A 127,671-nucleotide genomic window follows, 5' to 3' on the forward strand; every position below is an offset into this window, starting at 1 on the left:
TGACCACATGAAATATTGAAGCTTTCCTGAATTGCTTATTTACCTTACCGTCAAGGATGATATACTTTAATTTTCATCAGCAAGCAGAAGTCTTTTACCTTTCCATTACCTATCATTAAAGGTATAAAAAGGTGACACTATAAATGGTGCTGCTGCTTCATTTTATACGCGATATCCTTGGGCGATATAGCCAATAATTTTTGAAATGTAAGTATACCTACTATTTAAAATCGCTGATCTCCCTAATATTTTCAACAGTTTAGTTAGATAATGTGGTCCAAGTTTTACGTATTTTGTGGATTGATTTTTCAACGTTTTTGCAGACCGGATGATTAATACGGCATATTTTATCAGTTTTAACCATACATTTCCATCAGGCAATCTTCATTACAATGACGGACCACTTAGAGCCCCGCTAAAATATGACGTGTTTGCCCGTGTGTGAAATGCGCCGCGTTCTGACGAGCGATTAGTCACTGGCCGATATAATTTAGACTTAGTGTGGCGGCTTGTTAGGCCCGCTTGTTGTGCGCGCGCAATCCCGAACAGATTATCGGTTGCGGAGTATGGAAGGAACGTTTTATTTTTATCTTAATTCTGACACTTTTTGATATCAAAGTACGCCAGCATATATTGGTAAAATACATTTCTTAAACATAAAATATCAAGCCTACAAAATCACTTACACAGAACCTAATAGATAGCACTCCAAAAATCTCAATTAAAGTATGTTTCAGACTCGATCTATTTGGTACATGTAAGACTAAGACTGAGTTGCACCCCATCTTATTTTAACTTTAACAATCTGTCAAACTCCATACAAAATACACCGGTTATTGTTATAGTTACTGTTATAGTTAGTGGTGTAACTCAGTCTTAGGCTGAGTTTTTGACGTTTGTTAAAGAAATATGGTTGGTGCAACCCACCCTAATATTATGGTGCTGTGAATTCAACTAATTGTTAAAATTGATATACAATTTTATGAAATAAACGTCAAATATGTGGGAGATTAATTTATTTTATTAAAAAAATATATCTTAATTTAAATTTAAACAAGGAGTTTACAAGCGACTTGTTATTCCAACGACAAAAAGCATTACGTGTTCTCCCCACCTTGCCTTGCCGCTTGTTTGTGTCGTATTATAAAAGCGCCTGCAGCGCGCAGAGGCGTTCAGTTGTTGGCCGACTGCGGGCCCGGACGGAGCTCGTCAGGTAAACTAATTGTATTATGTAATGCAATACCTATTTACTGTTGTTATAATTATAATATTATAATGGCTTGATACATAGAATATTTGGTTGAATAACAAAATGTTATTAAATATAAATATATAAATATCATTTTATATGATTTATAACTATAATAAATAATATAATTAAATACTTATATGTATTTAAATTTTAAATACAACGTTATTTTCAAACACTCTTGCTTTTTATTTTATTTTTTCCCATAAATAAATAGTTTATGTATCTTGTTATACTCTTATAATATTTTAGTTAAGTAATTTTTCACAACTTACTAGGTCCAAACGGAAAGCCGTTTCCATTGTAATAAACCGATAAACCAGACACTAACATATCGCTGATCATTTATTTACATTAGCACCATTTCTTTATCAGTTTATCACTGATTGTCTCGAGTTCCTATTGAGGTATTACACACAGGTTGTGTTGATAAATAGCCGATGACTAAATGTAAATACGATTGAGCTTTTGTTGGGGCACCTCGCGCACGCTCGCAGCGCCTGCGCATGACTCTCTTTGTCAGAATAAAATATCTTAACACTATCATTCAGACGATATTGAAGAGATTTTGACAGGCTTAAGAAACGTTATTGACGAGCTAAATTGCTCACAGCTATGAAACCTTAATCATCGTGGAATGTTGTATCAAGAGTATTAGGTAGAATCCACGCTATATAGTTACTGCTACGTCTAAAATACAGCACGTAAATATGGGCTGCTTTCTTTCATGTGATGTTTTATGATAAAAAATATATAAAAAGAAAAATCGGAGAATATCACGTCCTCATATCCATAACCTTACCGCAATCAACGTTGACAAGATTACAAAACGCAAGAATTTTGATAGAACGACCCCTTTGAGCGGGCACGTCATAAATATGAATTAGTGGGTCGCGTCCATTCAGAGACAGAACCACCGCTGTGTTCTTTTGTACGCGGTTTCTATTAACTCCCACAGAAGTTCATAGCGTTTTTTTCATCGTCGGTGATATCTTTTGTTGCGCTGTTAGGTCCTTGTGGGTTATTATGAACTCCTCGGCCGTTTCTTTAGGCGTTGATCGTATTATGTGAGAGTATTTTGACATATTGCCCCTCATTGTTTACGCTGTTTGAGGGTCGTAAATTATATCAGAAGCATGCGTGCTTGACGAGGATTCAATTGTGTGATTTAGGATTAACTTGATGTTATGATTTATATCACAGATCCTTTTGTATGTGGAAAGAATGTGAAACATTTTTGAAATGATTCAACTATGATTAGATTCAGTCCAATTTTGCTAAAGCACTCATCATTAACTCTAACTAAAAAAAAGAAAATGTAGAGCAAGAATTGTAGGTCAATTATTGCGCTTTGAAACGGCCGGATCGCGTTTATTGAACAATGAATCTGTCCTTTGAAGGCTTATTAGAATTCAGTGACTTGCCCGAGATACTGGTGACACAATGTGTGGACAGGTGACAAAGAGTGCGGCGGGCCTTTGCGCGTGGAGTGAGACTAACTAGTGTGATAACCGATTGTGAGTGCCGGCGGCACAATGAAGTCACACAGTAGCGGGCTTCCGTGTCGCTGCGAGATCTACAACGTTATAGAGTGGCACAACACGCTTTTTGACCTGTTTTTGGCTGAAAAACAAAACTGAATCAATCGAATAAGCTATTTTGTATGTACATTCTTAAGCTGTATGTACCTAGTTGAAAACATGGATATTATTATGTTTTGTGTTGATTTTTCCACGAGCAACAAGAATTGAATCTAGAAATATTAAAAATATTAAATTAAATAATACACATGTATCTATTCTTAAAGAGTTCTATAAGCATCATGAACATAGCATGTGACAACGAAGATTGCATTTGGAAAAAACGTAGGTACATTTGTTAGTTACTTATGAGTAAATTATTTAGCCTGTGGTTGAAAGTGGTACGTTGAAACGGGTTGAAAACGTTTATATTCTCTTGAGCTATGACGTTAACAATATGAATTATTATTACAAAAATGTAAAGTGATTCAATTTATTATATTTTCTTGTTCAATGCCTGGTTTCTAATCACTCAATATGCAGCTTAATCAAACTATCCTTTTTTATTAACTTTAATAAATATAAATATTTCAGAGTAGTTATGTTGTTCAAACTAAATCTATGGTCTGTTTCATTGTTATTTGGAGTATAATAAGTTGTGGCGAGGTGCACATAAGCCACGGTAAACAATTAGCATAATTTTAAAACTCCATTTTCCTTTGATGCTCCTACTTGCCGCTTTGAGCCGCTTAAAACCTGCCATTGGTTGCTTTGAAATGCGGTGTTATGGTATTGTTTAACAAAAATTAGCACCAAATTCAATTGTTAAGTTTCAGTCACTTTCATGAAACCATTAACCTATTTGTTAAAAAGTAAAACTTGCGGATGTAGAATCTTTACGATAAAAATATAGTTTTTATTTACATTAAAAATCACTTTCTGTTCGATGAAAACTATTAAGTTGCACCCATGGGTGAAAATTACACATGTGTAATTTTTATACTTTCAATGATAACAATATTTAACAGTTAATAGTTACGCTTACCATCTGGTTAACGTTCATGTGATCATGAACATAATGGAATGATATAATACAAATAGGAGTAGAATGAACATAATGATAACATACAAACATTATGTATGTTTGTGAAACATCATTTTATTGCTTGCACTTAATGGATATGTCGCACACGTGCGTCGCCTTCCGCATACAAATTGCTCATCATGATAGCGATTACTACTCGTGTTAATATACTTGCTTGTACTTACCTACTGTTAGCTATGTACATTTGCGATGCTTACCTACCCATTGCGTATCCATAACATATATATTTATTTCTATTTCGATCAAATTAATTAATATGATTTATTTGCTGAAATATCAATAACGCAATATTTAAATAAAATAGTTAAATCTATGTAATTACATTTACATCCCAAAATTATGTGCATAATTTATGAAAATTACTTAAAATACGTACACAATTTAATGACTTCGATTTGGTAATCAATAACAACGGCAGGTAGATACGGATATGCAAGAAAGATAGTCGTATAGGTTGTTAACACTTCCAAAGTCTTGATTACAATCTTGTTATTACTTACACGACTTCCTCATACAAATTGCTCATCATGCGATTACTAGGTAGCAGGCGGGCCATGTACACTAATGTACAGTCCGTTATGTGCTCGACCCTAATGCTCAATGCTTACCCATTGGCGAGCATTGAGCGCGGCCCCTGCCTGCGCAATTAAAGCTTTATTGCCGGGCCCATTGGCTGCTTTACAATGCCTTGTTTAGAAAGGAAGTAGCACAAGATGGCACGGCAGTTATTTAAGTAATACATAAGTATTACATAAATGACGTGACCTCGTATTTAAAAAGTGCAGTGAGCATTTAAAAGAAAGACATTGGAACGGGAGCGTCTTTTCATCAATATTCGCTGCCTGCACTGCTGTCTTTCCTAAACACTATAATCCGGGCCTTTTCAAGGCGAAGAGGGATTACACACTTACAGGGCAGATATGTACCATCCTAGACTGCATCTCACTTAACACCAGGTTAACGGTCAAATACCTGCCTTGTCTTGTATAAAAAAAATTTCGAATCATATCAAGGTATGCATATGCGATCATCAGGCCTCCTTAACCCGTCTAGTCAAAGTAGTATAGAGCCAAATCATTCACTTGCCTCTGGTAAATTAAGTAGGTCGTTATCTTGCAAAGACTGCAGAGACTTAAATGATCTGATGATGATGATGATGATATCTAATTGTTAAAATTCAATGTACGTAATTCATGCATAAGATAGCTACGGTTGTTACGAGTAATATCAGTCAGCTGTTGGACACAATTGACTACTTTTTATTTGATGACTTAGGTAGTTTATATAATTGCCCGCCATTAAACCTATCGCGTACTCCCATCTCAAACGGTATTTACTTACACTAATTAAAAACAAATTACCCAAACCGTCAAATTTTAATTTCTCCGGCGGAATGAAACGTATTTTCTCATCGTATATTAAAACAATGGCTACTGGCAGTTGCACCATGCTTATCGGGCACATCGGTAAATGCCTTTCTTTGGAACGTCGAAGTTATATACAATTTTAATTTTCACGTCCGTCCATTGTAAACAGAGCTCTCACTAAACTTTCAAACCTCGTACAAACTAGGCGGATGTAGAGTGGTAGAGCCGGCCCCAAATAACTTATGCTGGACGTACAAGTAAAGCAGTATTAGATATGGGTAATGATTGTCACGGCGTGGCCACACAAAGATGGATATAATGGGGTTTTAATTATACCAGTGTAAACACTCCGCCCCTTCATAAAATTATGGTATCTTTTTGGAACTGTTGAGTAATCAAACCATTTTAAGACAATGTGCCGTGAGATTGTACTTTGTAATTAAATCATAATGCAAATAATATTGAATTGTGGAATATTGACCATACGATCCTTATTAGATGTAGCGAAGAGATCACGAACTCAATTATGTCACTTTGTCTACAAGCATAGAGCCTCGAGACATTCGTTGTAAATTTTTATTTCATAATTTCACATTACACCTTACTAATTTGGAGCCGTAGCAAAGCGATCGTTAAATTGTCTGACACAGTTCTATTTTTTCACTGATGCGAAAAATCAAGGAATCGATCCGATTGAAGATTACAATGTAAAGCGAAGTATAGACAGGTGGTAAAGACAGTTAAGATTATTTTTAGTCAAACCGGATCCTTCAAAATTAGTGGGTGCCTCGGTGTTTTAAAATTCTAACTATTCGGCATCAGCATCGCAAGGTGCTCGTTTGAATATGATTAGCAGCTTGTCAAAAATGACTTAGGGCCTTAATGTATTCAAATATAATCAGGGAAGGGTTAAACTTATAAATTTTAAAATAATTAATGGGAACGTGCATTGTCTTAGGAGTGCAGTTGGTGGAAAGTATTAATTAGCACGACTATTTTAATGCTTAAATATTCAAGTAAGGTGAGGAAAAACATTCTAATTAAAAATTACAATTTTAAAGAAAAAATTGTAACTACTTTGACATACACAATTTCATTAAATAATTAACTATTCTCTAACAACCTTTAAAAAATCTTGGATCGTTCGAGTCAACCAGTGGATAAAAAGGTTATTAAATTACCCAGGTGGAGGATCATCAAGGTACTTTAGTACTGAACATTTAATTAATACTTCACGGAAACTAAACATTCGTTAAGTGTGTAATCGATGAAAGGAGCCGATCGATGTAGATTGAGATAGGATAAGTGACCCTCCGCTAAATAGCTACAAATGTCCGCCGATACCGAGGGGCGCTAAATCGACCAGACAACGAATTAACATATCTGTTTTGTTTTGCATAATTACACGTTTTATCGGGATGTAATGTGGCCATAAGTACTTTGATGGAATATAAATATTGTCAAAGGGAATAAATATCAGTCAACGAAAAAAAATATCTGCATCCTTGTAAGTAGTTGTGACTGATTAAAGCCGCCAGTAAAATTTGCCACTTACGCTCTACTTAGCCATTTGGTAAATCCGTCACTGGTAAGCGATATTAGACGACATACGAGTAGGTACTACTTCAGAGATTTGAAGATTATAACGATGATTTATATGAATTACGTGATATCGTTATGGGGAATCGATCAATGCGACTGTATTTGTGTGCGGATTCAAAAATTGGCTAGGGTTGGATTGGGCGAGCCGTAAAACTACCGAAAAACTGAGCAGTTGTTCGCCCATTTTAAAATTGCATGGCTGTTATTATACCACTATTAATTATGTGCTATCTAATACCTATATTATTTCTAGCTGACGTCAGTGCACTAGTTACGCTCACTTGACGAGCGGTACCAACGATAGTGCACCGCAACAACGAAGTGCACTCCGACAATTGACTGCTATCGCGATGGCGGGCACGGCACGAACCTGCCGGCAATTACAGACTCATTTGTGTCTATGATGGATAAAGCGTATGTCGTAAAAATAGCAAAGGTTCAAGTAGCATGAAATTAATTAGCTTTTTCATTAGCCATTGAGCCATGCGAAGGTCTTCCTTTTTGCATCGAGGCGGCATGCGAGCTGATGATCTAAAGAAGCTCATTTGCCATTAGATTATAACAATAAGAGAGTTATCTATACATCTATTCGTTGCAAGCGTGGAGGACACTATCACACTACTGAAGGAAGGTTGTTTCAAAACTTACACGCAAGTAGGTATTTATTTTGACATCATTTGCCTCACTTTGTGCACTGCCAAAAAGTTTTCTTAAAGAATTGAAATGAAGGTTTCAATTACCAATAAACTCTAATAATAAATCACTAGATTTCAACTATGTTTTCATCATCATCATCATCATTTCAGCCATAGGACGTCCACTGCTGAACATAGGCCTCCCCCAATGCTTTCCATGTTGATCGATTGGTAGCGGCCTGCGTCTAGCGCTTCCCTGCTACCTTTACGATGTCGTCGAAAATTTTGGAATGGACGCCGCGTATCGGAAAACGCAGCGTGTGACGTCCACCTACAAGGTAGAACTATGTTTTAGTTATGTAAAAACCTAATATATTTACTTAGAAAGCACTTGATATGATTTTATGACTGTTCCCAAAAATAAATCTCATAATATTTTATAGGCGTCAGGTTAAAGTTAAAGTCAAGTGAGCGTTACTTGACGAGTATGAAAGTAGAAAATGATATACTTAGAACCCAACGCGACACAACAACGAAGTGCACTCCCGACAATGACTGCGCTCTATCGTGATGCGGCCGACACGAACGCTGGCTTGTTACGAGTAATTACTGTGTCACCTCTATGAGTTTCATGGCTTGCTCTAATTACTCGTATTTCAATCTAGGTTAAAACCATGATTTAATCATCAAAAATATCAATAAATAAATCTATATATATAAAAGAAAGTCGTGTTAGTTACTCCACTTATAACTCAAGAACGGCTGAACCGATTTAGCTGAAAATTGTCAGGGAGGTAGTTTAGAGCCAGGAGAAGGACATAGGATACTTTTTATGCCGTTGGAAATTAAAAAAAAGTCTGCTTATTTATTGCCATTAAAGCGGAACAAAGTTCGCCGGGTCAGCTAGTTTTAAATAGATTGACAATAACACCTTGACAGACGAATAGTCTGTCCATACACTAATAAACTTGATAAACTTCTACAATACAAAATAAATTATCCAGAAGTCAAATGCATATTCTTGTTCCGATGCTCACGAGTATAGGAGTATTGTTTTAAGTTTATTTTTACGCAGCACAAGACTTAAAGGATTCGCGTAGTTCTCACGCTTGTTTGCCTATAAGCCGGTTGCAGGCTATTGAGGAGGCATACATTCCCACGTTACATTTCGTGTGCTGATGTAAATTTTGTATATTTAATTAGTCAGATTTACAGACATTTTCTTATCCATTAACGTAACTATTACGAGTTCTAGGCTAAGATATAGGCACAATATCTATTACACATTATTATTTGTTCACCATATAGTCGCGCAAGATTGCAATCGCGTGTAGGCACGCGATCACCTGAAGCCAACCTAAGTAATTAATAAATTTTTCCAAAGTTATTTCAGTATCTACTAAACTAATAAAAATAAAATAGCCGATTTACTCAAATAGTTCTGAGGTTGAGGTTTCTGGGTCAGAGTGTGCAAAAGATATGTAGGTAGACTTAATGCCTAAATTCATACTAATACGTGACTGTACTCGTACTTAACATTAGCTCTACAATTAAAAGAAGTGAGTCGACCAAAACGGAAACATTAACGGTTTCTTTGTTAACAAGATTAATAGTGAATGCTCCGTCATATGCAAATGTCATATCCCCTCGCGTATCTAGCGCATCACGGGCCCCATCGTTCGTCTTGTTTAAATTCGCCCGATATGCAAATGGCGAGCGACATTCGAATACAAAAAGCTCGAGTGCGGTGGCAGCGAGTAAATCAATCGATCAACGCCGGATATATTCGTTGGAATACGTCTTCATTGTGTTCATTAGCGACTGCGGGCGACCACACCTGCCCGAGTGTCCGGCATTCCGCAAAAAGCGATGCTTAGTCGGCTCGATCTGCGGAGGAAGTGACGTCCCGATTTGAGGGGGATGGTTTTGTATGACATTTATTCGGAACGAATTAATAATTTGGGATAGCTTGTTGAGTGAGGGCAATAAAATGATAATTATTTTTGACTGATTAATCGCACTATTGTCATCATTCAATCCGAGTAGTATCATAGTAACATATTTCGTTATAGAGGAAATCAAGCTCTAGGTAAAGCTCCTGACACATAGTCGGCGCGAGTGCGACATATCTTATTCCCTTACAATTTGAACATGCCTGTGTTGCCCAGTGCAATACTACAGAATAAATACGATGCCACGATTATTACATTGTAAGAAAAAGTGATTCCAGGCTCATGTTGACTAAACGAGTGTGTCAGAACCTTAATCTTAGCTCTCGTTTCTGTTGCGACACCCAAATTATGAAGTCGTATGGAGAAAATTAAAGAGGACAGGATAATTTATGTCTATTAGCACCGAACCGCCATGAAAAAATTCTCCACGCCTTTCTGCCGGTGTTTCGGCACAATACTGTTAGAGCGGCACCGTTAAGCTATTACCACCTTAAACACTCTAATTAAGCCGGGATCAACCGCCAAAACCACAAAGGTTTCTTCTTGCACCGCTTTTCGACCATTGTGTCGTAAATTCGCGGTTACGAAATGGTGTTTTCGATCATCCGAAAATTATAGGAGATTTTGTTTACCACCAAAATGCGGAACAATCGCGTGACGTATCTTCATAAAAAGTGGAAGCCTTTTCTTTTAAACAATTATAAATCAGGAATTAACATTGCACTCTATAAACATTGAATTCCATTTCATTCATTCAATAATCACGGGTTATTAAGTAACCTTGGATTGCCGAAGGACAATGGGGACTTTCACTGAGCCTCATGGTCAACTCAGATCCCACGCTGGATACAAACACAGACGTTAAATTGCCAAGTGTAGTAAAATGTTGAAAATTAACTATCTCAGTGAATTATAATCGTCGAGCCCGCAACAGAAGACGTTATTTTCCAACAATGCAATGCCTTCGTTTAAGTTCTTTACGGCCACATAAGAGCGTAAAACCACAAACCACACGGACTTCCTTACATTTGTTCTGATTTTCAAATTATACTGTGCTTTTTGTGTGTGGTGTACCTGATGGCAGCTTCGGTGACAGAATACGCTTTTAGTAGTACTTTTAGAGGAAAAGATAAATCATTTTCATATGGTTACTTAGACATTTTATGACTTGTAAATATTCTAATTACCTACCAATAATAAGTAATGGAAAAAATCATGCTTTATTTGGCTTAGGTTAGGATTTTCATAACGTGTGGAAGAGTGCATCTTCTATAATAAGCTCGTAAAAATTCGACATCAAAAGCTAAATTGCCTACAGGCACTGATTCTAAACTAAACAAATTGTTGGTAGCCCTACAAAAAATACACAAATAATTTCATTTAATTAGAGGGAAGGTTTCTTTGCCTTCACTGATACGTTTTAGATGAAAACATTCAAATTGCATTTCGTAAATTATTTATTCATACTTTCAAAACAGCAGCGTCATAAAGTGTAGCCGGCAACGACAGAGCCATTGTTTAGAAAATAAACCTTATTAAGGCGCTATCTCGGTGCACGTACGTGCTCGTATTTATGAGAACAAGTGCTCGCCTTTAATCCGAGCCCTGGTAAGCCATAAACGTAGTCAACCGTCCATTTTCCCACTATCGCGGCTACAGGCGGCGAACACGCAGACCGCTTGAAACAACTCACAAACGAACGACATATGTACCTCCAACATTTAATAAAAAACCAAACGTGATTCAAACAACACAAAGTTCAATTTAAAAGCATGGATTTCTGTGGTTAAGGATACTTATTGCGACAGCAGATCTATTAGCATAACGACCCGCGCGCCCCTTAACGCAGCATGCTTGGTCACGCTGCCCCCCGACGTTGGTTGCAATTTCCACAGCGGTGCTTTTCATGAAAAGTGGTGTCCGAAGAAAAATATCACTACAGAGCTTAGAAAGTATGTTATTTATTCTGTCGTCCGTCTAGGTACAAATCTGCTTCTAATGAATATTGTACAGTCCCTTTTCAGAATTTGTAAGGTGAGGTGTAAGGTTGCTCTCTAAGATTGGAGTTAATAGAGCAACGCCTAATGGCATTGATAGGATACATTACAGATCTAAACGTACATAATTTTACTCTTAAGAAAATAGTAAGACCCTGAATAAAGCTTTATACCTATTCCCGAGTCCTTGCGTGACTCTGCCCCCTAAAGCATACGTCAACTTCGTGTCGCGTCGGTAAAACTCGCTTTTCACGTAAATCCAATTTGTGCGGGCCGAAAGGGCGACTCGTGGCTGGCCGTAATTATTCACGTGTTATGACATCTCATTAGCATATAATCGGTGAGGCAGTCCCCGATGCGTGAGGCAACGGCGAGCAACCGTAGGCCATTCACACGAACACCAGGCCGTATCTTGATTGAGCCGGCCTATGAAAAAGCGGCCACTAATTAAAAAATAAACCACAGAGAACGATGGTTCGTGAATATTCACGAAAGCGCCCGGAAGAGGTTTGCCTATGCGTACATGCGCTAGTTACGAAACGCCAGGCTGTAATTAACGTTTAATGGAAGATTTACTCGTATCTGGCCAAGGAAATCTCTGTCCTGCATTTTGCACTTACATGGATACAGTTAACTTTTATGACTTTTGAACTGAAGACTTGAGAATTTTGTCATGTAGATTGTAGGTAGTCAGTAAGAAACTTGATGAGGTTTGCATTGGTTTTGGTTGATGCCTCTGGAAATCAGGATCACATTTTCAGCAAAGAAACTTGGTTTTAACATGAAACTCGGTAGGATTTTCCTACCTTTATATTCTAGTAGGCACATCTGTAACTTTTTGGGTCGACGCAATATGGACCCTGATACTAGCACAGACCTAGCTAATCTATTCTGACAAAGTAAGGACTGTTAGGGTACACCACCATTCTACTGAAACACTATACTTATTTCATGGATAAAGTGGCGACAGAATGACGGGTTTCATCTGGCCCGTAGCTGTTAGTGTTAACTGTCTTATGTTAGCATTGTCTAAAACAATCAACTGATATAACCAACCTTACTGACCTAGCCTACCTACTGACCTGACCTCTTACAATATTGTTCTTCTGACAAAGTAGAGACTGTTGATGGGTAAAGTGGCGACAGAATGACGGATTTCATTTGACCCGTAGTTGTTAACTGTGTTATGTTAACATTGTCTAAAACAATCAACTGATATCTTTCCCATGATTGCGATACCTCGAGGCTCAGAATTTGTAGCGAGTGGAAAGCGGCGTGAGAGCGCGTGCGAGATGCGCCCGCGCCGTATCTATGCACATCGCCATTGTGGCCGGCCACGCCGCGGAGCGAGCAAAATCGCCCCCTTTATTTTGCGAAACTGTGGAGCGTTAGCAGCCAAATTGAATGAACAAAGACCTTCCAGGCTACTTATCTCCCAGGCTGCTGTGTATTGACTTGATTGCCAAATAATTACCTATGACCACGGCCGTGCCACCAATCGAAATGTTAGGGAAAATGTTTATGAAGGTAGCATGCATATCCATGATTCCGCAGCTAGTATATCCCTGTGAAAATCGTTCGTTTCGTAGGGAAACTCCGAGCCCGCTCCATTGCCCTTTGGGTGACCTTGAGCCTTCTTATGAGGCCCATAGTAAGCGACCACGTTTTAGATCCATATATCATCACTGGCAATACACACGTGATGGTATACGTTGAAAATCATGAAAGAAAAAATGACAAATTATAATTACTACAAAATGCTGAATTGAACTTGGTGGTGTTCGTCTTTCTATTGTTAATAGATATTATTCATGAATTTTATAAATATTTTATCATTTCAGGCAAAGAAAATATGGACAAAGAAAATTATCACTTTAATGCTTCGTAGAGCATTTCTACTCAACGAATAGGTACGTCTTGCTTTGCCTACATTTTAGGATAGAATATACCTAACTGCATAGGTACTAACTATGCAATTGTAGATGTGCAACGTTGACTACGTTGCTGGCTGTACTAGCACATTTGCGATTCGTTGGTATCTCCGCATCTATTTTTCAGGTTAGACACACGTCGAGACCAACGTACCTACGTCAGTGGAAACCGTATGTGAAATGACGATTAGGAACAGTTGTAAGTAGCCTTTGTTTGATCGCCAGATAACAAAGCTATTGTATCGGACTGTGTACTTTTAGACTATAGACTTATTTGCCGACCGTGCGCGACTAAGTACCTTTACTATACTACAGGAAAATTCTTGTTAATAATTGATAAATGTGCTAAACAGAAGCGTTGCCCCATTTCAATTCAAATTATCTTGGTCTCTACCTACATACTATGTGTTGGAGTATCCAAATTGTACTTATATATTTGTTGTAAAAACGGCTTTGAATTGACAAATAACATTAACTAGGATATGCTTGGACATTTACACGTCGCTATAATATACTTTGTCCCAATCTAAGCAATGCTTGTACGAATACCTAGGTAATACGGGAACTTAGCACTGTATATTATAATTATCCTGCTTTCGCCTCCGAGATTTATTTTACCATGTAGTACCCCTGTACGACAACCCAATCCGCACACAATATTCAGCGTAGTAGTATTAAAAAACAAAAGAGCGGGCAACCCCACCCCTACCACGCTGTGGGCTCGGTGTCCGAGCGGTCTCATTCCTTTGTGCGCACGCGCAACGACCGCACGCAGTATAAGAAAAATGCTTAAGTGACGTCACCAGGACGTTTTTACCGACAAAAAACGTAATTATTTTAAGTTGTGCAGTGTAGTGACGAGAATTAGACCCAACAAAAGGTTGGTTGTAACAACTATTTTGTGCAAGTGCTCGTACATTTTTATTATAAGCGTTGTGACACGACGCGTAACTTTGACCCATTTTTAGCTCCAAGTTAACGCGCGATGTTAACCAGTAGCCATTTTTTTGCTCCGAGGTAATGCGAGATGTTACCCAGTAGCCATTCTTTTGCTCCGAGGTAATGCGAGATGTTACCCAGTAGCCATTTTTTGAATGATCAAACGAACTTACCAAGTGAAGTTCGATCTAAATTATCCTGTTTTCGCCGAAGAGATTTAAGGTCCCTCCCAACCCGAAGATTTCTATATCTTCTTCCCTGGAGGTAAACGTCAATGTCATCTCTTCTCTAAATATAATGAGACCGCTCGGACACCGAGCCCACAGCGTGGTAGGGGTGGGGTTGCCCGCTCTTTTGTTTTTTAATACTACTACGCTGAATATTGTGTGCGGATTGGGTTGTCGTACAGGGGTACTACATGGTAAAATAAATCTCTTCGGCGAAAACAGGATAATTTAGATCGAACTTCACTTGGTAAGTTCGTTTGATCATTCAAGCATAACAGACAAGAAGAAAGTAGGTACTAATAACATAAGCACATCTTTTAGCGATGGATAGTTTTCATCAATATGTTTATGTTTATTTTATGTATTTTCTACAACTAGTAGCATAGGTATTGATTTATTCTTTTGTGTTAGGTACTGTAAACAGTTTTCTTTGTGAAAAGTTAAAAGGAACAACGCTTCTAATAGGGCACTGATCAATAGGTGTGTTTAATCAAAGCCTTGGAGGATCTAGGCACAATGCTCGATGGCCTCAGTAGAGCCTCTCAACAAGTGGGCCTCAGAATGAACATGGACAAGACAAAAATCATGTCTAATGTCCGTGTTGCACCCACTCCTCTGAAGGTTGGAGACTCTACACTCGAAGTTGTTGACAATTATTTATACCTGGGACAAACAGTCCAGTTAGGTAGGTCCAACTTCGAGAAAGAGGTCAATCGTTGAATCCAACTCGGATGGGCAGCGTTCGGGAAGCTTCGCCATATACTCACGTCCGAAATACCGCAGTGTCTCAAGTCGAAAGTATTTGACCAATGCGTGTTGCCAGTGATGGTATACGGATCTGAGACGTGGTCGCTTACTATGGGCCTCATAAGAAGGCTCAAGGTCACCCAAAGGGCGATGGAGCGGGCTATGCTCGGAGTTTCCCTGCGTGATCGAATCAGAAATGAGGAGATCCGTAGGAGAACCAAAGTAACCGACATAGCTCGCAGAATTGCTAAAATCAAGTGGCAGTGGGCGGGGCACATAGCTCGTAGAGACGATGGCCGTTGGGGCAGGAAAGTTCTCGAGTGGCGACCACGGGCTGGAAAACGTAGCGTGGGCAGGCCTCCTACTAGGTGGACCGACGATCTGGTAAAGGTCGCGGGAAGAGCCTGGATGCGGGCAGCGCAGGACCGTTCATTGTGGAAAACCTTGGGGGAGGCCTTTGTCCAGCAGTGGACGTCATTTGGCTGAAACGAAGACGAATCAAAGCCAATCATTGCAGTGCATTATCTGATCAAATCTATATTAGTGCTGGCATCATTTACAAATAATAAGATTTTTTGACAGTGTGTACAATGATGATAATATCAAGAGAACAATGCGTTTCCCCACAAAGACACCGAAAAATTTCATGAACGTTTCATTATATTGAGTTTAATTTAACCTATTACCGTTGGCTATTGTTAGCTTTTGGTTCTCACCACCATTTAATTACCTAACCGTTTGGTAATTAGCGTATTCATAAATGAATTGAGACGATAATAAGGGGCTACTAACTCTCCTTCTGAATAATAGACGCTACCTAATGAAGTAACGTATCAAAATGAAATTTCCACTAAACAAGTACTTTATTGTACGCCACAATAATGTACCACAATGTAAACGGACATTCTCACGGAGTCGAGCTGGTCTATTATATCGGATAGTAAGGCAACATGTAATTTAGAATGTTAAAATAATAATTGATTTCCTTAATTATAAACGTTTTGTAATAGCGCCAATATCGTGGTCGGTGAACGGGCCGCCCCGCGGGGGGTTCATGAAGGACATTTAAAATAACCATAGGCGTATGATATTGATGTTGTAAAATGAAAGAAAGTACTTTTAAAGTACGTTTTAGGTTGTTCTTCTGTGGCAATAATCTGAATCTGGAAAAGTTTAGTGAAAAATTAAATTCTTAGTACAATCCAAACAGATGAAGGATCTGCCTCTCTTTGCCTATGGATTAACTTATGTGCTTATAACTTTTAAAATATAAATCAGAACCTCATATTTTCATTAAACATTTGATCTAAATACTTATTTATTTTGTTTAACTAAACATTCTCTCGCGACGGCGCTAAAGCACGCTAATAGGGTCGGTTTACATAAACTCTTATTTACATAGCGGCCGCGCGGCAGTTGGCGTTTTTTCCGTTAATATATGTAAATGGGAAACAATTAGGCGAGTTAATATACGGGGCAGGCAGTCTAGGCAGGAGCGCCTCGCGCCCCTTCCGCTGCGCCCGCGCCATATGTCAGGGGCGGGCGGCACGATTCTCCAAGTTTTTGAGTGGGTTTTTGCAGACGAGTATTTGAAACTGAATTTTTGCTTGGAGTTAATGCGATGTTGTTGGGTTTAAGAAGGCTCGTAGGCGATAAAAGCTTGGGTAAAGAAGATCTGGTTTATTTGGAATGAATATGATCATCACATGAACGCTGATAGAACGCTTGCCAAACTATTTACAAAGATATGATGGCTACAACTCTTTATCAAAGATCAGTCTTCATTTGACTGTAGAGTCTTCATAAAAGCTGCATGAAAAGCTTAAGGGAATCCCAAAATGGACGGCTACTCTGTATTTTGGACTTGAAACCACCAAATAAAAGATGTAGGTAGGTATATCGTGGCTTAAAGAGGATAATGCTAAAAGTTTAAAGTTCGAATTTTCCCGTACCTTTAACTTATTAAAAAGAGAGCTTTTTGTATTAAAAAGCTTTAGCAACATTTTTTTTCAGACTTTCGATGTGATATGATGTGATGTGATATAGAGAAATTATTTAAACTATATTGTGTATAGGCACTGTTTACTCGTATTTCAACTAAAATTTCTTTATTATACCTACTGAGTAAGGCTCCTCAAAGATATTCAAAAGTGACACCCCTTGAAACATTCGTTACCGTTACTCTAACTAAGCTTATCGATTTCAGTCTTCACTGTAGACTGCCAAGTTACCAGCAAACGAATGGCCTGGCTGCGATAGTCCGGGGCAGGCAGTCTAGCCAGGACTGCCTCGCGTCCTTCCTGACTGACTCGACATATGTCAGGGGCAGGCGGAACAAGGCTTGACTTTTTATAGAATAAAAGTAGGCGTACTGGATTACAAATCCAGATGTTTTTGCAGGTTCAAGACCTGGCAGGGATAAATCTTTGTGTGATAAGCTTGAGCTTCGTATCTCGAGCGTTTGTTAAGATTAGTTTTTAAAATATGTGGTAAATGAAGTCGTATACCTACAATTTTTGTAAATAAAAAATGTTCCTCAACAAAGACGATCAAAGCGACCTTTCATCGGTTAATTGCACAAAATATGTTTTTTTCTTTTAAACTCTTCTCATTTCCTTATACTTAAGTACTTAATGAGACTTAGATCACAAAAGTTTTATCATGTTACATCACACCTAGGTCCCATCAAGTTATGTACGACAAAAAAAAAGTATTTGTAAAGCTAAAGTATATTTTTGTAGATATCGAAATGTAATAATTGTAAGACGGAGCTAATGCAGAAAGGCTTTTATAAAGGGTGTTCTATCTCAAAATGAACTAATATTCCGATCCCAATAGAGTTAAGATATCAGAGAAAATATGGGTAGGTACTGCTTATCATGTCGTAGTTAAGGTTACTTTGCATGTCGTTGTTATTCGTCTAGTGCCTACATAAAACTTTGCCATTTCATTTTAATCCAAGCCATAGTTTTGCATGATGCACGCAGGCTGTGGCCTTGTCACAAATTAAAAGGTTTTTGGGGACAATTTATTTTTATTGCTTCTTGGCATGTTGTAGGTAACACATTTAGGTAAGTAAGTTGAGTATAGGTAGAAATTAAGTGATCAAAGAGACTGCAGAAAAGAAACTTCGTGCTCTTGTTAGTTTATAGGGATCTAATTAAATCTTGGTAGTTTAGTTTAGTTTTAAAATTTCTTTATTGACATGAGTACATGATAACAAGTGAATAACAAAGATAATGAACATTGCTACAACTTTAACATTCGCTAAAAGCTAATCTTACCAGGCTACAAGCGCCTCCAAAGATTTTACACACCAATGTTCATACTGTTAAAACGTATTGTAAGTGCTAAATTAATCAAAATAAACTAGATGCAACATTTTTGTGATAAACATTGCTTATTGCTATCTATTTTTGTTAAGTTAAAATAAATATTAAATCTTGGTAGTGTTATATTAAATACCTACGATTATTGGAGCAAAGTAAGCTGGGGCATTATTGCGAAGAATAACCTCTTTGTTATTAAAACTAAAATGTATTAATTAATTGGAGTACCTACCAATGAAATATTTTTTAAGGCGTAGGTATATTTTTTGGGACAGGAGGCAAACGAGTAAACGGATCAGCTGATGGTTAGTGATTGATATTTATGACGTTATTGATTGATATTATGAAAAAATAAATTACTAAATGAATTTTTTTCTTTTTATCGATACGAAATTAAATAATTACGTACCTACTTGCAGAAAAAAAAAATCGAGCTTCAAATTATTTTTTCTTTTTAAATAAGATTTAATTTAATTTCAGTATAACCATTAGGTACTTATTTAATCAGTATCTTAACCGCAATAACTAACAATAGAACCCAGAACCAATCTAATCTGCGCATTTCATCTGCTGAACCTTCAGCGCGGCAGGGGGTGTGGCCTGAGAAGCGCCGCCCCCCGTGCAAGCGCGCCCATTGGCGCCGCGTCGCCGCGTGCGCGTGCAAACGATGGCCCGATCAATTAATCGTCTAATAATCGAATGAACTAATCGATTCGATAGCATTGAGGTGGATTGGTATGAGATGGTACTGAAGTTTGTGAGTAGATCAGGTATTTCTTGAATGCATCAATTTATAGACTTTTTTTATATAGACTCACTAATCCTTTTCTTAATTAAAAGAAATAGATAATGATAATTTTATGTAATTGCGAACTACTAATGGACAACACGCATAAGTTGTAATATTAAGTTAAATTATGACTTAATTTAAAGTTTAGATCACACACATTACACAAGTTTTTATTTCACCTCAATCCATCCAGTATTACCGAAGATAGAGCCTCGAGAAGTTTACGGACATTTTAAAATTTTCAAAAATTTCCAATATTCGCGCGTGACGTCACAACATGATTTTGCAGCCCCCGCACGTTAACCCATTTTTGTCTTTTTCCAACTAAAATAAAATGTTACCTAACTGACAACTGTTGTTAGTTGTCATCGTTCAATCACATTTCAAACTAGGCGCTATAAAAGTAACCATTATTATGCCACCTATTGCCAATTTTGTGCACTATGAAGCTATTTTTACATTTGCACTTAAATATTTTTCTGGAAAAATAACCAACTTTGTGTCTCTGTGCTCAATAACGAGTAAATAGTCCAGTTATTTGTTAATTTTACTTGGAAAGTTTTCCGGAATTTTTGAAAATTGGTGAATAAATAGATTTCGCTATGTTCTTTCCGAATTTTGTGACCTCGTTTATAGCCGCGCGCGCGCCCGCCTTATTGAAAAAAATCCGCCTTAAAAAGGTTTTTGACAACTACTTTTTTAATTTTATAATTTTTGGGACATAGACAAGTTAAGAAGCTTTGATAAATGTGATAAATTTCATGTAATGTAAGTTAAAAAGATTTTGAGTTGTGAAACAGTCAAATTAATGTACCTGCTAAATTGCGAGTTCTTTTTTCTTTGATCATGGCAAGACACGCTGCCAGGTGTCCTAAATATGCTGCAGTATAAAAAAATTCGCGTTGCTGAAGTATACATTTTTTTTGTCTTGTTTGTTTCTACATTACATAATTGTATCCTACTATTATTATAAATGCGAAAGTTTGGATGTCTGGAAGTTTAAAATAAAGTAAAGTAATGTTTATTGCTCACCAACATAACAGATAATATTACGATAACAAACAATCAGGAAAAACAAAAAGTAAGAATGTTGGTGGGTTGATACCTGAACTAGGAAGATTCCTGTGTCTCAGGTTTGTTACTCTTTCACGCAAAAAGTACTCAACGGATTTTGTTGAAACTGTACAATATTATTGTTTGNAGAAGCTTTTTCTTTTTGTTTTACTGTAAAACTACAATTATAAATGAAGTAAACAAACCCTGACACAATCAAAATTAAACACACTTTTTGGACTTACCTCATTTGATTTGAATGACCAAAATGATTTCAAAACCTTTTTTCCACCCAAATCGTGGTATCACAACAATTTATTAGTTGAAAATATTTGTTATGTTTTCATTTCGATATTTTTTACAAATATACGACCTAAATGTCAATGTGACAGAACCCACAAAGTTGTGGACGCTAGTTGGCGCTGTAATCGTGCACAGAGCCAATATACCTACACTCTTAGATTAATAAAACCTAAAGTTTTATTAATCTAAGCCTACACTTCAACTGAGTGTTAGGGTTGGCTTGGCACTCTTAATCTTTATAAAATTAATAAGGTTCTGACTTACTTATTTATTAAAACGTTTATTTAGGTTTTTTAATTATCAAATACCTAATGGAATAAATTAATTGAAGAAGATATTCTATTCTCATAAATAAAATACCGGATACTTACTTTCACACAGCTATTGCCTCATTTTAAATACAGTTCATCACTTAGTACAAAAGCGCGCGGAGCAAATTACTTTATCAAATAGAACACATAAATTGTTTTAAAAAGCGTAATTACGTAATTTAAAAAGAACTATTACAAAATCAGATGTAAGCAGTTTATTTAAAAAGTAATATTTAATCATTTTTACAATTCAGAATTATTACGAAGTTTAAAACATTGTACTATACGATAAACATGTCAGTCAATTTGACAACCTTTGTCGGAAACACAGATATGGATTAGAGTAGATACAGCAAGTTGATCGTCAAAGCGTGCCATTCCGATATGTCCAAATGGACATACATGGTCGAGTGATGTTCATGTAATCCGATTACAAAAATCGGTTACGATGATTCTACGAGGACAGTAGTACGAACACGGTAGAAAGAAGAAATTATTTACGGATTGAGAATTGTAATTAACAGCACAAGTAACAAATAATTAATTAGAATAAAGTAGCAGTAGAAGAAGTATAAAGTAGCATTGTTTTTAATACATATCCTGCGATGTACTCTTAAGAGTTAAAACCATGGTCCCTGTATGTGGTGCACTCATACCGATCCCAAGGAACTGTACTTACTCATAACATTATGACACACACTGATCCGTGTATTCATACACCAGAGAAGTTTTTGTATTGAAACGCTGGTAGGGTGAAAAAAATCATTATATTGACGATTTGTAAGAATTAATTTATTTAAAGAGGAAAATAAAGATGTTTTTGGTTTTGTATCGAGCCCCCGGGAAACCCCTAGTGCCAGACTTTTTCAAATAGACAGAGTAGAGGCATCTGCCTAAGGAAGTTCTATAATTTAGCCATTACCTTTTTTATAAATGACGGCGGAAGAACAATTTTATTCAAACCTTTTGATTTGTTTTGATTATTTTATAGGGCTCATCTAAAGCACAATACTTATTCTTTGCATTTATAATATAATTATGAAGAAAAATCTTTTGTGTTTCATTTTACTTCGAACGTTTTTTACCACACTGAATTTTGTCGTTTAGAAATAACTTCAAAACTAGGTACCTGACTTAGGTTTATGAAACAAAACGTATTGGCAAAACTACGCATTTTTACATTTATTAAAAATAAAAAGCTTGAGTTATAGTCTTTATTTTATGAAACTAGGTCAGGTACTTACTAGGATATTTAAAAGTATGGAATTATGTATGAATTACTAGTAGTACTACTTAACATAATGGAATAACGATCATTACTTTCATAAACATTAGGCACAACAAAAATATTATACGCAAATTAATAAGAAAATTAATAATGTAGAATAACGTTTACCGCTACAAAATTATTTTAATCTACAGTCAGACTAGCTATAAATTTAACAAAATATCAGTATTATCGGAATTAATAAATTTTCGACTCGAGTCACACGATATCTTTCGATGACTATGCGAATGCAGTACGATGATACGATTACTTTTACGTTGCGGCAATCACTAAAATTCGCTAAAATGACACTAATGACGTTTAAAAAGTGGCACGCTCGGCTTCATACAATTTTTGACACATGCTGCATCTATCCATATCTGTGGTCGGAAACATTATTCAATGAAAATATTGTCCGAACCCTTAGTATTTCTCTTCGACAAATATTTTAACACATTGTGAACCACTTTTCTTTCACGACTATAAAAAGATTTTAGCAATTTAATTCACAAAATCAATTGCGCTCATTTAAAATAAAGTTTGTTTACACTTTGACAACAATAGACTGACATGTGCTGACATGCAAGGTGACATGTCAATGAAGTTTTCAGTTACTGTTGCCATTAAAAGAAATTAGTACCATTAATTTTCCGCAACATGGCGAGGGTTTTTATGTTCCAGCCCCCCTAGACAAAACGCACTTTTTGATCGAATCGAAAATCGAATCCGTCAAAACTCCATACAAAAAAGGGGCTTTTCGACCACTTTTCGACTGGTTTGCGATTATAATTTGCACTTTGTCTAGACCCACTGGTCAGGCTATAAAAACACAACGCGCGCGACACTCGCGACGGATGGATTGCGAGGTTCGCTTAGAGCTCGTGTAAAGCGTGTGTCTGGTGCGTGCGTGAGTCTGATTTCGAGCGTTTGTATGAAGCTTCCGTACTGTTTGATTTATCTACTGTGTCTGTGGTCTTTGGTCTTGTCTTGTTGTTATTGTCATTCATTTTGTTGGAGTTGGATCCTTAACTGTGGAGNCCATTGGGGTAGAAAATTACTTGAGTGACGTCCACGGGCTGGAAGACGTAGCGTGGGTAGGCCTCCCACTAGCACTCCTACTAGGTGGACCGACGATCTGGTAAAGGTCGCGGGAAGAACCTGAATGCGGGCAGCGCAGGACTGTTCATTATGAAAAACCTATGGAAAACCCAAAGGCCTCTCGCCTTTGTCCAGCAGTGAACGTCATTTGGAACGACGAAATAGGAAAGAATGTAACTATCAAAAATCTTCTCTAAGGCAGCATTTTTCCAATTTCGCAACGAGCGCAGCAATCACACTTAACTAACAGACTAACAGAGAGCATAGCGAAATCTATTTTAATCACCAATTTTCAAAACTTACGGAACACTTTCCAGGTAACCACGTTAATTTGTACCAAACGACTGGACTATAATTAAATTGATATAAAAATTTGGGTACATCTTCTCAAAAACAAAAGAACTGGTGCTAAAAGGGTTAAGTGACGTTTTGACATTTGTAGAGGGCCTTGTAGAAGGGGAGGCTATGGTGCTGAATGTGGATTAACTCGAGTTTCATAGTAACTTATTAGACTGCTAAGCTTGATGATAAAAAGAAAAATATTTTATTCAATTTACATAGTCTGGTCATAAGTTCTGTCATATGATAATAACTTTTGAATTTTGAATGAAGGTTTCAAAAATATTTTTTACTGAATTAGAATTAAAAAGAAAAAATGTGCGATAGTTCAAATTTTATTTTATGTGTAGTGGACGCATAAAGAAGTCCGAACTGTAGTTGTCACGTTGCATTGCTACGCGCCAAAGCAGATTTTCGTTGTGCTGAAAATATTTAGTTTATCTTTTCATTAAATGATAGGTATAGGTGTACCAGAATCTCATGGCAAACAAAAATATTGGAAAAGTGTGTCTTTCATATGGCAAATGTCTATGGCTTTATTGTCACCTGTCAACGTAAATCAAGTGAACTGTCAGTCGCTGCAGAAATTTTGTAATCTCTTTATGCCTATTTGTTATTTTTGTGAAAAAGTCGAAAAAGCTCAAGCAAGTCATATTGTTTTCAATGTGTATTGTAAAATAAGGCATAATTCAAAGTCAATCTTTGATTTTAAAGCGCGTCGTTGAGTTGACAGTAAGTTGGAGTGAAATTGGATACATTTAGTTTATTACCTAACTGCGTCAGAAGGTTTTTTTAAATATTATTCTTATAATAGCTGCTTTATCCGGGGTTTTAGGTGTACCTCACAAATTGGTGTAGAGGAATGGTGAAAATGTTATGACCATGTAAAAAGATTTCATCAAGTAAGATGTAAGATAGAATAATTGAAATGGTGGAAGAGCAATTTATAATAAATAACTCTTTATCTTGATCATCTATTGAAGAAAAGTGGAATCCTTGGAATCGTTTTCTAGTTCTGAATGAAGTGATTAGTTATAAGTATGATACATAATAAAATTAGTTACATAAAGTAATATACGATTTACTTATTTTTCAAGACATAACTCACGATCGTTTCATTCAGGTGCGAAAGGGTTATATTACTGACGGGATTGCTACCATGTACCTTAGTTTTGAGTTTCCAATATTTCGGCACTGTTGCAAGCGCCATGGTCACGAAGTAACTGAAGAAATTAAAACCAGACATCGTTCAGATGAGCGTTCAAAAGACCTGAGATTTAAAAAAATCCCACGTTTTGTTTAAACAGTAAGCGAAAAAAAAGTGACTTGAAAATGGCAAATGATAAGTCTTTATCAATGAAGAAGCAGAAGTTCAATTTCATGTGACCTCCATCTAGGCTAGTTTCCATCGTCACTCAAAGTTTGGCTGCGGTCTCAAATTTGGGCTTAATTGAGGTATTTTTTGGGTGAGAGGCATAAGAACTAATGCCGTTTTATATCAAAAACTAGCTTTCCGCCCGCGGCTTCGCCCGCGTGGAATTTTGTCTGTCACAGAAAAACTTTATCGCGCGCGTCCCTGTTTCAAAAACCGGGATAAAAACTATCCTATGTTCTTTCCCGGGACTCAAACTATCTCTATGCCAAATTTCATCAAAATCGGTTGCGAGGTTTAAGCGGGAAAGCGTAACAGACAGACAGACAGACAGACAGACAGACAGACAGACAGAGTTACTTTCGCATTTATAATATTAGTTGGGATTCATACTTAGAGGTAATCAACCAGGTACAAAGTATTTCCTTGTATGTTAGTCTGCCACTCTTTAGTAAGTCCCGAAATCCCCGCTTCGGCTCCCCTACTAACCATTCTAACCATTGTACACAGATAATATCTTTCATGCAGCTTTTCATGTTACTACGTCACATTTTCTAAATCCGCGCGGAAAATCGCTCCTAGCGGAAGAGCGCACTTTGAGCTTGAATATTTCAGTCATTTTTAAAGATATCAAAAAAGTAAAAATACAGTATTCATTCTAATTTTTTGTAGTTTTTTTGGCATCTTCAACAAAAATTGTGCGCCATGTCCATTACGATTAAATGTTGTAAAAATTCAGATTGCACACAGCGCTGACTTTCTCTGTAGAAACCCAAATTAATTTTTAATTCATTTTACGTCAAGAAAGACACGAGTGAAATACAGACGTTAGTCTGACTCTAGCATTGATTTAAAAACAATGTTTACAGAAAAAACCGGATGCTAAATTATTAGGATTTTCTTTTTTAAGTTGTTATAAAAAACAGACGCTAAATTGGGTTTCTATTTGTTATTATTATACAGGAAAAACCTAAACATAATTTGGTAAACGGAAAACAAATTGAGACATGTAGAGGTTAACATCTTAACATCAAGTTAAGTGACGAATAAAATATAAAATTTACAGCATTTTACATATGGATTAGATGTTAAATTAAATCAAAAGTAAGAAAAAACAATTTAAGAAGTTAATATTATTGATTTGTTATTTTATTACTGTGTAAAATGTCACATTGAACATTTTGTAATAAATTATTATGTTAGGGAATTACCAAATTGAAATTGTTTTTAACTATCCTCCAATTTATTAACCAGTCAACAGTTTAACCCACAGCTTTGAAAAACCCAGAATCAAAAATGTTATTTTATTGATATTTTAAATTAGAACTGAAATGTTTTCTTGATTATTTATGTTTCATCATTGTGGATGGAGACTTTTTTTTATAGAATTACAAATAATTAAATGTTTCTTAAGAAAACGTAACAATATCCACATAATGAAAATAATATTATGTATATTTTTAAAATTAAAACTAGCAAAAAAGTCTCCAAACAGAATTAAGGTCCCGTGAATCAATCGGGTCGAAATAGCCTCAATCTAAATAACAATGGATTGCGTCTTTGTTTATCAGGTAGCTGTCAGATCGTGTGTCGCCGCCTGGGTGGTCTTTGCACAAATATTTTGAGCACATTATCATGGAAATGGGCCCTGGCTGTGAAGCCGGCAGCCATTGTCGCTGTGACCACGACGAATGACGAGTGGCAGTTCATAACCCACCTGAAAAACAAAACAAAAGGTCCAATTTGAACTTTATGTCAAAGCAACAAGATTCCCAGAAAGATCAGGTTAGGTTGGCCGATGGTGGTGGTGAGCGATGTGTCGCATGGTGATTGCATAGCCACCAGTGGGCGAGTCTTGGCCCATTGTAGTGATGGGTGACACCTCACTCTATTGTCGTATTGTCTGCATAGGGGCTTGTGAAGTGGGTGTTAATGATTGGTGAATATATAATAATATGTTATTGTTACCTACATCTTAAAAATCAATAAAATATGGTTAACTAATTCTTTCTTTAAATACTACCTTCCAAGTATTACTCATACTCGTAATGTTTTCATTGCTTACTAGAGCTTTTTTTCAGTTTACCTTTTAACCTCGTAATTGCCATTGTAACTAAAGGGCACCGGTTTAGAGCAGGTTCTGAATACAGGTTTTGTCCCAATAAAATGTTTAGTACCTAATCATAATGCGCCTCCAAATCGAGCCAAGTGACCACATAGTGGTAAAACCCATCGAGTCAAACAGACTAAAAACAAAAACAATATCTAAGCGTAGAAAAGATTACATTGGAATTCAGGCATTACGTGCCTACATTCCTTTGCAATACCAAATATTTATTTGTACTGCAGCCTGTCAGGACAGAGGGAGCCAGGGGGCATCGTTCACGAGTATGACGCGTAGATTAGCTATTATTTCGCTCACTGGCATTGCCGGGGTGTAATTATTGTAATAAACGCGGTCCGGCTCCGGCTAATACAAATAGTTGCATGCGAGCATGACAAACTGGTGTCTATATACAGGGTGAGCCAAAAGGGCTGGACGGAGAGTAGAGCGTATTGAACTCTTTCACTACAAATGATCCTTATAATAATATTAGGTAGGTATGTATTTAATTTGTAACTTCTTCAATAAAAGGCTTTCAGGCTAATTTTGACTGTAACTTTAACGGTAACCGGTGTATTTTCTATGGAGTTTGACAGATTTTTGACGTTTGTTACAGTCAAAGTAAGATGGTGCAACCCTGCCTAAGTTTGCAAAATTATTAGAAGTTAATATAATTATATAAAATGCATAGAGTTGATCAATCATTGCTAAATCTTCAAAGTTAAAGTTAAAAATAACATAATGCAGACTCTATTTTGGGCCGGAGAGAGTGTATATCGTATTGAATTTCGAATAACCGTTTAATTAATACGAACAAAAATATTTTTTTATATAAATGGGTACGTTGTTTGTTGCTATTATTAAACTGATTAAGATAGAGGAATCTCATAATCTCGCTTAGTACAATGTAACGAGCATATCTCGTAGAGTTCACAAAATCCAACCGTAAAGGTAAAAGTTTCATTACTAATTGTGAGTAAAAAGAAATGTAACGCCTCATTATGGATAAACGCTTAAAGATGTCTTCTCCAAACCAGCAAGGCCGAACATTATACCCAATTAATTTCTTATTCAGCAAGTATATAGCGCAGCGATAGGAACATGGCCGAGTCGGCGCGATAAAAGCGCCGGGCGTCGACACCGCACATAAATAAATATATTCATTAGGTGACACCCACGCCGTATCTCGACACTAAATCCTGCGTGTCTCAGCCCCTGTCTTCGGAGGCTGTACGACACAACGCCTTGCCGGACAAAAATGATTAAAAAAACTTGCCAAGTACGAGTCGATTTTAAGCATCTAGGGTTTCTTTACCTATTAAATTGGTTTGTACGAGAACCTTCAGTATTCGGAAAATTTATGGAAATCCATACTAAACTATATTAAAATCGTAAATCTTACTTATCATCATCAGTATCATTAATTAGACACTAAGGCTGAGTTGCACCACCCAACTTTAACGGGAACTATGACGATAACCAGTGCTTTTTGTATGGAGTTTGACACATTTCTGACGTTTGTCAAAGTTAAAATAAGATGGTGCAACTCAGCCTAAGCGTTTTTGTTTGGTGACGTTTATCCTACCGATTTTAAAAATTTAAAATTACTGAAGTTTACCTTACAAATTACGAAATTACGATGGCTACCTACTTTTCCTTATCAGTAAATCAGTGATCAGTGATCATAACATATTAATCAAACGAACTCTACATTGAGTAAGCATTAAGTTACCATCCTGTATTTATTCCGTTTATGATTGAATAATAAGAAAACTATTATCGTATCACCGTTTTTCCTTTTGTCGCACTGAACCCCGGGAAGTAACAGAGTGGGCAAAGCCGACAAAGATTAGCCTACAGTTTTATATCCGAGTGTGATAGCTATATCGATTTAAAATGTATCGATTGTTTGTTTGGCCTTTGATAACATTCTTATTAATATTTCTACTTCCTTGACTAAACACAAGGAATTTAGACAAGATTATCACATATTTAGCTAATCAACTAATCATGTAATGTATTTTAATAGTCTTGTGCATTTTTTTTTTCTTCGGCACTTTTTGAGTTTTTGGTTAAAGTACCTACTAATGTGCTCACAGTTGATTGAACTTCGGAAGTTTTGAGCGCAGAGGGCGTTTGATTGCAGTCTGCTAATGGATACAGTCTGCTATCAAACGTGAAATGCGAGAGATCAAACAATACATTTGCATGCTATGTTTTGTTGATCCCCTTGAGTTGATTGATTATTGAGCTAATGAAGGCTATGAATGTGACTATTGGTTGGGATTTGGTTATGATTTCTTGTGGTTTATAAGGGTCAATCCGTAAATTGTTTCATGTCATCTCGTGCTCATGCAGGAGTCTGCTAAATATTGGGCAGTCTCGCATGAGATGGTCAATATCCTGTACGCTGGAGTCATCGCAGGGGCAGTAAGGATCGTCTATGATCTTGAAGCGGTGTAGGTGGAAAAACCATGGCCAGTAAAAATCTAACGAATAATACCAGTACAAATATTTTACTATTAAATTAATAAGAGTAGCGATTCAGTAATTTGGGCTAATTTTCAATGACAAACATTTCCACGAAAAAGGGAAACATGATATGGTAAGGTAGGTACTATTTTATTTAATATGCTGAAAATATTCAAGAAATCCTTTATTTGAATTTTTATGTGTTTGTTAGCTTGTATTATGCAAGTTATTATTTTAGAAAGCAAGATATTTAAATTGATAAAGGTTTACCAAAGTTTTTTCAAGATTCAATTTAATAATTGAATTAAATTTAAAATCAATATTAGAAGTTAGAAGGTTAAAACCACACACGAAATACGACTGACTGGGGAGATATAGGTAGGTATCCTAAAAATGTATTAAAACCGTGATTCTGTTTATTATTTGACCTCGGCTGAAAAATTCGGTAGTCTTAATTATAAAATCAAAACTATTTATGTATATTGATACCTCATATTGTTATGTTATGATAGAAAGTAAAATAATATTTTATGTTTGTCTTTTTACTTTCGTATATAAAATCAATTTATTAATTTTCACCATACTATAGGCATAAATTGTACCTATTTTTTTATTATGAACGTAATAATTTTATACAATGAATATGAATTTCGAAGAGAAATAAATTTTTAATTTATATCAAATATTTCATTTGAAAATTAAAACGAATCATAAATGTTATGGCAATTTAATGTGTTACATAGTGTTTTTTTTTTCAGTTTAGAGCACTCTACAATATTTAAAAACTATCACAACTACCTAAATAACTTTTGTGTTATAATTAGGAAGCTAGCGGCAAAAAAATAATAGTCTACAATTATTTAATCACATTATTATATCTCAGTGAAATAAAAAAAAAGACTAAGTAACATTCTGTTGCCTGTAAGTTACAAAGAACACTTAAAAAATAAATAAGACTATCAAATTGCATGTCTGGCACAATAAAAAATCTTATTGTAAAAACGGGAAACCACAACATCAATCCAGATTACACGAGGAGTATAAAGAAAGTGAATTTTACCATCAAAAGAGTTTAAAGATAGTTGTTATACGACAGTTGCGTGCCGGCTGGCCTCCTAGTAATGCCTCCGCCGTAATTACAAAGCTTTGCAGTGATATTGACTCTACCTACTGTGGTGCCGATCAAAAGATTCGTACGCCGCAATTTACCGACCTCAGTCCCGATGGCAATTAATGCTAATTCAGATTTAATGTCTTCAGCAAAGGAATTGCGGTAATAGATGCCGGATAATTTTATAATTAAACATATGGCGATGTTTCACATGCATTCTCCTTTCAATATGGCATTACATAAATCTTTAATATTGCCTATACAAATGGACAGCAATCAATTTTTTTACTAAATTTTATTCGTTTAAAAATACCTTTTCTTTAACACGGTCTATGTCACGTTACGTCCATCAAGGGCCATCGGCTAATTCCCACAGTGAACCATTAATTTCAAATGAGCAACGCTCAAATAAAGTCTTCGAAGCGAGCAATAAAGTTTGTAATAATGATTCTAGTCTTCGAGTTAATTAGAATGGAACGCACCCGATCCTACTAACTATTAAAGCGGATGCTAAGCATGGTCAACTAGAACCATGTTTAATTAGAACGGTAGTCCACACCATGGCGTTGTCTCTGAGCATACACACAAACGCGCGCTGGCCAGAAAGAGAGGGGTATACATTAACACCTCCACTCTGAAGAAATGGTAAAAGATCACCTGTGCTCACTACCGTAATTCTACCGACCGGTAGAGCACCTGTCCCTTTCGTGCAGTTCAAGCTTAGGCCGAAGCGAACGAGTGCGAGTAGGAGTAGCTTCATCCGCTCTTGCGGCGGAAAAGTCGTAACTGCAACAACCGTGCCATTGCAATATAGCCTTTAAGTGTTGAACCACTGAGTTTTCCTTTTCGATCCGCGGTAGAGTTTTAAATCTAAGAATGGGACGGAAGGCTGCAATCGAATCGAGCGTTGCCGTAATTTTGACGCGTTCGGAAATCGAATTAAGAACGTTAGAGTGAGAGGTGCACGGAGGCTCTATTCAGAGGTAGTTTTTTGTTATTGTTTGGTGGCGGAGATTTTTTCCGAGGCGTGCGAATGGGAGTAGGCGCGCGAGTGGGCGCGCCGGTACACCAAGCGCGCTCTTCAGTGTTCTGGCTGAGCTTCGAGCGAGCGCGTGCGACGCTGCCGTCCGTCGGCTCTGATATCTGATAAGAGCGATAGTTGGACCCGTGGACTGTTGTGAACTTTTGGTGCCGCATGCTCTGGTTGCAAGCAGCTCGTGGTGTGACGGTGGCGCGACCATGTTGATATCGGCGGGCAGCGGCCCCACGCCCGACTTCTCCCCCGCGTCGTGCTGCGCATCCTGGAAGATGGAGCCGGCGCCGCCAGGGCCAGCTTCCATCACGCAACCGCTCAACATATCGCCCAATGGTGAGTTCGATTTGATATTTATCAAAACCCATCGCCAGCGTTAATTTTTAGCTAGAATAAAAATTCCAGAAGTTGCAACTGTTCCACTTTTTTGAAAAAAATATCTAAGTGTAAAAACAACAATTGGATATTTTTTTTTATAAAAACATTTAAAAAAAATATAGTAAGATTGAATTTTTAACAGACAGTATATTTTAAACAAAAAACAAAAACATTTAATTTTGCTAGTTTTAGCTATGATAAATTCCATAAAATTGGAACAATATAAATACATTTTGTTACTTGAAGGAATAAACGTTGCTTGTGTAAACACTATATTGTTGCTTATAGGAATAATATATTTCTCTGCTTAATTTTTTAATTGAAGTAGGTAATAAATAATAAACTGGCAGCAGTTAAACAATCTTATTGGAGACCTTGTGAAATTTTGTAAATGAGACTCATACAACATTTATTTAAAACCATATTATGGGCTTTTAGGCAGTTCCGATACGAATAAAAGATCTCTTTTAATAACAATGTGTCGAACAGTACGTACCTACATCTAAACCACACATTAATAATGTTTAAGCATTGTTTTATAAATAAACAATAATCGTAGAACAAATATTTCGTCTGACTAGACTCTCCACACTCTACTCCACATGTCACAAGAATTTTCCAGTACAATTTTCTTTTTTTGTATCCATGTTTATAAAACGTCCTATCGGATAAAACACAAGTAAATGTTAAAAATAAACATTTATTTAGTTTTTAATAACAATAGTAAATAAAAAAGAAACCAAAACATAATTTTATAACGCATGTAGATATGTAACCAAATACAGTTATAATGTATTTTGGAAATTAACAATAGAAGTACACGACATAACACACCTTAAAACAAAGTAATCATGCCTTGCCGAACAGAATTGCAGTTTATTAATCATATAAAGAGGGATAGTATAATTGCATGTTATTAGAGGATGATCAGGAATTCAGCCCTCAACTACCGATTCAATCCTTTAATTAATACAATAGGCAAAAGGATTATGAGGAATTTGCGTTACTTTACAACTGCTATTATAGCTGGTGAATGGAATGATTAAAGAGTAGTTAGTCCATGTTTCTTTTTATTTTACTGATGACGGCATTTTATAAATAGTGTGGCATGAAATATTGACGCTACGCAAAAAAATAATTAAAAATGTAACCAAATCATGATTATCCTAGAGCTATTTTATTTTTCTTAATTTAATTTATTTAATTTTCTCTTTAGAACCCACTTAAAAAGTCTCTACATACAAACTATGAACAAACTCTACCTGAGTGGCTAATGGAAAGCTTTCAGAGTTATAAATTAAAGGAAATGAACATCATTGAAAAAAAAACTCTATTTAAAAAATAACTTTTTTTACACTCTTTATAACAAACAAAAAATTTGTGGTTGTGTTATTACATTAATAAAATGTTCCTATCACAAAACTTTGAAGCAGAAATTAAGATTTTTAGATATTCAAGAATGTATTGTTATAAATTATAACTTAATTATTATATTGTTGGATCAACCTCTCTGCTATAAAGTTCGATAGTTTTAGTTACATAAGTTTAGCCTAATTAATCGCCTTGACTCAATGCACTTAACGTAGTTGGTACTAAAATCGGCTTTTAATGCCATAACGCTTTTAACCTATTTTTAGTCTAAAAATTCTTTATTCTTTGCATTTAGGCTTTTAAAAAGCGCTTTTGCGCGCGCGTAAATGCATTAGGTTGATATTAATGATGTACCTATTTATGCAAAACATAATTTAATGACAGACTTATCAGTATCATCATCAGGAGATCCAATGATATTGATCACTGCAATTAATTGATGAACTATTCCCACTTTCGAACATCATTATGTTCACATCGGACATCAAAGGCGGTTATTAGCATTAGCCAATATAAGAAAGTGACTAACTATCAGCTATTTAGTCGCCTAAGAAACCTCACATTGTCAAACCAATCGTCAACTTCTGATATTTTTTTCGCTGGACTATATGCGGCAGTGCGAGGGGGGTAACTAGCGATCCACACTGTAGAGTATGCCTAGGCGCAGACCACTGATTTTTAGCTGGCCGATAGTTGAGTGGGGCTGTTAATCAGTATGGAGATGTATGAAAGTGCGCACACTACACCGATTTGTTATCGGCCGATTTTTCACAAATCGGTGGTCTGCGCCTAGGGTTAGTCTCCCCACAGACTGACTTTTTGTCGGCCGATGGTTTAGTCGGGCAGTTGATCAGTATGAACAAGTATGAAAGTGCCGATTCCTCATCCAAATTATCGGGCGATAAAAGTCTGTAGTCTGCGGGCATCCTTAAATGGATGGCAAGTGTTCAGACCCCGAAGCGAATATAGCTCACATCCGCGGAGCAAATCTTATTTATTTATTTATTGCAATAAAATACACTGTACACTAAGAAACTTAACTAGTTACGACTTGTTAGTTGAGAGGAATCCTCTTCAGCAGGGTGAACGAACAGTCATTGTGACTGTAGTCATGATTTAGTGAGAAAACAGTAATAGAAAATTGACATTAATAGGTTTCTCTTCAGTGATAATTAAGGTACAGTCTCGGTTCAAATACATAGTCTGGAAGAAAAGTAATCCTTTTGAGTCTAGCAAAACACGGCTAAAAGATCGCAAAGCATTAGAGTTATAATGCGACCGCGTTATAAACCATGTTGGTACTGAATACATTTGGTTGGAGCCTTATACCTCTACTTACCTTATACAATTAGGCCATATTAAGGGATGGCTGTCCCGTTAAAATGTCACACGACAGACTAATTTTACAATGCTATAATTTTTAAATTCTTCTGTGTCATAAATTTAAATAACTTTAATTAAAGTAAAACATTTCACAATAAAATAGAATATGTTAGATGCCCGTTTAAATGATAATTAGGTAAGTAAGTCTACCAAAATTTTCATTACAGTATGGTCACCCTAGTGCACGTATATTAAGTGTGTATGTATACTTACCGCGTGTATAATATTCCATGCATTATTAGTTCACTTCAGTTAATAATCTAGTTTATTGTAACATAAAAATCTATGTTATATTTCTCTATTTTAATATTTGAGTGTAATAATTTGGCATTTTCTTGATGTGAATATTGTGTGAATTTATTGCAAGATTTTCTATAAACAGCGTTATACAGGACTGGATTTTTTTTAATGCCAACTGAAGGTAAATTACTCTTAACACTGTAAATAAAAATGTTTAAACATTCCTTTATTTTTGAAAAGAAATAAAACTGCACTATAAAATTTCCGAAAGTTCGCTTGTTACACCCGGGAACCGAACCGAATAAAATCTGTTAAAATTACACCCTGTACTTTTATTGCATCGATCGTTAGGGTCTTTTAATTTGGTGCAACAGAATATGGCTTACAAACAAGTCATCACTATTAATACGAAAGATAATTTACGACCAAACATTTGTGATCCTGAAAATTTTTCGTTATCTTGAAAATAAAAGATTTTGTCTTCTATGCGTGCAACTAAGGCCAACCATTCTTACCTGACGACTATAAAATATGAATGTAGCTAATGTTTTAATGCATCATGTTGTGCATTTTTGTCTTGTCATTGAATTGAAGGAAGTATTAAAAGTGTACTCGTAGAGAATGATGTAATTACGAATGACAGCAATTCAAACAACATTGATATTGGAGCTAAAGTTGAATGAACATAAACATTTCAATTGTAAAGTAAAAATCTAAATTACCGAATAATATTTGAGTTGTGACACGGTTTAACAGTGAGACAGTTGACAAAAAGCGATTAATTTATAATTGCATAAGTTTATGTACCTTTTATTAATTATTCAAGAACTTTTTTAAAAATAATCAGTTTATTGCAGAGTTCAAACCTGTAGTATACATGTTATATGTATAGCAGAAAAGGCTTACCTAAGGCACAATATGTGTAATAAACTGAATGAAAAACTGTAAATTCAACCTGTTTTAGATGTATATTTAGGTTTGCAATCATTGCAATTTTTATTAATTCTATTAAAATGTTTGTTATAATTAATTTAAATTTAAAACCAAAAGAGAAGGCTTTTAACCACTACGCTCTTCGTTTGAATTTAAAGGCAGTTTCTAAATTAGCAAAATGGATGATTGGTTTTTTGATAATATTAATTATCCTGAAGGCAGATGATGACTGATACATTTTATGTAGCCTAGGCATCTGGTCTCTACATCATTATCTAAGAAGCGGTTAAAATAACATTAGTTTATTCATTTTAATTGAGCCTTTCTAAGATTCACTGACGAATATCATAGCTACGTACATACTTACTACGTAGAGCTTATGCAGTTGTAATAAAAGCGAATTTGCAACAAAAATGGGTAGTCAGATTGCTGTCGTCCGTACGTTGTTTCGGCGACTGTCATTTGTCATTGCCAGCTGTCCCGCGATGAGTGAGCGAAAAGTGCACCGCACATACCCCACATTGAACTATCGATCGGTCTAATTAATCGATCGATCAGTCGCTAGATTGCCCGGTAGCGTTTCCGGCGGTTGCTCAATTCGCCGATCGAAATTTGAAAAGTTTTGATCGGCGATAGCAAACAATTGGTCAATATGTTGGCTGCGGTTTCCTCCGGTTCTTGCAGGAAGACGCGTTATTAAATGCTAGCTTTTCCCCGCAGCTTCACCCGCGTGAAATAGTTTGTCACAGATCGTCATATAGGTTATATGTTATTCTGGATTATAAACAATAATAGGTACTGTTAAGTTTAATCAAAATCAATTCAGTAGTTTTAGGGTGAAAGAGTAACAAATATGTTCACATCCACACATCCAGACATCCATAAAAACTTTCGTATTTATAATATTAGTAGGACAATACTACTTCAGGCGTTATTGTGCTTTCAGTTGTTTCAGTCATATTATTATTTATTTATGAATTTCCAAGATCTCGAACTACTAGAGTTAATTTAACAAATAACAAGAACGTAAAATATGACTCTGATTGCATTGCACAGTAATTTGCACAGTAATCTTTTGAAATTGTAGATATGAAAGTAACTTTTTGTTGCGCTTTCACGAGGCTTTAATCGTAGAACCAATTCAAATTAATTTTGGTAAAGACATAAATTGAATTTTAGACAAGAGCAAGCTAACTTTTGTCACAAAAACTCTATGCAGGCAGAAGCAAACATTGCATATAAACAAACCATTATTCATGTTGGGTACTCGCTGACTATTGTCAGCAATATGGGCAATAGCCCAAAATCTGACTTACCTAGATCTTTTTATTTGTAGTTAATTTGTATGGTAGAGTGCTTATCTATTCGTTAATAACTTTAAAAATGCATCTAAGTCTGCATTTAGCAGAGACGATTTTAAAATTAGGCCCAAATAGATAAATTGCGGTTACATTAGGTACAAACAATACAAATGGTACTTTTGCTCAAGTCAAAAAAGTTATTGATTGATGTTCGTGGTTCACTGAATGACTTGTGACAACTGACCTACCTGTAATAAACTTAATAAGCCTCTATAACATGTTTCAATTGATCCAACAACAATAAAGCATGGAAATATATTTTTCTTAGAACAATAATGTTAATTAAAACATATTAAATTCTCAGTTACAGTGATGACTGAACTGAGACATGAATCCAATCCTCCAATTTGAGAGTGCCCAAGTCACGTAGCAGGAAAATTGCCTCTGTATAATGGCTTTGGAGCACATACTTGAAGGATGGTCATTGTATCACGAGAAAGGTCAAAAAGACACCTCAATGTAACTATTAATTGCCTTTGTTTTATACAAATACATCGCACCGTAATCAGACTCCTAGATTATGTATGTATGTATGAACCTAACATAAATCTAGTTTTATGTTTATGTATGTATCTTAACGACTTAATAAGACGTGATGAATCTCCTAATTATTATAGCACGCAAGTATTTAATGAAAAACACTTAATCATAATAAAATAATAATTTGTTTGTGCTGATAATAACGGCGCCATGTTTAGGTTGACTCACCATTCCTTTATAAATTCTCATTGAGTATAAATTCATATTACTGTTTCACGTCAACTTTTATACCGAACAGTTTGATCAGGTGCATTAATAAATCTAATTAACATTTAAATGGTGATCACGCATAATAATCAGGTGGCTTTGTATACTGAGACGATGCCCCTTAATTAGTAGACAACAGCGATAATGTATTAATGAGCCATAAAGTCGGCTAAAACATCCATAGGTATTAAGTACAGAGAACGGCACATGAATCTAACACTTGAGTATCTTATTGTGGTTGTAACAGGTGCTGTTTTGCGGCAAAAATGTGCCTGAAGTGCCGTGACTGTACAGTGAGACACACTTGTTCACACTCAGTGGGTGCGAGTGACGCAGGCGCAGAATACAGATGCGCACGAGGGATCCACAGGGCATACCTTTGAGCCATTATTCAAAGTTTTTGTGAATACTCTAATAGGGCAACAATTACGGTCATGAATATTTATTGAAGGTATTGCCAGTATTGCGCCTGGAATGCTGTAAAGTGCGGTTCTATTTCGGGAAGTTTTTTTGCAAATTGAATGCTTGTTAAGCTTCGTATAGTTTCAATAAAATAAAATTGAGTTATTAAGCAGACAAAAAACAGACGGAGAATGTATTGAGTTAATAAATTTCATTATTGATAATGAAGCAATTATAGTTAACACTCAAAGAGCAGTTATTCTATACGTTCTTTTAAATTATTTTTCATTGAACACACATATCTCCTAGTGCTTATTTTATGCAGATCTGTTTGCCAATCAGCAAAGGCCTCCTCCAACCTTTTCCATTTACTATACTATTAGGCTTTAATAAATCTATGGTAATGAGCAATTTTTGGGTATCTGATATTTAGAGAACTTCAGTTTTAAAATTGGCATATTAAACTATAAGTACAGGATAGTAATTTTAATTGCAAGTTTCAGTTCTACTTATCTGAACGAACTATTGTTATTAGGTATGGGATTAACGTTGACAAAGGTTAATAACATTAATTAGTGAAATTAACTAACATTAATTAAGTTAAAAACCTTATAATACCAAACAGCTCTCCTGCCTCAACGATTTTTAACAATTAATAAATTTCTGCATTATTTTCACGATTCATGTTTTTCCCATGATACTTAATTTGGACTAATGGATGATTTTTTAATGTTAGTATGCGGGTGTCGAAATCTACTTAAATAAAATTGTGGTTCAAAAAATATTTAGTCTAAAAAGCAGATTATTTATGTTTACGCCATCTGATAGTACCCGTAGAATCCATAACTACTTAGTTACGTGTAGAATTAGCCTAGTACGAGCGTAACGACTTTTTAGAATGGACAAAAAATGACAAAGAGCTCTCTTTATGTGAACAAAAAGTTCTTTTTACAGAAAATTGAAATGAAATTGATGATCGAAGCGATGCTAATGCACAAATTAGTGTCTTTGAACTGTACAATTGGTACAGCTAAAATCATATTAACGAATGTTATAAATATACTAGCTTTTGCCCGCGGCTTCACCCGCATGAAATTCTATAAGTTTTTCTGATGTTGAAACAAAATAATGTAAAGTTTCATCAAAATCCGTACAATATTATTCATGATAATTCATGCTTTGATGTATTTCCTCCGCCATTTTCCGCAGTTTGGCACCTCACGTCACATCATTTTACCGAAGTCAGCCCTATATAGCTTCGGCGCAAGCTATATATATGTTACGGCTAAAGATAGGTGTGAACATAAACTTAAGATTAGCCGGCTAAACTTAAGTTTATCTTCGACGAGGTGTTAATGTTAGTTTCTTCTATCTTTAGCCGGCTAAACTTAAGTGTAACCGCAGGCCCCTGGCTAAAAATGTAGAAGGAAATGGAAAAGGAAACAATGTAATAATGTTTACTATTTTGACACGAAAACTTTATTAACACGTTCCGACGCTGTACTCCAGTCCACTATGACACTAACAATCTTCATAATGTTTCATACACCTATACCCGTACTGTTGTTCACAATATTTTGCAACAACAAGTGTGCTCTCTATGAAACTCTATGTAAAATCGACGGTTGTTGCCGTAGTGATTTTTAGATTGATTTTCGTAAAAACGGCGAGACCCGAACTGCCATAATATGAATGAATTCCACCTTTACTGTATATGCCGTTACCGCGGCGGAACGTGTTAAAAAATAATCACTTTCATTACATATACTTTTATGTACCTATGTACATTGTACGTATTCAAAATTACAATTATTACAATAACAAAATATTAATTACTTAAAACAATATCTACCTAATCATTAAAATAAAATAATAAGGAACCATTTGGTCATTACAATTGAATCTTCTGTAGGTATTTAAAATTACAAAATAAACTGCGCGCGCGTTCTCTCCCCACCGCCCCCTCAAGCCCTCCGCCGGCCTGGCGCGCCCATCGAATACATTTTTAGCCGTTTCGTTTTGGCTAATGTGCACATTAGCCGGCTAAAGATGGAATATCACGACGCAAACTAACATGTTATCGAACTTTAGCTGCTTCTCGAAGATAAACTTAAGTTTAGCCGGCTAATCTTAAGTTTATGTTCACAACTATCTTTAGCCGTAACATATACAAACGTCAGTACGTTTGTCAACAAAATGGTGCTTGACTCTTGAGACAGGCTAAATTACACCATATTGTTAATGACATTGAGCATAATTTTTTTTAAATACCTTCGCGAAGTAAAACTTCTACGTAGTACTTATTATTATTCTGTGTTAGTACGATTAGTTGGATGAATTATTTCTTTATAAGATACTTATTAAATTAATATTATTACACCCCACTGCCGTCCAATGCTGGACAAACCCCCCAAGGATTACTTTAATGACATATAATTAAATGCGAATTAACCATTATCCAAGAAACGGGCAGATCTATGATATTTGGCATGTGCGATTGCAAAATTACTTATTGAGTGATGTTGCAGAATGACATTCAAAATCCTCTGAGCATGCGCCATCTGCAGCCAGCCAAGTGTTATTTAGCGATTTTAAAATTCTACTCTCGATATTGACGCCATGATTGACACCACTTACAAACTATAAAGTATCACATATTTCTAAAATAGTTCTATATTTCATTCATTTTCTAAAATTACCTAGTATCAATAGTAACTCACCATTTCACGTATGATTAAGGCTGATAACAGATCTATTATCTACTTAACCAAAAATTTAAGATAGCTTCACTTTTAATAGTAATGTAGTTAATGTTACTAATTAGTGGCATGGTATACCTAGCACCTTCAGATTAGATTGTCATGATTATTAGTTAATTACTGCTACCGTTTACACAGTTGTATTCTTACGTATTCACAAAGAGTGCGCAATACATTAGTAAACGACATAATGCAGTGTATTCGTTACTGTACAAAAACGATGGAGCGCGGTAGGCAAGTTTATTTGATTTATTTATTTAAAGCTCACTTCCGCTGTGGGGCCAAACTGACTATTAAATCTTCGCGAATCGTACATTGAATATGCAAAAGGACACAATGTTCTTCGGCTTAATCACGGAGACGTCACTCGAGGATGTCGCGCTGTCGGCTGAAGGCTTGCGACTTGCTTTTTGCGTAGTAAAAAGTAAAAACAGTTGCCTTCAACTTGCTTATTCATCGCTTTACAGTATATGTTACGTTAACCAAATGAATTTAAAAAAGATTGCATAATTTTGATGACTTTTGTATAAAATCTTGGATCAAATATGGATCTAAAATCCCTAGGTAGGTACTCAAAGAGTCTCCCATTGCGTTTCCATTAGGGACAAGAAAATTTTACGATCATCTAATTTGATATGCACGCGCGCAATTCCACGGGATGAAGCTAGTTAGTGAAAATAAATAAAATGGAGTTTGCCATCAAGTATCGATTGAGAAGGTCTATATTATTGGTATTGGTCTTTAAAGGTCTGTCGTTTCGTTACCAGCACAATCGTCAGGCTATAGTTACATTTTCATTACAAAGTTGCATTCTATTACAACAATAAGAACCTACTTAAGACGTCACAGCCTTTAAGTCGCTATCGTTACTGTCGTCTTCAAACACACGTATGCAGATCGCCATCGCCGGCGTGATCACGGATCATCATAGGGAAATGACAGGTCGCGTGAACTGTCATGGGTCGCGCGACCTGTCATTGGCCTTTGGTGTGGTTGAAGCTTTACTAGTATTTTATTTTACAAAAATCTCATTTGAGGAGAGATGGAGACACTCTACTTTTTATTAAGACCGAATTTCCATACATCAAAACTCCTTGGCCACGCGCCTGGCCACTAAAAACTTTTTCTTTTGTTTCGGCAAATTGCTATTGTCTTTTGTTATTCACTCGAGATTTTCGCGCCCTCCAATTGTCACATTTTAATGCAGTATTGTTTTATTACTTTTTAATTGTTTTACCGTGTTTTTACTAATTAGATACTATGATTATCAATATCACGTCTTACTGGTATGTACGTATTTACCTGAATTAAAATAGGTTTGTATATATGTATTATTTTTAAAAACCTCGCTAATCATCTGAAGTAAAGAAAAGAAAATCTTTATTTGTATAAATATGGTTAAAAATGTTACCACAAGTATTTGTTTCTAGTCTTTGTTTGTTTCTCGTTATTATTTAATTTTGTTAGTGAAGATATCATTCCAATCGTCAAAGTACATTGTATTCAAATAGTAATGAATAACTCACATTTATCGTGAAGGTTTTGACTCGAAGGGATGTACTGAATCACCTGTTACAACAGTTCTGTCTGTCAGAGTCACAACATCATAATATAATGTCCTTTTGGGACGCTTTCCCCTATCAAGTGGAGTGGAGCGAGGATATACGAAGTCTTATATTTGATAACTTAATAATTTGTGTCAGATACAAAGCAATAACTAGTACTATGAAATGAGTATTATAACTGTATTTTGTAGAAATGCACGATCAGAGCAGAAGATAAGGCAATAGATAACTATTGCCTTATCTTGTCAAATATATAAATATTTGACAGATTAGTGTTATCACTATTGGATCAGTAATTAAAATAATGATTATACAAATAAGGCCAACGACCTCATCGATATTTAAATTAGTTGGCTGATCATTTTATTTAAATATGTACACCTCGAAATTGTAAGGAGAGCCGTTAATTTTTATTACTCTCTCAACTTTTAAACTAAATAAAGCTTTAAAAAGAAAAGAATACTTATCGTTGAAAAGAAGCTTGACGTGTTTTACATTTCGGAAGTAGAGCTTGAAACAATTTCATACACAATTTAACTCAAACCACCGAAGTCTTAATTTTAATACAGAAGCGAGTAAGAACGGTCTTTAACCCGCCTGATATCCATAATACGCGAGTATTTTAAAAGGTTTCAAAAGAATTGCCGTTGAATATAATTTCTTGCAATCATAAAGGGGTATAGAGTGCACTTTCGATCTTGTATTGAAATTTACACGAAAGGTGTAATTTTCCGCCGTGTGATGACATTAATGGCGCGATGGCGCGGCGACTCCGGTAGAAGAACAATATTTTTTGCATAAAACTGTTTCACATTCGGGCGATCTCAATGTTCTTGCGCTTCCCTTCGCATCACTTTGCATGTTTAAGCGCCCGCGCAGGTGTATCCGTGAACCACTTACGTTTGTTTGTATATTTTACCTCACAAATAATTATATTCTACTATATCACTTGAAACACGAAATTAATTAATTATGTATACTAATTAACAAACCCATTCCAATAACGATTATCATCTCAGACACAGACACTCACACGTAATTTAGCTATTTAATCGACAACAGTGACAACGGTTTTCAACGTTTCTAATGTTGTTGAAAAGTAGCCTCATCAAATTTATAAGAGGCGTGATAAGAAATATCATTAAAACCAAGCCTAATAAGCCGAGCAAACTATCCGGTTCATGTTATTAAACGTTAACAAATAACTTAAATAAAACCATAAAAGCTTTGAAACTATCGTTCAATAAATAAAAGGGACGAGCGCGCGGCGGAGTCAACGCCAGTCAATACAGTCTAATCAGTGATTTATTGCCACTAATCTTCAGCTCAGCACAAATAAGCTATCTTGTCGTTTTAATGTTGTATCAGCTCAGGCGTGAAACTCCCGCGCAACACTAAGTGGTCCTTCCAGTTTCCACTCGAAATATTTTAATAAGGCCTCACTGCTCACGCACCCAAATAAAAACACACACACGCACCCACTACACGAACGATCTGCTTTAAACCTCCATTCGTTCGACTCCAATTTATTTATAATAGTGGCGACACTAAGAATCTACATTTTTGCTCTAAACGGTGTTAATTTATTGACGGTGGGCAGATAATATCACTTTTTTTCTCCCATTATTAAAGCGATTACACGAGAAATTATACGTCGAAGTCCAGTCCTGAGCGGTCGATCGGATGCAACTCTACATTCTAATGTGCACCTTAAATGGCTTTGGGTAGAGTTAGTTCTACCTCAACCGCCTTGATTAAGCTCGATAATACTTTCGTTGACGAAATCGCCTTATTGACTCGCTAATAAAAAGTGTAAAGTTATGGACAAGTTATGCCACTTGCATTAATTTCGATGCTTAACCTGATAAACAAATTATGGTATATTAAGTTAATAGCTTAATTTATAATTGAATCGGTTACGATGTGTTCATAAGAAAGCATTGTTACGATCGGCATTTAGCATAACTTGCGCTTGTTAGTAACAAATTTCATCGACACTTTTTAACTGCCTCGAAACTTAATACTTTTTATTTTAGCTATTAATCGACCATGTTTTTACGACTATAATTTTATTTGCAGAACACCTTTCCAACCAAACCTATAAACCGTATCTGATATAAAATGTAAATTATACTTTTGATAAAAGTTTATTTGAAGGTTTGAACGAATCGTGTCATCATGCGAAATGATTGCAGGTAACGACCAATAGAAAGCTCTATTTGTGTTGACTGAGGTAACAATATCAGGTAGTAATCACGTCTAGCTTGTAATAAAGTCAGGTTCTTTTGCCTTGTTGTGGCAAGGTAATGACAAAGGGGGATAATGAGTGAGCACCCATTGAGCAGCCCTGTTCCACGGAACGAGAGAACGTTTCGCCAGAGGCGCACTCATTATGAAAACAATATAAAAAGTTTTAATGCTATTTCAACGACAACGCCGAGCTGGCCGCGACAAATGACGGCCGTAATTCGTCGGCTCATTGATGACTTAATTTAAGCTCTCCGATTTTATGAGATCATGACCCCGATGAATAAAATCACCCAAACTTTTTACGAGTCGCATTAAATATAAACAAATCTTGTCTCGGTCTGTTTGACGTAGGCGTTTTTGATGTCCAATAGCACACGCTTATTAAAACAGCGTCAAAATTTTATTTAAGCATTATTTATGTGCTTCGCTTCCGTCGTAAAACCATATTCTAATAACCATTCAAAAGTTAACAGTTATGGATTAATTGGGCCAAAATTATGTGTGTTTATGAATTGAGTGCGAGATTTTACATCTTTAATTGCTGCATCATCTACAGCTGGTGTTTTGGGACTCTATTTATTGTGCCATTTCCTTTATTTACATTTTTTTTTGTTGATAGAGGTTAACAATATTTTGTTTGATTTCAGTGCCCGTATCTCCTTCATCGTCCGGGGGCGGCGCCACCGGCGGGTCAGGCACCCCGCTGTATCCCGGCGCCACCTCGCACCCACTTTCGTCCCTGCTGTCCCAGCAGAGGCTCCTGGAGCTGTCCCGCTTCGGCCTCAGGCATTACGACATCGCGCATCACGTCCTCAGCCAGCAAGGTGCTGTTACCAAATTGCTTGGTAAGCAAGCTCTCTTTAACAGATGACGTAAACAGAATCACCACAATATCGAGAATCGCAAACCACTTACACCACGCGCTGCTGGATATTGACAGCTTCACCGACGTTTATCGCCACCAATAAAAAAGATACCGAGTAATCATATTGGAGTCAACAAAAGGGCGATTTCCCTCATCACAACGAACGATTAGTTTCGGCTTATTTATGAAAGCTTTGTAGTTGTGTAACGTTTAAAGAGTTGACAAGGGTAAAGGTAAACGACACTCTACCCTTTCGTGTTAAAACTGAAAATTAACGGGAATGTACAAATTAGACACGAGGGTCAGCCTCGAGGTAAGATAATTGATAGAATTAACGTGTACCTAGTAGGTATCGTTTTCTCTATAATTAGTCTATGTATTATTTATAGAGAGTTTACTTGGGAGGCACTTTTCAGTGTTGTATTGATTTATACAACCGCTCTGTAGAGAATTAGCCTGGGGGCCCGTTATAGCCCAGAACTAAGTTATTTGCGATAATTACTTTGCCGCCTGCCTAGAATGATCAATACGTCAGTCGTATACGTAACGCGCGTAGTTGACCTAAAATGATGTTATCTGTGAATCGGTAGCTTTTTCAAGAAGCAGCACTGAGTTAATTAGTTATCTCATTATTTTTACACAGCAACATATTTGAGATGGCTGTGACTAGTGAATGATAAGTATTTTTTGAGACGGCCTACTTTATTAGAACTCTGACAAGAGCGGATAAAGAATTTATGTGGAATAAATTCATGAATATTCTTCGCTCGTTTGAATACTGATACGCAAGCAATCTGATTATCACGGGTATAAATAATTCCGGAGCGTACATTGACAACTCGGCAATTTGTCGAAAGCGACGCGGCTGGGGTCCGTGTTTAACTCTGCTCTAATAACACGGTTAGGGCAAAACTCTCAATTGCTATTAATCAATGATAAGGCATCGGTGGAGTTTGCCGCGACGAAAGCTGCTATTGACGAAAGCTTAGATCCTAATCGATTCATAAAAGTTGCAGCGTGTTAATTATAAGCCACCGCACTGCGGCGCCCGCGCATCGCCTCGCGGCCGACTATCACGCCATCGGTGATTCTTCACGGCCGCAACCCTTTATTTGACCAGCTCCTTTACAATTATCATAGCAGCGTTTTAACGCGGCCGATTATAAATTCGGAGTTTCAATGCAATAAAACAATCGAATAAAGATTTTAATCGATACGCTTTACTTGAATGATCACAGTAAATTCGAAAAGATTATATGGCTTTGAACAAGTTTCGAAGTATTAATAACGTTAAATTAAAGTGTTAACTCGCATAGAAGATTAGTGGTATACTATGACAGCATAAATACATACTTTTTATAACGCTCTTTTTGATAGCTCCTGAGTTGATAGTCACGTGTCTAAATGAGCACAAAATAGTGGTAAAAACATTACATTACTGTCAAGAAAATAAAAGTAAAATTATAGTACTGACCAGTGAGTATTTTGTTTTTGTTTTTGTCAGCTAGTTCTTGTCTATCAGCATATTCAGTACTATTTTGTCGTCTTTTCCTTTTTTTTAGAATATACACTTAATTTTCTTGAACACCCTTTTTAAATAAAGGTAGGTTTGTCTGTACTTTTATGTTGCTACTTTGCAATTGTAGCATCAGTTGCCGCAATAAGCCTAGGTGTACAATTTCCCGGTATTTTAAACGTTCGTTCATTAAAGTTAGCATTGCATCGCAGCAGTGTCAATTAGTGCGTCATAATTCCACAGTTGGGTTGTAGCGAAGCGTGATCGCTGCGACAGGGCCGTAGACACTTGGACACTTGGCTAATTCGAGCCATTCGATCTGCGGGTGTCATTAGGACACATGCTTACTTTGTGTTTGCGCAGGACGCGAGAACGGACAATTTTAAAATCACTCAACCATTCACTCAGTATCCTATATAATTTCACGCCGTTTGAACATAAGTTTTTATTGAAAGGCTAACGTCTTTAATATTCGGTGCCGTCAATCTTTTGCCTGCTTATAGCAATTAGCCGCTACGAAACTGCAGGTTCTAATACAATTAATGCTAATAAAGGTTAAGTTTGTGTGAAGGTATACATTTAATTAAATATAATGGAAACTGACTTAATATGTATGCTTTAGTCATAACTTGTTATTGTAATTAAAACAGTGAAAATTTTTCAGGTATTGATTGTCATACAGTAATAATTATAACACTTTTATCTTTTTGTTGAAAGACGAAATGGAACCCTAGGGATAAAGTTCCTTTTATTAATTGTAAAAGTAAAGAAGTACTACGCTGCTAGAGCTGTAACGGTGTAAAATTCTAGAGTTTTCACCGAAAGCGATTGAATATGGCGCAGCAGAGTGGTGTCAATCAATTTTCGCCTGTGGTGATTTCGTAACGTCACGTGTTCCGTTCCCACGGAAGCCTCGCTACGATCCGCCCTGGGCCGTCATGTTCCACCACTTACGTATTTAACATAGGTACACAGCCTTAGCTCAAAACTTATTATCTAGCCTAAACAATTTCCAAGCTGACGGCATGGAAATGGGCACGCATAAATAACGTTCCATGGTCAAGTTTGAGTATTAAATTGTCGGTTGCATACGAAGCATTGATGGATAAATTACTTTGTGACTTCTCTGCGTTCTAGAGCCCTATAATGGTGAGGAGCGGAAACGTTAACAGTTAAGGAAAGAGGATGACAAAAACATACGCATAGAAAATACGGTCGCGTGTATGGTCTAGTGATGCACAGATCCCGGGTAAACGCAGAAGCCTGATTACGGTCTGCTGGAGATTATCTTGAGATGGTTGATACTTATCGCGGAATTATCTGACGATCAACTGAAAAGTCATGTTGGTTAGTCAATTAACTTTTGAAGCAGTGGCCATTCCCTCGCTATTATAGTATCCATAGCACATACTTAACTATTGCAAAAAAGTGTGATGAATATATTAAATGAGTTAGAAGAGAAACTAATTGTACAATTAATTACTACGTTCACAACTTTTTTAATTGAGCAACGCATCAGTACTCGTGTGTATAATGATGACTTAAAATGCCTAAGACTGTCGCCGTAATTAAATGAGCGATTCTGCCTAATTGCTTTGGATACATGCAAATTATGCTAATGGCGACACTGTTATTCACTGCATTTTAATTGTTCGACACTAGTTCATATAGGTCATAATAATGATTTATAATATTGCACACTCAAAGTGGTGTTGTGTAAGACATTGGAATGATTCATGGGGTCTTGTATTTTATGACCTGTCATTATTTCAATTTGCTTGTTATGAGAATCTACTAAATCCGAACAATGTCTACAAAGCGAACGAAATCATCAGGCGAGTAATTTCGTATTAAACCGCTCATTTTATTTGGGTATTACTTAAAATTTGGTCGGTAGTTAATGATACCTACCCGGGAAGATTGTCCGCGGATCGCCGCTGCCGGTAATGAACCCATATTTAAGCTTTGGAGCTATAATCAAAATTGAATTACCCAGGTTGACAATCTTACTACATGAACGGGGCTTTTTCTTTTTGTGCTCCAATTCTCGTAGGTCAATTTGAATTTTTTATTGTCCACGTAGAGGCCGGTGTGTTATTTTTAGATTATAACGCCGTATAGCTCGATCGTAATTGATAGCAGCCGTTAATGATATGGCCGGTGATACTATTAAGCCTTTAACGTCGGTGTGACATACCAGTTCCGCGATAATTTCGCTGTTATAGCAAATACACCGTTGTAACTAGTAATTTTCTGGAACGGAGTAGGGCTAGATTAGAGCGATCGCAGATTTACGTATAAATTAATTCCTTATGTAAAGTACATTTGATTACGTTTGACGTAAGTTGAATTCAGATTGAATTCCAGAGTTAAAGGAATAAATGTAGTTGGTTTTTATAATTTTGAATCTAGCAGCTAGTTATCTAGTTAGTAATGTTTGTTAAGTTTTGATTTACAAGATACCGTTAGATTGATTGCATCTCCAAAGCATAGTAGGCTTTATTAAAACAAAAAATACGATGCACATAGTTAAGTTCTGTGTTTTTTAAATATTGTTCACAATGAAAGGAAGTGACTCTTGTAAATTTGCTGCTTGATAAATTTTACAAATTGCTTCTGAAGGAGCGAGCGCGAACTAATTTTTTCGATAAAAATCTATCAATCACTGAATCATTGCTCGTTAGCACACGCATTGCATTAACTCCTATAAATCAGAGTCGAAGGCACTTCGGTGAAGATTTTGATCTATTAGGTGCATGACTGGCAGTTGTCGGCGGCGGTTAGCGCCAGCTAATATAAAGAACTTTTAATACAAATTTAATTAACTGAATCCAAACCATTTTGTGCCGTTTACAAAGATCTGGCCCTTCTTTGAAGCACCGTGTAATGACTTTAAACGTCCATAAACGACTCTTGTCTGGAAATTTATTAACCGCGCTCTGAGTGCGTATTGTGCGCTTTATTAACTCTCACTTCCTCGTTTTGGTGATGATTAATGGACTTCAGGGCCTTATTCAAGTTAAGTAGGTGTACATTATGGAACAAATTAAATATTGTAATCAGAATTACATGCATATACAATGGAATATTACATGCGATTAACGCAAATAAAAATTATACAGTAAATTTTAAGCACTTATGCGGGATGGTAGATTGCTTTAACTTGGACGCCCGTGCGCGTTTCGCGTGCATATTGTGAAAACATTGTAATAACTAATAACGCATGATTTTTTGTTTACCAGCGTTACAACAGCCGCAGCGTTAGCGCAATCATTTTCTAAGGGAGCAAGAGCGCGCCGGGAGCGCGCGCGTGCGTTTCGCGCAAATAATAGACATTTAACAACAATTTCAGTGGTACCTCACACGATCCGCCTCTGCCTAGGCAACGGCGAGTAATTGGCTGCGGTCATGCGATTACGTTCCTAGCCGATTTAATTATCGCAAAATGATCAGTATGCTGGCCTCCCGCAATTTACCTATCAATCAAGGCGAGAGCGGCTCGCTTGGGCTCGCCACCGCACTAATACAGATTTTCAATCGTTCAACAAAACTTAACGACAGTGAAAGGCACTAAACTTTTGGTGAAAAGTACCAATATGGGATTAGTATTAGTTTGACTACTCGGTAAAATATTATTGATTTAATAAAAACGTTTAATGGTCTTTCTACTACAATGGTACCTAACTAACCTATATACACTACAATAGTACCTAACTAACCTATATAGCTAAAATTGTTGAGGCAAAAGTAGCCCAGTAATTTATTTTTCCCATAACTACCTTCGGGGCTTTATTTTGCTATTCCAGAAAATAGTGAGCCTTGATTCATTAACATACTAATAAACTTATGAATATAATCACGCTGTAAATCTATGCTGAAATAATTACCCTAATATGTGTTCGCTTCTTACCGTTTCGTAACACGCGATCCCGCTAATGATACTGCCAAGAGCTCAGTAGATAACTTATAAAATCATAGCTTGGTGAAATAAAGTTCTTATTCGACTTAAGTGGAAATAATATTATAATGAGCTTCACCTATTATGGCTTCGAGTACCAGGCGACGTGTAAACTTGAAGCATTACTTTTTGCACGTCTGCGCCATTTTTGGCGTTGAGCTTTAGTTTTATCAAGACATAAAGACCCGTATGAATTTATCGTGAATGGCGTTGATAAAAATGTGAATATAATGTGATGAATTATTCAGCGTGTTATCGGTATGGAGGACGGTTGTCCGCGCGCCGCAAAAACGCTGCGCGAGCGCCGCGCCGGAATGCCGCGTCAGCAGATACGTTTTTACGTAATTGTCCTGGGGCATGCACTCATCACTTACCTACTGATTTAGGCATCGCGGCATCCATTATTTTTTACCAATATTTCTCGAGTTCATAAACCAATCGATGTCCTTTGAATCTTGAGTGAGTGCAACAATTGAATGCCTGAAATTCATTTCAAAGGCATCTGCGCTCGTAATTATAATTGTGAAATTCTTTGTTTAGAAAAGCTTTCTTATTGCGTAGGTATAAGTAATATTATGAAAATGAATAATAACGATTAACTTTCATAAGATAAGTGAGACATTTAACAAATAAATTATTCCAAGTCCATATTTCATTTTAAGCCTGTAAACTTTCGTAGCGTAATGTACATAGTATTTTTTAAAGTTCATTGCATTATTGCTACAGTCATGTCAAAAAAAGAAAACAACAGCGATTCCCATGAGCTGATAGAATTTTCAGTTGTCTCATCTAAAATTCACCTCTCGCATGGTCGTATGGATGATTCTGTAATTAATACTAATTTGAAGCTTTCATTGTTATTCTTATTGTAGTGCACGATTATCGTTTTTTGTGCGCACGCACAAACGCACATGCACCTTGCTAACAGCACAAATGGATATATTCGCTCGTAACAAATATATTGGCCTTTAAATCATTGTATTTAGAGCCATAAAATAATAAGTGGTGATGTGCTGATTTTGAAGAATCGATTTAAGGCAAGTGGTACGTTTACTCACGTTTAGCACTCAATGAAATTGCATCCATCGGCTTCGTGGTGCTATTGTTGGCATTTTTATTCGAGCCTCCAATTTGATTTCGAATTCTAAGAAATTCAACAGGTGCCTGTTTTTATTTTACAAATAGAATTTATTTTATTTAATACAAGTAGGGTAATTCCAGGATACATGCCCCAGTGGGATAGGTGCCGCGATTTTAAGTTCACTATGTTACAAGCAACTTAGCCTAAAGTTATAGTACGTATAATAGAAAGGAACCTCCCCGTACCACTTTGAGCCTCGCAAACTATCAAAGAGTGGGTTCGTTTAGCCAGTGAGAGCAAAAATCTTCCGCGGCCAGACCTTATCGAGCGTCGAAATAATATTGGTAAGTATCTTATAATGGATATTTTTTTTGTCAGTTGTAAAATGAAGCAGAGTTTTATAAAATTTGATAGACTATCTTATAAATTATACGGGATAGCTATGTTTAATTCGATTTTTAGTGTTATTATATTTTTTATTAAAAAAGGCACCTATCCTGTGCTAAAAGGATAGTTGCCTAATTTTTTTTGGGTATAGATGCCCTTAGGGCCATGTCCCATGCACCTAGGGGCATCTATCCTAACCTGCTGTTTTTGTCACAGGTAGCAAGTAAGAAGAAAAAAAATGTAGTACGGCTAACCTTAGGAAAGTAATAATTCTGATCGAATAACCTTTTTACCCAACTGCGCTAGAAGGAGGGTTATGTTTTTCGGGTTGGATGTATGTATTATTTTATTACAAAATATTAAATTTCATTTTTAATTAACAGTCTTAAGTAATAATACTTGGCTTGTTTGATTTCAAAATGCATTTTTGATCCTTAGAATTCAAAAACTGAATTAACGAGTCATCTATCCCTGCATCAGGCATCTATCCTTAGAAGAAATCATACAGTGAGTCTTCTATCCCCCACATTAGGCGTCTATCCCATTTTTAAGAGGTCAATTAAAATGGTATTTACTCAGAATCGGTATAGGGTAATTCCAGGATACATGCCCCAGTGGGATAGGTGCCGTGATTTTAAGTACACTATGTTACAAGCAACTCAGCCTAAAGTTATAGTACGTATAATAGAAAGGGACCTCCCCGTACCACTTTTCGCATCGCAAACCATCGAAGAGTGCGTTCGTTTAGCCAGTGAGAGCAAAAATCTTCCGCGGCCAGACCTTAGCGAGCGTCGAAGTAATATTGGTAAGTATCTTTAAATGGATAATTTTTTTGTCAGCTGTAAAATGAAGCAGATTTTTATATAATTTGATAGACTATCTTATAAATTATACGGGATAGCTATGTTTCATTCGATTTTTAGTGTTATTATATTTTTTATTAAAAAAGGCACCTATCCTATGCTAAAAGGATAGTTGCCTAATTTTTTTTGGGTATAGATGCCCTTAGGGCCATGTCCCATGCACCTAGGGGCATCTATCCTAACCTGCTCTTTTTGTCACAAGTAGCAAGTAAGAAGAAAAAAAGAATGTAGTACGGCTAACCTTAGGAAAGTAATAAATAAGGTGCCCTTCTGATTGAATTACCTTTTTACCCGACTGCGCTAGAAGGAGTAGTATTATTTTTAATAAAAATATTAAATTTCATTTTTAATTCATTTGATAACAAACAATCTTAAATAATAATACTTGGCTTGTTTGATTTCAAAATGTATTTGATCCTTAGAATTCAAAAACTATATTAACGAGTCATCTATCCTTTGAAGCAATCATACAGTGAGTCTTCTATCCCCCACATTAGGCGTCTATCCCACTTTTTAGAGGTCAATTAAAATGGTATTTACTCAGAATCGGTATAACTTAAACTATAATAATTATAGTAATATCATAGACGAAAGACCAAAGCTTACAGATACTAAGGTCAAATTGTTGATAAAAACTTACTGACTGAGTTACAGAGCTGTTTCAAAAAGTGGGGCATCTATCCTGGACTTACCCTAACTTAAACTAAAATAATTATGGTAATATCATAGACGAAAGACCAAAGTTTACAGATACTAAGATCAAATTGTTGATAAAAACTTACTGACTGAGTTACAGAGCTGTTTCAAAAAGTGGGGCATCTATCCTGGACTTACCCTAACTGCAATTCACAAAGTCGTAAAACACTGAAGCATGAAGGTACTATAATTATGTCGTTGTCATTTTTATGTGCAATTCATTAAAAAGGGATTAATATTTTATGATACTAATTGCGTTCTCGGTTTTTTTTATTAACAGACCATAATATTAATACCCAGGGATGTTTATGAATATTGATTATATTACTGCAGTTGTATTGGTTGCAACTTTTACACTTATATGTATAAGCAGCCGTCAATAAAAATTACAGAAATACTTTGTCGTTTGTCTTAATTTTTTCTGTGTTCTTCTTTAATCTCATTTACAAAGACTATTTGTTGGTGTTATAGACTTTTTGTTGCACAATTTTTAAGCATTATAAAATCAGCGTTTTTAACGAATTTTCTTTGCTCCAAGAAGTAAAACCAAAACTGAAGAATTAGTAATTAATTTTGCTTAGTTTAGGGGAGTGGTTAGCGCTACTGTATGGTCCTGCCACTCGAGAGCGGTGATAAATGACATAACATATCGCTCGTTATGCAGAATATGGTGGACCTTATACAAATATTATGTGAGATAACTCTTGAGCTTTTCTGACAAAAGTGCCTTTTGTTACAGGCACTTTACGGCCTCCAGGCCTCATCGGCGGAAGCAAACCTAAGGTGGCCACTCCTGCTGTGGTGTCGAAGATAGAGCAGTACAAGCGGGAGAACCCCACCATCTTCGCGTGGGAGATTCGAGAAAGACTGATTTCTGAAGGTAAGATTTTAAAAAGTATATTTAAAACCAGATTCAAATTAAAGAAAATGGGCGGCTCAAAGTCTTTATTAGGATTATCAATTAAATGTTACTTTAGTGTTACCCCCTTACTAATAAAACTAACACGCTCATTGAACAGTGTTTTAAAGTGACGTTTAGTATGGAAATGTCATTTCAGAGCAGTGTTCAACAACTGTGTAACTTTTTAGGGGGTAATTTTATAAATATTTTCCTTTTGATATTTATTTCATAAATTATATCTATTAGGAATAGGTACAAAAAATAAAAATATCGAGTTGTTCTTAAAGCTAGTGAAAAAGACATCAACGAATTAGGTACCTACCGACCCGTTGGGTCTTTAAATTTGATTAAAGGCGTTTAATTTAAATAAAATATCATTATTATTACTGTAACCAACAGTATGATTGACGAATATTTAAACAATATTATAAAGTAAATCTTCAATTAATAAAATATAATTTATTTGGCTTAGAATTTGCATAATAAGACTGGATTGCACCACCTTACGATAGCTATAATAACGAATGTCAAAAATTTGTCAAACTCCATATAAAAAAACACCGGTTATCGTTACAGTTACGGTTATATTTAGGTGGTGCAACTCAGTCTTAGTTTAATCATTTTAACTAAATTAACAAAGAGGTTAAAAACTAAACTCAGATTATTTTATCATTTTATCAATAATGAAATTATTTCAAAGCAAGTATTGGTCTTATAAAAAGCAATAAATACAACTTTATTATAATGCATTTTGTCAAAGTTGGCGAACTTTAATGTAGGGCTTGTTCTACACAATCAACTCTACATTTTACAGTTATCGATCGCGATTAATTCGTACTAGTATATGGATGTAGATTACAATAAATATAAGAACCAGAGTGAAAATTACTGTTAGATATTATCTGCCGGGCTATTTATAATATCAAAGGCTCTTAAAATGTCGGTGGGCGCGCCGCGTAATACCGGTGCGCGGCTCACGTTACGACGCAGTGCGTGTGCGCCGCTCGACGCTAGCTCGCTCGGTCTGTCAAATGTATAACGAAGATACAGGGTGTAATCGAAAACGCATGACTTAAACATGTCAGTCTAAATATTGTTCCAAAATTAGTGCATAAAATATCTAATTCAGTTCTGTAATGTCATGATCAAATTCTGAGCTACTTTATATTTTTTATATTAACCATCAATAATTAAATGAGCTAATAAAACATATTGTTTTTATTCCAGTTACAACTACAAAATACTATTTCATATACGGTCACAAAATAGACTTTCTCGATAAATCGAGATCATAGGTCTTGTTAAACCTCAATTCTTGCTTACACTCTGTATACTCGATTCTCCGGTTCGGATATTATTCATGGATTTTCACCCTCAGACAATATTAGCTTACGTAGATTTGAAGTCTACTTATCTTTTGTTCACTATTAGGAAACTCTAAAAATACCTACTACTAGGTGTAACTTTCTCCTATTTATGAAAACGGGCGTTACGGTGATAGGTGTAACTAATAAATATAAATAGCCAAAACTTATTTTGTTCATGTTGCAATACCTATGATGAAATTATTTCTAAAATTAAGTAGTTCATAAATATGTTAATTTTATCCAATAGTTTGAAAAAGTGTCTAAAAAGTATATTAAATAATTTGAGAATACAGCCTGTACAGTGTAGAGTGAAACTAATATTTCAAATATTACCAACATACATACCATACGTGTAGCTTATCTCTCTAATAATTTGCGCTGTTGAATGTGTGTAAATATCGACCGAGCCTTACCGCTAAACTATGTCCGTTAATCTTGTAAGTTGCTATTATTTTCAGTTGTTGTTGATTTATAAGTAGTGAAACTATCGGGTTTTCCTGAAAACTCACATTGGCATTCCAAAGGAAATTGTAATCACCATTTTAGATATTTCCCGAGAAAATATTTTTCTATTTTAGGATTAGAATCACCCCATAAGAGGATTAAAGGTAACTCAATTATTTATATCTCATCAACCTTGACCAATATCGCGTTCTCGAAATAGAATCACTTCCTCATACTGTTCCTTGGTTCGTTCTAAATTGGACTTGACTAGCGTTGTCTTTTCAAATACATTTTTTAACGTTAATGCCTTATCCAGTACTTATCCCAGTTTAACCTATTACTGGCAAGATAAAATATATTTAAGCCCAAAAATATGAGCCAATTACCTAACACCGCGGCTGACCAAAACTAAAGCTGGCTTCACTAAGTAAATATATCCAATTATCGGATTTGACTTATTGAGTAATGAACTTTAGGTACGTGTCAAACATTTCGGGGGGGTCAATAGGTAAAGCCATGGAAATGCAACCCCGAATATGGTCTAATAGTTTCGTAAATGTCCGTCGGCTTACCGACAGCGGATACCCCGTAACATGAGAAGATGTATTGGATTTAGGAGCACGAAAAAAGAGTCGCCTTATGTAAACGTAAGTACGGTGGCTTGTGATCACGCCTATCCCACAGAGAGAAAGTGCCGCTAAGACTATGAGCGTACATGATTGCTTATGATGTTATAAGATACATCCAATCAATGTCGTGGTCGTGGGAGATTTCAAAGATTTTTTATTTTATTTATGCTCTGTCTAAAAGTGGCAAGTAGATACCACAAGAAATCCTGTTTGCTTAGACCATTTTTAACATGAGTGTTATTTAGACATTAAAAATATTGCGGTTTTTAAGTTTTGTTTATATTCTTCTGTTTGGTTATGGTTATGGGTTTAAGTATCTGAGGTCACAACCCCGTTGTCAGGCTTAATGAGCCACCATTTTGAGCGACTTTTATTTAAATTACTTGCAGATCAAGCAACAATTATAATCGTGCTCTGTTTTCATGTTTGAAGTAATTAATAAAGTAATTTTATTTAAATACCGTGAAAGCAAAATAAACGCTAGCGTGTCTATCTTATTTAAAAGTGTGTTTTAGCAATGGGTTTGAAAAAATAAACAAATTAATACACTTAAATGACCAACAAACGGCAAACTTTGAAATTCTGTGAAACACAAATTATGTCGTGTGGCGAGTTTAACCGACGAAATGTGTTAAGCAGAAGCAATTTGTCTAATAATACGCTAATGAAATGCTTAGACCTTTTGCTAAATGTCGCTTTACGTTTTTCCACTACGACATACATAAATAGTTGAGAGCACGATGGGCGTCGTAGCTCTGAGGCCAACGAGCCAATTGCGGTAATTGCACCAAAGACACCTCTCGTGCCCATGCGTGACGTTAAACGCTGTTAATAAGTTATAAAAAGTCTTAAACGTTCATTAATCCAACAATCCATTTGGGATTCTCAGGCATAAAACATAAGAATAAAAATCGTGTAACTACAGCATGTGTTATCACGTTCTGTCCCTAAGATCAATTCGCCTTCTTATTTTCTCTAGTGCAGAGCGGTAGGGTGCGTGCGATCGCCTGTGAAACTGGTTTCGCTTAAGACCACTTCTGGTTTACGATATCACCGGGACCGGATTAGGAGACGATAACATTCTTGATGGTAAACACTGTGCTAAACTGAGTTGTTAAATTGGTTCACAGTCATTAAATCCACAGGGGGCGTCGTAACTTCAGAGCGCATGATCGGACAAACATCTATATTAAACACATTTTATTTATGTAGGGGAATCGCTTATTGGACGTATTTGGAGGATGCACTTAAAGTGCTAAACGAGTGTTTGTTTTAAATTCCAAAGGTGAGTTAATAACAATCCTACCTAATTACAAAACCTTCTGGCGACAAACCGTATTCTCAATTGAGTGCGTAATAAAGAGACCAGTTTCTGTGAACCAATCTATCCAAAGGGGGCCAAAGTTTCTACTCAGTAACACTGCATGTTCGCATCAAAATTGCTAACTAGGCAGAATAACTCTCGTAGTAAAGAATTAATGTAGTTTTTTTACATCCCGTTAATCAAAATTGATTAAGTCGCATTTTCAACGATTAAAATGTTCATTCAGATAATTACTACATGTACGAGTACTACTTAAAAATTTCAGTTTGTATATATAAATAAATTACTTTAAAATCTTAATTCACTTTTAAGCCGGGGTTTTGAAAGACTGAGTAGAGTGTTGATTGATTTTATTCGTATACTATCTGTTAAAATATAATTGCATCGAATATACCTAAGTTGCTCGAATACATTCTTTAGCGGAGGTCGGACAATTGCTCAGTGAATGCCTTTATTTTTTTATGTTTTTTGTTCTTATCTGCGCGGTCGACTGACATTATCGTCATTTGTTGAAATGTGTTTAAAATAATTGCTTGAGCGCAGTGCTCGCCCATGCCTGCGTTGTATGCGAAAATTGCACGCGATCCCATGCCAGTTGTTTTGCGTAAATGCTCACATATTTGTCGTAAATGCTGCAATATTTAAATTTCTGCGTATTTCGAACGTTTAAAATGTACAGTTAACCCCTGCGGTTTCGTGCTTCTCAAGGCAAAGCTTGAAAGTAGTGTTGTTCCGATTGTTGATTACTGGAAAAAAGAAATTAGTGTTCATTAAGATAATGAATTGAGCGGTTCAATTAGGGACCTCGAATCTGTAATTGCTCAATTAATTAAAATAACAATCTGCACATGCATAATTAAGGGATTACATTAATTTTCAAGGAAATTTCTTAAGGATTTAAACAATTTTCCTGTACGTTCTGATATTTGATAGGTACACTAATAAGGGAGAGTCCGCTAATTTGGACCAGTTTTTTTCAATCCCATTTTACACCTACTTTTCTTTTGTTTTTGCTAATGTCCATGGTATACAATAAAAGATACATTATTCAATTTACTATTTCATAAGTATTAATTAACATGATTGTTGTATATTTAGTACAAATCAACAAAGTACGAGTTCAGAGCTTCGGTCCAATTTAGCCAACCGGTTCGATAATTTGTACCACAGGGTTACTAAATTGGATTTCAATAAATTTCAAGTCTATAAAAAAACTATAGCAAAATATTATACGATACATTCTTAACAAATTAGGAAACGAAAAGGAACAGTAGTTAATAACATAGAAAATCGATATTGTTTTACACGTTATTACGATTTTGAGTACAAGTTTTGTAATTCCAATTATCGTAACGCACACTTGTACCTAATCTACTTTGCCAGTCTTTTGCTTTCATTTATTGTTAGTCAAACATAACTATGCAGTTATAACTTCAAAATATGATTTACTAAAAAAAAATTCAAAATTCTTTGGTAAAGTTCCATACAACTTGATGTGGTACAATTTAGCCGACTAGGTGATAGTGCTTTTAAAAAATCGGTATAAAATATAGCTTATAAATACCGAAAAATGTTTCAAATAATTGTAATCCACACTAATTTACGCTTCTAAATAATATATTAGAAACATCCTGTGATTAAATTTAACAAAATTACAAACTAAACATGTATTGTCAAAAGTTACTTGAAAACAATGAAAAAATACTTTTCAAAATAAAACACACGTGTTTGTTGTCACGGCAAAAACCACATGGCCGATATTAATTGATTTTAGTTGTGTATCGCTGAGTGTTGCAATTACAGACATTCAATAAATACTTTACGAAATATAAGGGTGGTACAATTTACCCGGCGGTACAATATACCGAACTCTCCCCTATAACTTAAAATTTGTGAACTTAATAGAGTTCCAAGCAGTCCTGATTTTGACATTTGGACGTTATTCCCAAAGCCTTCGTAAGTAATTTTTATGTTGTAAGAAAAGAACAGCAACAGAAATCTATAATTACATACATTTAGTATTTGTAACGGATTTATTTAAAACTAGCTTTCCGCCCGCGGCTTCGCCCGCGTGGAATTTTGTCTGTCACAGAAAAACTTTATCGCGCGCGTCCCTGTTTCAAAAACCGGGATAAAAACTATCCTATGTTCTTTCCCGGGACTCAAACTATCTCTATGCCAAATTTCATCAAAATCGGTTGCGAGGTTTAAGCGGGAAAGCGTAACAGACAGACAGACAGACAGACAGACAGAGTTACTTTCGCATTTATAATATTAGTTGGGATTGAAAATCATGATTCTTGTTACAACCACTTTTCGTTTACATTGTAATAGTGAAATATAAATAAAGTCACTGCTTATTATTTACAACAATAAAGGTGAGGGCACATCACTGTGAATCTTGGCTGGGCGCTCGGATGGCTGGCAGCCGGGATGTAGTTATGATTGATTCCATTAGATCGGGCGATGGTTTCGGTGAATCAAAGCGTGTTGACCGGGCCGGACCACCTGCTGATGAGGGAGCCTCGACCACAAGCCTTATGATGACTAGAAGTGCCATCTTTGGGCAACAAAATAAGAAGTAAACTAAACAGGATCTCACCTATAAGAATGTCAATCTGCTACATAGATTTTTTTATAGGACAAGGTAAACATTAGTTAAATATCAAAACTAATTGAAGTCGTGATATTAATTAATGTGTAATAATTATGAATCAAGAAGATTATAATTTACACATTAAATTAGTATTCAGTGTTATTTCACATTCATTATAAATATTAAAATATAGGATGGTGTGGTATTACAGACAGGCTAAATAAAAGTGATAATGAAAAAGTAACAAAAACTTGTGACTCTTCCATTCGTAACGGTTTAAACCTCTGTGGCGTTGGCAAGAGTCATAAGTAATAGAATTTTAATCAAATTTATAACGAAATGATCACGCGCACAATGCCGAGCCTTTGACACAACACGTGCCCGCTCAGTGCGCGCTTATTGAAACTGATCAAATTGATTAAATTTCATAAAGAACTCTAATAGCAGCACACTTTCGATATACACTTTTTTATTTTTACTTAGCAACCGTGACAACATCATAAAGCATTGCATTATTAATATTATAACTTGTCATTGAATACCATTCAACGGTCGAAAAATTTATGAAAGTGGCAACATAAAAAATTATAAATAGATCATCGATCGACTGTTTATAAAATATGAATCAGCGGACTTTGAAAACTACCGACTACCCAATTTATCCCAACCCAATATTTACAAACGCGGAATACAATAAAAATCTGTCAAAAATCCGGCATCCACTTCAGCGTGTCAGCGCATAGGCTTCGGGGGCGCGGTTATCAAAACAGAGCGGCTCATCGGGAGAGGCTAAATTTTAATAAGGTGCCCACTACCGCCTTTGTTAGTCATGACGTGGCAGTTTCGGACAATGCCTTGCGCAACTTATCGACTAAATCGATATCGGTTTCCGAGGCGTTACGGGCGGCTCTAGCTACTGACCACATTTTGATTAATTGCATTCTTTCGGCCTCAAATCGTAAAGGCCTGGGATATTGACTGGCGCCGATTAATTAGCGAAACCGATGACGTGTGAGTTTACAAACGGGGTGTGAAATATTTTGAGATAGTGTGGAAACACCTTTAGAGGTGATTAGTTTTTGAGCAGTCATTTAGTGACGGGCAAAAAGTTTTCATAACTATAACAAATTTTGATGATTATGGATAATTATTACAGTGTTTTTACATAAGTTATGTAAAATAATTTCAAAATGAACACAATTTCAAAAGGTGTCGACTGATCTTTCCCACAATGTCTAAAGTAACACACTCGCACGACTACACCTAAGCTAATAAGAAGTTTTTATCTAACGTTTCTTGACATTTACTAACAAGGTCCCATCTTGTTTGCCGACATTATATTGTCAAAATAAATCAAATCGATCTCCACACAGCTTCCAATAAACCGATACATTTATTAATTTGTTACAGCATTAAATTGGTTCCCAGCAGCGCATCGCCCAACACTGTTGCTCCTCAGAGGTTCATGGTCATCATTCTCAGTCCCATTTTAGTTTGATGGGGCCAACATGCTTCGACAAAAAAGTGTTTTGATGGCTTTTTGCCTCTCCATTGTCTCTTTGTCAAAAGGATTCAAACCTTAATATTTACTCAAATGCATTCTTCGTCTCAAAACTTATAAATCACATCTAAAGTTCGCAAATTTTTAAGGTTTTAACTTTTGGGAATAGGGGTGTCAACGTACCTGTGTGTTTACTACTTGCGATATTGCAGTCTGAAAACTGGATCGTTTCAGATGAAATGTTACCGTCTGTTATTTGTAACAGTTCTTTTGTGCACCTATTCATTGCTAATTGAAATGGGTAGAGCGTCGGGTGCGTGGAGTAGCGTTTAGTCGGGTGCTGGGCCCCCCGCCGGCCGCCACCTTTTTACTCGGCCTACGCCGCGGGTGCCGCCTGATTGCCTCCGATCTCATCGTTTTATGTTCCCCATAAAGCCAACAATAATTCATTTAGACGACGTGACGCCACTCACTCGTTAACTGGTTCTATGAGGACGTGATCTCCGAGCGATGCAGTTCCGGTAAACTGAAACGAAAGTGGATTCAGCAGGTACATCGAGTGTCTGCTGTAATTTAAAAAGCAATTTAACAGGACTCAAAGGCGAATAAGTAGATTTTTCACGCTAATTGTACCTACTATGCAAGTTTGGTAACAGTAAAAAATTTAACTTAACGTTCAAAGTACGTGCAATACTGATAAAGGAAATTGCTAGCAGTTTCCAAAATAACCAATTAGTTTTGCTTTAATAAACAAATGTCACAAAATTAACCATAGGTTTTGTTTTGTGTAAATGTGACGTAAAATTTTTTATTGAGTCAAAGGGATATTTTTTTAATTAGGACTTTAGTTATCAGTTTTAAGCAAAACCCAAAACCATAATAATAATCTTCCATAACTTTCTGTGTGTAGTGTGCCCAAGTTTGACTTTTTTGGCTCTTTAGTTATAGAGCTAATTTAAATTTGTTATAAAATTTACAAATTAACAACACCATGTTGAAGCCAAACTCAAATTGCAGCTAGGATTAGATTTAAGTAAAATGATGTAAAAACAATAAAATCGCAGAAGTATAGAAGTTCTAAAAGCTTCTAAACGGAACGAAGGAAGTATTTGTGACAAGTGAGTTTAATTTGCTTACGGTTAAACTGGTATTTACTAGTCAAGGCCAGACTACGTTTAAAGCTCATGTAAGAACTATAAAATAAAATTATTTTTAATTAGTAAAGGAAATCATAAACACGCTTGTGAATTAGTAACTAAATATTAAATTACAAAATTATAAAAATTAGGAAAGTGTTGCAAAAAATAAATAAATAAAAAATAATATGTGGTCAAGCGACAAACTAATTAGTTTTATTACTTCACCTCTAAGCGCTAATTAGTCCAACTCAATCGAATCACCGTCGATGGGACAAACGAAATCTATCGGAAAACCGGTATAAGTAAAATAAACAAACAAATTCATTCCGAACCATTAGGCACGAGATCCGACTGTTAATGTCTCAATTTAGAAACGAGCGTAAATCTTCAAAGGCGTGACAATTACTGTTACTTCCCGGCAATACAAACAAAAAGGTTTTCCGTCAATTATCGATAAATTAACCAGATTAAACAGTCCATAGCAGACGGCGCCGGAGCGGCTTATCTCCGGACATGCCACGCTTTTAGGCAGGTCACAACACTCACAGCAGAAACATTAACATTTTATATCAATTTGCCTTTTATTAGGAGCCATAGGAAGTTACAGTTATCTCCCAATATCTACCTACACCTAGCTTAAAATATAACATTAAGAGCACCCCGAGGCGCGGCTACCAATGTTCATTTGAATTGGAATCATACTACAAAAAAACTTAAAAGCTTAAAGCGATTGCAATAATGGTAGATAGGTGCTGTACATAACAAGCTCATTCCATTGAAAACATCTAACCTTTTAATAGAAGCGGAGCCTATTGTGACTAATCATGATTAAACGACTTTAGACAAATTGCATGACCGTGACTAAGCATGTAAGGACCCGAACTCGATCCCAAATCATTAAAGAACAATTATAGATATCGCGTTCCCACCTGCAACCTGTTGACGGATAATGATCTCTTTCTAAACAAATAGTCAGAGTAACCATTGATCGCGCTCAACTGCTCCATCGGCGATTCAAATTAAAACGTAATTAATACAACACCAACATCGAAAACAACAAGATTGCTGCTGTTTTTGCGGCATCCGAAATTAGACTTGAGATATTTCACGAACTCAACGTAATCTCACCTCAATATCAATTCAACAAAAGTGAATTAAAAACACGACATTGAAAAATTGGGAGTCAAAGCACCTTATTGTCGATCAAACGGCCGATAGGTACTTCTTGTTACTAAACAAAAACCAATTTAACTGTTCTCTTAAAGATCATAGGAGTTTTTTGCCGTTTGAAAGAATAGTATGAACGAACTAGATTAACTAGCGGCGACGCGTCGTTGAGCTCCCACAAAACGTTAACAGATTTTCAACGGTTTTATTTCTTTTTAAGAAACGATCTCGATAGTCGTATAATTAAAGATCGGCCGGTAAGTGATGACTGGTCACCATTAGGGGTATTCTGTCTCGAGGCAGCGGCCGGTACAGAAGGCTATCGCCTCGTCTTAAAGCGCCGATTACGAAGCAAACAAATTGTGTGGAGGGCACCTTTTTGTACTTTAGACATGCTAACAATAAGCGAAGCCCCGCAACTGATCATTACCATTATACTGTATAAGGCTTTGTGTTTTGAGTAAATTATAACAGGTCCGTTTTATTTGATGCGCCAGCGCAGCTCACTGACAATGGAGCTTCATTACAAACGGTGACCACATTAAATCTACCAACATAATCGCGATAGCATTATATACTAGTCATTATAATTATCTCATGTCTGGAACTCGTCAAATTGTTTCTGTATGACAAACAATTGAGGGCGGTTTATTTTGTCCGTAAAGGCGTAATTTTGTATAACAAGCTAGGCAAACGTCTTTGCTGGCATATGTAAAGAGCGTCCATTAAGCAATTACGTGGAATTATTGGTCCTACTAGGTATAATCGTCCAGTATAATTCAAATGATAGGTTTAATTGATAATGCAAGTAGATCTACTTTATGTAAATGCGGTTAAACAGCATTTGAAAATTGCCATGTCCTACTCAAGTATGTATACTTAAATGGTAGGTATTATCGTCTGTAGCTAAATGGTTTGTTATCTAAAACAATTTTGTTGTATTTCTACTTTCCGGATTACAAAAGAAATTGTGGTGATTATCGTTTTAATGTATTACTAGGTAAGTATGGTGATAATATCTTCATTTTTTCGGATCAGCCAAATGACGTCCACTGCTGGACAAGGATTAGTGATATTTACACCTTAAACAGTGTGGCTGGATCATACTCAGTCCCTAAACAAATAGAGCAAGTTTTAAGTTATAACAACTTGCTAGTGAGAGCTCGGACAAAAACAAACTTAAATGTGTGATCACGTAATGTCTGAATAGATAAGTTAACCCAATTCCAGCACTAGACAGATAGCAATTCAGAAGCGAGTATAATAAGCGACCGCTCGCCGGCAGCTCGGTACGAGGGCTGCACTAAAAGTATCGGGAATGGAATATTTCCACTGCTCCTATCATATTAAAATCTTTTTAATTGCAAACTCCTTGATTTTATAAATCGAATACTATTTATTTAATTAAAAAAAGATTCTCGGTCTTATCACAAGGTCTTGTGAAACTTGTTCAGTCGTTGAGAAAATGGAATTGACTCGATAAAATTCAAGAGCGACGATTTATTATGACTTTCGGAGTGGTTTAACACAAAACCAGTGTGTTGACCGGATGATTTCTGCATTTGGTAATGAAGCCCCATCCAAAACCACAATTTATCGCTGGTTTGCTGAATTTCAACGTGGACGTGTCAAGCTCAGTGATGATCCCCGTCAAGGTCGTCCAAAAACTGCAGTCACCCAAGAAAACGTTGATGTTGTGCGTAAGCTGATTGAAGAAGATCGACATGTGACATACCGCGAAATTCAGGCAACCTTAGACATTGGCATGAGTCAAATACAAATAATCTTGCATAAACAATTAGGTGTAAAAAAGTTGTTTTCCCGATGGATACCGCATTCGCTCTGTGAAGAGCAAAAAGCGGCTCGCGTTACTTGGTGCGTCAGAACTCTCGGAAGATTACATGCAGGATCCTCAAATGCTGTATACAACTTCGTATCAGGTGACGAATCCTGGATATACGCGAACGAACCCGAAACAAAAAACCAGTCACGAGTTTGGGTGTTCGAAAATGAGTTAAAGCCAACAAAAATTGTTCGTTCACGGAGTGTTGCAAAAAATATGGTGGCCACGTTTGTCTCCAAAACCGGCCGTATTGCGACTATTCCTCTTGGGAGACAAAGAACGGTTAATGCAGAATGGTATGCTAGCATTTGTTTGCCACAGGTCGTTTCTGAACTTCGTAAAGAGAACTGCAACCGCCGCATCATCCTCCATCACGACAATGCGAGTTCTCACACCGCGCACAGAACAAAAGAGTTTTTAGAGCAAGAAAACATAGAATTATTAGAGCATCCACCATACAGCCCCGACCTAAGCCCTAATGATTTCTATACTTTCCTTAAAATAAAGAATACATTGCGTGGTCAGAGATTTTTATCACCTAAAGAAGCTGTGGACGCCTACAAAACGGCCATTTTGAAGACCCAAACTTCCGAATGGAATGGTTGCTTCAATAATTGGTTTCGTGTATGGAAAAATGTGTCAAATTTCGCGGAGAATTCTTTAAAAAGCAATAAATACATTTTTAAATAGTAATGTTGTTTCACTTCCTTGATTCCCGAAATTTTCAGTGCCGCCCTCGTAGCTCGACAACGAATCCTACGACAATTACGCCCGGACAGGCTATGATTAAATTATGGCACTTACTCGGAGTATTTCCTGAAAATTACATGGGATGGCTCTCCAAGGCTGCGTCGGCACGCGATCCCGCCGCACGCATTAACTTTATAATTGCGAGCGATTTGAAACGCGACCAATGACGCATTGGTTTTAACGCGCACATCGGCCACTACTCGCTCACATTATGCACTTGCTGGTAATTAGCTGACGGGCAGAGATATGAATATTGCTGAATGAAACTGCACATTTATGAGTGTTTATCGTAAATGCCAAGCGAAAACTTGTTTTTAAGACAATCTCGTGACACGACTTCACGTTTTGTTTACGCTTTGAAAATTTAACTTTAGTTTGAGGAACTCGTTTAATAAACTTGTATAATGTAATAACTGAAATGTGTTTGTCCACAGGTGTATGTACGAATGCTACAGCGCCGAGTGTTTCATCAATCAATAGGATACTAAGAAATAGAGCAGCCGAAAGAGCGGCCGCGGAATTCGCCAGAGCCGCTGGCTATGGCCTCTATGCCGCGCCCTCGCCTTACGGGGCCTTCCCTTGGGCGGGCGGTGGCGGAGTCTGGCCTCCAGGCGGCCTGTCTCTCCCGCCAGGAGTCCCAGTCCCACCAAGCGGAGTACCACACCCTGACGCCGTGCAACAAGGATTCCTCTCCTCGTCCGGACGCGGCCTCATTGGTAAGCGAAATTCAATACTTGTGGTACCCACACTTAATGGTCGATCGTAAAATCTCTGAATTCGGATACCTATGCAAACTAATAAAATAATATTGAATGGACACTTTACGTACGGGACTTTTTTACTGTTACTTTTTATTAAAAGCTTTTTTTTTTCATACAGATGTTGACGGCGATGATTCCGGATCTTTAGACGGCGAGCAACCCAAGTTCCGAAGAAATCGCACCACGTTCAGCCCTGACCAGCTTGAAGAATTAGAAAAGGAATTCGAAAAGTCTCATTACCCGTGCGTTTCTACTAGAGAAAGGCTCGCATCGAAAACCTCGCTGTCGGAAGCACGGGTCCAGGTAACGACCGTCATAAAATTTTTAATATGATATTCGTAAACACACAGCCAATTATAATATTTTATTAGTACGTCTCTCGAGATGTCTTAATCAAATCAGAGCTATCATTTTCACACCAATTTACATTTTATGAATATTTGTTGACGCAGTGAGAACAGAATACTAATCACGTTTATTTACCGTTACTGACAGGTTTGGTTTTCCAACAGACGAGCCAAGTGGAGACGCCACCAGCGCATGAACCTCCTGAAAAGAGGTGGCGGCTCGCCCCCGCACCGCCTGCCCCACTCCCCCTCCCGCTCCCGTTCTCGTTCTTCGTCCCCCTCGCGTTTCCCCTATCACACTCCCCAAATGGGCGGCGAAAACAGCGCATTTAAGTCGCTCGCGCACCAAGACAGCAACGCACTGAAAGCACTGTCGCACCAGGCGCAGTTCGACACGAACGCACTGAAAGCACTCTCGCAGCAGCCGTTCGAAGGCGATGCGTTCAAGCACCACCCGGCTTTAGAGAATAGCGCTTTCAAGGCATTAGTTCCGCACTCCGCGGCCGCGGCCCTCCTGGCGGCTCAGTCCATACAACTGGCTCGTGGCTATGAATCCCATTCAGACTCTGACGAGGAGATAAACGTCCATGACGAAAGCGACGACGAGGGTGAGAAGCAGAAAAACAAGACTAGGTCCCGGACCCCGAGTCCCGCGCGCCAGCGGGCGGCCCCTAGCGACGTGCCCTTACAGCTCACAAAACACGACCGTTGATATAGTCATCGAATTTATTTATATTCACATAAAGTATTACGATCATTCCTATCGAATGTTGGATGTTCCGAATAATTATGTAAATTATAATCCTAGAGTGCTAATACTCCAGTTTGTTTGTAAATTAATGTAAATATGTAGGTTGTAAAGTTGTTAATTAATGCAAGAAAGATGAATGAGTAATAAATTCATGCACAAACATTTCTATTATTTATTAAATATTTCTTAACAGTAACAATGATGTGTTAAGTTTCAACTCAAATGTAAAGTTATCTTTTGTTTCCTTATAAAGAAAAGTGTAACCTGAGATTTTATTGTTATAAATCAATGTCACGATAAACAAAGTTTCCTTCAAACACTGTTTTTGATTGTAATTTGCAACGATACCTAAGTTAATAAAAATGTATATCTAAATCTATTTTTGTAAGTACAATTTGTGAAAGTCTAGAATGTAGAAAACCAAAGTATTATTTTCAATGTTGGACAGCACGGTTTATGGAAAATAAAAGTTCCTAATCCACTTAGTACCATTTCACACAAAAAGAGTATCTACGTGAGTGAAGTGTTCTGTCTGCAGTTGATATAGTCGAATGGTAATTAAGTATAAATGTTCGCTCCGTAATGTTTACGATAATTGGCACCATTAAGTAGGTTTGATTAAGACGGGCACTAAAGAATCTATTTAGAGGTCTAGCGTGTTATGTATTGTATATATCTGTTGAACTCGGCACTGTATACTATTTATTGCTTAGATAAATAATTTTATTGTAAAATATTGTAGACAATTTATGTAAATAATAACAATTTAAAAAACGTCAAATAAAAACACATTCACACAAAAATAAAAGGTGGTTTCATTTTCATCGAAATTCTTTCACTAATTTATGGCCAAAAGTTAAAACAAAGGTAATTTACAAATAGTACTAGTCTAAGGAAGAGCAGTGTAATTTTTTCAAATTATTTTGACAACGTGATCATTTAGGATATAGCGCAGGGGTTCTAGCGTACCGCAGCTGTGAACTGCTATGCAACGCTAAACTCGCTATTTAGCAGGAACTTTATAGTTGTCAATGACTCTACAATAAAAATAAGTAAATTATTCAAAAAATTAGATCGAATATTTGCTATGTACCTACCTTCTAACCATATTTAAACTTCCAAAAGTTCCAGCTTCACTAATATTCATGAAATTTTCACTCCATGATGATCACGTAAATCTACATACTACTTACGAGTATATCTATAAAAGCGAAAGGTCACTCAATGACTCACTCACACGAAACCTCAGAAACTACAGTGTTATGAGTCTCAAACTTTGCTTGCATGGGTTCCTTTTAGATCGTAGGTACCTACTAGACAACGAATATAAACATACTTATATACTTTTTTTTTGTAAATACATACTTATTATACATAGAAAACACCCAGTCCAATACAAACAAATATGTTCATGCACACAAATGTTTGTACTGTGCGGGAATCGAACCCGCTACCTCCGGAATAGTAGTCCGTTTCGAACCACTACACCAAACGGCAGATAATAAAGAATATAAGAATGCAGAATCACGAGGGAAATCTTTCTCTTGTTACGTCTACAGTTATCTACGAGGAGATTGTGATAGAATAATTTTATCCCGTAAGTATGTTTATTAACTGAATTAAGTTCTACGCGACAATTAAAAATTTAATGCTCTACATGTAGAGCTTCACTATTTTAGTAGAATATACTACATAGATATGTAGAATATATTTACAAAAGGTAAACCGAAGCCAAATGTAAGCTGAGATTCAATAATTAAAACCGTAGATTGAAAGGTGCTAGTTATACAAGAAATCTATTAATTTGAGTAGACTTTACTAACTTAAAAATAATTTCAACCACAGTTGATTTAATAAAGTTGACGAATAGAAGTTTTGTTTGATACAAGGTGTGCAATAAGTTGATATCTACTGATGAAACTCAAATTTTGTCTACGGTTAGTTTACCTATTTATTCTATGATTTAGATTAGGTATTGATAGTCTTACGATCAGGTGATAGGATGTACCTATCAATTTCTTCCGGCCACCACAAAACATTTTTTATGAAAATTTTAACCAGACCGTAACAAACAATTATATTTAATTTTGATCGAAAAGATTAATCGAAAGGATGTGATTCCTGCAATTAACCCTTTCCTTTCTCGACGGTGTAAACTGTAAATCAGAGGATAATCATTTTCGAAGACGTTTGTACTGGTATGATACGAGACAATTATCCTTTTTTCCCATTGTTATTAAATAAACTCCCGAATCGGTCCTTCCCGGATATCGGCAATCATTTCGGCGAAAGTCGATCGCCACAAAAACGCAAGCTTTGTTCCCGACAAAGCCTCATTAGCGGATCTTTAAGTTCTTTGTCATACCCAAATGAAAACAAGAAATGTTCCAATAGGACAATTGCTTTTTTAAAATTAACAATTATTTAATAGCGATCCATGAAGTTTTGTATTGTTTAAAATAACGGAACCAAATTTTATCGGAAACTGGGGTAATATAAAATTAATTATTATGGGTGGTTAGAAAGTAGGTACCTATCTAAAGTTTTGTACTACCTAACATGAGTTATAGTTTGGTATCCCAAATAGGTAAGCATTCTGTCTATTTACAATAAAAACTTCATATTGCATAATGAGCTTTTTTTCTAACCTTAGAGCTTTAGTTGAAGAAACAGGTTAATTTTATTTTAAGTATAGAAATTGCGAAGAAAACTTAATTGCTCCCATTTTCCAATTTCCCTTCAATCACCAGCAAGATAATCCAAGTTCCTATCTCTACAATGTCGGATCGCCATAAATACTTTTAAGTCTTACAAATCAACCCAATAATTTACGGGTTGACAGTAAAAATCAGGTAACATGACATAAATAAAGAAGCGAAGCGAAGCAAAGTATGGCTCATCAGAATAGTTCGATAAAGTTGTTCGGTCGTGATAGGCGCGGAGTGGGGATGCGTGTACGCGCGCCGGCCCAATAACAATAAATTTTGTACGTCGTTTGAAGCGCCGTTCGGACACTGCCGCGTTACTACAAAACACAGTTCTGAAGTCGGTAAGGTATTATGGTCTTTTGATCTATGGATACTTTGTAAACAAAATTTGGCAGTTACCGTAGTTAGACAAAGCATACTTTCACAATGAAGGAAGGAAAATGGTAATTTTTGTGACAGTTCTATTTAGGTACATTGTGAATTATTGGTTCTTTTAACAAAATCTTCCATGAAGACTTAACCTTAAAGTTTCAGGGTTTATAGCTCTATTTATGTTTCCTTTTGCTACGGTGGCAAAACCTCCTCTGCCACCATAGGAAAAGGAAAAATAAATTCACAACATTAATGGCTATGTAATAAAATTATAGATATAATGCATCTTTGCTTGTTATTAAAGTTCCAATGTGAATCAAAATTTTAACGACTGTGGAACTTTAGTAGACTTTAAAAGAAAATAAAGGTTTGAGTTCTAACTATTACTAAAGTTCCGAACCATAATAGTATTTCAGTAACAATAAAATTAACACACTTTAATTTTTATTTACAAATGTGAAAGTGTTTTGTAAATAAGCAACTTAGGTGCTCTGCTCCTGTCACAGAGGAGCAATACAGATTAAGAGGTCGGTGTGAACCGGTGCGCCTGCGCGCTATCGTTCTGTGCTTTAGTCGGAAAAAGCGCTAATAGCACCGAGCGCGATATATGAGCAACCGCTACTCAAACCATCTGAGCTACATAATTTATTTAGCTAAGCTTAAACGGATTTCGAAAGCTAAATCCCTAATTACCTGAAATATTATTAAGTTTACATAACATTTGTTCTTACTTACTTACATAAAATACTCGTATTTTTTATCGAGGCCCCTTCTTATCCGATAAATATTATGACAAAAAATTAAGATCAAGAATAATGCAGCAACTTAAATCTCTACCTCGTTATTGAGGTAAGCACTCAAACCGTTTTCATTTTCACACAAAATCAAGCAACAACGTTGTTATCCTCGATCACTTTTCACACATTTCTTTGCGAAACACTAAAGGATATGACATCATTCGCACATAAAATTCACATATTATTCATATGCAAATTGACTGAGCAATCATAACATAAATTCTTTAATATGCCCACTCCGAACAAGCTTATAACGGAGGCCAATAAAATAATGTTCTCGCTCGTAACGACTGTATCGAAATTTTTCGGTTGACATTTAAAATTAGCCTTCCAAGTCCTCTGCAGAAGCATATCGGTACGTTTCTTATATTGTCTTTTTATGACTTTATTTACAACGTTATTCCTCAAATATTACTTTGCATTAAATTATAAAGCGAAAGTTGAATCAATTCAAAACTGTAACGGGCATTATTCCAGCCGAGCTTCGCGGTATTCGGACGGCTGTGGGAATGTGAAACTACGATCAGAAAGCGATAAGGATAATTAATTAAAATTAGAATTTTTAGCAAATTAAATTACACGCTAATTTCATAACTCAAAGTTAATGATATAAGCAGAGACGCCCAATCAATAGATAAGGCAATTAAGATTAGTAAAACGGGAAACGAAGCCCAAACATGCGTGTCATTAAGTCATACGAGGCGCGGACTCCGATACAGTATCGTCGTTTCCCATAAAATCATGAGCAGATTCGAAATGTAAGCACATTAAGTTATCGGTCGAATTATCTCGTCCCCGGCACCAATATTTATTTGTTTCTCACTCTCGAGGGGCTTAGGCGATTGCGGGTGAAGTGTTCTCTCCCAATTAGGTGGTTATTGACGTTTTACTGTTATCGCCTTAATCTTGGAACCGTGCCCCGTATTTATAGACGGACACCATTCGGGTTGCATTTTGAGATTTTGAGAGGAATGCTTTGATGGTGCAATTGAATTGTAATGAATTACTAAATTAGTAAAATGGTCGGCTACATTCTAAAGAATAATGCTCTGTCGTTGTTAAAACAAAATTCCAAAAGTTATTGGTTACTTTTGTAAGCGTCAAGTAAGTAAAGCTTACTTTGTCAAGTCACTATGTCGTCAATACTGTGCCAAGTTAGAATTCTTAAAGCTCATCAAAAATATTTCCCGTAGTTGTAAATTAATAATTTGCTGAAAGTTGATCTGTGTTGAATTTTGTGAAAATGCTGAACCTTATCTCAGCAACTTATTCATGAAAAAGCTTCTAAAAATTAATAAAATCATTTTGTTGTAATTCATTCACTTCAGTCAGTACCCATGATTAGGCCACGACTATAAATACGTGTAAACGATACAGCGCCCAAAATCGACATTTATCCCAAAAAGGGAAGCTGTTAATAGAGTCGTTCAACGTTACCGGCCGAATTATCTACAAAGAGAAGAGTCGGTCCGGTGTCCGTCCGACTCGGAAATATAAATTTATTTGGTGGTTGTCGCGCGGACACGGGCGCGGGCGCCGCGGTCTATCTCGCGCGTAATCTTGAACATTGGCGTTAAAGAATTTAAATTATACGCCGCTACAAATGAACGGGCGACCTCGCCTTATTTATTGCCTTAATCCAAATTATATCGACTAGCATTTCTCGACACATTGTCACGTGATTTGTTCCATTAACACCGACTCCGCTCGATTATTATAAGCCTGGATTATCGGCTGACGATGTTTTAACAACATGTAAGTTTATGCACTAATAAAAATAGTCGTTTTAATATTCGATATCGGCCTCTTGATGATCTCTTTGGGTCAATGGTTAACGTCACCGGTGGACGGCATTATAAATTAGGACTCTCTAATCTTATTAAATATTTCGACAGATTGAATACGTGAAGAGGTTTCTTAAAATATTTTGGATGATTTGTTCTAAAAGTCGCTAAAAACTTATATTAAAGTCTAATATTCATTCATTGAAAAGTATTATACGCCTGATGGCAATTAACATAATCACGAGGAACTGTATGTTATAACTAAAAAGCTTATTCTAGATGGGGCAGACATGAGTAGAAGAAGGTTACATTTTAGCATAATGTGTTATGAGGTTAAATAACGATCGATTCCTGAGACTGAGAGCTTACCTGAGCCGAACGGATCCAGTAGGCCTAAGATACGCGCCGTGATAACTTTTATCGACGTCAATTTGTATGGGCAAAATCGATAAAATGGCGTGATAACCGCCTATCACGGCGCGCATCTTAGGCCTACAGGTTTTAATTTTAAGGCAACGTATTACGATGCGTCATCAACCAGCCGAATCCTAAATCGTTTCATCATCAACAGCCCTTTACAGCCCACTGCTGGACTATGAGCCTCCTCCACTATAGTGGAGGGTTTTGCCATAATCTTCACGCTTGGCAGGCGGGTTGAAGATATCTCCTAAATCGTTTAGAAGTTTGTTATTTAGAAGATGAATAATGAAATGAAACTGATCTACAAAAAACATTGACAATAATAATAGTCCAACTTGTTCTTACATCGGTGCCATTGGTCGCATTTATAAAGCGAGTTGTCAACTGCGCCCTATAAATTCCAATTACTAATATTTCTCCTCGCTTACCACTAATTAAGTGAAGCAACCAATTCACGCATGCGCATCGATCGAAGCTCGCCTGAAGACACCATTAGTCTTGCTACTATACCTTTCTTTATTACAAAGAATTTTGCATGACTAGAAGGGACATTAGTGGGCCGAGTTAACTAGTGTGAGAAAACTCACACTAGGCCCTCAGAATCTAACTAATGAGTTCTGTTCTAGTTTCCAACTAGACATACTTCCTACTTTACTCAATTTTGAAAGATATTTTTACCACCAATTTATAGTCATGTATCTTTGTATCTCTATTTGTCATAGTATAAAACCGACTCTAAAAACATGCACTAAAAAGTAGAAAAAGAATTACTAATTACTTATTTTGAACAAAATTTTTGAGAGAAACATTGATTCGATTAACTCTATCTAACTACTTATATTCAATTGAAAAAAATGAAAATTACTCACCAAAAGTACATTTGATGTGTGTTCAAGAGATTGCATTAATTCTTTACAATTGTGTAACGTGTCCCATCTAGATATACATAACTCTACGCAGTCACGCAAATTTATTGCAAGACATATCCATTTCAAAGCCTATATGCTAATATGCACTCTGCAATCAACTTTATTAAGTCGATGGCTTCAGGTATCTCTATCTGTACTTTTGTAAATTGTTATCTTGTGAATTACATTATTGTAGGGACAACTTCAATTGGCAGGGGTGAACAAAAAAGGGTAAATTAATTTAGCTAGCTAGCTTCGTTGGAAAAATACATAGTCTTTTTGAAAAGAAATATATTGCGAATTATATATTATATTCACTAAACATTACACCAATGCAAAGAATAACGTCTATGCACTGTATATTTCATGCATGTAACAACTGTAAAAACTTTTAAAAATATATTTAACACTACATAGCCCATACTTCAAAGCACATTTTCAACCGGTCAACTGAATTCTCAATTTCCTTTTCTCTTCTAAGATTTTCTTCAAATCACTAATTTCTTTTGATGGTGATGTTTCAAGAGTCATTTTAGATTTTTTATTTTGTTTTCGCATCACTGCACGCTCTGACATGTAATTTTTAATAGAATTCTTCGCTTGTTGCAATTCTTGTTTTGCAGCGATATTCTCTTCTTTAATCATTTGACGTTTCTTCTCCAGTTCTTCGTTTAAGCCAATTTTCAAAGCTGATAACCTTTCTTGCAATTCAGCAAAAGACATTTCACATAGTGAGCCAATACCAGAAGTTTCAGTTAAATCTATTATTCTTGGTATTTTAGCTTTCTTAGCTATCATTGCAAGTATTTTTATTTCCTTAATCATGATGACTCTACGGTCTAGCTCATCTTGTTTTTCTTTCATAGCTTTAGCCAACATAATTTCGGACTCTTTTTTTAATTTGTCTGCAATTTCTTTTTTCTTGGCAGTAACTCCATGTCTGGCTTGAAGTAAATTAAGTTCTATCAAAGATAATTTTTCTACCTGTTTTCTATTTTTATCCATTTCCAACTTTCTCCATTTTTCGATATCCTGATTCCAAATCTCCTTCTCTTTTATGAATTCTTCATACTTTTTCTTGTTTTCATCATGTAATTTCTTTTTGGAAAGAACAGCTTCTTCATAAGAAATTTGACCCATCAAATGTTTCCTTTCTATATCAAGTAATCTTTCTCTTTCCCTTTCTTGGCGATCATACTCTTCCATTTCATCAATTTTAGCTGTATTTCTACATGTTGTCATCAAAGTTTGCAACCACTGCACCTCTTCTTCTTGTGCAATTTGAATTCTTTTATTAGTTCTTTTTAAATTTGCTACCGTTTCTTTGACTGGTGGCAAAGAAGTTTTCATAGCAAATGTTGGTTTCGGCTTAAACGGCTTTGTTGCTTCAATTTCCATTTCATCTTTAATACTGGACAGGCGTTTGAAGTACCTTTCTGATTTAACCTGGGCATAATGAAAGTTTTTAGTTTTGACGTCATTCAATAAATGTGAGGCTTTTTGTTGATTTTTTTCATGACTGTGTTTCAGCCTTTGATCAATCACATTTTTTGTAAGCATTCTTTTTTTCATACGCAATGAATTAGGTGGAGTTACTGGCAGAGATACTTGAGGTGGAGATACCGGTGCTTCTTTAGTTTTTCTATTTAAAACATTTAGCTGCACTGGTACCGTAGGAGGCTTCAGCTTTCGGCTTTCTATCTTTTTTACGTACTCTGCATAGCTATGGGCCATTTCACTAATATAAGGTTGCCAAGTAAATAGTGGACTTATTATTTTCTCTGTTGTGTAATTAGTGTCATAATAAGCTTGAGCTATTTGAGACACAAATGTTAGTACTTCATTGTTACTCAAAAACTTCGTAAATGTACTTAAAAGAGGCTTACTTAAATTGAAAAGGCATTTGTAAAGAAATTGCATGTCCTTTGGTGTGATCTGAAATGTTAGAGCGTGGAGGATAACCATGAAATAATCTTGATCCTCTTCGGTGAGCTCATCAGACATGTGCGAAGCAATTTCTTTCAAGAATTGTCCATGTTTCTGAATTCCTAAAAATGTCTCGGCAATCCAGGAAAGTTTCGAGTCCTCGATGGTATCGGGACATTTTTCGATATAAGTTTTCATATACTCGTACGGCGACACTTCGTTCGTAGCACCGTAATCAATAATGATATTCCTCAGCATTTTAACATTTCCTGAAGTGTGGTAGTAAACCATTTTTTAAAAATGGTTTACTATTTTCATGAAATTCAGAAACGAAATGAAAACATGACACAAAAACGGACACGACAAACAATTTTGTTGACAAGTACTGTCACTTGACAGCCATCATACTCTAAACGAGCTGTAAAGTAGTGACCAAAGAGATTTTATTATTGTTTTTGAGCAACATATTAAAACAATATTATTATATCCGCAATTTCAGGATTTTCAGGATCTACCTAAGTTCCCTAATTTTGGCGAATTTTTAGATAGTTTAAGGACTGGTTGAGTTTAATATGATAGTTCTACACAAATGATTCTCAGAACATTTTTAACATGCACTGAGATAGTCGAGTAATCCAGGGTAAGGTATGCTAAACTGTCCTTGGACCCATATAATAATTCAGAGAATGTTTAATTTCCAGTTCCCACAATCAATTGACGATGTCATCTCGCTCAAGAAATCCGACACGTAATAGGCAATTGTTAACAAACCCTCTGTTCATCATACAGTCCTGTCACGGCAGGCGATGGGAGTAAGTATTTAATTAGACAGCAGTCTGTTTTCGCCGGCCCTGTCATTAATCAATCACTCCGACGCGAAGCTATTATTCGACACCTCGACACCTCCGGGGTAGCGAAGTGTTGAGCATCACTGAATTACGGTACAAAAGATTTTACATGAAGTTATTCGAGCACTATAATCACTCGGATTTCTCATGTTTCAGCTGCAGGTGCAATCGATTGTGCAAAGATCAGAAAACATGTTAGAGCAAAATTATTCTAAAAAAATATAACCAATTAAAAATATGCAGTTATCTTTTAAAGTAAATGTCATGCCTTACAATTTTTATTGGACACAAAGTATAAATAACACCATGGCAGATTATATGTCCATAATCTGGCGTTGTTTTACAGCCATAGGAAAAGCTTAATGAGCGATATGTCACGGTAAAGGCTTAGCATTTTATTAGCTGTGATATCGTATGGATTTTACATGTTAACACTTACTGAGCTACAATTTATTTACCATAAAATCGAGCTTGTTGATTAGAGATTCGAACCTTAAGGTCGCAAGGCTCGGCACATCACTATAACGATTCCACTTTAAAGTGCAAGTCACAAGAGCCCTCTTAAAATATAATAATCGTGTTAAACACAATCATAAAAGCCATATCCGATTAGAGGAATTTTAAATAGGTTCCAGTCTTGTTATCTTGGGGCTATTGTCGAACTGCTAACTACATATCGGTGGTGTAAGTTTTTGTTCTCTGTTGCCCGTTGCCGGTATTGACTGATGAACTTATTATTGTTCGTTCTTGATGCTGCGCTTGGTGGAATGGAAACGGGGACTTTAATTGAGCGCATTGATGTATTGACGCGGACTGCTGACAGGTTCTGATGATAGCTCATTGCACAATTTAAAAAAAACTATGAAAGTACAGGTTAATGTCTTGGATATTAAATCTAATCTTGTTGTAAAGTTCTTAACATGGCCGTAATTTAATAGGTAATTGTCCAACATTTATTACTGAAAAAGGTTTTTTTATGGTTTAACTGTACGTTTTTTATTGTTATTAACTATCGTACTTACCTACATAGGTTCACTAAAAACTGTAAAAAGCTCTAATTGTGGGGTAATATATCTACATAAAGAAGAATTAATTCAAACAATTCTCACCCGTCATTGTAAGCCCTTGGAAGAAGGAGATTGATAGCGTACCTTTTCAATCGGACTAATAATTGCTCACGCGTTGTTATTATCACCTCCGAGACAGCGGTGGCTTATTGACTCTGTCAAAATTAATTCAACTTTGAACACAAATCAATTTCAATATAATATTAGCTGTCGGAGCATGTCAAGTTACCGTCCTAATGAACGGCCCGGCGTTCCTTTCTCACGTCCAATAAACGTCCAAAACTTTTTTCTTTTGTTTTATTTGAACAATTATTATTTACTAGTTTTTTCCACGACCTCATGCTCAATAAAAAGATACACAAATTGTTTTGTATACCTACCTAGAGGTAAATAATTCATAGATAGATAATGATACACATAAATGTAGTCTATTTTCTTATGAATAGGAAGTCATAATTTTGGAAACGTTTTCACAGTTCACTTGCATTGTACTAACATGTTTTTCAGTGCCGAATAAAAAGAGAAGCAAAAAAATGCACATTACCTACTGTTGTACACCTAAATTTTAAAATACCAACTTAGCTTATACAAAAGACATGTGCTTCCATCTTTAATTCGGATCTGATTTTTCATCGAAACCACGAAACCCTAAAAGGATATGATCCATTTATTTCCTGGCAATATCCTTCATTCCCGAACGTTCACTAACTGCCCTCGGTCGGAAATAATTAGCAAGGTGAGATGTGGGTATTTCTCATCGCCACGGTTCTCATCGTCACCTTCGTGGCGAATTTTATTTCTAACTTATTTGAACTTTTTGTAAACAAAAATTGTAGCGCTTGATGTGAAGATTGTATTCTCAGTAAATCAGTCAAATAGTGAGTCTCGTTTGGAAGCTTTAACGTTTTGAATTTTTTGATGCCACGAAAGTGATTCTGTATTTCACAGCAATATTTTTTTCAAACTTTACTACTGTAAATGACTCTTAAGTGTTTATATAACACATATTTTGTCTTACTTTCATAGATAAATAGCAATAACATAATATAAATAGGTACCTACTTAAATACAAGATACAATTTTACCGATTAACTCATGTACTAAGTTAAAAGATTCTACGCAATTGGTTTTAAGGGTGACACTGGTGGCATTCTGAAATGCTAAAGAAGCAAAAAACGGATTTAGAACCTCGATAAAAAAGAACTCTTACTGATTATCAGTCCCTCAACAAAAATATATTTTTTATTTTGGCCAGAGGGCCTCGTATTTTATTATTATTGCAAGCTTTTATTTACTTTCACATGTCTGGTGTAGGCAAATCTTGCAACTTAAAATTGACCAACTTCCCGGTTTCCCATTGAGCTGAAATTTTTCATGCATGTGTAAGTCGGATGACAATGCAATATTATGATGACATGGAGCTAGAAGGTAGCCATAGGAGCTCTGCAATAAAACGACATAACCCCATAGAGTTTGGGCTCATTTGATTTGTATTGATGAGAACTTCCATCCTATATGGTAACCGGGGTCTGATGATGAAGCCGGAAGGTGGCCATAGGAAATCCGCACTGAAACGACACAACCTCATCGAGTTTGGGCTCATTTGGTTCGTATTGACGAGAACTTCAATCCTATAATGATAACTAGGGTCTAATGATGGAGCTGGAAGGTAGCCATAATAACTACGTAATAAAACGACACAACTTCGTCAAGTTTGGTAATTCGTATTGACGAGCACTTCAATCACATATGATAACTAGGGTCTGATGATGGAGCTGAAAGGTGGGCATACGAATTCTCCGCACTAAAGCGACACTACCTCATCGAGTATGACTTCAATCCTACTTATATGTTAACCAGTCTGATGATGGAGTGGAAGGTGGCCATAGGAACTCCGCAATAAAGCGACACAGCTCCGTTGACTTTGGGCTCATTTAATTCGTCTTAAAGAGTACGTTGGCCTATATCAGTGATTTTCAACCTGTGGGTCGCGACCTCCTGGGGGGTCGCCAAGCCTCTATTTGTACAAGTAAACCTCGCGATTAGCTTTTAGTCATATAAATTGAGTAAAGTAATAAGTTGATGGGTTTGAAACAATTTATATTTTATTTTATTCTTTTTAGCGCATTAAAAGCTTGTTTTTCAAAAATAATTTTTATTCCAATCTTTTATAACTCAAACTTCAGATTAAATTTATCTTACAAACAGATACCTACACAGTCACATATACAGACATACATACAGACAGACAACAAAAATACGAGGCCCTTATTTATTTATTGATGTACTGATCTCTACCAACCACGTATAATTTATTAGTTATTAAAATATTGTAAAAACATACATAACATACAACACCAGTCACTATAATATATTTTGAAATAAACCATTGCAAGAAATCACTTTCGTGGCCTAAAATCACCTTCGTGTATAAAACACCACGAAGGTGATGCCACGAAGGTGACGAAAATTTTAGTTTTTTATGAATTATCCTTAAATTTGAATTTAACGGTTCAAGTTGAATACTACACAAATAAGTCTAACATGTTGAGTTTTCAATGGCAAAGTTTCAATTAAATTGTTTAAATTTTAGAGGTAGAAAATATTGTTCAAGCAAGCGACTGTATGTCTATGGATAATCACAAAAAGTTACGTATTTTTTTCGCGGAGCGACGATCGACCTATCTAACCTCCCCAATGGTCGAAGCGCGACTGACGTTAACCGAATAGAATGCTGTGGTTGGTTGCTGGTGTTCGGTTTAACGGCAATTTTGTATTATTACTCAAAATTTTAGGTACCTAAAATCGTGTGACCAACGTATTTCGCTTTCTCGATTCAAAATAATTATAAGAAGATATTTTTTTGACTGTTGTGTGGAAAGTATATTTAATTACGATGATTTTAGTATATGATACACACAAATTGAATGAAAATTGTGAATGCAGTAACCAAATGTTTCATTGCAACCGAAGGTGTGACACGATGAGAACGCGAAAAATGACCCCGTTTTTTATCGTTTCATGTGATTTTTTCGTATTATTTTTGCTTCTATTACGATAAAATTTATTTCGTATGTAGCTAAATAGATATTTTATCATCTGATTTCAAAGTTATTGTTCTAACTTATACCGTTTATGAACTATTACTGTGTGACCATCAAATTTGAGTGAAAATGAGAAGTACCCATGTAAATACTAAATAGCAGCGATTTTTCCTTACAAAGATGGCGGCCACCTTGTTTTCGCAGGTGTCCCTCTACAATGGCGGAGTACCTAAATCGAACGTCTTGTGGCATGTCGCAGAGATCGTCTCCTGCATAACAATGCATACCTATTGAAGCTTTGTACTCATCACGCACACACAGCTTGTCAGGTCACAATTTGTTGGTACCTATATTACGACATAGTAATATATAATATACAGTGTTGTAAGGCTGTCATTTTTAAGATACCTCTATACATTAACTTAGAGGGTTTTCTTTAATTTAATACATGAGTACCTACTCTTACATCAACATTTTGCCTGGATAGAATCTTTCTAGAAAAGTATACAAGTTAACAGCAGCTGTTTTATTTATTTATTTATTTATTGAGATTTATAATTTCCTACATGGTTGAAAACATATTCAATAGCTAATAATATTGTATCTTACCTAATAATCATTTAATTTAAGATCCATCTATTTTTCAAATCTCATTTGAATCTTATAGATTAAAGTTATAAGAATATTCTCCATATTTCATATTTAAAGTAAGTTTAAAGTGGATACTGGGTCACATTTACGGTTGCTTGAATCAAAAAGTGAAGCTCTACATTTTCAAAATGATGATGATTAAGATTAAAGTTGAATTTTTTGTTCGCCAAAGGCCAAAAATAAAAGGAATCGGTTAGCAGCTTCTAGCCATTGCTACCGTTCTATTGCTCAGAATCTGGCTACGTGATCATAATAAGTTTAGCAACCTGTCATTAGTTCTAGACAGCTGTAAAAAATGAAATAGGCCAGGCCAGTGAAACAAAGGCAAATATCGTAAGTGATGAGCGCGGTCGTCACGAAAGGTTACGGGGTTATTTATCGAGCTGGAATTACGACTCGGACGAATCTGCCGGCTCCATTAAGGTGTGTGTGCTAGCGAAATGCTTCTTACTTAAAAATATGAGACATAGAATCCTTGAATAATATAAAAATAGGTAAGCAATTAAATAATTGTTTACTGGCATGGATCTTATAAAGATGATCGAAACTCGGTTCAAATCAAGCTAAAAGCCTCCTTAAACGATGTTATTACGCACTTAATGATTAACGCCCATATTCACAACGATGCTTACTTAAGTGAAGCAGCAAATCAAACGCACAGTGTTGAATAGAGATCTGTGATTGGTTCATATGTGACCCTGTGCGTCTGCGCCCACTGTGAGACCTCATAGTAATGTTTGTGAATCCGGGCGTTATTTTGTTTAAACTTCAGCTTCTGACACAGCGTGACTTATACAGGCTGTGCGTGAAGTAACGGCTGTCAAACTGTGTGCCAGAGACCTTATAGGTATATCATACTACACACTTATAACCTTCGAAGTAATTGTTTCCGAGCTATAAGATTTATGTTGCAGACTCTTAGCAGAGAACAGCAACGGAAAGGCAATGTCTAATCAAGAGGCTGATCATTAAAGTGAAGTAATAACTCTTACATAGTAGCGAGCACACATAAAGCCGTAATTCTTTGTTAGTCCTTTGTGCCTGGAGATTGATGGCGGAGCGCCTTAGGTGGCCCTTGTTAATAACGTTTCGATAATTCCAACTCAACTTATACCCGGCGACTGTCGAATTCAATTTGGTACTGCTTTTGTATTTTATTACAATCATGAGCAAGTTTATTTGAAATTGTATTTTTTTGGCTTCAGTTTTATAAAGTAGATTAGTAACTACCTTCTCCTCATTGATCATAATAGGTAATTACGCACTGTAAGCCATATTGCCATCACTGAGAAGATCGTAGCCTTGTAACGCTACGAAAGCTGGCTAGCTAAAGCTCAAAAGCTTACTTACGACTACTTATTCAGGATAATGATCTAATTATTTATTTTTTTCCTAGCCAATTAGATCCATAAAGCACAATGCGTCCACAATTCCAGGGATATCTACTGAACCTAAATAAGTTTTATGCTATGTGTAGGTAAAGCTACAAGTCTAATCAAGCAACTACGTGCATCGTTAAAAGGTATTGTTAAAATTTGATGCGAGTGAAGCTCCGAGATAAAGTTTGATAGCCAACAATGTTATTTATTTGTTTAGTAATTTATATAAGGTTAGTTACTGTTTTATTGGCCGCATTAAATCAAGCCCCAATAAGGCAGCCATTCATGTTTATTTTTACGAAGTTTCTGCTTGGTATGCCCAATAAATTATTAACTTGGTCACTTTTATCACAGGCCCATGGTAACATTTATCGGACGATGTATCAACGTGGATAATCTTTTGAAATTCACTTATCAATCTCTGACCGAACGAAAGATAAGAGAGAGTAGAAAAAGAGGGACGCAGGTATGTTTTTACATAAAATAAGATATAATGCTACAATTTAACACCATGATAGGACTTTTTTCCTTGTGTAAAAAAACAATTTTCTGCTGATCTTTCAAAAAATCTAAATATTTTATATTTTAGTAGGTATATTTGTAAACTATAGTAGAAAATGTTGGTTTCATCAAAAGCAAAGACAACCAAATATTTTGGTAAAACCGAATCAATGCAGAATGATAATAAGGGGCATAGGTTTTTGAAATCATGAAAATACAGTCGGTCGAAAACATAATTAATGGAACATTTTCATGCAAAATCGCACTTACTATAACTAGCTACATAAGATGTTACAGTCTTTAGCTTGATGTCTTGTTATTCGTACATGAAATTACCTATGTATAACAAAAGACCCGTCTTATCCATACTAATCGAGCTCTCCTCACAAAGCGCCCATACTCGTTCGGGTTTATTGATTGACAAGCGAACAGTTCGGTTTAATTCCCGCGGGCCGGCGTTCACAACACCGACTAACCTTATCTACTCCCAATTGCATCTACGTTTCTTACTTACGAATTAATTAATGTTGCAAATTAATTTTGTGTGTACACTTAATGACGCTATTAGTTCAGTATCTACCTGCTTTGTAATGCTGCTTGTATAGGTTAGACTACTCTAGTTAAAACAACGCAATGTTTATTAAGATTGAGAGTTAGTGACTTCGTTCAGACTAATTGTCAGCAAAGCTTTTAATTTGCCCTTTCAACACGGTCGAACAGAATGTGTCTAAAAAGCTGACAATATTTGTTAGAAGCTAAAAAAGTTAATTATCGCCAAATCAAATCGATCGGTAGGTGCGGATCGCTTAATTAGTGATTCATTAACAACTTGCCACACTAATAAGGCTTATTAGGATATCCCCGGTTGCCTAGTAGGGGCATAAATCAGGTGGAACTTTTTATTGGCCCCAAAATCTTTGATCATGACGAACCATTCATGTGTAATTGGGTTCAGTGGATCCTCGTAAAATATGAGTTCTTGCTTGGAATGTTTTATAGACAACATAAACACTTAGTTGGGTTCTTGTTAGGATACTTCATACACAGTGTACATTGGACAGATCTGTGTAACTAGAATATGAAAAATTATTTTTCTAAAGCTTTCACAACAAAATTTTCAGTGCATTTTAAAATAAATACGTGTTTTGCTTAGAATGGGCACAGTCTTAAATTAAAGAGCCAAAATATTCTTAATTTCGCAAGTGAGTCGAAGGTGCTGCTTAACATGCTGCAGTCAAACAATGTCGGTCAAAAGAATTCGATGATTTGTAAAGCCTTTTGAAAGTTCAGGATTCGCAAGTTATTACAAAACGTGTTTGAGACGGTGTCTTTTTTCATTCAAATCAGCAGATGACAGAGGAAAGTGGTTACGCTCCTGTTGTTATATAAAGCATAACTGCAATTCGAGCCAAAAACAAAGGTGTGAGACAGGCAACACCGAAATTGCCATTCAAAATTTTCCGAGCGAGTTCCACTTCAGGTGAGGTTCATTTGAGCATAAAATTACATTGTCTCACCGACATTGTCGGGTGGCAATGAACTGCACTTTGACATAAAATCGCTTTGGACGCTATAAATCCATTTCATTACCTTAATAAAGAAAGAGTAAGGAATTCGATAGGATAGCCATCATTCTCCTCGCCCATCTTTCATAGGTCATAGTCGTTAATTGGGTACTCGCCAGGAACGTAACGACAGCTATAATACTTCATATAAGACTTGATAAGCTAATTTGTTGCTTTTGTATCGTACCTAAGTGCTTAAGGTAATGGACTTTAAGTAATACACCCGTTTATAAATAAAAGCCGGGCATTGACGCTAATTTTTAAAATTATTCTTTTCACGTCAATTTGGGCATATTAGGTAATTGCGAATAAATTAGATGCTAACAATCGCTAACAAGGTGAAAATACTATGAGAACGTCTTGAGAAACTTGTTTTACATAATCCTTTATTATATTCGGTTCTGCCTTTGTCAATCAGAAGCGGTTAAATCCACATTTTGTGGTTGAAATAATAACCCTCGTTAGCTTCAACAAAGAGTTGGGAGATATGTAAATTCGAGAAAGGCCCAACCACAAAAAATCCACGCTCAGGCTTGTAACAGGTGTGTTCCTGATTTCTAATAGTGGCATTCGAAATGTAATTATTGACTGGAATAGGGCATTAAATTTACTTTTTACATAACTTTTCCTGTCTCTGAACAGCCGTAGACTTTCGATTTTTGGTCATTTCAGAAGACATGCACTGCATTTTTGTCCCATATGATTATAACGTCACGCACATCCGTTCATCAGATAATTCACTATCTGGAAAGAACCAAAGCAGTTTCTATTACTTTTAGTTTTTGTGTGTTTAGATTGATAAACAGATAAAACGTTTTTAATGTAAGATTTACTATTTTAGATAAAACGTTTATTTTCATTGTATAATTGCAATTACAAAACAACATAATTCCAAGTAGCTAGTTAACTCGTTTCAGTAATTCCCTAAAATGGCTCAGGTAATTAATTTTCTAGTAACTAGGAATTGCAACTAATTGTACTGCAACAATGATGAAACATAATGGGCTAATTAAATCAGCGTTTACTTCCAGCGGTGTTATTACTTCGTTTTATTTGCACGCAAACAGTGCTGAGTATCGCGCGCGTGAGTTATAGAGGCTTACCATTCATAATAAAGAAATGTAGTATCTATTGAGTTCGCAGCGGCTTCTGAAATGCGCGGCGTAGGCGCTATCTGCCCATATTTACGACCGCCTCGCCACTTCGCGCCTGCGCTACATACATCCTGGTGCAGCAGGGCTTAGCAACATTGGCATGCAAATGCTTTAATAACAATAAAATACGCTTAATATTGCCATAACCTTGACATTTGTTGAACCGATACCAGCCCGTGACTATTTATTTTCTATCGTGTTTGCTTACACAATTTAACTAGGTTTATTTAATACATAGATTTTCCTTCTAAGTATAAACGGATGTAATTTAAAAAGCTCCGCGTCACTCTCAAGAAAGTTTATAAAGTAAAAGAAAGAAGTTGCGAGAAGAGCCTGGATGCGGGCAGCGCAGGACCGTTCATTGTGGAAAACCTTGTGGGAGGCCTTTGTCCAGCAGTGGACGTCATTTGGTTGAAACGAACGAAAAGAAAATAAATACTGAGTTGCTCAATTATGTAAATTATGATCGCGATTACCTGCTACGAGATTTTGTCCGAATTGTTGTCAACCTCTGCAAAGAAGTTATGCCTTATTACACTTTTATTGCCGTATAACTTCCTCCCAGTGCACCAGATTACAGAGATATTGTGGTACAGAAGTAGGTACATAATGGACGTTATTTGATCATTTCATTACATTCATTTATGGCAGTAGATAATATTTCCTTTATCTGTGACAAACTGTTACTGCTACACCCCGGATTAGGTGGGTAACTAATTGTAGGTAAATACGGGTATTATTGGTAAAGTATTTAAAACATATGTCCTAATGCTAATTATACAGCTTACCCGTATAAAGCTGGGTTGGTTAAACCTGTAAGCAGCTTAGAGTTTATAGACAGTAATAATTATCCACTTAAATAGCTCTTATTTACGTTATGTAGAGAAGCTTAATAATAACAGTAGAGTCCCCTTAGGGAACTTTGTCTCAAATTATTATTATCTTTACATGCAAGCTGCATGCATGTGCTTCGTATTGTGCATCTGAGAGTCGTCGCTACCGTCTCATCACATCAATATTGTCAAGCGTATTGCTCTTAAAATTTGTAAAAACGTCGTTTTCATGGGACCTAAAGGACATGTTCACGGTGGAGAGACTATTTTTGTGTTTCACAGTCAATTTTTAGATCTTTGCACCAATTCAGGACAAAAACAGTGCAATGAGGTAAAAGCTTCATCCCATAACTTCTATAGCAACACACATAAATCCTCAAGCATTTCCTTTCGCTTTAAATCCGTCGAACCGTTAATCAGTTACGAACAGTAGCCGCTGTAGGCTTGCATGATTCTTGTTATAAGCCCCATAAGCCGATGCCATGCGCAGGAGTCGATACGACCCTCGTATTTTACTCCCCAGTGCGATTGATGATTTATTTGCACGGCCATCGTTACAGCTCATTCAGTATGTATTATAGTAATAGAATTGAGTTCGCAGACCTGTTGAATGAAAGTGGTTTCAGTTGTAGAGGTTTATTATAACTTACTACTTATGGACTCTAGATAGAGGTGCTAGTTTTATGCAACGTATTAATGTATTATAATGTTGTTATTATGAGCAAGGCAAAAAGTAGCAATGTAGGAAATCACTGACCTGCACCTACTGCAAACAGTTCTCGCTAACAGCAGTTTGAATCCGAGACAGAGAGCATGATAGTTCTTCTTCTTTATACATCTGTATTATCTTTTTGTAATCACTTAGGTAAGTATATTATTATGATATCGTTGTCAAACCTTAAGTACATATTATGCCCTAAACTTATGGTTACGCAATACCTACTAATAAAGCTCTTCAAACGCGGACCAAAAAATTAAATAATATTAGGTTTAATAACTAGTCAACTTTTTGATATTTGTATTGTTGTTCAACCATACACAATTATGGGAAGTAAAGGCAAACTACACATGCACACCTATTTCGGAGTCTCGGTAACCTTTCTGCAGACCCTCGGAGTACGGTGTGCGGTCGAATCGCGGGACTGAATGACGAGCACCGATTGATCGATGATTATGTCTTTATCCCGGGCCGGGAACTATGCGCGGGACGCGGCCGATCTCGCTCCCGTGTGGGTGGATTAAAGGAGTTTGATACTTGAAGAAACATTTTGAGTTGCAGTTAAAAACACTCTTTATGCACAGCTTATGGAGAAAAAAAAAATGTTTTCTAACACTAAACTACATTAACGAAAAAAACAATTCAATAAAAAACTGCAAACTGTATTATTCATAAATTATCATTCGACAAGATGAAATGAAACGTAGGTAAACGTTGCAAACATTTTTCTAAACATATTTTTATAATTTATTTAGGTTTATCAAGCTTGCAAAAAGTAGATTTTACATTGTATTTTTAGGCTACTAAAATTTACAAACTTTGTTGTGTATAAATTGTCATCCAAAACCAAAGTATCAAAACTTTACCATCCACTCATAATGTGCCTATATTTTAGTTCTACCTGTGTCATTCACCGTGTCGTTACAGGTTGCGCTCCAGAAAAAAACCCTTTTCAAATGTAAATCAGCAGAAACCGACAAAGCAAATTGTCACAAATAAACACTGATACATTTAGTTTTTTAGGATAGTCCATAAAAACATGGTCGCATCAGTAAAGGGTCAGACTGAACCAATCAATCTAAGATAAAGGCGACTTTTTCACTGAGTTTTTGCTGTCGCCCATTTTAAATTATCCCAGCTTTTAACTTTGAACTCGATTGTTATCCGTGAGAGTTTTTGATCAAATACAAATGTTTCCTTTTTACAGTTCTGATATCTCGAGATGTGACACTTACTTTTATTTTGTTTTAGGCCCTTAGATAATGTTGTCAAATAAAGAACAGGTTTTTGCACATGAAAAAAACTAATAACTTTGATTAAGTTAATTTCAAACGGCATTTAAAACAATCCCAATAATTTGGTTTCAAACTTCAAAGACACCTACCACTGAAGTAAGTAGACAAGTAATTTTAATTGCTTACAAAGGCTACGACAGCTAGAATGTATTGGTATAGCCATTATGTCCTAAGTGCCGTTTTAACTTTTTTGATCAGAGTAGGTACCTAGTAGGTAGAGGTAGAGCCCTGAATAAACCTATTCGTATTTAATTTTACTATTTCATTTATATTTATTAAATGTACATCTTCTTATCAAATCGGTTCGTAACTGCATTCGTCCTGTCTTCTTCACTATCAAAATATCCTCAATCACGGTGTTACCTTAATAAGTCAAATATGTACTTAAATCTACGTTAGCCAACCGATTATTCTAATGCAATAGCTATTTACATTAATGTAGCCACTCTCCGATCCCTAATCAAAGAGAAAAAAGACAAAAGATTTGAATACGTTAGTCCAAATATTGACTTAACCCTATCAGCGACGGAAGCAGGTGCGGTGCGCACGCGCTGCGCTCACAATCAATAAGCGTTTCCTAACTATGAAATTAAATGATAATCACAACTTTTTATGATGAACGTACGAAGTCTAATAAGTACATTTCGACTGGGGTGCAGGGGTTCGGAACCATTTCGGTCGAGGAGTAAGTACAAATTTTACTAAGTCGGTCAGTTGAAACATTAAATATGTTTTTTTCTAAAGATATGTCTTGAATGATTTGAAAAGTTGTTATTGTGTTGGATAGTCCATTTATCCAGGTATGAGTATGACATAACACCACACTTTGACCAATAGGAAAGAAGCATTAATGAAAAATTTTCCGAAAACAGGAAAAATATTATTCTTAACTATTTTTAAACGTACAAAGTCCAGGGCACAACTAGTTTTAAATAAGTGATCAAAATAAATATTTAACGGAATTCAAAGTTTGTATGCTACATTATCCTGTTAGAGCAAAAAGGAGGGGTACTGTTCAAATATTTTCTACGCCAATAAAATCTAGAGCGGCCATAAATTATTAAAATTGGGTTAAACGAGTGAAAAGGTTGTTAAACTCTGCGTTAACCCCCATTATTCATTTTAACGGTTCGCCGGCACCCAAGGGTTGAGGCGAGCGTCATGGTCCGATGTTACGGATAGATACTGGATGACGTAGAAAAGGCTTTTCGAGGCAGATGTGTTAACCCTTAATTGGACCGTATCAGACATTAGCAGAGACCGTGTTGACCATTTTTAACGCGGACGTGGAAAGGTGGATTAATGCTCAAGGATGTGGAACAAAAAAATTAACGTCTCAAAATATGTACATGCTACGCGTTCAGGTTTCACACGCGTACGATTATTTCTGGTTTTCTCCAAGTCTTAAAACATTTCAATAAAGGTATACTTACGTATTTAAAACCAGTATCAATAAGATTTGATAGAGTTTGTTAGTTAGTAGCCTGAAAAATAACATTAGATAGCCATTTTCTGAAATGAAACGAAAATTTCAAGTAATAACTACTTTAAGTAACCTAAATAAATTAAGTCATGGAAAAGAAAACTATGCAAAATTAAAAATGGAAGAGCTTGCTGAAATAAAAAGAAACGGCGATTAAATTACTTTTGGCAGAGTTTCAAACTTTGTAACTTTCTTTTTGATTATAATGTCTAACTCTACATCTTAGTAAATCTGTATTTACCCTTGTGTTATGAAATTACCATCTTTTAAGTCGGAATGGGAGGCTCCATTAAAAGCGTTTTAATTTTCTCCCATTAAGTTTTTTTTAACACAAGGCCAAAGCAGTCCTCGCAATAACAATACCTACTTTTTATTATAAATCTGATATCTATACATTTTACAATATTATGCTAAATTTATGGGCTCACGCGGTAAACATTAGGAGTCCCTATCATTCTCTTCAAGTCAGAAATAATGGGGTAATTTGTCAAAAGGAGCATTTTGCATGTGAAATCGCTTCGCTGGGCGATTGACGCCTGCTAAGCACACGTTCGCCTGATATGTCGCCGATAGACGTGAGCTGCGATGATATGAGTCGGATTTGCGTTTCATAACTCATTTTACACGTTAAGCAGATTTCAGAACTTATCTTCCAAAAAGCACGTAAGATGGGGTAAGCGCCAATGTATGGAAAGCTATTTTTTATACTCAGAAATCTCTTGCCCTGCATCTTGGGAAGCTAAAAATATGGTTGGCTCAGAGAGTGTTCTAAACTCAGATATCGTTAGAAAGCTACAGGCTAGGTAGGTACGTACTTAGCTGTTCAAAAATTGGTAGGCTACTTAACTAAATCACTCTACATAGATGCGATGCATTTTACAGCTATGGGTCTTCTTGAAATGTATCTTAGATGGAACATTCACATAAGTAGTAGGTAATAAACCTATAAACACTTGACCAACTTAACTAGGAGGACTAAAAATAAGAGTTTTGCATAATGTATTGACTTGTCGAAAAATACCTACAAATGTCGCCGGTTACCAAATAAGCGACCGCGGCGGCTGCTGAATCAGTGTCCGGTGCCGGCTGCCGAATCAGCGACCGGCGCCGGCAGCGGAGGCACTCCCATTAATTAATTATATTGCTGTAAAAGTATTGTTTTTCCTTCCTAACAATGTTTATAGAGCTTTGAGAGATGAGATGGTACTCATGATAATAATGACACAAGTATGACTTAATTAATACCTAAATAATTTATAAAAAATACATTACTTTATTTGTTTCCTGAAAAAAAGCATTTCCTCAAAACAATAGTTTTTCCGCAGCTAAAGACAAAATATTACTGCTCAAATATTTTCTACGCCTGACATCTAGTGCTATTTTCTTTAAACTAAATTCGTCCAAAAGAAATCAAAAACCATCTATTTGAATTAGTTAGACGAAGATTGCATAGATGTCGCTTCTGGAATAGCAGAGTGCTGCCATCTTTTAGAGAGCTTTGTAAACTCCTCGCAAGGTAAAATTCGCAACCGTTTTGAGTTGGGTCGGTCGGTTGGCTTGTCTTAGTTCGTATAAATTTACATAGATGGCGCTTTATGAGATTTACAATAACGATGCAAGTAAAATAAATAAAAAATACAGTTTCGACACAAATTTAATAAATTATTTAATTTGGTTTGAAACATACGCAACGTTAATTTTGGGGTTAACTAAAAGTAAAAAATTAAAAAAAAAGATTTAATATTGTCCTATTCATTAAATATTATTATGTTTATTTAAAGGTCTCGTTGGAGTGTTAAAATTGGGAAAAATGTAAAAAAGTCACGTAAAGATTTCCCCCTACACTTAAAAAATAAGATTTCCGATAACTTTTCCGATAGCAATTTCCTTCAATGTTTTAATAGTAGCCCTTACAATCTCACCCAGGCCAGGGAGTGCCCGGGGGATGCGAGAAGATTTTTAAGAATTACAAATGGTAACTTATAATTTCACTATGTTTTTCCTGTAAACATAATTATGTAACAATATCACCCAGGCCAGGGAGTGCCCGAGGGATGCGAGAAGATTTTTAAGAATTACAAATGGTAACTTATAATTTCACTATGTTTTTCCTGTAAACATAATTATGTATTCCGGGGCTTATTAAGACGTCTAGAAAAATATAAAAAATATATTTTTTAACATAATAATGGGGATGAAAAATGATTTTTTTTTTACCTATGCCAGAACTACATTAATATGGTAATAAATATAATTTACGATTTTTTATAATAATACAATTCTGTGATTTAATATAAGCATCGAATCTTAATTAATTTTTCCTTTACAGCTTGATCAAGCGGATGTAGATTTTCCTCTCGTCTTTTATTTTCAATTCTAATTCACTGCACCGACCCTCGGGGCCGCTTCCAATCAGATTCTGCGGGACGATTGCCAGTTCTTTCAAATTCTGTTTAAATCGTTGATCTCGGATCTAGTGGTGCAGGTCGATTAAACGGTGTCTTGAATACCTAATAGGAACCGGGAACGAGTCGAGAGCTCTCTCAATTCACTCGGCGGCGCATAAATTAGCGGCGCGGGCACACACCGCAGAATTTCCGCAAAAACCCCAATCGCAAGGGAAAGTTTGGCGATTAAGCCGTGAGGCGTGGCGTGGCCAGGTCTGCTCGCGACAGTTAGTGCCGCCACTTGTTATAATCCGTTAAACTTTCGACCCTCGTCAAGGTACGCCGAGAATTAATGGAAATGCTTTATTCTCCAGATTTATGATATTCTTTTTTCGAAGTCCGCACTTGGAGCTTGGAGCTTTGACAGCGGCGCGCGACGAGCGCCCCGTGCTATGTAATTACGTGAGCACATACAGCGCTCATCTTAATAGAATTAATTTGCATCCTCTTCTATGTGAAACCCTCTTAACAAGTTTGCATAAATTTTCGCTGTAAATTTTTAATCACCCGAACTTGGAAATGTACACTGATTTAAATATTAGATGAGAATATTGCTGTTTTAAATCTCGCAAAAAATGATTTAAAGTTTGAAGTAGGTAAGTACGTTATGATTTTCTGTACGATAGCAAAACTAGCGAAAGGGATCTACGAGTAAGAAGTCTGAAAAGAAAATAAATAACGATTGCATCCTACTGCTGGCGCTTGAAAGCACAACTTTGAAATATCCGCGCTGCTAAATGCTGTTCACACAAGCGCTGGTAATATTTCTTAGAGCCGGCATTCTGGAAGAAAATTTTATCGTAAAATTGCCTCTTCTAATGAAGCGTAATTAAATAGAGTTGTTAGGGGACACCTTCGGAAACGAATAACTTGAATTCTCTGTAAAGTATTTGCTTTAAATAAACAATTTAATATAATATCCAAGATGTTGTCACGATCGGAATTTAAGGATAACGCGTACTTAGGAAAAGTTAAATGAAGACTTTATTCTTCAACAGTTCCTAGAAATGTTCTTTTTCAGTTTTAGAACAATTTTGTATAAAATACAACTATAAAAATACTAAAATACTAACTATAAAATAAACTACTTGACCTTGTACAGTACACTCAACGGCACATCAGGTGATACACATTTATTTTGTTAAAAATTATCACTTACTACATGTACCCTAAGCAACTACAGTAAAACAATGCAGTTATTTAAAGTCAGATCGATATACACTCTGTCAATGTAGCAAATATGTGTGAATGCGGCTTAAAATGGCTAAACTAATAATCCGATCCGCATTTAGTCATGCGCGTGCAACGCAACTACCCTCGCGGGGGAACAAAGAGTAATCAACCGCTTTAACGTGACGAAAATACTAAATCCTGGCATACACATAGAGTAAAGTTATAAATATGGTTTAGCTACTCACTTTTTCTGCCAGTTGGCTTTATCCCAGAACCCCTTAATCTCTAATCAAGAATCATACAATCAAACGTGGCTCGCAAAATATACGCACATTATGATAATCACAGGTAGGAATAAAATCACAATAGAATACGATGTATAAAGGAACGGGAATTCCCAAAGACGATAACATGGCGGGAAAAACGCTACCGTAAACCGGGGGCAATAAAGACTGCCAACAATTTATTTATATGACGCTTCGGGGAGAAGTTACCCCCAGATCCGGGAAAGGTAAAATCAAGTTGGTATACCGGCCGAAGCGGAATTAGAAGGAATGTTCTTATACAACGTAATCACAGCTAATCTCCTTACTGAACCGATTGAGCGGCGGGATTTATTGATGACGCAAGTTATATTATTATGTTTAGAGATTCAGTTAATATTGCTAGTCGTTATCGTTATGGAAGACAGTGTATGAACCTGGATGGCTGCCTTACGCAGCTGTAACAGATAATATAAAACTATGATGACAAAAATGTTCAATGGACCATTTTTGTATCGTTTAAAGTTCAACATGGTATTACTAATTAAAATCGGTAATTTCACCATCGGTTTTCATGTATCACCCACACGCGTATCAAACAGACAAGGGATAAAGCCTTTACTTCCGACGCCGCGATGGCTCGGGCTGTCAGCGCCGTGATATCAACCTGTCGATGTTGATGTTTCAATCTGTAGGGATGGAATCGATGTTTTAATAGACCTGCAAATCGATTGTCATGTAGAGTTACATGGTGTTGTGTTTCATCATTGTACTGGCGTGTCCACACATGCCGCCGGCTTATGCCGCCGGGTTTTCCGCCGGCTTTCAAATTAAAATGCCTTGCCAGTGTGCCGTCCTGGCTGCCTGGTTGGCCGCACGCCGTGCCGCCCGGCATGTGTGGATGCGCCATATCACTCAAATCAATCTGGAGTATCTGATCGAATAGTCTTTTAATATCCAGTTCCTGATCTTCTAACATCGGATGTTTCACTATCGATGGGATTTCTATAATGAAAAATCTAACTTACTTCTCATATTTTTAATGTTTTTGCACCCAATAAAGTATAATAGCAGCTTACGGTTATGTTGTGACATGAAACAATTGGTTGTCATTATAAGATACACATACAGTAGCTACATGTGGCGTATTACGACCACAGCGGATTATACAGTAAATTCCAGCGGCTTAACTGCTCAGCGGTTTCGTTGCCGTCAGCGTCAACGCTCGGATTTGCTGTACGAAAATGTATCAGTCCAGCAGGTTTGTTATCGGGCCTTGGTAATACAGGTCTTTTGCCATACGGTATCACAAACAAGCTTAGCCAATACCGGAATGCAGCTCCAGTAGACACGTTATAGGACGGCTGTAACAATTGTAAATTCCAGCGGCTTTTCGTCTTAACAGCGACGTATCAGAGGGATAGAACGGTCGAGTTTATTTTCACTCTATGTCTAGATATCTTTGGCTCTATACAGTCAGTTGGACTAATAAAAATTACAATTTGATAAGTTAGTAAGATAATTCATTTTTTATCAGAAAATTGCAATTTGTAAATGCGCAGTTTTCATGAATTTAACTATTTTTATACCAAGAATATTTTGATCTAATTAATTATCAAATTTTATTATCCTTTATTATTATCATGAAAGTTAATCTATGTAAAGCTCTATCTGAATTGCAGTACCTACCTATAAAATCCTCATGAGCTTCATGCTACGAACAGGACTATCGTCAAAAGCTATGAGTGAGTTGTTTCGTGTACCTACCATACGACTTTGTTCTGCCACAAGTTTTATATCTAGGTATTACTGTATGATATTGCTTTTGAATGGTTGCGTGAAATGTTATGGCTAACTGAAACAAAAAAAAGAAAAAAGAAAAATTTCATCCCCTTTGATCTTAAATATTCAAACGTCCAAATAATCTTTACTTTCTTATTTAAGAATTGTTGTATAAATGCAAAAGTAAGCCAAAGCCACTGTTCAATGATCTTTCATTTATTGGATTTAAACCAACTCAATAATAACAAGAATATTTGCCTATGTGTACTAAATATGTATAATCTAAGCCCGTTAATATTTTTACAGCAGTTTTAATTTTGCCTCTGAAGTCAACGAAGAACAAGCACGAACTAGGCTGCATGTGTCCATTTTTCCATACGATCCGTATCATTGCCACAAAGTGTGCGCTGACATTAGTCAGGGTTGTCGCGATAGCAAGTGAGTTGTTTTGATCAATATGTCACGGTAGCCAACCGATACCTCCAAACAAATAGTGCCTATTTGCTTGCTGTCGCCCGTCTCGGCTTGCCGCAGCATGTAAACGGATTCTTAATTTCATGGCTCGTTTGTTCATTCCCCACGTGGTGCTACGGCTAGATTAAAGTACTTAGAATGCAGACCGAGCAAAAATAAACTTTAAGCTTTATTTATTGAGTACAGGTGTACTTAACATTATTGTTATTCACTGTACCTACTTACTTATTGATAACTATCCATCCACTAGCCATGATTACCGACTATGATGGATGAGGTTTCCGTAAATATGTCGCTAATATATTTGTAGAAAAAAAATTGCTTCTTGATTTTAAAACAAGAGCGGCTCATAGCAGATCTAGGAATGTAACTTAAATATCACGGGAAAATAAATTAAAAATACAGAAACACAAAAGAAAAACCTGAAATGCCTTCTGTGTTCCTCTTTTATTGCCTAACTCTTCTTAAGTAGGTATTACGTCATAGTTTCCCCATTTATTGCAAATATAATTTTTCCATTAATAATAATGTAGTTCGACTGTAATTGGCTTTGGATATTGGTTCTATTACCCAAGTGGATTTCCATGATCAAGCAGTACGAATGTCAGTTACGAGGAAACTTCATTTGCCCATTCCTTGGCGAGTTAATATTATTATATCCGATGGCTGACGCGATGAAACGTTACACTTAATATTACTTGTATGTGTGGATATTTACAGATTGGTCTACCTACTATAGCACAGAATAATTGAATATTACCTATAAATCAGATGCCTACATACAATTTTATCATCCCTGAAGCAAAAATCCAAATTTTGAACCTAGGTAAGTCTACTTTCTAAAACTTATTTTATATAAAAATCTAGTTACTTTTAGTTGGTTGAAATTGTTAAACTGGAAGGGATGATCAGTACCTTTAGAATGATAAAATGAAAAGTATGAAAATATTTGGACTAGTTCAGTCGACGGTAGTAATACCGGAATAACGTTAGCAATTTAGATTTTACTGCCTGAATTTTTAGCGCGCGACACATGTAACGAGAGCGATTTACGAGATACACGACACTATGTAAACACATTAAAAGAGCCTAGTTTAAAAACTGACCGAGTGAGTTCTGTCCGGCCCGGACCGGACACGCAAGGCAAGGTCATCCCTTGGGAGGTGCGACTCGGCACTCGCGGTCACGTATAAATTACTCTGAGGGGAACGGCCCTCTCTTTGTTGTCCCAAACTTACTTTCTTCTAAGGTTTAAATCCTGACTTGAATTACGACGGAGCAGTTTAAAGAACTCTTCGGCGACCGTGACGCTATTACGGTTGAATCAAATAAGTTTCAAGCGTTTTTGGGTAAACGCTTTTTCAGGGTTGCTGTCACTTAATAAGTTTTATAGTTGGTGAGTTCAATGAGTGAACTTTTTATCACTTTGAATGGGTCCGCTGCAAAGCAAGTTGCCCAGAGAGCTGTCTGGCACAATCTAACTTGGTTCTAAGTACTTCTACTTCTTGGTCTTTTGTTAATGGCCATGAACTTGGGTTCTGTTCTCTTTCCACATTGTGTTTTCTACATTCTTAGGAAAAAGGTTCATCATTTGTATTTTAGCCAATCCTAAGAGATAGTAGATACAAACACGCAAATTATGTTACACATAGGTAAAGGTATCATTTTCTTAGAAAATCGTGTTCACAGGACCCTAACAATGAAAAATGAATCACTAACCTTTCTTAACAGATTCATTTGAAACGCCGTCTAATATTCTGTAGCGAATATTGTTACACTCACAAGTGTTGACGACGGATCCACCTAGGCACCTACTTACAAGATGAGCGATGGTGTCGTGACTCATCTGCTCGCAAATTAACAGCTCTGATGAATGCGCTGCGACACGTAGCCAGCCTCCTTAGACCCCTGACCACGGAGGGGGTTCCCCTTAAAACAACTGCCGGTTTTATCAATGAGAGGGGGGTAGGGGGCCAGGGCGGGCTGGTCGGCATAGGTAGGCGCGGCGCGGCTACAGTTGATGTATCACTTTCATAACGTCCATGGTTAATTAGTGTCAAATTACAGCGCTAATGTTTTTCGGCCCAGCCTGCTGCCTCCGGATTGCTGCTAGATGAGTTTTTCAGCCAGATTGAGCGGTGCTAGGTAAAAGTTTAATAAACCTGTGTTAATTAAAAATTCATTCTATGTACCTATAAGACTTCTTTATTATTAGGCCCATAAGTATTAATGAGACACAATTTAGCGGAAAAACAAATACTTAAACGTCAGTCAAGTTCCACCTTCCTTTTGTATTCCAAAATATCGTGATAGCATAGTGCGCTGCTATTTCCCATATTTCAGTCATGTATTTTTTTATTCAATAAACCTTTGTTTTGTATAAAAAATTCAAAAGTTTTTAGAAGCTGGCTCGGCTATGCCGTAATGTCGTAAACATTTCATAGTGTTTTTACGACATTACCCAACGGCCTCCGCACTGTCCACGCTTTTAGGTTGTTTTAGCCCACGGTAATAAAAAATATTTTATAACTGTATCATTACAATTGACAGGTCAATATTTGAACAGGACTATTTACTAGTGAAACCGTACCTACTTATGTAGAAGTGAAAATAGTACTTCTTGACGACATAGGTAATTAACCTGCTTATAAATGCTACACACGCTCATAAAAACTGACACCTTAATAAAAGTATTTTCATTTTTCATTTTCACTTACTTTTTGCACTTATTTGCCAGGGCATTTTCTCCCAGTCAATCTTTGTTCCAAACAGAAGAATCAAATTGTCCTTTCGTTTCATATAGAAATAATTTCATTCAATATTTCATCTTGGACAATAAAAAGTGCACGCGCACCAATATAAAACAAAAAACAATTCTAATTAATTAACCAATGAATTACCTCATTGTTATCATACATAACAATTTTCCGATTGAAAAGATACAACAATTACACGCGTTGTCCACTCAATATGGACTTGTACTAATTAAAATTATCAACGTGACACAATCGCACAATCATTAAGTTTTACGCACAGACTGCCCTAATTAAGTTAATTATTCGTAAACATTAAATTCAAACGGTATTGTTAGTGTGTTTAAAATCGATGGAGTAAAGCTAACAAATGGAGCCTACACAATGTTTATTGAAGGCAAACAACGAAGTTAGTAAGCAACAACCTTTGCCCGGGGCGTTTTGAAATAACTACAAGTTTGAAGTTGAATGTCGGGTTAGGTCACAGGCGCAGGATCGGGCGAGACTTGATACTGAGGTTATAAGCTTCATAAATTATGATGATCATTAACTAATGCTCTAAAAATACTATTTTGGGGTGTAGAGACTAGTTTAATATTCATAATAGGTTTAATCTGATTAGTGGCCAATGCCCGCGTCTTTACAGCTTTCATCTCTAAAATCATGTCTAATACTAGGTATTACTCTTTCTCGATTGATGAATGTGTCTGTACTAACTTAGTATGATAGTTAAAATTTTCATGCTCTGTGAAGAAATAGCACCATCTGTTTATATTAGAGCTTATTATTAGGATTTAACTCACAAATATTTTTTTTGCTACAAGAAGAAAAATGTTCTTTCCTTCCTTTTTTTTCATCCGAAAGACGTCTCTAGAACAGAACAAAGACAATTTCCAAGGGAGAGCCCTAGAAATTGTCCTGAAAATTTAAGAAGTAAATACCTAACAAATCTGCATCTCAAATTCGAATACCTACATTAGACCATTCAAATACTTGGAAGGCTTTTCGATGTAAACTTGCGGTGGGCGATGCTCATTAATTCTCACTAGTTCGTCCCGTGGCGCCCTTCGTGCGGCCCGAACATAAATTCCAGATAACTTGGACAAACAGAGACTCCAAATAAGCACACCCTTTACAATGTGCCCCCAGCGACATCCTCGCTCGTGAACTGCGATAAATAAATTAACTTACTTTCCGTGGCCTACAGTGGCGCAAGTTTTTTTAATACAGGTGGTCAATTAAGTACTTTAATTCTAGTAAATTGTCCTTGAAAATCAAAGATTAAAATTAACATGTATAGTTGTACAATAATGTACAATATTGAAGAAGAGATAGACATTGACAGAAGGGCGCTATCAATACTGAGTTATTAAAGCTCAAATTTTTGCACCTTGACGTTTCAAAATCGTTTGACTATCATCTCATCATATTCGACTATAAATAGTGAGTGTCTTATACAATGTCACGGAAGTTTATTTTAGTATCAAAAGCGCCTAGTCAAGCGTGAAAGTCACTTGAAAGCTTCGACAAGGTAGCCAATAACTCTGTAGCTCAGTGGTTAAAGTTTGGGATCTTAAGGCAGTCGATTATTTCAAATGACTAACCCTGGTCTAAAGTGTAATCTATTTATAATCCAGTTTTTAATTCGAGTACGAAAAGGAACAAATAATGACTAAGCAATCTCTGTGGCGACCTTATAAGAGAAAGGCAAACTTTACTAGTTTTTGAAACAATACAAAAGAACTTAATTACACAAAGGAGCAGCTTAACATATTTTTTATTGATGGGTAAAGAATATTTGAATGGTTTCTAATAATAAACCGATCAAAAATTAAGACCTTTCAAAACAAGTAACATTTTTCATTAATAATTCTTCCAGAATCAATTGTTAAAAGATTCTAAGAAAAACGTTTACCTAATTAGCTCGAATAACTTGGTAGAATTCCTTAACAATTGCGATGGAGATTCCTTTTCAGAATAATTTTACAGTGGAAAGGAAATGTTATTACCTGAAAGCAAAGGAAGTAGTTCTTAATGATATCATTTCCACAAATCAAACATACAAGTTTCGACGTTGAAAATGACTCGGCACCCATGCTGAAACACTATTTACGTAAATAAACTCGTTCCGTTAAGGCGGCACGCTGGCGCAGCTTCGTTTAAACTTTTAATCGCTTTCGAGCCGTGATAAACAAATTTTAATTAAGTTTTAATATCACCGCGTAATTGCTGACGCGAACGGCTATCGCGATCCTTGTTTATGAATATTTTAACTTTATGATTTAACGAAAATGCCACCCTCATCCCCTATTAGGATCTCTCCGTAATTCGTCTGCTCTTAAAATCACCAAAGAGCATAATAAGGTCGACCGCAACTGAGCATTCCGCATTAAAATGACCAAAAGTTTTCTCAATCCGGAGTTTTGAGCTTTCTCCTCCATTTGTCCCTTGGCATATTTTTTATTTATCAACTTAAGTTCTTTCTTTGTTTCTACCAGGCTTATTGTTAATTTCATTGTGTAACGGTCTCACTGAGGAAGTTTTTACGTAGCATTGGCTTCCCTGCAAATTGTTTACGGCTCGTAAAAAACTCGCCTCCTTTTTTACGCCAGCGCTTCAATTAGTAAAATCTTTTTGCAAGTTTACGGTGTTAAAGGAATATCTGACATAAATATCTGATTTCGTGATGCATCTTATTTATGGACACAAATCTAAATACATAATATGTTGTGGTTAGCTATATAAATATTATGAAACGACGTCAAGTAACCATGCTATGATTGATTATGACATCACTTAAGTAAGAACGGTACTGGAATTGAATCAAGCAACAAAAAGCCGAGCCCTCCAACTGAATTCAAATACAGTAAAAATTCTTTGTGTTCGACTTGACAAGTGAAATCGAGATAATACCACCATTTTTCATCTCCGAGGAGTGTGGACGATGCGACGCTATTCTCAACGAATTGTACCTCCGGGCATGAATTTAATCTTGGGATTTGGTGTGTCAGAATCATAAGGACCGTCACTTGGAGATATTCGCTCTGCTCAGCTTACTTAAGTTCTTATATTTCGTCTTGTTTGTTGCAAATGTTTATTGCGACGAATCAGGGAACAACGGCGCAAACTTCAAGTGCCGTCTGCGATTTGACTGCAACGTAAATATGAGAGATGGCATGCAGTAGTAATGATAGCAGTCGGATCTTGACAGCAATTGCACTTCGTATTTTTCTTGGGAATAAGATTTGCTTAGATGTTTTTGAAGTAAAGAAAAACAAAATATCGGTAATTTTTCTACAAAAGTTTCTAAGATGCGATCTAACAGGTGTCTAAAAGTCTCAATAGAGGCACAAAGTTTAATCATTATTCCAATTTCATTAAATTGGAATACCTGCCACAAGGGAGATAGAATTTAATATTAATTTACATACAGTACAGTTCAAATTAAATAACAAAACCAAACGATCTAAACTGCTTCACAAAACAACAAAAATTACAAAAAGAAATAAGTAATAATGTCACAGAATAAAAGTAGCATATTTTGCATTAGCAGCACAAAACATACAATAAGCTGCTACCAAAGGCCATTAAACGGCGTCTTAACCTCTTTACGTCCAGAAGATAAAGCCGTGTCGCCAGGTAAGCAAGAGGCATTAAAAATCGCTGCAGCAAGCATCAGATGCAATAAATCATAAGTGCATTATATCACGAGCGGGAGCTTCGTTAAGGAAAACAAACCTTTCCTACGGCGCGACCGGATTAATTTTGTACAGGCTTTGTCGTTATAAGAGGTTATTTTAAAAGTAAACTGATGATCTTAGACACTGCAGCTTAAAGTTTATGCAAACTGGATACTTTTTAAAAAATCCGTGAAAAATACTCAAAAGACAATGTTTTATTGGAATTCAAATACCTCTAAGTATTTAATTTAGATAGTGTTGTGGTTGCATTTACTGCATTTTGTTGGATAAAAATTCACATATCTAGCCATTGAGTTATAATGTACTACGTACATTTTGGCTCATTAGCCATAGTCATCATTAGGTAGGTACCTAGGCTTTGATGATAAAAATCCAGGTAATTAACCATATTTTCGATTACCAAATTAATAAAAGGAAATAATCTTAGACTACAAAAATTCAAAAAACTATTTTCCGAACGATTCACCAAAACCACAGCTCCGACGATCAACCGGCATTCAGCTGCAGACAGCAGATTACAAGTTGCAGTTACGGCTAATGAATGCGCGGGATTATGGTGTGGCGACGCGCGCCCAATTACACAAAAGTTGCCTGACACCGGGAATCCTGCGGGAATCCCGGGAATCCCCGGTGATGCCTTACCCGCTGTTACTTTCGGCACCATATTTGTAGGCTTGCTTTAACTCCTTTTGAAGTGTTTATGGTTTATGGGCAAGTGAAACTTATCGCAGCGGACGCATTGAAAGAATGAGATTTAATGCGCTGAAAATTTATGAATTGTTAAAAGTTGTAAATTGTTTTGAACATATTGTGTCGCATGAATGGTTCCACATTGCCTGCCTTTTTGTATTGAAAATTATTTTGACTATTCGCAACTCTTTTACCGAACGAATAGGTTAAAAAGGACAATGTTCGTTCTCCATACATTGTTCGCCGTTAGATCAACAGTGCCGAAATAATACTTTCTAGGTTCTAAATGACACAAATCTTTATGTAAGAACAATTATTCCTGGCGGACCAATTCTATAAACTTATTGATAGCAATATTGTTATCATAACCTCTTACTTACTAGTATTGTATTATATTATTTTATGCACATCGATTTGGGAGATGTTCTGTATTGTAGTTGTCGCAGCCAAATTGTATTATAATATTGGACGGGTTTTGGAAATAGCTCGGCGTTCCACTTTTATGATTTACTTACTTACATTTTGCACGTAAATAAATAACATGAATCCTATGTTTACTTTCCACTCTTGACATTTAACACGTGACTTACCAAACTAACTATCTCCATGGTTACCGTCTTAGTCTATGCATGACTAGGGATTGAACAACTTTTAATTGAATATTATTAACANCGATACAAACAAAAAAACTGAAGTATTTGAAAAATTGTAGTCGTGGTAATGTAAAATATCATAAGGGGTGTCAATTTTCGACGAATTTCATAATTTATTGTGTAACTTAAAAAATAATTGAGATAGATTTTTTTTCTTATTTTTCCTAAAGCAGTCATGACTAGGTCCACCCTGCGGCGCCGGCTTATCCTTGAATTTTGGGACACGTTGTATAAGTGACGTCCTTTGACTGACGTATCCCATCGTTTTTGCCATTCATTAAGTAGATCTTCTTCAACGACTTCTCGGGAATCAAATAATCGACTTATTTTAGAACGATCGCGGCTATTTAAGAAATCGGAGGTTATATTTTCCCTTGATGTGAAGTACATAGCCGCACGCTTTTGTACCTCTAAGTCGACCGGCAGTACACCAGCCAGGACTGGCAGAGCCTCCGTGCTCACAGTTCTGTAAGCTTTGCAAAGAAAAATCAATGCAAGGCGTTGACTTTGGAGTAGTTTCCGTCGAGCGGCTCCTATAGTAGCTCTTATAGAGATATATCATTTTCAGTTCAAAGAATCTTTCCTACACAAAGTTATTTATTTATATACGATATGTACGCCCTGCCTGCATTATCCCCGATTTTCTTTTACTTTTGACTTCTGCAATTCACTTCCTAAAAATATTCTTATTTCTCACTACGTTCTATCTCAATATACAGAAATATAGCAAACCAATTTGCAATTTAAAATTGACAACCAATGTACTTCAGTCTCATAATCACAATTAAATTCCAATCTCACTAGAACGACCACGGCGGCCCCCTCGTGGTAGGCCAAGGCAAGAGCACCGTAGTCGTAGGCATCATATCGGCCTGCCTCACCAAAGACCTCAGCCACAAGTGCTACGGGCCCTTCCTGTATACCAGCGTGTGGAAGAACCGGCACCTGATCAACTGCGCCATTGATAAGGAGATGGGGTATTGTAGCCTCTTTTACTTATGTAGTCGCATCGCAAAGTCCAGTCACCTTAAACAGCATATCCAACTTCTTGAGTCATCAATACTAGAGGTAAGTAAGTAGGTATTTCCTTTACGTCTGAGGATCTCAGCCACAAGTGCTACGGGCCCTTCCTGTATACCAGCGTGTGGAAGAACCGGCACCTGATCAACTGCGCCATTGATAAGGAGATGGGGTATTGTAGCCTCTATTTTAATATTTAAGTTTGAAGTCAAATCACGAAATGCATTCTCAACTGCCTAACCAAAGACTTGAGCCACCAATACTAAGTTAGGCCTTTCGTTTACGTCTGAATGAAGAAGAATCTGTTCAATTGCACCATTCATAAGGACTTGTGATTTAGTGTCTAATATTGTAGTGTGTAGTAGATTGGTACGTAAAGAATGACTGACCAAAGACTTCAGTCACTAATTGATACTATAAACATTTCCTTCTATGCGTTTGCAAGAAAAGGTTTTTGATCAACTGCTCATCTTCATAGTTATTTAGAACCTAAGCTTAAACGGGATAAGAATTCTATCCCTAATTCATTCCTACCATTGCAATTTCTCATTAATCGAGACTTTTGGCTGAAATGAATATTTTTTTAAAGAAAAATGTAAATTTTCAGAGCCACATGTAGAAGACTTCTGAGGTCCACCAAGACGCAGATCATTGAAACAGTGTTAAATTGGCCACGACAATCAGAAGGGTAAGGAGTTTATGTCCCTGTTTATTATTCTACGACTATGATGCCTAACAGTTATACGATAAATTATATATGGCACGAAATTGTTTACTGCGCAATGACGTAGATTTTCTCTGTTGGAATAAATATTTATATGGCTTTCAACTGTGTCTGTTAAGCCATCGTTGAATCTTAATAAGCATTGTTATAATTATTATAATGTTTTAGATACTTTATCTTATTTATAACACTAATTAGCTCTTAATTTTAGTGTATCGCCATTCAACGAGATGAAGCCAGCTAATAATAGCCTTCGCAACGCTCCAAAGCCAGCAAATGGTAGTCCTCGCAACGTTCCAAAGCCCACCAATGTAACAGGACACGCTAAAAGCCAAGTAGTCAGACTGCGTGACCATTCATAAACTTTTTAATAAACCTTTAAAATGTACACAAACTGTTTTGATTTGTTGACCCTATCATCTTCTCTTAGGATGCATTGTCTTAGATGTCCAAGGAAGTAACTAATAGTGTTTAAATAAATTTACGAGTTGAGAGTCATTAGGTATTATATTTTAGGCAGAGGGAAATTTTATTTACAAAGATAATTGAATCATACCACTTCCAAAAAAATGTAGGACTATCACAGAATAGGAAGAATATATCATTTACATTATCAGCTAGGTCATCAATATTAGGATCGACGCCACGAAAATGATGATTTGAATTGGTAGGTATCGATTTTAAGTAATTTTTAAAGTTGCTCATATAATATTAACAAAGGTATAAAGGTTAGATTTCTAGCATTAAGTAGGTCAGAATTTTACTCTTATTAAGAGAGAGAATTGCTATGCGCATAATGAGATGTTGGGTAAATTTAGATATTATTTTGTTCGTGAAGAGTACCTAGTTATTAGAAAAATTTAGAGACTATGGTTTTAAATAACCAATATCAGTCAAGGAAGCATTTTGTGAATGGGCAGACAAAATAATGGCTTCCGTACAATCAACTGTAGCGGTCACCGTGAAATTGTACCTAAAATATTAATTACAAATTGATTTCATTCAGTTGTTTTGTACACATGTGATACGATGATTACATTTTTTACTGAATATGTAACCTTGACTGTAATTTTATATGGAACATGCTTTATTTCAGGTTAGTTTACACATTTTTTGAAATCTTTGACGATATTTGCCTTAGCATTAACATCTTCGCTCTTATTACTTACATTGATTACTCCGTATTTGAAATATTTAAGTTTAAGCACTATTAATAGTTATGGACTTATTATTATTTCATTTATTTTCTAGGAATCCTTGCAATAGATGTTGCGACCACGATTCCTCCAAAAGTTCAGGACATTTTGAAGAACACAAACTATACCGATGTGAAGCAACTTCTGAACAACAGTCGACGGATCATAGTTGGATCAGAGGTTCATCACAACAGGCCCTATATGGTAGGCTATTAAAGTTTTTTTGTATATTCTTGTCTAGACTAGGTCCGAAAAACTCTGGTCTATTTTTTCTCTCTAACTTTTTTCCCATTCTTATATTCTGCCTGAATATCTTACCTTAGAACCTTTTTACTTTAGTACTGTCTTCTACATTATGATGGCTTCAATGAACCGTTTAATCAAGGCACTGTACTCGTTCCTTTAAACCAAAACTAATACATTATGTTTAAATAACTCTAGGTGTATCTAAAACTACCCGCTAACAATCCGAAATACAAAGACTACCGTCGCTGGCTCTGTGGAGGGGTAATCGTACATGAAGAGTACATTCTGACGTCAGCAGCCTGCATTGAAGACGCTAAGCATTTCTATGTTGTTTCTGGAACTTATAGGTAAACAACAACTAAAAAGTTTTACAAATTCCTACTTTTTTGAGAAAGATTGAAAAAAATAATTGGATTTTTTCTACAGACACAATGAAAGAGACGATCGCTATAGCAATGCGTGTATCAAAAATGGAGCAAAGAAAGCAATATGGAAATGTATTCCAAGAAGTAAGTTTATGTCTTGATTCTTTATTTGATTTGAAAAACTGATTCACTTATTACTAGGCGCATATGCATACTGCTAATTCTTCGGTACAAATAAAGAGGCAAACAGATAATCTATTGATTCGTATAATTTCAGATTACGTTTTTGACGGTCACGAAAACGACAACATCAGATGGATGAACAACGATATCGCCGTCGTTAAAGTAGAAGATGAATTCGACTTCACCCGACGCGTCAGAGGCTGCGATTTCATCCCGCGACCAATATGCTATAACAACGAAAGTTCTAAACTGGAGAACCCTGGCACTGTTGCTTCAATTGCTGGATGGGGAAGCACTGAGAAGTATAATGATGTATGTTTCTATTTTCATCGAGATACAAATTCTATTTTTCATTTAGATCAAGAAGACGGTAACTTCTTTAGTATAACTACTGGGTGAATTTGATGGTTAGTAAGATAATAATATGTTGGTTTTCAGTGGTCAAGTCCTCAACAAGACCTTCTAGATACGACAGTCCGTATAATATCAAAGAACCGCTGCAAACGTCGATGGGGTCGCCGATATCACAACATCATCGATAACTACATGATCTGTTCAAAGGATCTTGTCCCAGACTTGAGCGAGATTTGTGCGGTATGTAAGGTTAATAAGGGTGCGTATATCAGCTCATTTGGCAACTATTTCATTAAGGAAACCTAATGATTTTAGGAGAAATATGTGGATTGCACCGATATAATGTACTCAGAGGAATCTGGCGAAGATGCACGACGAGTTTTAGCCCCTACAAACTTAGTCCTACATTCTGCTCATAACGACTCCTCTAGACGGCAGGCCGGGCCTGGCAGTGGAGGTTTCTGTGAGGTTATTTGCTTTTCTACTCAACTATTCGATATATGAAACTTATCTTTGTCATAAAAATAATTTTGAATTTGAATTGTAGAATGACCACGGAGGGCCTTTAGTATACGGCGATGGCGTAAACTCTGTAGTTATTGGTATCATCTCCGCTTGCCTCGTCAAAGAGCGGACTAACAAGTGCTACGGACCTTTCCTATACACTAGCGTCTATAAAAACCGGGTGCTCATCAACTGTGCCATTTATAAGGACGTTGCGTAAGAATTATTCAAAACGTTTAATAATGTAGGTAAGTGAAAGACTCCATGATTAAATCAATTTCTTTCCAGGCAAGACTGCAACAAATTGTTCCGATCGAGTATAACACATACAGAAGTTGAGATGAGTTGGGTGGATCACCCTGATGGGTAAGGAATTAAGGATCATTAAGTCGAATTTTCTATATTAGTTTCTAATGCATAGATAATAAAACAATGTTGAACAAGAACTAATAGTGATATTGATGTTTTAAAGGCCATCGAAGAATGAGATAGCTAAAATGAGGCGCAAACAATCTGAAGGAAATTCAACGAATGAAGGTCATTTGCAGAAGGTAGCTTTGGATAAAGCAGAACAGCATGAAGGGGTTATAGTCAGAGCGTTTACAGGACAACCTGAGGAGACAAGTACTAAAGCGAATACTACGAATGTATAATAAACTCTAATAAAATTTACATTTTTATTATTTCATTCCCAATGAAAACATTTTCTGATGTTAAAGCAATCAATCGCTTGAAGTTGAGTTTATTAAGTGTGTAGTTTGGGTAACTAGGCTTGAATCACTGACAAACCAAAAATGAATTTCAAATAACATAGCTTAATTAATATGCACTCAGTATCAAATTATTACTCAACTCCATAAATGAAACAGACGATGACGCTATAGAGAGACGCATCCCTACCTACATGAAACATAATAAATTGTTCTCTCTCACTTCACGCAAAATTATCAAGACTAAACAAATGGAAATGTCTAGGACCTACCAATTCAATTTGGAAATAGAATTTATGTATGTGATGAAAAAAGATAGAAGTTCTATCAATAGTAGGTATTGGGGAAAAAGCAACTTATTTTCGTTTTAATTAGGTAACTTGTAATAACTTCATTGAAAGAAAATGCATAGGTTGTAAGGAAAAACATTTTAATGAGAGTAGTATTCCATGACTGTGCTTACATAATTTCCTTGAAGCTTTCGTATCTAAATAACTTTTTAATGTTTGCATCCTCCGTGAAATTGTTTCTGATTAGTGATTTCAACTATTTCTACGTCCTTCTGTATTGTAATAACGAATCAACATGAAGTGTATTTATCTTGTGATTTCTATTATTTTATACTTTTCAGGTTTGATATGAATTTCTTTTATTGTTTTGGCTTTGTTACATTATTACAGCAAAAAATTAGTAGAATCTAATGCAATGATGCTTTTTATATTAATTTTATATGAACAGCTTTGATAAACTTTAGAAATGTAAGAATAGTTAACACATTTTTTACAGACATAGAAGCTATAGAAGTAGCTACTGAACTACCAAAGCAAGTTGAATCCATATTAAATGAAACGAGAAGAATTATAAACGGAGATGAAGTTACTGATAGTCGACCTTACATGGCAAGTATTGTACAACTACAAGAAATTAAGAATGTAGTAACTCTTTGCTCAAACTACAAATTATGGTAACGAAGTCCCATATAATTTGCGTATCATCAGGTATACCTTAAACTGCCAAGAAGTAACAAGAAGCAGCCAAACTACCGCACTTGGCTGTGTGGTGGCGTCATCATCCACGAGGAGTACATTCTCACTTCTGCCGCTTGTATAGAAGATGCTGAACACTTTTATGTTGTTTCTGGCACGTACAAGTAAGTTAGAATCAGGAAAATTGAGAATGTTTACTAAATAGTCTTCCAACTTCTAGAATTTGCTACATACGGCAGAAAGATTTATAGTAATAAAGTTATCATAAATTGCTAGGTATGCAGATGAAGATGACCGATATAACAATCCCTGTATTAAGAATGGAGCAAAAAAAGCTATTTGGAAGTGCGTCCCTAAAAGTAAGTTAAATTCAAACCGTTTAAGGATAATTACAATCGAAATGGACATCACGTTGGTAGTTAAACTTATTCACGCAACATTTTTTAAAAATCATGGTCTCACTATCGCAAAATTACCAGATTACGTCTTCGATGGTCATGAAAATGACAACATCAGATGGATGAACAACGACATAGCTGTGGTCAAAGTGGAAGATGGGTTTGACTTCACCAGGAGGATCAGAGGGTGTGACTTCGTCCCGAAGCCGATTTGCTATAACAACCAGAGCCAGACTTTGGAGAACCCTGGCACTATTGTGTCCATTGCTGGGTGGGGTACTACGTCTAGGTATAACGACGTAAGTATCAATGATATCACTATAATAATTAATAAATTAACTTTATCAGCTAGACGGGGACAAATAAGTTAAATAAGTAAGATGTTTTCAATAAATACAAGATCAGTGCATTTGTTTTAAAGAACTGGTAACAAAAATATTGCTATAATTCTAGTGGGTAAACAGAAGAAAGGAGAACCAGCAGAATCTTCTAGAAGCTCATGTAGAGATCATCACAAAGACCAAATGCAAGAGGCGTTGGGGAGCTCGCTACCACAACATCATTGACAACTACATGATCTGCACCAAGGACATCGGTCAGACTATGTCTGAGATCTGTAATGTAAGTGTAATCTTCAAGGCGAGAGTGAATAAGCATTTACAGGGCAGATATGTACCATCCTAGACTGCATCCCACTTAACATCAGGTGCGATTGTGGTCAAATACCTGCCTTGTTATGCATAAAAAAAAAAAGTGCAACGGACCTCCGCCCTTTTACAATCAACGTTTTGTACTTATTTTCTCTTACATCTTGGTTATTTGTCTTCTAGTTATTCAGTTCTTACTTAGTCTTTTCGTCGTTAGTGTTCTTTCTGTTCCAATATTATTCTTGCTGTAATACTTGTACAATCCTTCAAAGATCACTTTTGATTTTCACTGGGCTACTATTCAGTAGTAATTTGTCAGAATTGGTTAACATTCTGTATGTGGCTATGTAAGAATCTGACCAAAATAGCTCTTCACTATTTCGTGTTTCACAAATGTTACGTTTATTTCACAGGAAAAATACGTAGACTGCCAAGACATAAACTACTCGGACGAGGAGGACATGCGTCGTGATGCCCACGTCTTAAGAACGGAGAAGATCCCCACCAATCTGAGACTGCACTCCGCTTACCACAATGAAACTAGTGGGAATACGTCAATCGTTGCTGGAGGGAGGAGGTACACTTCACAGCCTGATGGAGGATTCTGTGAGGTAATAAAACTTATTCTGTGAGGTAATAAAACGCGCTCACTATTGAGCGCGTTTTATGTAAACTCACACTCATCCCACTGGTATCGGTTAGTTGGCTATGTGAGACTCTCCCAGCCAGGGGCCTACCCTCTAAATCCCAACAGTGTCCCCCGGAGCCATTGACACGAAGCCGCGAGTAATTGTCCTAAAATTGGACATTGGTCCGCGGCTCAAAGCGCTGCTAGCTTAGGGCACATGTGTTTTTATGGTTTCTTAAATCTTCAGTCTAATAATCCTAATCTCTTTCTAGAACGACCACGGAGGGCCCCTCGTCTACGGCAACGGGGTCAATTCCATCGTCATCGGGATCATCTCTGCCTGCTTAGTCAAAGAGAGGAGCAACAAGTGCTACGGGCCTTTCCTGTATACCAGCGTCTTTAAGAACCGACAGTTCATCTCTTGCGCTATCTATAAGGATATAGAGTACGTTTTTATTAATTTCATCTGAAATAATATAGCTTTCTTTGTGATTTTGTGTACGTCCCATTTCTTTTTACAACATGACATCTTCAGACTAAATGGGTAATTATATCGCAACGTCAGAAAATGAGGATTTTATTATATCCAAATATTTTTTCAGACCTAAATGCAGGCGTCAGTTCAGGTCAGGAGTCACACACGTGGAGAAGGTCCTGTCATGGAAGAGTCATCCTGATGGGTAAAATAACAAATCCAACTTTTATTCATATAAGAGAGACAATGGACATGGCGCACAATTTTTGTTGAAGATGCAAAAAAAAACTACGAAAAATTAGAATGAATACTGTATTTTTACTTTTTTGATATCTTTAAAAATGACTGAAATATTCAAGCTCAAAGTGCGCTCTTCCGCTAGGAGCGATTTTCCGCGCGGATTTTGAAAATGTGACGTAGTAACATGAAAAGCTGCATGTAAGATATTATCTGTGTACAATGGTTAGAATGGTTAGTAGGGGAGCCGAAGCGGGGATATCGGGAGATACTAAAGAGTGGCAGACTAACATACAAGGAAATACTTTGTACCTGGTTGAGTACCTCTAAGTAAGAATTTTTGATATAAAACGGCATTAGTTCTTATGCCTCTCACCCAAAAAATACCTCAATTAAACCCAAATTTGAGACCGCATTCAAACTTTGAGTGACGATGGAAACTAGCCTAGATGGAGGATACGTCATGAAATTGAACTTCTGCTTCTTCATTGATAAAGATTTATCATTTACCATACCTTATCATTTTGTATTCCATTTTCAAGTCACTTTTTTTTTCGCTTACTGTTTAAAAACACAAACGTGGGATTTTTTTAAAATCTCAGGTCTTTTGAACGCACATCTGAACGATGTCTGGTTTTAATTTCTTCAGTTACATACTGGGTGGCGCAAAAGTAAAGACCCTATTTGGTTCAGCTATAACATTTTTTCTAAATTAGAAAACTAGATTTAGGTTTTTTTAAATGTATATTTGTGCCATTAAATTTCGTACCATTAGGATTTAAAGATGATGTCTTTTAAATGGTGACCTCCAGAGTTGATACACATTTGAGCCCTATTTATGACATTTTGCATAACTTGCCGTAACACTTCCTGCGATATGTTCGTTATTTCTTGACGAATGTTTTCTTTTAGAGCTGCGAGAGTCTGTGGCTTGTTCACATACACCCGAGATTTCAAAAAACCCCAAAGAAAGAAGTCTGGACTGGTCAGATCGGGTGATCTTGCAGGCCAAGGCAAATCGCCAAAACGAGAGATAACTCGGCCTGGAAAAGCGTCCGTAAGAACATTGACACAATTATTCCACGTTCTTGGGGAGTAAAACGGTCCATGTTTATTTTCAGTGTATTTTACATTTGTTCACTACACAATTTTCAACAACAAAATGACAGAAAATGTCATATAAAAAAAAAAGTATTTTCTTTAGTGCCAGTACTTTTGCGCCACCCAGTATTATGGAATACATATAAAATACTTTTATTATTTAATTTTTTAATCCTCAAGTGTCCGTTACAATCTAATTAATATTTAAGTATTCAAAAAGTAAGAGATTAATTTTGATACTTTACTGCTGTGCCCAGGAATCTAAGGCGGTTTCTGACAATGTCCTTTAACTATTATGTAGTTTTAAATAAATAAAAAGTAAAATGTTTGTAAGCTCTGAAAACGTATGTAAAATATAAAAAGATGTTAATTTCAGCTATCATATTTTGGTGTATTGTTTCACTATTCATTAGAGCTTGTTACAAATATTACCTTAATTACCAAATGTACTCCCCGAAACAATTGATATTACCATTCATAGTCACTTTGCTACTCGAAACAAAAAGGCTAAATGTAAACCACATCGTACTTAACCTAACAAGTAATTTTATTCAGCAGTAAACATTAATTCTGAACTGTATAACGAGTAGAATCCTCGTATTGTAAGCTCGCTTATAGTTCCCAGTAGAAATAAGCGGCCGTAAAAGCTTTCCGTCGACATTTTTATATTGCACGCATCCGTACCCCGCACGTACAAGTAACATACAAGTATAATGCTTTGAATTTTAATGAAAACTGCGATGAAATAAGGCTAGGTGGCAAAGAGAGCACGGTTCAATCAGTTGGTTTGATGTTTGAAAGAAGAATTGTGAGTTTTCGTTTCAGTTTGCACAATTTATTTGGTCAAAATAGAAAAAAACATAGACATTTTCTAGAATTCAGGCTGATTCCCAAGATTTTATTTCAGATAAGCTGAACAATAATATCAGAAACTTTCCACTTTCTCATTTTATCAATCCAAATCAGGTATTATTCCGATTATATCGAGGTGCATTTCATTAAACTAGAAAATACGAAAACACACTTTGCATTGCAGAGTTTAAACGGGTATTTCTGCTTAAAAAAGCAAAATTCAATACTAAGTTTCATATTATCAGTATCAAATCCGATCTACGTGCCTTCGTATAATCAGGCGGATAAAAGAGGCGTGCTCATCTCATTCCGGCGTTTTAAGATTTTATAAAATATCGCCGTGGTATCTCACGCAGCGGGGTTTTGCTTTGTTCCGATTGTTATTATCTGCATTAGTAGGTATTTAATGTCGAGAACCTTATCTGGATAATTAGTTATTTAGATTAAATCTTGTTAGTTAGGCTAAAGATTTCGCTAACGTGAACATAGAGTTTTGTCTCAAGAATCAGAAAAATAAGAAGGCAAAGAAGAATTATTGTTTGATAGGTTCTAATAGGTTCTAGTGGATTTTCAGATTTAGAGCTTGATGTCTGCAGCTGTTGACGTTTTCAGTGGATAACGCATCTTAGTTACGCTACAGACACCCAAACTGAAAGAAAAGCAACTCATGTAGGTAGGTGCAGTTACTAAGAATGGTAACAGTTCATTAAAGTTTGCTGATGGTCACGAAAGTGCTAACAACGCCTGTTAGCGGTTCATTCAAGTAATTTAGTGGGAACTAGAACTTCTATTATATTGCAAGGATAGATTGTATAGCATAGATAAAAAGTCTTGAATGAATGGTATCACATCCACGGTATTTTTAAACGAAAGAAAGACAAAACTCCACAGATACACCATAACTACAAAGTACATACATTAATGTTTACAATATCGTCAATGATGCAGAGTATTCAAAGCAAGTTCGTGTTGCACGGACAACAAAGCGCGAGTCACGTAAGCGCATCCCTAGCGGCCGCGGGCCGTGGACCGCATAAATAGTTAAATCTACTACTCTAATACAATTTGTAGTAAACCATGATCCCGACGCTAAGGTCGCATTATCGGATTGGAAAAAACTGTTACTGAACAATTATGCGACACACAAAATGAAGCTTAAGCGCGTGGCCGCTAAGTTGGTATTTGTTTGCGAGTGCAGACGTGAGTGCGAGGCGAGTTTTACAATGTTCATGTGACGGCGGACCTTTTTGTTGGGCCTTTTGTGCGGAGAATCCGCGATGCCCCCGGGGTCGTCGGGCACGATTTCCATTACACGAGAGAGTTTTTCGAGTAGACTTTTGCTTTTAGAAAATTTTACAAAACATTTAATTAGGTTTTTGACTGGGCCGTTATCGACTGTTTCAGTGACGCGTAGAATGCCCAAAATTGATTTAAGGTGCACTTTGGCATGAAAAAAAGGTACAGCTTTGAATCAATGAAAACATTCGGACTTGGATATAAATATACTCGTACTTACGTGGGTTCAATTCCCGCCTTAGGCAGTTCGATTTTTTCAAGTTGTTTGTAGGTAGGTAATCGCCTTAGCAATTCTAACATCCTATTACGTTAAATCAAAAGTAATTCACTCCGTTCCTACATTAACAATGATTCCTTGAATTGTAGGGCGTTTATTAGTGCAGCGGATCGGCCTCAGACGTGGCCCAAGCGGCGCAATATCGGCGGAGCACGTCCAGCCAGTATATCGGCGTCAATCTAGGGCTCATCGCCTGGATCGCATGAGGCTGGCATTCGGTAGATGTACAGTCGACATTTGCAATTCTAACATCTTATTACATTGTCATATTAATATTTGACAATATTATTATTATTATCAAAAGTAATTCACTCCGTTCCTACATTAACAATGATTCCTTGAATTGCAGGGCGGGTAAGTATTAGTGTAGCGGATCGGCCTCAGCCGTGGTCCAAACGGCGCAATATCGGCGGAGCACGTCCAGCCAGTATGTCGGCGTGGATCTAGGGCTCACCGCCTGGATCGCATGAGGCTGGCATTCGGTAGATCTAGATGTGCAGTCGAAAACACTCAGATTTCCAAATCGCATTTATTACAACTAAACTAGCGTCCCGCCCCGGCTTCGTACGAGTGCTAAGTATAGATATAAACATCCCTCTCGAATCACTCTTATCTATTAAAAACAGCATCAAAATCCGTTGCCTAGTTTAAAATATTTAAGCATACATAGGGACAGACATAGGAAAGCGACTTTATTTTATACTATGTAGTGATAAAGCTCCACAGTGTTTATTTCGATGTGTACATTCCCAGACACAAAGTGGAAATATTTTGATAAGATCAATTATCTTAATTTTCTTAGGACCTGAGATAATTTCTAAGTAAGGTATAAATGCTACATCTGGCTAGTATTCATTACTGAATTAATTTCATAAAAACATAGCTTACGTACCATTTTTAGGGACTGCGCCATAAAGAGAGTTACTTACATTTTCTCCTTCTAGGTAGTTGGTTACTCTTCGCTCAGTGTATTGGCTTTTTGTGTAGAAAATTCTCCATCTGTCGCAGTTCAAAGTCACCCTTCATTGACGGTAAGTTTCTTACATGTATGACAAATAATAATACATAAAGGACGAAAACGAGAAAAATCCGACTTGCCAAAAACATCCGACATGTAACAAGGATACATGACTTACTCGGGGACAAAAGTCACGCCGAACATCTGTTAACCAACTTCTTAACTTCTGCGAAAGAACAAAGTGGTATATGTGTCCTGAGGGCTGGGCGAGGCGCGTCGGGGCGCAAGTTTTGGTATAAACCTCACTCAATATAGGACCGACTTTGTTTTGTTTCGAAGCATGGGCCAACCGCAATGCTACGGCTAGTCGATTTGAATTGAAAACATTACGAATTTTTCGCATATTGTTTAACGGAATGTTTTTATGAACTGGTAGCAACACGATGGAATGAGTTGGTGAATTTTTTCAAGGAATACTGTCATTCAGAAATGTAATTCCAGAAATTAATGAATGGTTGTCAAAATAAATACTGCTACGAAAAATTACAATTTGCGTTTCCAAGGAACTGACGGGCATTGCATTTTCATTACCATTGATTTTAATTACTCGTTGATCAATTACCAGTTGTGTCCACCGCTGCGGAGGGCGACATTACGGGTATTCTGACAGTCGTAATTGCTGAAGTTATTATGTCTGGTGGCAGTACAAATGGGCCCATTCGGCGGAAATATTCGCCGGTGTAATGCCAGGTGATTCCGCCGGTCCCGCCGACAATGCAGTAAAAACGCCCCCTCATAATTACTATCATTTCACTTCCATTTCATTAACATGGACGCTGATCGGCAATCTGCTTTGTAATGCTTCAGGATAAAATTTGCCGTTTATTGTGACATTTCGGTAATCTTGTTTAAGTCGCCGAATGTTTGTTTAACGTTATTGTACTCGTAGCAGCCAAAATATTCATACTGTGACTGCAAAATCCTATGGTATTTGATTCAGAAACCAAGAAATACTAATTTAAGTGTACGTAAGTACGTAGAGTTTTCTAGTAAACCAGTAAAAAGTAGAGCTGATTTTTACGCTTGGCTCTATCTATACTTATGCGAGTCACTGAAAACTTATAGCGAAGTTTCATTTCGCGATTGCAGCTCCTGAAAGTTGCATTATAATTTGGCGCCTAATGCATTACCTTTAGCAAAATATAACATGCAAGTATTAATTAAATTACTGAAAGGATTAGCCGTCGGGCGGGCCAGCCAGCGACGTGTGGAACGAGGGTAGCAGTGAATTTTCCGCTCCGCCGCGCCGGGAGATGAAGACAGTCTGGAAAACTAAACGCGCACTAAAAGGTTCTCGCTGTGTCCGGCGAAATGGCCGTGTTTGGACGTGTAAGAAGCTTTGGCATTTTCATGGAAGAAAATATGATGGCTTACATTTACTTTTTGAACACTTGTGATGTGACTTTATTCCAATATTTTATAGGAGCTATTTGTATCAGTTTAATATTATTTACATTAAAGACATAATTGTGGATAAAGGGTTAATTTGAATTTGACACGAGAACATTCTCCGAATCCAAAATTACTGCGAGTATAGCGCAAAATCCGCTTCTAAAGCTACCTGAAACGATTACCTTCGCGTTTCAAATTCTCAACTCGCTTTCGGTGAACGCACAACGAATTTCGCAGCCATAGTTTATTACCTATTCAGCGTACTGGCACAAATAAAATTGTATAATGCATAAGCGAATGGCGAGTTTGATTTACGAGGCAGCGGCGCTCCGGCGGGCGGTCACGCGCTGAATAACTAACATAGGGCTATTCAAACCGCGTTGTAGCGCATCACGGCGAACACGGCTAAACGACGTTACGGACTCGTACCGACTTGAATGTAAAGAGGGGTTTAGACCTCGTGTGCTCCGGCCCTAACTCCGAATCACGGCAATTGTTTTCGCCAGACAAAATTAACAGATGGAGGAAGGAATAGATATGCAACTTTCATCTGTATCGAGCTGATTAGACAACATTTGGTTGCTGATTTGAAACCAGCTGGATCACATAAAATGATGAAATTAAAAATTTAAAAATATTACCTCCCTCTGAAACAAAAACAAGACTTTATGTACATAATTAAGGAATAAGTACCTTGTCTCCCACTTTGCCAGACACTGTTAAATTTTGAAACCTTGTATATGGCCAAACCTTTCATTTGACCATTAGAATGTGGTTTCAGAAAATCCCCGAAGGATCCCGCTACATGGTTTCGCTTTCAACAGGACGTTTATTAGAAAATTTTAGTTTCGGACTCAACATGACCTTGGGCTGCTTTGTTTTTGCTTACCAAAGAAATTAATTAGTAAACGAACAAAACATTCATCTGAATAACCGATAAAAGAAGATTATTTTGCACACAAACAATATATGATTTTTGTATAATTATTATTATGTATTAAACATACATAAATGTATGCGTAAACATACATAAATCCTCATAAATTTTACTCCTATAACCGCCATGAATCATCGGGCTTATTACACTAATATTTGCATTCAGTGGGATTCGAATCCAGAAACTCATCCGACATGGTTTCATTCTTTGTATAAGTACTACTACAATGTTGCTTAAATAAATAATGTCATTTAAAGATTAGGCTAGCCTATCATAAACTGCTAGAATAAGTAGCCAAGATTATTTCAATTAGCACTCTCACACTTGGCAGTGGGCGTAATAATATTTAGCTTATGGTATAGCTTGCGAGGCGATCGGAACATTAATGTGATCGGAAAGAGGCTAATCAACTAATGGGATCTGATAACCCCTAACACTGGTTCATAGTCGAAGTCGAAGTCCCTCACTGGGACATTAAGGGATAACAAAGAGTAAGCTTGTAAGTAAATACTTACTCTCACCACTAGGCGCCACTTGCTAGTGGGTTTGAAATAATGAACTATATGTAGAGCTTATTCAGTTGTCGCCACCTTAATATAAGCCCTTTAGATAATATCATCTTTTTCATAATGGAAATGTAAATAAATACTGTAGTGTGCAAATACCGTAGCGCTCATACTCACTCGCCCGTAGCGCCAACTGGCGCTTATATTTATTTGGATTGTATTTTACTCATCAATTAACGCTTATTTGATTGGCAAAATTAATTTTACTTCTCAATTGTTGGTTAAATAACAGCATAACATTTATCTACTGCACGACAGCAGCATTGAGCAAGATGGTATTTAAAGGGTACGTGGCTTAATATNGGTATTATTTTGTTTTGGTGAAAAAAGATTGTTTTTTATTGTAACTTTTTTCCTTTACGGTCCATGGTAGGGCCCAGGAGTCGTTGGTTCATGCGATCACAATCAACCGCTCCCATCAGCCCCGTAACTCATAGGTGTTTATGTGTTATCCTACGCTAATTATATTGATTTTTATAGCCACAATAATGAAAGAAGTACATTGTGAATTAGAGCATAGATTAGGGCATAGTGCCTTACTATGTAGCGTCTTGTAGCCGAATAGATTTCTAGGAAAATATATTTAGATAACAAAAATGCCTACTCGTATTTTTACTGATTGTTTGCTTTATTTAACGTTATTTATCTCCACAAACACCGAGAAGTTGCGGAATTCACTTCACCCAGCTTTCTTAAAATCCAGCGTCAAAATAAAAATTGCTCTTGAACGAACGGACTTGATCAAGCAAAGCGCCTGGGATTTGAATATAAAATACGATAAAGCAATAAATGCGGCTCTTTCTGATTGCATTATTTAGGTGGCCAGGTATATTTTCCTCTGGAGCGGCGTCAAGTTCCTAAGTGCGCATAAAAACGTAAGCAATCAAGGGGCCAGATGTTTTGCAGAGCACATAAAGCGAGCGGCGTAAATTGACAATTAAGCTCGACTTTCGATACCTTCAAAATATATGCAGTAAAATTTATACGGCGCGTTCGAAACAATAACGTGAAAGTGTGTAAGAGTCGGAAGCATTTGAACACCGATATTATGGTTGGAGACTGTTTTAAAGCAACAATTTTTGGAAGTGTTCATTCGTAGATTACACAATAAGTAGGTATGTATTTAATTGTAGGCACATAAATTAGTTTTAAACTATATTCATAACTTTACTTGTATCTTTGTGCAATGCATCATGTTACATGTAGTAGTGATATTTGCTTATCACAAAATTTAACAGACCCTAACTCACTCGATAAATAAGGTTATGATTGTAGATATAATATCATCAACTAGCTGACCCGGCGAACTTTGTTCCGCCTTAATGGCAATAAATAAGCAGACTTTTTTATTTCGAACGGGATAAAAAGTATCCTATGTCCTTCTCCTGGCTCTAAACTAACTCCCTGACAATTTTCAGCTAAATCGGTTCAGCCGATCTTGAGTTATAAGTGGAGTAACTAACACGACTTTCTTTTACATATATAGACTAGCTGACCCGGCGAACTTTGTTCCGCCTTAATGGCAATAAATAAGCAGACTTTTTTATTTCGAACGGGATAAAAAGTATCCTATGTCCTTCTCCTGGCTCTAAACTAACTCCCTGACAATTTTCAGCTAAATCGGTTCAGCCGATCTTGAGTTATAAGTGGAGTAACTAACACGACTTTCTTTTATATATATAGATGTCAAATCACACAGATAAATACTATTAATGCTTCAATACTGTAGTTACTATCATGCGCCAGCAGGTATATTATAGTACACAGAAAAACTTTATCGCGCGAGTCCCTGTTTCAAAAACCGGGATAAAAACTATCCTATATTCTTTTTCGGGACTCAAACTATCTCTATGCCAAATTTTATCAAAATCGCTTCGGTGGTTTAGGCGTGAAAGCAAGACAGACAGAGTTACTTTCGTATTTATAATATTAGTATGATGGTACTTAGGACCCTTCAAATATACCTACTAATAATCTAAATAACATTTTAAATAATAGTTAAAATAATACATAGTTTTTATTTCTTCATTCCTGTTTCTGGTTGTGGATAGCTTATGCCTCAATAAACGTGATAAACGAACACCTCGCTATTTTGTAGCGAGTAAAAAGCAGACCTAGTGTATTTTGCTTAGTAATTTATTCAATGGATTATGTCCTAGTTCACGCTTGAATATTCAAATGATTTTACGTATTCAGCCGTCTAGCGTACCGAGTATTTTAGACAAAGGGTTGTTTTACGCAAAAAATGCATACAATCGTGTTTGGGGCTAACTCAGTGAACAATCCAGTGAAAATCGTTTATGTAACGGACATCGAATGGCGATGTAGCGTTATTGTCGCCGAAGCATTAAACTTTATTACCGATTTATTTTTCTTTGACATCAGAGATTTCGTAATGTTTGTCTTTTTATGAGCTTGTGAACAGTCTGTGTAATCGCTCTTTGATAGCGGCTATTTATTTCGGCCCGCGCGGAGCGGCGATAAACCGTAATGACGCCGGAGCAAATGTATTAAAACTGCTTTTGTTTGTCACCTAACCCATTTTATTATAATTGGGATTCATTACAACGCGTACGATAGTAATTTGATCATTGTTTAATGCGTTTACAGAGCACTACCTCTACATGCAATTTCATTAGCACGTCGATTAAAATTTTTGCTACTTGCATCAAATGTGCTAACTTTACTGTTTGATATACATATGTTACACATACATAGATAACAGTAATAAATTTTTCACTACCCTTAAAGGTTGAGCACTATTTTTGTGGTTGTTATAAATGTATGAAAAGCTCGTAAGTATTTATGAAAACCTTGTAAAAACTTTTGATGTAAAAATCTGTAAATATGATAGTAAATAAGTATTTTGTTCTAAAATAAATAAACGTCTTCTAAGTATCCATAATATCTCTGTTAATCACTTTAAACAACAAAATTGGGGTTAATAGTTTAGATGTTTGTAAATAACATTAAGATACTCGTACAATCTGTGAAGTTCTAATTATATTACTGTCGAAGTAAAAACAGCATAATAATGCCTAAAATTTTTAATATAAGCTTTGTAATAAAAGCTTAGTTCAAGCTTAATTAGAAAAGCGAGTATGAAGATACATAAGCATAAAATAAAAAGGTTGCTTACTAATCTTAACAATTGGAAACCGTTTTCGACTGAGTATTTTAATGTTCTCGTGGGATATACAATATAATTTAAATCTATACCTTCTTCAGTTACACAAAAATAAGAAATCCATCCTCACGTCAAAATATTTGCAGATTTCATTAAAACAAAATAAAACATCCCGGAACGTACAGTCCGCGGGAGCAGATGCTAACTCGCTCCGAAAGAAAAAAGGGCAACATTGTGCTAACGATACTCCAAGGAAGATACAAATACTGTAAGAAATATTTATGGAGGTTTTTCGGAATGGAATCCCCCGGGATGGCGGGACGAGACGCTGGCCTCTGGAATAGGGGAAAACACGTCTCGAGTCCCTCGCCACGCATAACTCTTAATACAAGGATTATAGAACGCCTTCTTAAGTCTTGGGTGCCAAAAGAAAGATAACAAGCAATTAGGGCACTGCTATAAAAATCTGAACATGCTTCCGTAAAAGCTTTTGAGGTGTTACGTAAGCGAGGGCCCCTTTTTGATAGCGTTTTTGCCTAATTAGTGGAGCTTTTGTTTGCGAAAAATATTGCTATTTTGTGTGCCTTAACGATAGTCCCAGAAGAAAAACTTGCATTGCAATTTTATGTATGTAGTTATTATAACTGAATAACTTAACGATACATACAATTAAACGTAGTTAATTCAGTTCAATTTGTCGTACCAAACAGCCAAAGTTACAAAATACACACCCAACCTTTTTCCAACACATAACCAGGTGAAATTGTGTTTGCTAATGAAAACCATTTTCCAAATTTCCTTCACAATTGGGCTTTTTTGCTATTAAATTGGGCAGTATTTTTTCAGTTCATTTCTCATAAAACTAATATCAAAATCAAGTGTGATGAGGTTCTCACCTTTGTTTTGCCGCTCACC

General features: G+C 36.2%; 4 protein-coding genes across 7 annotated transcripts; 3 read left to right on the forward strand and 1 right to left on the reverse strand.

The window, feature by feature from the left end:
• Positions 1-31,907: 31,907 nt before the first annotated feature.
• Positions 31,908-70,866, forward strand: LOC114352087 (paired box protein Pax-6). Of its 4 annotated transcripts, none has more exons than XM_028303547.1 (6): positions 31,908-32,189; positions 45,890-46,087; positions 55,348-55,488; positions 68,704-68,985; positions 69,149-69,333; positions 69,543-69,897. In XM_028303547.1, exons 1-6 carry the CDS (start codon positions 32,060-32,062, stop codon positions 69,708-69,710), a joined length of 1,104 nt encoding a protein of 367 aa, XP_028159348.1. In that variant the 5' UTR covers positions 31,908-32,059; the 3' UTR covers positions 69,711-69,897. The 4 variants fall into 4 exon arrangements, with proteins under 4 accessions (XP_028159348.1, XP_028159347.1, XP_028159345.1 ...); XM_028303546.1 differs by having other exon boundaries at positions 31,912-32,189; positions 45,890-46,066; positions 55,366-55,488; positions 69,526-70,866; XM_028303544.1 differs by having other exon boundaries at positions 31,913-32,189; positions 69,526-70,866.
• Positions 70,867-77,539: 6,673 nt separating this feature from the next.
• LOC114352090 (cilia- and flagella-associated protein 99) lies at positions 77,540-79,337 on the reverse strand. The gene has a single exon (XM_028303551.1). The coding sequence runs from the start codon at positions 79,332-79,334 to the stop codon at positions 77,556-77,558; it is 1,779 nt and encodes a 592-aa protein (XP_028159352.1). The 5' UTR covers positions 79,335-79,337; the 3' UTR covers positions 77,540-77,555.
• Positions 79,338-109,491: 30,154 nt separating this feature from the next.
• LOC114352095 (uncharacterized) lies at positions 109,492-112,772 on the forward strand. The gene is made up of 10 exons (XM_028303555.1): positions 109,492-109,609; positions 110,513-110,661; positions 110,899-111,050; positions 111,130-111,212; positions 111,346-111,563; positions 111,690-111,845; positions 111,921-112,073; positions 112,153-112,325; positions 112,398-112,475; positions 112,582-112,772. Exons 1-10 carry the CDS (start codon positions 109,492-109,494, stop codon positions 112,760-112,762), a joined length of 1,461 nt encoding a protein of 486 aa, XP_028159356.1. The 3' UTR covers positions 112,763-112,772.
• A 632-nt stretch (positions 112,773-113,404) lies between these two features.
• LOC114352096 (uncharacterized) lies at positions 113,405-116,162 on the forward strand. Its single transcript, XM_028303556.1, has 8 exons — positions 113,405-113,411; positions 113,558-113,718; positions 113,818-113,969; positions 114,082-114,502; positions 114,657-114,824; positions 115,264-115,461; positions 115,751-115,923; positions 116,081-116,162. The coding sequence occupies exons 1-8, from the start codon at positions 113,405-113,407 to the stop codon at positions 116,160-116,162; spliced, it is 1,362 nt and encodes a 453-aa protein (XP_028159357.1).
• The last annotated feature ends 11,509 nt before the right edge of the window (positions 116,163-127,671 follow it).

Source organism: Ostrinia furnacalis, unplaced genomic scaffold (assembly GCF_004193835.3).
Source record: "Ostrinia furnacalis isolate ACB-3 unplaced genomic scaffold, ASM419383v2 OfSCF1246, whole genome shotgun sequence".
Classification (NCBI taxonomy): Eukaryota; Metazoa; Arthropoda; class Insecta; order Lepidoptera; family Crambidae; genus Ostrinia; species Ostrinia furnacalis.

Coding starts and splice junctions, on each gene's coding strand:
- LOC114352087 (XM_028303544.1), top strand. CDS start 32,060: ATGTTGATATCGGCGGGCAGCGGCCCCACGCCCGACTTCTCCCCCGCG. Junction 46,088..55,347: donor TGCTGTTACCAAATTGCTTG/GTAAGCAAGCTC, acceptor CTTTTGTTACAG/GCACTTTACGGCCTCCAGGC. Junction 68,986..69,148: donor GTCCGGACGCGGCCTCATTG/GTAAGCGAAATT, acceptor TTTTTCATACAG/ATGTTGACGGCGATGATTCC.
- LOC114352090 (XM_028303551.1), bottom strand. CDS start 79,334: ATGGTTTACTACCACACTTCAGGAAATGTTAAAATGCTGAGGAATATC.
- LOC114352095 (XM_028303555.1), top strand. CDS start 109,492: ATGAAGCCAGCTAATAATAGCCTTCGCAACGCTCCAAAGCCAGCAAAT. Junction 111,846..111,920: donor ACTTGAGCGAGATTTGTGCG/GTATGTAAGGTT, acceptor TAATGATTTTAG/GAGAAATATGTGGATTGCAC. Junction 112,326..112,397: donor GCCATTTATAAGGACGTTGC/GTAAGAATTATT, acceptor ATTTCTTTCCAG/GCAAGACTGCAACAAATTGT.
- LOC114352096 (XM_028303556.1), top strand. Junction 114,503..114,656: donor CTACGTCTAGGTATAACGAC/GTAAGTATCAAT, acceptor CTATAATTCTAG/TGGGTAAACAGAAGAAAGGA. Junction 114,825..115,263: donor CTATGTCTGAGATCTGTAAT/GTAAGTGTAATC, acceptor TTTATTTCACAG/GAAAAATACGTAGACTGCCA.